This window comes from Microtus pennsylvanicus, chromosome 7 (assembly GCF_037038515.1).
Source record: "Microtus pennsylvanicus isolate mMicPen1 chromosome 7, mMicPen1.hap1, whole genome shotgun sequence".
NCBI lineage: Eukaryota > Metazoa > Chordata > Mammalia > Rodentia > Cricetidae > Microtus > Microtus pennsylvanicus.
The window spans coordinates 113152493-113296671 of NC_134585.1; the positions used below are offsets into that span (position 1 = coordinate 113152493).

The 144179-nt window shown below is 48.8% G+C and overlaps 1 protein-coding gene and 1 pseudogene across 2 annotated transcripts; both read right to left on the minus strand.

Annotated features, from left to right (window-relative positions):
- Window positions 1-12168: 12168 nt before the first annotated feature.
- Igsf3 (immunoglobulin superfamily member 3) lies at window positions 12169-106249 on the minus strand. Of its 2 annotated transcripts, XM_075981781.1 has the most exons (12): window positions 106101-106208; window positions 104826-105501; window positions 50593-50970; window positions 47973-48383; window positions 43461-43850; window positions 42044-42103; window positions 39399-39800; window positions 34353-34757; window positions 22577-22987; window positions 19721-20128; window positions 16861-17334; window positions 12169-15172 (listed from the first exon to the last, which is right to left on the minus strand). In XM_075981781.1, the coding sequence occupies exons 2-12, from the start codon at window positions 104866-104868 to the stop codon at window positions 14922-14924; spliced, it is 3633 nt and encodes a 1210-aa protein (XP_075837896.1). In that variant the 5' UTR covers window positions 104869-105501; window positions 106101-106208; the 3' UTR covers window positions 12169-14921. The 2 variants fall into 2 exon arrangements, with proteins under 2 accessions (XP_075837896.1, XP_075837897.1); XM_075981782.1 differs by lacking the exon at window positions 42044-42103 and having other exon boundaries at window positions 106101-106249.
- A 15308-nt stretch (window positions 106250-121557) lies between these two features.
- LOC142854058 (large ribosomal subunit protein eL38 pseudogene) lies at window positions 121558-122320 on the minus strand (annotated as a pseudogene).
- Window positions 122321-144179: the final 21859 nt, after the last annotated feature.

Genomic DNA, 144179 nt, shown 5'->3' on the forward strand with positions numbered 1-144179 from the left:
GGCCATTCCTATTCAAACCACCACAAAGACTGTGCTCAGAGGAACTGGGAAGTTAACAGTGAGCACTCAGCAAATCAGGGGCACAGCTCATGTCCAGGCTCTGACAATAGCTTTGAAGCTAAGTGTCACCTTGGTGGGGTCATCCCGGTCTTACCTTGTCCTTTTATCCTCAGTCCAAGTTCATTACTTCTCTCTGATGGCCAAAGACACAGAGATATGCCTGCATCTGCCATATTATCACAGCTCCCCCACCTCCACTGCGACTGCAGTCATCTGTACTCTCGGCTGGAGACAAACCCTTGTACCCCAAGATTACGACTTTCTGGAAACTCGCCCTACATATACCCTTGGCAGTCAATTTGTTTCTTGAATGGTTTGTGCAGAATTGAGCTGCCAAATCAACATCCTTTTGTGTTCTCTTTTTCGAAAAGGTTTCCAAAGACTCCTTTTATAATTGTGTATGCGCGCACATGAGCTCACAGGACATGAGTGTATGCGCCTGAAGAGGCAGGAAGGCATCATATCCCTTGGAGCTGGAGTTACAGGTGGTTGTGAGCTACCTGATGTGGCTGTTGGGAACTAAACTCCTGTCTCCTATACAGCTGATAAAAGGCATGCCCCACCATTGCCCTGCTCCTTTTATTTCTTATCCTTGGTATTTAAAGTCCTTCTTCTTCATGATGTTTCCCTTTAAATCTACAGATCCAATGCAGCGGCCACTCGCCACTCACCGCTAGGGCAAACAGGAATGTGGTGTGAGAGTATAGCCCACACCAGGCTCTGAAGGTTTAATAGGAAAGAGCAGAACAGACAATCTCTCGTTAACATTTGCTTCTAACAATGTTGAAAGGAAATGCTGTGGATTGAGGTTAAATAAAATGCATCATTAAAATTAATTTTAGTGGGGGCCCACAGGTGGGGGAGCCTGTTCTACCTTGACTAAAGGTCAGAGAGTCTGAGTTAATTTTACTCTTTCAGAGTTGTGGACAACAGGTTTGGCTCCAAACAAAAGATCCTGACCTAGGGTGTGGTTAATTAGTATTTTGAGTAGAGATGTGGACTAGCTCCACCTTGCTATTCCTGCTCCTTCAAAGGCGATTGGCAGGAGGTTCTAGGGAGTGGCTGCCTGCAGGATACTTGGTCCATTCCTTATATCATGTTAATGAAGTCTGTTACCTCTCCCCACCCCCTTTTGGAGTGAAGTATATAAACATGTGGAAAATAACCCGCGGGTAGTTCAGTATTCACTGAATTTCCCTCTCCGTGACATCCCGTGTTTCTGTTTCTGTCTTTTATTTCTCTCATCTCTCTGTTTCTTTTGCTTAATAATCCTGATCCTCATGCTCCTACCCAGGAACGTGAGAACTCTGTAGAGACTGGACCCTGACAGATGACCCCCAACGTGGAGGCTTATGACAAATTTTACCTGCTCCATATTCTATATTTGATGGCTCTCTTCCAGTCTTGTCCTTTCAAGATACTCAATCCCAGCGTGCTTGAAGGTCGTGTCTACTTCCGACTGTTCCTGTGTTGGGTACCACAGAGCAGACAGCTACAGCATGCCTTGGGGGATCCGATTCTTATAGAGCTATTTAAAACTCCACGAGGCTTTTAAAGCCTGTTCTCCAAAGTCTGATTCACAGCATTTCAATACATTATTGATCATTTTATTAAAATTCCTATAATCCCCGCTACTTTCCAGACACTCGGTCCCTCGCTGGGAAACTCCACGGCAACTCGTTTATGATGCACGGGATCATTACCTTCTTATTCATCTGAATGTTTTATCAGTCTCTGACTTTATTTATGGAACTTCGTGCCTTCTTCTCACGTTTGCATAGGTAAAATGCACACGAAACAATGGGCCGGCAGCGCAGTGGAGACTCCGGCACACACTGGAGACCCCACAGCCACACTAGAGAACACTATGTGTTTCTGTTTGTTTTTTTCCATAGTGCTGGGGATTGAGTCCAGAGCCTTAAGCATGGCAGGCAAGTGCTCTTCACTGAGCACCCCTAGCCCTTTTATGAAAATAAAGCGAAAATCAGGAGGGCCAAGATAAGTTCATTTCCTGTGAAGACGCCTATGTGGACCCCTCTGATGGACATGGATGGAGAATATAATTTAATATACGGTAGTCCCACTTTCGAGGCAGGGAGCAGACACGCAGTCATTTCAGTGGCCCGAGGCAAGAGGTTCTCTTACTCGTCCTGGTCTCCGTTTGATCTGTGGAGCCACGGACTAAGGAATCACCAGCCCAGGCACAAGCAAGAGGTGAGAATGGCAAGAGGCCAAAGCAGCCAGGGGCAGGGAATGAAAGGATGAGGTCAAAGATGACCTGGGTCTATCTACAAGGGGATGCAAAGCATGCTCCTCCCAAGGAGCAGCAGATGTTGGGGGACCTCACATAAGAGCTCTTTCCTGAGGGTTTCCTGGTCACAATGTGGGGGCCAGCCATGATAAGCTATGTATGGACAGGTCACCCAAAGGAAGTTCTTTATTTCCAACCATTATCACCTGCCAGAGTAGAACTTGGCCCTCGATAAATTTAATACTAAATTTAATACGAGTCTCAGCAGTTTACACTGAAGCAATACCTGGTAGTAGGAACTGAGATTATGTGGACCACTGCCCAGGAGGAGACTTTTCTTTTTTTTTTTTTTTAAATTTATTTATTATGTATACAACATTCCTTCCATCTATGCCTGCAGGCCAGAAGGGGCACCAGACCTTATTACAGATGGTTGTGAGCCACCATGTGGTTGCTGGGAATTGAACTCAGGACCTTTGGAAGAGCAGGCAATGCTCTTAACCACTGAGCCATCTCTCCCTGTTCACATGGAACCCTTCTCCACTTCGGCCTGCCCCAGGAGGAGACTTTTCAAAGGAAATGCCTAACATTCCAACCGTGGTAGATAGGATCACCTGCCAGCACTTCACCAGGACACCCCTAGACAAAGGTCAGCCAATCAGGGGTCCTGAGCCTCAGAGACCCCTCACCCCCACTTTTACTACTATAAAACCCCAATTCTAATTGAGCTCAGGGCTCTCCAGTTATTCCAATATGTTGGACATGTGGAGAGACCAAGTTTGTAAACTTGATTAAAAAATAAAGGCTCTTTGCTTTTACATACGGGACTCGGTTTCCTTGTGCAGGGACTTCACGGATTTGGGATAACAACATGTCATATGTGTTATTCTTTTTTTAAAAATGCTGTAAGATCCCCGTGGCAGTAAGCAGCAAAAATGCTGTAGGTCCCAAATGGTGGTAGCGAGTGATATGGTGGCAGGCAGCGGGCTCTGGGAGCAGCCAGTCCCAGGCAGAAATGGCTGCCGGTGGCCTGAGCGGTGGTGGCGAGCCATGTGGTGGCAGACAGTGGGCCCTGGGAGCAGCGAGTCCCAGGCAGAGACGGCTGCTGGTCCCAGAGCAGTGGTGGCGGGCCATGTGGCAGCAGGCAGTGGGCCCCAGGCAGAGACGGCTGCTGGTCCCCGAGCAATGGCTGGTTCCAGGCAGGGAGACACATGGCGGGTGGGCAGAAGACAGAAACATGGATAGACACGACATGCAGGGTGAGGTTGAATGTTTATTCAGGGGGTTATGGAGGAGGAAGGGTGAAGGGGGGACAGAGAAAGAGAGAGAGAAGAGGAGAAAGAGACAGAGAAGGGGGGAAGCAGAGAAGTGGGGAGGGAGGCAGAAGCAAAGCTGCCTCTCTGAGAGGAAGATGGAAAAGAGAACGAGCTCAGGCCGGAAGCTGAAGATCAGCCTGCCTCAGTGAATGGGGAGGGGAATGGGTGTGGCTTGTCTCTTAAAGGGACCAAAACTATAACATTCCCATGTCTTCCTTATAATAAAAAGCACACATGTCAAGGAAGGAGAAAAGGAAGGGCCCAAGATGGCTGTGGGCAGGTCAGAGGTAATGGGAGTGGGCGTGGCTTGTCCCTTAAAGCGACAGGAAAGCACAACATTATGTAAATGGTTGTGTCAGGGTTTCACTCCTAGGCCTGAGACGGAACATTTCTGTCTAGAGAATGTGAAGGGGTCCCTCAAGTACAAGTTTCTGGTTACCCCACAGAAAAGGCTATGGACAGTCTTCTGTAGCCGAGCAGAAACTACCCTAGACGAAGCCAGAGAGAGAGTGTGCAAAATTGTTTATCTAGTTCTAACTCAGTCATGGACTTTTTGTTTTGGTAGTAGATAGGTTCATAAAATATATTTGATATTGAAAGTGAAAGATGGAGCTGGGTGTGGTAGCACGTGCCTTTAATCCCGGCACTCTGGAGGCAGAGACAGGTGGACCTCAGTGAGTTCAAGGCCAGCCTGGTACAGAACGAGCTCCAGGTCTCAAAAACAAACAAACCAGTGGAAGCTGTGGGGCGGAACACCACAGCTTCCGTTCTGAATGCTAACTCTAACTGTGCACACCTTCATTAAGTTGTATAGTCTTTGAGTCTGTTTAATTTTGTCGTGTGATGCTTTTACTTATCCCCAAGGTTTCTTTTCTAATAAGAAAAAAAAAGGAAGAAAATGGGTCTGGGAATTTGTGTGATTGCCTTCCTCGTCCCCAGTGTGTGTGTGTCTAGTAAATCCAGGTAATATTGATTTCTCTGCATCAGAACAGGGAGTCTGCATAAACCAGCCCCACTTGACAGTTTCTGCCTTTGAGGATCACGTGTAACCAAGTGAACCAACCAATTGACAAGGGTTGCTTACATCACCACGGGTGACAGCCCAAGAAAGCTGCATCCCTTGAGGGTTTGCTCAGTTTCAGGGGAAAGAGCCCGGCACCCTGCCCTCCAGCCCCCTCGTAATTGCTCTCTGTTTTTCTAACCCTGGGCGGAGGAGGGGGAACCCTGTAACTTTCCTAACATCCCTTCTTCCTTCCTCTTCTCAGGAAGGAATGTTTCAGCTCAGTGGACGTAGCTACCTAACACCCCATCCCTTCCTCTGGCTCACACATTCTCCCCGCCCTTCTTCCACAGTGTTCCTTAAGGCTTGGAGTGGGTAATATAGACGTCTGATTATCTTCTTCCTTTTAGCTATGAGTCTCTGTGTAGGCACCACCTACTGCACAGAAGTGGTTTCCCTGCCTGAGCAAAGGAAGGCAGCAGCATCAGTGATCTATGGGTATAAACAAACTAGCAGAAGACAAACGGAAGGCACGTCACATCCATTTAACAAAACAGCAGTAATGGCTTCCTTGATGGGGCCCATGACCTCCCTGATGGCCACAGCTTTTGCCTTGTTTTTATCTTACCAGACGTGAATTCCCTCCTGTGAAGTGGGCCTTAAATCCAACCAGAAAGCCATTGTCTGCATTCCTGACAATCATGTCAGACTGCACCATGTGGGCACATCTTTCCTGGAGTGTTGGTTGTACAGCAGCCTGAGTCCATAACCAAGCAGGATGGCTGATGACCATCCTCCCCTCCCCCAGTAGCACGCCAGACACCGTCCCTTCCCACAGATGCCATCATCCATCAGGGAGGGAGCCACCAGCTGAGTCCCGGCTTGACTTACTGCAACCAAAGCACATGACGTCTTCAAGTCATTCTAGCATAAAAGCAATAACTGCAGCAATAACTTTCACGGTTTATGGAACTTCAGGGGGCCTCCATGGCTGAAACCTGCAGGGAGGTTAACTCGCCCTTGACATTGGGATTTCTGCCTAAATGTATGGGTTTTGAGACTGCCTCTTCCCACCCATGTAGGATGCCTTGGTCCAAACTCTTCAGCTTCTGTTTCTGCTGTTCTTTCAGATGCTTTCCAAATCCGCCACTCACTCAAATGTTAGTGCTATATAATGAAACTCTTGAATGGAGCACGGGCACCGGTCTGTCAAGCAGGCTCCTTTTGATCTGGCATGGCTAAAGAAATACTAGAAAGGAAGTGTTAGCAAGGTCCAGGACAGCATGCCAAGGTCCCATCACTCCTGCCAATTGTTTCAGCACAAGAACAAGGGGTAAAAGGCACTACCGCCATCTAGTCATCCGAATCCAGTCTTTCTCCATGATGTATCCTGCTTCCTATGCCCAGGACCACTGCTCTTGCAGGGCTACTCTGCCATTGCTCCTGCAGGGCTACTAGGCTTCTCTTCAGCAATACCGGTCTTGGTAGGACTGGCTTATGTTGCTTAGCCTAGTCCGTTGTGCCTGCTACCGGTGCTCATCCTGGACCTGACAGACTCCAGGCCAATATTGCGGCTCTTGCCTTTCCTCTGGCTACACCTGGCTGGTGAAAGAGCCCTGATCTAGGTGAACGATCTACTCTCACCCCCTGTGAGAAAGCTTTGGGGGAAGACACGTCTACCTCACACTACCAGACTACCAGTAGACTCACACCACCTGTCTACTCCTCAGGCACGCTGCAGAGGACTTCACAAGAGTAGACCCTCTCTCCCAGCAATCCCTTTCTGATTTTATACTCTCGGGGAAGGGCCTTACAAACCTTGTGACTTTCTCCATTTCATAAGCCTTGAAAGTTGTGATAGTCCGTTGAGTCTTATGGCTGTCCCCCATCCAGGAATGCAAAGGAAAAAGCTACACACAAGAAGGTTCAAGCTACTATGCCATTTTGTGCTGTGTGAACTTGGATGAGGCATTGAACCTGCCGGAGCTTGTTCTCTTTACCCGATACCCTGGGGCAATGGCAGGGACTTACGACCTCAGCTACTTGGGAGGCTGAAACAGTGCTTAAGATCAGAAGTTCAAGGCCAGTCTGGACAACTAGGTCTGACTTTGGGGGAAAGCATTGGGGAGGGAAGGAAGGAAAAGATAGGAAAAGGGCTGGAGACATGGCTCAGTGCTTAGGAGCATTGCTGTTCTTCCAGAGGACCCAGGTTCAGATCCCAGCACCCACATGGCAGCTCACCACCCTCTCTAACTCCAGTTACAGGGGATCTGATGTCCTCTTCTGACCTCCACGGACACCAGGCATTGCTTATATTCACTTGAGTAATAGATAATACACATTTAGTAGACATTTCAAAGAAAAGGATTTAGCACATTTTAAAAGTAAAAGGGTAAAACACCTGTACCCACAAAATAAAATAAAGAAAATGACGTCTACACAAAGCGTACAATAATATTATGTTGCTGCAAAGCACTACTTACCCCGCTACAACAGTTTGGTTTGACTTTACTATTTCTCAGGAAAAACACAAGACTCTCCGAGCGTGACTGCAGCAAATCGTGCGGACATATGTCGCGCGAAAACGTGAACTACCACAGATGGAGAGACAACAGCTGACAAGCTGGATTCTCCGAGGCTCCCATTGAACATTGCGGTGGGGATGCAGGAAACTAAAGTGAACCAATGAAGGAAGCGTCTGAAAGAGGAATCGGTGCCTGAGTACAAGGAGCTCACTTTCGAGATGGGGAGACAAGGGCAAACTCAGCAACAGCCACAGCCCTGCAAAGCAGAAGATGCAGATCTGCACAAACTGATGGATAATAAATAATAAAGCTGCTAACACGTTTTGTCAAGGGCAGGTTAACTGTTTTTGTTTCGGAATTTTTTTTTGCTTATATTTATAAGACTTTTCAAAGAATTAGCTTTAGCATATTTTAAAGGTAAAAACATAAAACACCTGGGCAACAGATTTGTATGTTATATAAGGTAACATCTGGACCCATACTGTCTTTTATTTTTTAATTTTTTTTTAAAAAAAGCATGCATTGGTGTCTAGCCTGCATATGAGGGTGTCAGATATTCTGAACCTGGAGGTACAGACAGTTGTGAGTTGCCATGTGGGTGCTGGGAATTGAGCCTGGGTCCTCTGAGCCACCTCTTTGATTTGTAAAAAATTCAAATATTCACATCATCACCCCTTTTATTTTCCTCTCTGGCCCTTCCCATGCCTCTTTCTTCAGGTTCTTTCAAATCTGTGGCCCCTTTTTATTATTTATGTATGTCATACACACACACACACATATATACACATAAATATATAAATCCAACCTCTGACTACCTATTTACTGTTGCTTGTATGTGCCTGATTTCAGGGCTGACCACATGATATTGCATAGTCAACCAGGGGACTTGTCTGTGGGGAAGACTGATTGTCCCCCTCAGCAGTTAGTCGCCAGCAGTTCTTCGTCTGAGGTGGGATCCCTTAAGACTTCTCCGCTCTACATTAGGTTAGCGTGTTTACTGGTGTTGGTATTTCTATTCATTTCCTTCCCTCCCTCCTTCTCCCTCTCTTTTCAAGTGTTATATGTTTGTTCTAACTACAGTTTTAGGACTGCTCCCTATGTTTCTCAGGTTTCTGGGGATGTGCACATTCCAGTCCTTCAGCCAATAGCCTTTAAGATACCAGCCCACTTGGGCGTGGTCTCTTATACTGTAAAAGCGGCTGTAAAGTCTGTGCCGGCTCTCTTGCTTGCTTCTAGCTCCCACTTCCAGCTGCTAGACTCTGTTCTTGTTTGCGCAGAGGACTGTTATCTAGGACAGTGATCTTTAAGTTTTCCCCTTAAATAACCCTTTTATTATTCATAATTCTGAACTGGTGTGGGATTGTTTTGTGACTTACATCATCATCAGGATGCAGGCAAGTCTCCCAGAGGGCTCACCTCTAATGGGGCTACAACACTCAGTTGCAAAAACACATTACAGCTCTGTAAAGCGGATCCTACACACAGGTCTGCTGGCTGAAGTGACCTCTGAAGGGATTCATGGATTCAAAGGGACACCATTTCAGGAGCTTTTAGGGTACAAGCCTGGGTTCTAGAAGTTTCAAAAAAAAAAAAAAGAAAGAAAAGAAAAAAAACAGGAGTTCAGACATTCATCCCAATATGCTTTTGAAGGTGGCAGAAAGGAGGATGGAAAGGAAGAAGGAAGTTTGATGGAAAGCAGAGGGAGGGAGAATGATTCAATGTGGTCATACTCGGAAGCGGAACAAACACAGGGGTCCAGTGAACCCCCCCCCAGCCCCTCTTGGGAAGTCATGACGTAAGGTTTAGTTTTAAACAGCAGACGAAGCATATGCACATAGCCCATCACTTCTCCTGCTGCCCTGTGCAATCGCCTCCCACAGCTATGCCAACCCGATGAAGGCAATGAGGAGCGGAGGGTCAGGCTGGGGCTGCCACTCCCAGAAGGCTGTGCCCTACGGGGACAGGCCAGAATGTTTCATCCCATCAAGAGGTATGTTTCCTCTTCCCCACGACTCAGCCCACACAAGATAATCTCCTTCATACTTTTTCCTCAAACATTAAAAGGGGCCCTTTGAGATAACTGCTAGAAAGTGGGGTTCCCCGGAGTGCCTCACACAAGCATGTCCTTTCCTTAATCCCCCAAGGACTACCAGTAGCCCTAGTTTCTCTCTTCCATTGCCCTGTTGTTGGGTGTGGACTTTTATTATTATTGTTATTTACTTTCATATCTATGTATGTGTGTGTGAGGACATGAGCACCATATGTATGCAGTAGTCCTAGGAGACCAGAAGAGGGCACCAGATCCCCTGGAATGGAATCATAAGCCCTTGTGACCCACCTGGCTGTTGGTGTAAGGAACTGAATCTGTCTCTCTGTAAGAACAGAGAGATTAAGTACTCTTAACCTCAGGGCTATTCTCATAGCTCCTTGTTCTTTACAGACAGGGAGTTTCGTAGCCCAGGCTAGCCTAGAACTTGTGAAAGCTATCCTTAAATTCCTGATCCTGCTGTGTCTGTCTCCCAAGTGTTGGGCTACTGATTTCTCAATGCCCCCAGGGAATCCAGGGCAGGAAGGCACTGCCAACTGAGCTCGGGCCGTCAGATCCATTCTGTCCCTTGGGAGTGATTCTCCTGGCCCCCAAGCACCCCAGCCTGAGCCTATTGATTTAGCTTTCACAGGCTTAGACTCTTCCAACCCACCAGATCCCAGGCCAAATGACTAGTCTCAGTCCTGCCCCTCCAGATCCTTCCTAGCTGTCCCCTTTCATGCAAAGAGAAGCATCAAGCTTGGCCCCGAGCAGCTGAAGGAGTGAAGGCATGCTTGTCTTGGGAACAGGACTCTCGGCTGTTCAACCAAGGCATGTTGCCAGTTGTAAACTTGAAGTGAGCTTCTTGCTAGCCTCTCCTTTGTCCTCAGGTAGTAACCCAGGCACACAGACATATGAACAGGAACTCATAGATGTCTCAAATGGCTGTCACGAAATTCCTGGTACTGAAGTTCCACCCCATGGAAACCTTCATTTTATCACCTGTAGATCCTGGGAACTAGACAGGTGCAAGGCGTGGCCCAGAAAGTGAGAAAATAAATTCTCCCTGCCCTTTGACAGTCAGAATGTCCCCCACCTGGGAAAGGCAGAAGAGGTGTACCACAGCTTTCAGAAGCCTGTTTTGGAGCTGGGAAGGAACAGCAAGCGTCATATGTGAGCAGGGGTAAGGGTATCACCTGGCTGCTTTTCACAGGGTTGCTGCTTCTATCTTTATTGCAAGGAAACTGACTTGGAGAAGGTAAATGGCTTTCCCAAGACACAGCAAGGGGCCAAGTCCAAAGCCTCCCCTTTGCCCTGCCCACACAGGAAGGGACTGAGAGGAATGGGGCTTGGAACTGAACTGCAAGGGCTGTCAGCACGGGCAGAAGCGAGCTGCAGAATGGTCAGCCCTATCGCCTGGCGCTGGGCAAGCGCCTCAGGTCGTGGTCTCCCCGTATTGGGTGAGTTTGACAGACTTGTCCGACAGAGCCCAGTGACCAGTTCCAGGCCTTTCATTAAGAGAAAGGCTGTGTTCCCATAGAGAATCTCTAGATGTGCCGATGGGCCCTGCATAGCAGACTTCAGGAATCAAAAGTGGCTTATGATGCCCCATAATGCATTTGACAGAGAGCCAACAAACTCCCTCCCAGGCTGAACAGTTTCTACTTCTCTTTCTTAAAGGATTGTTTATGTGTCTTCATCCTGTGACTGGCATGGTGTGGTCCAGTGTTTCCTTTGTTACCATGGGGAATTATGGAAAGAAAAGATGGACCAAGGGGCTTGGACCACATTTTGTGGCAGGCTGTTCTGTTGCTCTGGGCTTTGGTTTCACCAAACGCTGGGAATTACAGTGTAGGAATCTGGGACACAGTGACAAGACACAGTCCCCGAGCCCAAACACACAGATGGTCATTTTCATCATACGCCTCATGGGAGGTACACGTTCACTTAACCCCAGGGTTTAATGGGGCGGTCTTACTCCATTATACTCTACCCCCCTTTTAAAATTTAGTTCCTGGTGGAAAGAGGGCATGGGGAGGGGGGAGTCAAGCAAAAATAATGCGTATGACTTAGCTGGGGACCATTTGTGGGTCCCTAAGAAATCAACAGTCACGTTTTCACCTCATAAGCATAACTAATACAGAAGACTTAACATGGAATCACTGTGGGCACCGAGGGATCAGCAGTCGCAGTTTTAACTGGGGCCAAGCTAGCAGCTGCACGAAGGTGATAAGAACACAGCAAACAGGGCTGGGAGCAGAGGAAAGCGCGTGGCCGTGGCCGAGCCTTGGTAAGGCGGACTGAAAATGGGAGATGGAAGGGGGGGGGAAGGAGCACCTCCTCCGCTCTCAGCCTTCTGCGCCCTCCTCCTTTGCATTTTCGGTGAACTGTAAAGACCCAACAAGGTGTGACCCCTGCCAGGCCTACACTATCCCAGGACTTCGAGCTGCCTGTCGGCCACACACAGTAACTGGTGCTCAGTCTCACTGTCTGAGACTGTCCAGCTCCCTGCCTTATGTCTACCCGGGAAAATGCCTACTTCCATTCACGAACACTAACGGGGCTTGAGACGGGACGGTGGGGTCTGCTGCAGAGGCCCTAGTGAGCCGGCAGGTTCTCTGCATCAGTGTCCTCTTACCCTAAATTTCCCACCAAAGGAAAACGAGTCACATAACCCCTCCCAATGTCAGCTTCTGGCTCCTCCGTGTCACAGCTCCTGGGGCAGCGGTCTTAACGGGGTAGGCGTAGAGTTGTAATACACTTCAGCATGTGGCAAAAGGATCTTGAGAAAGATTTTTTTTTTATCATTTGTACAAAAACATAATTTAGGCTGGGCGAGGGCATGCATAGAAAAGCTACAGCTTGTAAAATTCGAATCTGGTACATCAGTGCCAAGGGCGGAACTCCAGGCCACCCACCGAGCACAGTCCCACAGCCGGAGGTTCAGTGAGGGGCAGAAGGGCATCGGACTCCAGAAAATGTAAACAGCGTATTGTCAACATAATTTACTACAGTCTCTGCAGTGTATATAAAATGTCTTAGTGCAGCGGCTTACAAATAGTTTTTCCTTTAAAAAAAAAAAAACTGAAACAAACCAACAGCTCTCTACTTCATGCACGGATAGTCTTTTCAACCCATCCCTCTCCAACAATGAACGCAGAGAAACCATTGTTTGAAACGAATATGAAAACTTGCTACAGAAACACCCTGGTGAGAGAGGGTGTGGTCATAGAGTGTCCTGGGACAGGCCTAGCACAGTGGACAGGACAGGTGTCAGGAGTCCCTATGGAGTCCTTTTCTCTCTGAACTCAGGAGACCAAAGCCCAGCACACAATGTGCAGCGAGGTCATCCAGCCACTGGAGGGCACCATCACCATTCAGCTGACAACACACGTCCATGGAACCAGCCACAGAGAAGCCCTGTGGTTTTTGCTTGTTTGTTTTTCATAGAAAGCTCAGAGTTCAATTTTGATTGCATCCCCAGCTCCCAGAACATACACAAACACACAAAGCAGTTGTTAAAATACTGACATTGGTTTCTTTGTTCCCTCGAACGTCCTGCAACCGTTTTGCATATTTACGTGAAGCATCAGTTTTCCGCGGCGAAAGAGCCCATCAGAAACTTTAATCCAGGCCAGCCCTCTGGCGTCTCCCCATCCAGTGGCGGAGTCAATCTTCCCTCGTTGACTCAGCCTAAAAGCCGGGAGTCAGCAACTACCCACCAAGAGCCCACACCCATGAAATGAAGGAACAGAACAAAAGACATTCTTTCTTCCTGACTGAGCCAGTTTGGTCCCTCTGTTTGTTGATGCAGCATAAATGAGAACCAGCAGGGTAGGCACCCGAGGAATTAAGGTGCCTGGACAGCTCTCAGAGAACTAGAGCAGGAGGGGAGAGGAAGGTTTGTCTTGCTTCCCCTCTTCTCCTCTGCCACCCTGCAAGCAGCCCACACCCAGTAGATCCCTTGAAGGACCTGTAACCACAGGGCCCAGAGGCCTGGAACTCCTGGAGCTTCCATGTTTGCTTATTCTCGTTAGATTTACTTCCACAGTCTTGGGCAGCTTTTTCCACTGGGCTCTCTATCTTGGGACTCAGGATGCAAATTCCCATGGGAAGGTATGGCTGGTGAAGATGGGGGAGAGCGGGGGTGGGGGCTTCACAAGGTCTTCAGAGTGAGCAAAAGGCAGGATTCGAGATTAATGCTGAGGCTGTAGAGCAGCTAAGCATCTGGCCTGGGGGGGGGCAGTGGATTTCGGATTTGTGGGCTGAAAATTAAAAGCCACCAGCATAACCAGAGAACCTGAGCACGCGTGCACGCGCATACACACCTACACACACCCATTCAACCTAAACCACACACACACACACACACACACACCCTAAAACCACACACACATTCCAACAAAGCAAAGGGATAACCCCTGACTCAACACTGTGTTCCCTTGTCTGTTGAGACTAGGAGACAGCAAAGATCACAAGAAATTGATCCTGGTCCTCTCCTAGGACAAATGGACAAAATCCCCACAGCAGTGAGATTTGGGGAGAGCAGTGACGGATAAGGAAGACCTCATCGTCTGGAAGGAAGACAGAGAGAGGTGAGAATTCCTCCAGCCTCTCCAGCAGGCTCTAGGGACACCCCCGTACCCCTCCATTCTCCCAAGCTCAGTGTGATACAGCTCAGCACCCTCCATGGGGCCACACACAACCGCCACTCTGACCACAGCGCTCCACTCAGGCAGTCCCTTTCGGGTTCACTGGACCCGTCCCCTTGAAGATTTGGCAAAGCACCTGCAGATGAAAGCTACCTCCTCAGTCAGGAGACTGAGCTTGCCAACGACAAGCCTTCTTTCCTCCCTCCCTAATCACTGGCTTTGGTCACTACAATAGTAGGTATGTATGCTCAGGGCAACCCTCGGAAACCAGGCGCCACCATCTGGAACGCTGCACCCATCCTTCAGGCTGGTTTGCCTTTTTTTTTTTTTGGCAAGGACCAGATCCCCTTTCGCCCCTGTTGGCAGATTGGCTCGCTGGACACCATCTAATCCTAACGGGGTTCCGCAGGGTTTCTTCTGCACATGCGCAGTTCTTTGAAGCAAAATTCAATGCTTTCATCTTGACTATAAAGTGTTTCCAACAACTCCAGCTGAGGGAAAAGATAAGATACAAATTGGGCCCACGCTACACATATTTTTCAAGTCTTGCTAAGAAAGTAAAAAAAAAAAAATGTTTGGGTGTATTTTGATCCACGGGTGGCATTTTCAAATGTGCAAAAACAAAAATGTCTTGGAAGAGATTTCTTGTTACTATAAAGTCATCTTCCTCTTGCTTTTCGGTTGTGAGAGAAACCCTTCCACAACACTGTGAGATCCACACGGAGAGGACCAAAGGGGCTTAAAAGAGTACATTACACAGAACAGGAAACCCCGTAGCACCGATCTCAAAACACGAGACAGACTGGCGAGTAGATGCGGCACCTGGAGCTACGCACGACGGTACCAAAACCAAAAACTAGAAACCCAGGATGTTGGGTGCAAAGAGCTACCAGAACTGCCACCTGGAGGCAGTCATCTCTGTGACCAGGATCTTCCAACACACTCCAGGTCTGACTGGTTCCTGCAGGGAAACCGCAGAGTTCGGGTGCCGTCGCCTGTCCAATCACAGAGCATGAAGCAATGAGGAAAAGCCCACAGGGCTCCTCTGACCCGACCCTGCCATGGGCAACGTCTGCTGGGGGTCACCTCCCTTAGTCTATGGCTCCAGGATGGATGCTGAGCACAGGGGGCTCCAGGCAAGTCGGGGAGTAGTTGAGGTGCGGCTCCTTGATCCACAGCAGGGGCACCCCGTTCTTGCCCTCTGAGTTCTTGCTGGAGTTCCGGCTTTTGAAGCGCACCAGCAGAATGGTGATGATGAGGATGCCGAAGATGGGGAAGGGGTAGAAGAAGACAAAGTAGAAGAGCGCATCGTTGGAGCAGATGAGCGACTGCAGCGTGGAACCTGGAAGGCAGCAAGAACTGTCAGGGGGAGCTAGGGCTGGATGGAACTGCTTCCCGCTCCTGAGAGGAGAGGTCACCTGCCCTATGGAGCGCTTCCACACGCTCTCCTAGCCCTCCCCCTGCCTCCAGTGGCCGGGAGACTTTTCCTTGTTAAGTCTCTCACAACACCCCAGCCATTTGTTCCCCTTCAGTTCAAATGATACAGTGTTTCCATTTCTACTGGGAAAGTCTTACACTAAAGTTGATCTTATGGACCGACCGGGAACTCGATGTCTGGGGTGTCAGAGAAGCTGACCCCCATTCATCCTCACCCCCCCCTTTGTGGTAAGCAGGTATCTACCAGGTCCTTCTGTGCCCAGTTCTACTGTAGACGCCTCTCTCGGGGAATCTAGCACACTCCCTGCCTGCCTGCCTGCCTGCTTGCTTCAAGGAGCAACCGTACCGGAAAGACACTTACTTGCTTAACACTCTCTACTCGCATGTCAGTGTGGGCCATGGACAGTGTCCAGTGTCTGCCTGCACAAGGTGGGCTTACAGCATACACCGTAGAGAATGAAGCGAAAGCCCTGATACCAGGTCAGGCTGCACGGTAACTATTAGCCCTTGGCAGGCAGCCGGTCTCCCAGTGAGCCCTGTGTTCACGAAGCTTATTACAGGGATCCACAGAGCAGGTCAAGCGTGGCCTCGCCACTCTCATTTCTGACACTGGTGCACATCGCTTCAGGCTCTCTCCATTTCCCTTCTGTCAGACAGTTGCACACCATCAGAACTAAGTCAGCACGCGCTTACACTTAATAGTTTGCAAATTTCTATCAAGTTACTGGTGGCCAACCACTCTCAACCCATAAAAGCTTCAGTTTCACGTAACATGAGGTCAACAGGAAGTGATACGGGCAGAGATTTCCGAGCAGCCTGAACCTCAAATCAAGATGACAGAAGACAGGATGAGCAAACTGATTTGAAAAGAGGTTGAAAACTTGAGATTTCTTCGGTTTCTGAACTCTAAGCCGATTCTACTGGAGCAAACACCATGCTCGGCCTGATCCACTCTACATTTTGACAAACAGGCAATCAAACAAGCATTTCCTCTAGTCTCTGTTTGGAGTGAAAGGCCCTTACAGGAAGGAGACCGTGTTCAGGACCCATTTGAGGTGATAGGCTGCTGTTGTGTCTCTCCAAACTACCCGGCTCTGTCCTTCTAGGCTGGTCTCAGTGACCAGACAAAATCTGTGACACCCACCCCTAAGATTCCAGAATAAAAGTGACCCGGGGACATGAGGGAAGGCATGATTGACAGCTTCCCCTCTTCCCTCCCTCCCTCCTGTAGTCTGGAAACACTCGCTAAGTCACTGCAGGCTGACTTGGCATTCTAATGTGTAACAGAAACACCAAGCAAGACATGCGTGCAGTGAGATTGCACTGACTCAGGTCGAGGTCAGACTGATCACACAAGCCACGTGGTATGTCATCATTTTAATTCCTAGCCCTGTTTTTTTTTTTTTGCATGGGTAACTAAGGGTCAGTCAGCAATGTGGGCTAGTGTGTCAAATTCTTCCACATCTCAAACCCTACTAGTAAGTGCCCATAGCAGTGAGGAAAAGTGCTTATTAACCCACAACCAAGCTTTTTCACTTTCCAAACCTTGCAAGGACAACAGGGACACCCTCTTTTGTAACTGGGGAAACTCACTTGTGTCCAAAACCCGGATGCCAATGGGAGCTGACTCCTCCTCGGTTAACCGGTACCATTCCTTCTGAGGGCTGGGCAGCCACTCTTCCACACGGCAGGAGTAGTTGCCTGTGTCGTGGGGGCTCGCCTCAAGCACCGTGAGCCGGTACAGCAGGGGCGAGAGTCTCTGGAAGCGCAGCCTGCCCTCCCAGGGGCTGCCTTCAGGACCAAAGACAGCATCAGGTCCCACGCTTAGCAGGACCATCCTCTCTGTCGGGTCTTCACCATCCTCTTCTTCTGATACCGCCTCCTCCTCTTGGTCCTCAATACCAAGGCTGCCCCTTCTTCCTCCACCTTTAGTCCTTAGAGAATACCAGGCCACGGCAAAGCGGGAGTCCTGGCTTGATCGAGACAGGATGCTGCAGTCCAGCTGGAAAGCTGCCTTCTCAGACACGGTAGCATTGGGGACCACTGTGTCCACCTGCAGCGCGGCATCTGGGGAGGGACAAGAACAGAGAAGGGAAAAAGGCTGATTTACTTCCCCAGGAAGGTGGCTCAGAGCTGAAAGGGCTTGCTACACAGAACTGAGTTCAAGCTGCCCTAAAACCCAAGTCAATAAGCCAGATGCCAAGGGTTTGCAGGCGAATTGGGTGGGGGGGGGATGGTGGTGTTGATGCTGGGGAGATAGCTCTGTGGTTAAGAACACTTGATGCTCTTGTGGAGGACTGGGGCCCAATTTCTAGCAGCTACATAGTGGCCTACAACCATCTTTAATTCCAGTTCCAGGAGACCCTTCTGCTGCCCTCTGCAGGTACCAGGCACACACACACACACACACACACTACTCATATACATAGAATAAAATTTTTAAATCTAAAAACTTTTCTTTTATGGTATGGTGGCACACATCTTTAATCCCAGCACTTGGGAAGCAACAACAGGCAGATCTCTGTAAGTTCAAGGCCAGCCTGGTCTAAGAATTCTCCAGGGTTACATAGTGAGACCTTGTCTCACCACCCCCATGAGAAAATTAATTAAATAAATGCATAAATGAACAAGGGAAAGGGAGGACAGGAAGGAGGGAAGATGGAGGGGGACTCTAGACTGTGTATAGGGTCTCAGGCTTAGGGACCACACTGGGATCACGACTGCAGCAGGACATAAACCTGCATCCACTCTGTCTGCTCTCAGCTGTGCAGAAAATTCCTTCAGGCTCATTTTCCTTGTTAGAGAATCTACCAGGAAGACTAGACATCATTCTAACTGGCAGGGACCTAGCTGGTTCTCCATAAATGTTTGTCTCCGCCCACTCCATGGGGGGCTCCCCCAGTGATCAGCCAAATGGGTAGGAGCTGGGGAAGTGTGTCCAGCTGCCGTTCCCTGTTCCCTACACTTTACTTCCAGGGAAAGAGAAGCACCAGCCTCCAGGCAAGGTAGCAGCAGCAGCAGCAGCAGCCACAAAACAGCCAAATAAGTACACAGAAAAAGAAAACACGAAGGGGATTTCTCCTCCAGCAGGGACAAGCGCAGATGAAGTCAACCACTGCCCTCCCCTGAGACAGCATGGCACACAGCACAGCTGCTGACTACTCCAACTCCAGCTCAAATCAGATGTGACACAAGGAGAGGAGCCTGCAATGCTACAAGGACCGCGGGAGTGCACATCAAGATGCCAGGAAGATATAAGGCTAGGTGTTTACACCGACAGGTCGCAAGTTCAGTTCCATGCCATGTCCTCAAGGGATGGTTGACTCTTTGCTGATAAGGCTCAGTGGTGTTGCGGTGCTACGGGAGGCATGGGGATGCTGCACATCTCAGTCTTAATTATGTGTTAAATGTAACAATAATTACACCCAGTAATTATATGCGTTTACACACTTTAGAAATGGCAATAGAGACAAGAGGAACAAAAGGCCACATGGAAAAGTCATTAGTGCCAGTGGGATGATTGGAAGTGAGAGTGGCGGCTGGAGGTCCTTGCTGCTTTCTGCTTAAAGAAGCCAGGCTTTCCTACTGAAAACCCACCGGCACAACTTCTGAACGCACGGCCAGTGTTTCAAGGTCTCTGTCATACTAACCACCTGTTCCGATCTGAATGTATGCTTTAAAAGGAACATAGTCTTATGATCTAGAATAATTAACTGCTGGCTTTGACTCTAATTAAGAAATCTAATCACCTGAGGAGAAAGCCTGACGTGCAAGTTCCCGTTCACAGGAAAAACAAGTTAAGAGAATTTAGAATACAAGTGTACAATACAAATGTTCATATGCAAACAATTTCTTCCTTTTTTAATAAAAGGATTTATTTATTTTTATTTTATGTGCATTGCTTGTGTAAGGCTGTTGGGTCCCCTGGAACTGGAGTTATAGACAGCTGTGAGCTGCTGAGAATGGAACCCGGGTCCTCTGGAAGAGCAGCCAGTGCTGCTAACTGCTGAGCCATCTCTCCAGGCCCTGCGGATCATTTCTTAAGGACTGTAACAGCTACCCTTTACTCGACTGTATTTGGAATCACGTAGGAGACACCACCTTTGAGAATGTCTAGGAGGGCATTTCCAGAGAGGGTCATCGAGAAGGGATGACACACCCACTCCGAATGTGGGCAGCACCACCCTACGAGCTGGGGTCCTGGTGAGGAAAAGGAGGGAAGGGAGCAAGCCGGCTAAGCAGCAGCACCCACATCTCTCTGCTTCCTAACTGGATGTCATGTGACCAGCTGCCTCATACTCAATGTCCCCCCATGATGGGCCCGTCTATCAAACCAACCCTTCCTCCCTTAAGTTGCCTCTTGTTGGGCATTTGGTCACAGAGAAGAGATAAGTGCCTATACACGCATCCAAAATATTCTTAACACGGAAACACGGAAGGGTAGGGGCCTTACCAGGTCGCATGACGGTGACGACTGTCTGCCCAGCTGTATCTTCAGCCCGTTTATACCACACACCACTGGGGCTGGGCAGCCACTCCTCCACTCGGCAGCTGTAGGTCCCACTGTCCTGGACCGCCACATTCTGGATGAAGAGCCTATACACGCCGGAAGAAGGGCTCTCCAGGTGCAGCCGCCCCTTCAGGTTATTTTTGGCGGCCTGTTCACCATAGTGGAAGGTAGCATCCCGGCTCAGGTGGGCCACTACTTCTCGCTCTGGGTGGTTGGGCTTCCACACAAACCATTCCACCATGAGCTGGGAGGTCATGCTGGTACGGTTCAGGACCACGCACTCCAGCTGGATCTGCCGGGTTTCCAGGATGGACAGGTTCCCCTGGGCTTGGCTGAGCTTCAGGCGGCTGTCTGAACAGGGAGAAAGAGACACGGTAACGGTGACATGACAGCAGGCAGTGCACAGCACCCTCGAGAGGGCAGCTGAACAGGTGGCCCTGGAGCACAGGAGGGCATCCCATGCATGCTTTTCAAACATGGCACTCTAAGTGTGTTGGATCCTTGGCTGTGTGGGAATCCACTGCTCAGCAACAGCTGTCTCTGGTTCAGAACCCTTCCCTAAGAGGTTTCGATGTTTGGAGGAGGAGAAATAAGCAAGAAAGGACTAACGGCAGAGACTCCAAAGTGCGTGGTTGACAGAAGAGGCAGTTAGCAAGAGAAGGGGCAGGCGTGGGCAGAGTGAGAGCCCCCTCCCAGCAGCGATAAACGCGAAGTTGAACCCAGGGTCCTGCACATGCTATGCATGTACTGTACTACTGAAATATCACTGCGGTGCTATGAATGAGAATGGCCCCATAGTCTTACTTATTTGAATGCTTGGTTCCCAGTTGGTAGAACTATTTGAGAAGGATTAGGAGGTGTGTTCTTACTGGAGCAGGTGTGTTCTTGCTGGAGCAGGTCTGTCACTGGGTGTGGGCTCTGAGGTTTTAAAAGGCTACACCATTCTCATTCTCTCTCTCTGTCTCTCTCTGTCTCTCTCTCTCTCTGTTTATGCCTGGGGTTTGTGGCTCAGATCAGATCAGATCAGCAGTAGTTGGGAGCCACTGCTCCAGCCGCATGCCCGCAGCCATGTTCCTCACCATGATGAACAAAGACTCACCCTCTGAAACTGTAAGCCAGCCCCCCAATCAAATGCTTTCTTTTATATGTTGCCTTGGTCATGGTGTCTCCTCTCAGCAGTAGAACAGCAGTAGACAATCACCAACCCATGGAAAACTGTTTCACTAAGTTGCCCATGCTGGCCTTGAGCTTCTATAGACTAGCAGGCCTAGAACTGGGGATCCTCCTGCCTCAGCTGCCTAAAAACCCAGGATTATAGGCCCTTACCACCAAGCCTGTGTTAGCAAAAAACTTTTAAGTCTGACCACATGATAGATGGACTATGCAGAGAGCCAGAACCATAAAGGAACTGGCAAGGAACACCCAGTTTAATATGCACAGACAATGGGCCTCCAAATGGCTTCTTTTTCAAGGTGGAGAGAGAACAACATGACATCAGCACAGAAAAGATGGTACTGATGAGACTGGGAGCTGTAAACAGCTGCAGAAAAGGCTTCCTTATGTGGAAGAAGTGTACGAACCATGGCTCTTGCTGATAGCATCCTTGAAACTTCACAAAGACCCTTACAAACCCCTCTGTACCAGAAGATGCTAAACAAAAGAGCCTTGGGACCAGCTCCCCAGAGTGATTTATAAAGAGGAGACCTGACTCGCTCATTCTCTATGCTTCAGTGTTGTCTAAATGTTTTGTGCCACATAGAAGATTGCTGTTGCAAATAAAAGGCTAAAAAACAAAATGGTTCTATTTTTAAATAGCTTGGCTAAAATATATGTATGAGATGTTAATGCTGGCACTATATCTGAGTTGCAAGACTATGATGCTTTCCATCGTGAGTCTCTGCAAAGGCTCAGTAATGTATGCTTCCTTATCAGGAGAAAAGAGAAGGGGACAAGAAACAGAGAAAGAAAGAGATGAGGACACAAACCATAAAATCAACTGAAAAAGCAAAAATAGTCATAGTCAGCACCCTGTGAGCTTTCTGTACTGAGTTCACTATAGAGAGACGTCACTGTGCTTGCCAACGGGACCCTTGTGACCCCTGGCATTGTCACTTAGCTCGGCAGCAGCTTTAGGTGGAGAAACTCCTCCAATATGTTTAGGACCCAAGAAGACCTTCTTGGCATCAAATGAAAGAAAGAAAGGAAAAAAGATTGGTGACTAGAAAAGAGACCTTGGGAGGTAGGGGTCACAGGGGCAAAAATAATGTTATCCTAACTGAGACAGCAAGAACTCTGGCGGGCCTGAGAGCCGCTGTCAATCAGCTCTCAGAAGGCTGCCCTAGGGACACACCGCAGCATAGCTGTAACCACGGCTACTTGGGAGGCTGAGGCAGGAGTGCAGCTTGAGTTCATAACGTGGTCCGGCAGGCAGACAGGATGTGGTGACATGACGGCCACAGAAAGCACCTCACAGACGGACTTCCTGCTTTATGCACCAGAGCAACTGTCACTGTGTGGCCAGAGGGATCCCAGAACACAGCATCCTCAGGGAAAGGAAGGGAATGGTGTCCTTGCATCCAGCATGAATCAGGCCACAGCTGGACTTCTGCCCCTGGTCCCACTGCTTTGCTGGGAGTCTGATGAAGAAACAAATCCCTGCACTCATTCAGGAGGCTTCATCTACTGGGAGACACAGCCAACAAGCATGCCTATGCGCATGCATGGTGGGGCACAGAGCTCCCTAGGCCCTAGTCTCTGTAGGAAAGCCACAGGCCTGAGGGCCACACACTCCATTCTTACCTGGCTGCTTCACGGTGACCTCTGTGCGCCCTGAAACCTCCTCGGCCAGCTTGTACCAGGCATAGTTGGGGCTCAGCAGCCATTCCTCCACGTGGCAGTAGTAGCTCCCGCTGTCGCTGACCTCGGCTCTCTGCACAGTGAGGCTGAACAGGCCGCCTGACGCATGCCTCTCGAACTGCAGCCGGCCTCGCAGGCCCTCCTCCTCGGCGTAGGTTCCGTACTCGAAGGCCGAGCTGTGCGTGGTCTTGAGGATAAGCTTGCCGTCTGCGTCCGAGGGCTTGTGGACGTACCACAGCACAGCGAAGTGGGAGTTCTGGCTGGTCTGGGATTTGACTGAGCAGTTCAGCTGAATGGGCCGGTTTTCCACCAGGGTGAGGGTTCTCTTGGACTTGCTCACCTGCAGCTTTGTCACTGTGAAGGGAAGAGGGCAACTTAGAACCGACCCAGCCATGGAAACGAGGCCCGTCCCAAGCTCACTTCCAGGCTGGGAGGCTGGGTCTGCCCAACAGGAAATATTCCATGAAGTAACATCCTTCACCCAGTGTCAGTCCACCCATCTCCTGTCACCTCCTGTGCCCTGTCCATTGTCCTTGCACCACTGCTCGCCCCCAGCCAAGATGCCAATCTGACAATAACTTGACCTTGCTTTAAAAGTTTATTGGCTCCCAACTGCGGGAGAATTCATAGCAGAAAGTCACTTGGCCAGCACGAAGCCCCCTCAGAACTTGGCCCTTGCCTGTCTTGACTCATCTCCTAGGACTCACGCCCCAGCTCCCGCAACCCACCCTTTACCCTGAGCTCTGGCCACTCCCTGTTGTTCTGTCTTTTCTGCCACCTCCCTGCCAGACTCTTCTTTCCATTCAATCTCTTGACTTTTCTGCCTCCCATCCCAACAGGCACGGTGTTTCCTCCTTTGCTGCCTTCTGATACCCAGGCTGTCCCTGCACCCCCCATCTCGCCTCTCCCCGAGTTCCCAGGAACAGAGATCGAGCTTTTCCATCCAGACAGCTGGTATTCTCCACCACCCACTGTCGCACTAGGCTGTAAAAAGCTGAGGACCCCTGAGAATGGGACAGTCTCAGATTCACAGTGCTAACTGCTGGTGGAATTCCTCATTTCTGCACCCCAGAGCCTAGCAGTGTAGGCTTAGGAAAGCAGAGAGCCCTCCCTCAATGTTTGCTGGGATGCTGGAGATGTGGCAACCAACAGTTATGGGAGGCTTGATGAGAAGAGCAATGGACAGAGCAGACTGGGCACCAGCCTCACTACCCTCACCATCACAATCCAGAAGCAATAGGGGTGGCCAACTTCAGATATCCATGCTCAATAATGGAGACAAAGTTCACCTTTAAGGGCCAAGAAGCCCAACTCTAGTCAAATGTATCTTAGGATGATAACTGGAGACTCTTCCCCTGGGCATCATTACACTTGCTTCTGCTTTTCCCTACCAACCTAAAAAACCTTCCTATTAAAACCGAAAAAAATACAACAAAAACAAGAAAGGAGAAAGCAATTCTCTTAGTAGGCTGATCATGGAAGCAGGAGTCACCCCACTCCTGTCTTCACCCCGGTTCTGGACCACTCTGCCAGTTGAGGGAAACAGGGTACGGTACAGGTCCCACAGCGAGGGGACAGCCGGGGCCGCTGCTGACTAGCCAGGCCCATCTCCAGGCCAGGCTGCGCATCCCGTTTCCTTAAGGCCGGAGTCCTGCAGCTGGAAGGCACAGAAACTGTCCAGGTGTGGGCTGGGCCCCTGGTTGTGACCCTGGAACTCCTGAGTCTCATGTGTAAGGAAGGAGAGCTTTGACCGCCATAGACTGCTCCTCTGTGTGTCGGGTAACACACAGATGGGTTCAGGACGAATTTGAGGCTGTGGCGAGAAGGCAGCAGGTCCGCACCCAACACCATTCCTACAGAAGCACCTCTGAAGATCTGTCCTGTGTTGCCGAGGTGGACTTTCTCCTCATGAAGGACCTATGAATTCACACACAGACCTCGAGCCATGGAGCAACACCAAGATGGGCTATGGCCCCACACTCTAGTGCCCTCTATTTCCTCCAGTCTTCCACTTTCTCCTTTCATCAAACACAAAGTCCTTCGGGACACCCTGGGAATCCCGGAGACTGGGCTGGCATTAGCCTGCTGGACAACTTTTCTGAGCGGATGCCGGCGAGGCCTGAAACAACCTGTTCCCTTTCATCCCTTCCGACCCAATTCACCACATGCAAATGGTATCTCAATCAGTGCAGACGACACCACCTGAATTATCTGGTGTACGGCCAGATGAACTGGGTTGTTCTGTGTGGAGTAGAAAGAGCTTTAAAATGTATTATTAATTGGGGCCAGATTATTTTTGCAACTGTTACTAAGGAAACCTCAATTGCTATAGTAACCGCATATGTTAAACTGGAATCCTATGACTCAACTTCAAGTCAGTCACATGGTCAGAAAACCAAGAAGCCAAGGAAGAGAAATATTTCAAAGCATTTCCAATTTTTCTTTTTTTGCCATCCCGTGTCAAAATATTATGAAGTGTTGGGGAGCTTAAAAGAGGGGTACTTTTGAAATCCGGTGCCTGTCTGACAGATGGGCAGGGGGTCAGCTCTTACTCTCAGCTCTGCCTTTCCTCCCATGTCTCAGGGGTAGGGAGGGCACGTCCTGAGGCCCGGAGGAGTTAGGAGTCTCCACAGCTAATTAGGAAGCATTCACAGGCCTGTCTCAGCACTGCCTGGGGCAAGGTGCGGCTGCTAGCCCCCCCCCCCCCCCCCCCCCCGAGTTAGGACAGCCTGGACTTTTAAGAGCGGGTGTTTTCATCTGCCAGCAAGAGCACGGGAAGTGTGCATCTAATTCTCCTAGAACCCGGCAGATTAAATGCAGTAGCTACAGAGTCCAGTACCAGGCTGGGTGTACTCCGAACACTACGTAAGTTTTAGCTCTTCTCACTCCCTTTTGGTTTCTATTCCTTTTGGTTTCTATTCCTTTTGGTTTCTATTTCTGGTCCCAAGATCAAAGCTCATAATTAAATGGGACACTGATATAATTGGCAACCGGACTTTTAAAAGTGCTGTAGATATGGCCGTCAAGTTGGCTCAGAGGATAAGGGCACCTGCTGCCAAGTCTGGCAACCCGAGTTCAAACCCAAGGACGGAGAGAACTGGCTCCCATCAGTTGCCCTCTAACCTCCAAGGGTGTGTGCTATGCCACATACCTACTTCCTTCCCTCACTCCACGCCCCCACCCCCACCCCACAATAAAATAAATCCTAAATCTGGAGAGAAGAGTACTGAGTGCTCTTCCAGGAGGCTGGGGTTCAATTCCCAGATCCACAAGGAGGCTCACAACTCTCTATAACTCCAGGTCCAGGGACTCAAATACCCTCTTCTGGCACCAGGTACACGCACGGCACACAGACATGCATGCAGGCAAAACAACTATATACATAAAATAATAAGCAAAACATTCTAAGTGCTGTGGACCATCAGCATGAGTTCAACTCGGGAGGGGGAGAGGGGGAGTTTCTTAGAAACAGGTCTGGGGCCCACTAAGTCAGAATCTCCATTTGAAGAAGACCCTTAACAGACTTGCCCTCGACCAGGGAAACAAACGCTGGGCTTGGCTGCTCAGCAAACGGACTCGGAGAAGCAATAAATGCCTAGGCAAACGTAAAGACACTCAGAAGTGAGGCTGAGTTAATCCCCCAGACAATCACCAGGAAAAGAGAGAATGCAGCGGGAGGCCAGAGCCCAGTCAGAGAGGCCGGGTAGATGGCGGTGGCTGGCCAGGATGGCGGTGGCCGGCTGTGCAGCACACTCACACAGCGGCACCCACCTTCCCAGCAGCTCCCATCATTCACAGGAATGCCCTTTCGTGCGGCAGCTGGACAGTTTCCATCCCAGGCTTGGGATCAAAGTCTGTCAGTGGAGGAAAGGCCGCGGAGCTAAGAGGAGCGGGGCTACATGGAGGAGGGAGTGTGAAAAGGTGGAGGCAGCGGCAGAGAACGGCAGCTGCTCCCGGCCAACCTACCCATCCTCCGAATGGGTTTCATGCGTGTGTTGCTCAGGCAGACACACTTGTTCCATCAGCAAACGACTCTCCTTAAACACAACCACAGCTGCCTCACACCAAGGGCCATTTTGCAAAGGTCTTCTCTTTTTGAGCGTCTGGGCAAAGAACTATGACCCAATCGTTGCTAATCACATTAATAAATGGGTGATTAAATAAAAACCCAATTAATCTTTTGAAAGAGGAGCCATTAATTCTGACTGTGATAAAAGAGATAACCTTGCAAAACAGCTGTGATCCCTGAGTTGGGCTCCAAGAAACAAATGAGCAGGTGGTCAGCAGGTGAAAATCGAAAGGGACCAGGCCAAGTTCTCTGTGTAGTGATCAGGGAAGAGCCAGTGGCCGGGCATGGTGGACGCAGTTCGCGAGGTCAGTGCCAAGACTGTGGGGTCCCAAGGCTGGTTCTTGATCCTGCCCACCTGTAGCTCTGAGAGGACTCAGAGAATAAGTAGCAAAGCTACCTGGGAACTTGTTAGACCCATACTGGGTCAGAAACAGGGGGAAGAGGGACACCCAGGGACCTGTGGGTTTGTGAGCCCGCAGGCTCTTCTGGTGTCTTCAAGTGTGAGAAGCTGCAGGTATAGAGGTGCGGCAGATTCTGTGTGGGGAGCAAGGAGAGAGCAGAGGAAAGGTGAGGAGAGATGGGTAGAGAACAAAGAGGAGGAGGGGAGACTCTGTTCTCTCCACAACATCTGACAGGAATGCCAGGGACAGAGGAGGCCAGTGGCTGGGGTAGGAGATGCTTCAAGTGCAAGGAAGCAGGTCACCCAGGAGACTAGGGGAGAAGGGAGAGTTCTGGGGGTACCCCTCCCTCAGCACGCACAAACACATGCGAGCATACTCTGGGAAGCAAGCAGCAAAAGCAGCTGCCACTCATGAAGTTACTGCACTTGAAGTTCCCCAGCCCCTGCCGTGCCTCAGTTCCTCTTCCCCCCTGCATGGCCATGACCTCCCAAGCCCTAATAAGCTCTCCCTCAGACCAGGGAGCAAGCCGGGGAGTGGTCACTCCCAAGCCGACAACCTGTCCCTGGGACAGCAGTTCTCCACAGGGCAGACAATTCCCTCCCTCCCCTGCTGCAGACAGCTCATCTCCACAGGGATCTGAAGGCAAAAAGTGTTTTCATTGTTACACTGGTTTAGGGAGTGGGAGAAATTTAATGGCTCAAATTCTCTCCAGTAAAGCTCTGTCCCGTGTCCTCTGTGACTTTCAAACGACATTCACAGGAGTGAGAAAGCCGCCTTTGGGCCGAATCCTACTTGGCTTTTATAGTAAACACAGAGCTCTTTCCCCCACATTTTTAACATGTAGGTCAGCCAGGAGGGGTCTTTATCGTCTTCAGTCGGCCCTTTTGTGGTGGCTGTCACTCTGCAGTTAAGGGCAGCATTCAGAGCCCCTCTGGCCAGGACTGGGTCCCCTTGTCACTGTCTCTGAGTACTTATTTATGGTGAGATGCATTTTGCTACAAAAACTTGAAAATATATATTCTTCCTAGCCAGATGTGGTGGCACATACCTACAATTCTAGCACTTGGGAAGCTGAGGCAGGAGGATCATGAGTTTGAAGCCAACCAACCCAAACAAAGAGTACCACCCTGCTTAAAGGTTGTATGACTAGAAACGTTACACTGAATTTTATATAACTTCATTACAGGCCAGTGAAGACCAACTGTCACCTAGCAGTGCATGAGGGCTGGCGAGGTGGCTCAGAGATTACATGTACTGCTCTTGCAGAGAACCTTAGCTCAGTTCTCAGCACTGGTCAGGTGGCTGGTGACCACCTGTAACTCCAGCTCCAAGGGATCTGACGCCATCTTCTGGGTTACCCGAGTACCCGTATCCCTATGTGCACACAGAGAGACATATACATACACGCACACAATTAAAAAGAAAATCTTAAATGAAAGGGGTATATGGTCTACACATGACCAAATTCCTAATTCCCCAAGTTAGGGCGCTCTTCCTTAACAGGCTCATCTCTTGCTACCTCCTACCCTAAGCTCTTTACCAATATTAACTGTGTTCTTCGCTAGTCCTATCAACTATTAGTCCCGGTTTTACAAAGATGCTTTCTCAGTCACAGAGCCAGTGATCTGGTAGACATGGAATCCCATCCAGGTCGTGTGGCTCACTCTCGCTTTTAAAAAGTATGAACCGCCCCACCCCCGCGTGTCCATTCTCTGTGATGGCTAAGCCCACATCTGGAAGGTCTGAATGCCCTGCCTTCTCTCCCAGACAGTCTGCGCTGGAGTCCTGTGTGACAGCCACCTCTGCGGTCCCAGCAGGTGCTCAAACGCGCCCACGGGGGCATGGAGGGGCGGGGCGAAGGGAAAGCAGCAAGAGTTGGGAGGTGAGGCAGCAAATTAGCAGAGAACCTGGCACACCCACCCTGCCAGACCTGTCTGCAGACAGAGCGGTGACCCTAATTAGCTGACACCAGTAATAAGCTTCAGATGGATACCAGCCACCACAATGGCAACGAAGCTGAAGCATGAACGGAGGTTGAGAACTCCTTCTTGGGGCTCTCACTCACGTGCCCTGCAGAGACAACAGGCAGGCAGAAGCTGCGTGGGTAGGAAGGAGGAGAACCGAGGCTGCCCTGGGAGAATGTCCTGACAAGGACAGCCATGTTCACAGACCCTGGACTTATACAGTCACAGAAAGCGCCCGCAGCTGGCCCAATCTGCCAGGTCAGCAATGAGAACGCAGAGAAAACGGATTTGGCAGCAGGCAGAGGGCATTAAATATTCATCCACCTGCCCATCAGTCCGATCCCAGCAGCATGCACCCACTGACAAGCAGCCTTCTACCACCGGACGCTGTCCGCCTGGAGGCTTGTTTATTGCTTTGTCAATTTTAATGCACAATATTTAATAGCCAGAGCAAGGGATAGTCATAAACATTGGCTAAGTGAATGCTGACATTTCCCTTATTGCTTCTGTATTTAGCCATGTGAAATTGGAGGGTGTTTTTGGAACTGAAGAAAATCAGAAGGAAGTAAGATGATGCCTCACAGTTAAAAGAAAAAAAAAGAACTGAATAAGAATGGAACACACTGGGCTGGCTAAGTCTCGACTACAAGATCATTCAGAGAAGACTAGACTAAATCAAGGCAGAAAGGGAAGTTAAGATTGCCTTGGGGAATCACAGGCTCTGAAGCACGCCTATGGGCTGGAGGTAGCCAATGATAAATCCATGGCAAGTCACTTCTGACAGCAGATTGCTCATGCCAGCTAACCAGAGAGCTTGATGAAGTAAATAGCAATGGTGTGGTCACCATCAGTGGCTCTGGCAGGAGGAGTCTGGATACAGACCACAAAGAACTTGACTGGGATAAAGGACGTCGCGACGGTAGAGTCTGATGATAAATGAACTGAGTCTGTCACCAGTGCCTAGGTTTCTTGCTGGTTTTCCTCAAATAAGAACATTCCCTAAAATATTCTTTAGGGGTGGATGGCGACCCTTTGGAAGATGCTAACCCAGGCTTGGCGGGGAAGGTCCTATGGGGAGGGTGGGAGGAGGGAGGCTGGCACTGGTTTCCCCTGGACCTAGAGCCACCTTGTGGCAGAAGTTAAATAAAGGAACCCGAAATAGGTATATATTTGATTTTGTCTTTAATAACTTGTATCTCAAGGAAGCTCCAAATGCTTTGTAGCCTTAATGCTACAAAACAAAGGTCCAGGGAATCCGGACGGCAAAACCAGACAGGGCATTCACAGCCTGGTGCTAGGGTGCAGCCATGGGAGTAGAAAAGCCCTGCATTACACACACACACACACACACACACACACACACACCACACCACACACACACACACACACACACACACCACACACACCACACCCCCCACACACACCACACACACACACATACCACACACACACACCACACACACCACACACACACACCACACACACCACACACACACACCACACACACACCACACACACCACACACACATACCACACACACACACACCACACACACCACACACACACACCACACACACCACACACACACACCACACACACACACCACACACACCACACACACACACACACCACACACACACCACACTGTACCAAACGATGTCATAGAGAGAAGAAAACACAATAAGTATAATTTTGGCTCATTGTCTACACAGTAGATAATATAATAAAATTAAAAATTTAGCTCTGGGGCCAGGCTGCCTGTGTAGGCTTGAATCCTGGCTCTTCCACCCATCGTGAGTCACTGGGCAACTTATTCACCCTGGGTGGCAGAGTCCTCATCTGTAAGCTGTGTCAGGCACCCCCACACCCACTGACCCTGTGTGGATTAAGGAAGAATGAAGCGAGTCATCAGAAGTAAGGCATCTTCAATGTGACAGCCACACACTGCTGCTGTTATTTATCCTACCACACACCAGGGACCTGCAAGGAAAAATATCCCCCATAAAGAATGTTATGGGGTTGAATGCAGAAGGAATAGATGTGATTACATGGTTTCCAAAAGGGGCAAAGTCTCTCCACTCCCAGCACTTCATTAAGGCATACCTAGCTTTGGATCCCAATCTCCCACTCATTGCTGATGGTGGTGACGCTGGGGGTGGGGCACTGTTTGACTGTTCGCTTATCAAAAAGAGTCAGTAAGAAAGCACACAGCACTAGTGTGTCTCTAGCACTGTCTCCCTGCACCCAAAGGAAAGCACTCGCACTAGCTGGGCGTTCAGGGAGAAGCTCTTTGGAAAGGATTCAGTGCTAAGTGCATAGATGATTACCACAGGAGAAACAGTAACACTTAGGGGATGCGCTCCAGCGCCTTAGTCATGCTGGGAGCCGCACACTGCTGCTCTTCCCACTCTCCAGAGGGCCAGCCATAGGAGCATTGTGACAGCTACTGCCAGGACCTTTGCTCTAGGGAGGACAAAGCAATACCTCACCCTCTTAAGGTCCCAATAGCAAACCAGAATTCAATGCTACCAAAGCTCACCTGGGAGAACCAATGATTTTATTCCGCTTACTTACAGAGCAGTAGGTCAGGAGCTACAGGCAGGTGCGGGGCCGACTTTAAGGCAGCCACACTGGTAGGTATGCGCCCAGCAGGGATGGTGGTTCCCACAGCTGTGTAGATGGAGCCCACTTTCTTAAGTCTTTCGCCCAACTATGCACTTATGCACTCTAGCCTCCCCATGGACCACCCGCAATTAATACAGAACTGCAATACAACTAGTTGGGAGGGGTGCCTAAATACTCAGGTGAGGGTCCCATGACCCTTTCTGACCCCTCCTTCAATGAGGGAGAGTCAAGAGCCAACAAGCCCAGGTGGAATGATCTTTTCGCAAGCAAGCCCAGAAGCCTCCTGAAGACGGTGGCAGTTGGGAATGCTCAAAAGTCTCCAGAGCCAAGCACTACTTGGAGACACTTCCCAGGGAAACCACAGTCTCAGTGGCACGTTGATGCTCAAGCAGATGCTGTTGCTGGATTCAGCCTTCTCAACGGCACTCCAGGTGCGGAGAACAAGGACTGGCCCCTGCTGGACCCTTCCGTCCTGTGTATCTCCTGTATGAGCCATGAATGCAGTTCTAAGCCCACAGTGAGGAGACCGATGAGATGGCAGGATGGGCAGATGTGTGGAGTCAAAGGGATCTGGCCTCTCACCTCAGGCTGAGTTTCAGCTCTACCACTTAACTAGCTTTGGTCACGGCTCATGGTGGTCAATAGAGTCACCATAAATCTGAATCAGAATCCAAGCAATGAGAACCTTAAAGGACTAAGTGCACACAAGGGCTTCAGGGCTCTGGTTGATTCCAAGTAGTAACAAAAAAGCAAACAGTAGAGGCTTATTCAGAGGGGCAAAGACAAGCAAGGTCTGGGGGTCACTGCCTCTGCTACCACCACAAGCTGCAAAACCATGTGACAGTCTTGCCGCTCAGAACACTGACCTTGAGTGGCAGACAAGACAACAAAAACACACAATTACCACCCGTACACACTCTACCCCATAAGGCAGCCAGGGGTTATCTCCCCATCTTCCACAAGTGTTTACATCAAATGGGGTCTCCACTTAGCCCTCCATTAACCTGAACGCCCACTGAAGAAAGCCTCTTCTTCAGCACCCTGTTGGCCCAGTTCAGCTCTAATTATCTAGACATAGCCTCACCATCTATAAAACCCATTTGTTCAAATGTGGTACAGAAGAGGCCTCTCTGTGATGGGGTCAGGCAAGGGGAAGGATAAATTCAGACCTTACCCCTTTTAACTTTACATGCAAAAAACTTCCCTGTTTGTGGCCTCTGATGTGACCAGTCTGGGTACACTAATCATAACGGGAGAACAAGGTCCAAACCATGTTTGCAAAGTGAGTGGGTCAGAAAGACAGGAAAAACAAAAACAAAAACAAAAAAACAACTCAACTATTTGTAAGTTCTATCCACCACCATTGTCTGTGTGGGTGCCTTTTCTATTCTGGGGGTACAGCATCCTAGACTGGGCACTCTGTTCCACCACCTTCCAACCTAGTCAGTCACAAGACAGACAGAAAAACCCAAGTTACTTCTCAAGTCAGGGGAGAGCCTGGTGAAGGCGTCTGAAGGCACCTCCATGCAGAATACCTGCCAAGTTAGTGACTTCTGGATGAATGGACTTCCACAAGAGAAAGTAATTCAGCCCATATGACAGGAAATGAGTTAAGAAAAGACTATAGAAAAAGACCACATGGTTCCTCCAGTGACCAGGCCTATGGCCTTAGGCTAGTCCCTTAATTATTCCAGGAAATGTAAAATTGTAATCAAAGGGCTGTTCTTCCTAATGGGGGCGGGGGCAGAGAAGCTTGATAAATACCACTGTCTTTCCTCTCTCCTCTAAGTTCTCTCTCTAACATGGACAAGGGAAACCCCACACACAAAGTTACCGCCAGGACTTTAAGAGATGGGTTTAAAGATCGGAACGGCCTGCCCATGTTTTAATGTCAGTGTCTACACACACACACACACACACACACACACACACACACACACACGCTGGAGATTGTTCTTGGTTAAGAGAGTGCAAAGAGACAGGACAACTTGAAGTGCTGTGTGCTCCCTAACTGAAGTCTCCTTGGAGGTGTGTGTGGTGGTGGTGGTGGGGTTACACTGAAAAACCCTGCTGAGACAACTGCAGAATTGTGGGTAATGAGACTGATGAATTCCTCAGTATGACAATGGGGCTGTGGTTAGGTAGGACAACGTCCTGTTCTTCGGGGTCACATGCTGGGAGGATCTAGAAGTGTCCTAGTGCCCGCCACCTATAAACACACAAGAAGAAAACGCATGCAAGACATGAACTAGCCACCGAAGAAAGGGGGTGCAAGTGACTGGAATTTCTCAGAGGTGGGAAACAGATGCTGTGCCAGGGCTCAGTATACTCTTTATTTCCTCACATCTCCCAGTCATGCAAGCAGATGCCCTTCAATGTCTTACCATGTCACATAAGCAGGAGCAGACACCCTCATGGCTCGTGTATCATGGACGAGCACACCCTCATATATTATACTATGTCAGGGAAGAACAAGCACTTGGATGTCATATCATATGAGCACCTATCTTCATATCACATATGCACACATCCTCCTTACTGTGTCATTTAAGGGCACATTCTCATGTCTCACCACATAAGCACACACCCATGTCTCTCACCATGTCATGCAGACACACGTGGGCCCTACAGGAGGGAGGCCTCGGCGCCTGAGCACCCACCTGGCTGCAGTACCCGGATCTCCAGCAGGTTGGAGGTCCTCTCCGCCAGCCTTGTCCAGGTGTTGTTGTAGTTCCTCCGCCACAGCTCTGCCACACACTGGTACTTGCCTGCCTCAGTGTCACTGGCCCTGCTGATGCTCAGGCGGACATTGTTGCTGGACTCGGCCTTCTCGATGGCAGTCCGAGTTCGGAAGGTAGATGACCTGTCTCCCCACTGAACCCCTCCATCCCGCGTGAAGGTCACCAGATCGTGGAACTCGACCGTGCCCACTGGCTGGAACCGCCATGTCACCGACACGGGGACTCGGGATGGGTAGTGGGGTTTGATGATGCACTGCAAGTCAAAGGAGTCACTGTAGGTCACCCCTGGCGTCCGGGAGATGGCTGTGACTGCAAAGCCCGTTTCTGCAGGGAGAGCAGAGAGGTGAGGCAGACACATTGGCTTTTCTGGGGTAGTGTGTCTTCGAATGTGGGTCACCTGGCCAAGCTGGCAGTCAGAGTGGTGGCTGCACGTTCCTAAGCTTTCTGGTCGCGAGCGAGCTATTTCTTTAGGTGTTGTGCTGAGGTCCAACTCAACGATTCCTAAGACTTTACACAAAGAGGGCCCAGGCTATTCTGAGCAACCCAGCCCTGTCTCCTCCCAGTGAGACCTGAGAGCCTCATGTGGGTTTACAGCACTTCCTCCTCTAGGCTAAGACACCAAAGCCACGACCACTCCTAGCAATCCCAGAATTCTGTGCAAAGCCAGTTTCCTTCACTGCATGTACCCAACACTTTTAGATACCTGTCCCTGGTTTTCTAGTGCATGACGTCCTGAAGCAGGCACATGCACAAGGCTGTCAGCCTCTCCTCTAAGTCCCCACAAGGCCTAGGTTCAGACAGGTATTAAGGGACATATGGCAGGAGGGCCTGGTCTCCAGTAGATGGACACCTGAGGTGGGTGGGGCATCACTCCGAAATTGAGGTTCCTGCAGTCCCAGTGGGCTGTGGCCTCTCAATATTTCTCACTGACTGGGAGGCATCCCTGGCCTCTAACGTTCATTCTCATTACAAGGGAGTCACAGTTCCTTCAGTGTGGATGGGCACATTGGCGAGGATCAAATGAAAGTAATGCTGGTCGGTGTGTGCCGAATGCTGCGTGCCAAGCCCAGTATGGGAGGCTCTGCTTTCACCCCCTCATTGGATCAGCACAGGGAGCTCAGGTGGGCTTGCTGTGCCTTTTGCAGAGTGCAGAGAAGTCAAGTAAACTGCTTGCTATTGTGAGTAGTAAATGGTAGAGTCAGGGTACAGCCCTGTGTGCACCTCACTCCAGGGCCAGCCTGGGGTTGCTGTTCCCCGGGGGAGTCATCAGACTGATCAAAGGCACCAACTCTGCAGGCAGTCACCTTCTTGGGACACTTGGTAGCTGTGTGACATTGAGTAAGTGATCTAAGTCCCCTCTGCTTCTGTTTTCCTTTCTGTAAAGGGTCCTTGTGAAGTTTACATGAGTATGTAGGACATCACATACACTCTAGAAAATATGCGGTTTGTCTAAGAAACCAAAGGGCTGAAATACTTTAAAGTCTGCGGTGAAACTCAAAGCCCGGAAAGAGTCTTCGGTTTTTCCCTGGGGAGTTGTTAGAGAACAGGTTGGCAAAAATTGCTGAACTCTCTGGATCTTCAATTTAAAAAATGAAGACACAGAGACCGACCCTGTGTGATCGTGATGGCCACCTAGGCAGTGGTGTGTAGTACACATGCCATAAGAGAGGTAAAGATCGCCGGGCGGTGGTGGCGCACGCCTTTAATCCCAGCACTCACTTGGGAGGCAGGCGATCTCTGTGAGTTCGAGGCCAGCCTAGTCTAGAAGAGCTAGTTCGAGGACAGGAACCAAAGAGTTATGGAGAAACCCTGTCTCGAAAAATCCAAGAGAGAGAGAGAGAGAGAGAGAGAGAGAGAGAGAGAGAGAGAGAGAGAGAGAGAGAGAGAGAGAGAGAGATAAAGATCAGGGATACCAGGGAACAGGTCCTGTACTGGGTGTTTCTGGCTTCACATATGAAGCCATGGTGCCCAAGGCCAACACAGGCCTACACGGTGGACACAGACCAGAGTGCACATAGCCACGGTCACATAGTCACAATGGTCTGTGGGCAGCCTGTTAGTTCATCCACACATCTGTCACGGTTAAAGAAGATCCATTATTAATTATAGCAATACAAACATTTTTATGTGTCGCTGTTTACTTTAGATAATGACTATGGCTGGCTGGACAACCACGGTCCTAGTTCTAGTGGGAATCTAGAGAGAGGGTCAAGTGAGCAGAGCTGGCCTCAGGAATCCAAGGGAGTGCTACTCCATCTGTCCTGGCTGTGAGGGCGGCCAGATACATGGTGAGCTTAAGAACACTACCAGAGCAGATTACCTGAAACTGTAAAACTCCTTCCAGGGAAAGCACCCTGACTCACCCTCCCTGGATACCCTAATGTCTTCAGTGGGGAACAATCTACACGTAGGAGATCTCAGAACCATCTCCCAGTGATGGAGGAAGGTCATTGGTTAAATAAAAAGAAACTGCTTGGCCCTCATTGGTTAGAAGATAGGTGGGAGGAGTAAACAGAACAGAACGCTGGGAGGAAGAGGAAGTGAGCTCAGACTCCACAGCTCTCCTCTCGGGAGCAGACGCCTCAGAGAGACTCCATGCTCCCAGCTCCCAGGCAGACACACGCGATGAAGCTCCGACCCAGGATGGACCTAGGCTAGAATCTTCCCGGTAAGCGCACCTTGGGGTGCTACACACAGATGATTAGAAATGGGCTAAATTAATATGTGAGAATTAGCCTAGAAGAGGCTAGATAGAAATGGGCCAAGCAGTGTTTAAAAGAATACAGTTTCCGTGTAATTATTTCGGGTAAAGCTAGCCATGGGGGCGGCCGGGAGCTGGGGACACAGCCCCGTCGCCCTTATTACTACATCCCAGGTTCCCATGTCCAAGTCCACAGTGGTGCCAAGCATAGGCAGCAGGGACTGCGATCATCACTGGAGGAAGTTTCTAGACACAGACATTAGAGCTGCCTGGTGACTGCAGAAGGCAAGCCCATCTTTGGTATGAAGCATTCAGAAAGCTGATACAATCACAGTGAGGTGCAGGGGGACACAGGCTGCATCTGGGTTACATGATGCTGTGTCCGTTCCAGGGCCTAGACAGCAGCCAGTCTAACCAAACAGGCCCCACAGAACGCCATGGGTCTAGAGCAGCTTCCTGTTTCCTGCTGCTTGCATGTCTCTTTTTACTGCATGCCCTGCTTGGGGAGACACCTTGTTACCCTGAAAAGCCCAAGGATTCCTACAACAGTGACAGGTGGCTTCCCCTTTTCAAAGCAGCTGGAGGGAAGCCCTGGCACGGGGGAGTTAAACATCAAATGGAAAACGCTTTATCACTAGAAAATTGAAAACAGACATTTAAGAATAAAGCCAGTGCTGCCCTAATCCCAGAAGGGAGAACAAGGACTTGGTCGTGGGCAGATCTACCTTGCGCTGCTGTCTTTATTGAGTGCTCAAAAGCACCACCAGCCTTACCTGAGGTGGTGACACAGTCCCTGGGAATGGGGACTGACAAAGCTTCCTGACAACAGAAGGCCTGACAAAGTAAGTTATCTTCTCAGCAAAGCAGCAGGTTGGTCTTTTGAAACCGTGATAGATGGACTGCATCTGGCAGATAACACGGGAAGAAGCCTCTTTGGATATCCCATGAGGCGCAAATCTAATTGTACTTGGTTTCTGCAGATCTCAAGGTATCTTTTCACTCCGTGAAATGAGGAAATGTTTTTTTCTTAAGTGGGAGCTTCACAGAGGAAGAGATAAAAACACAGGCCTAAATGGGACAACTGAGCTGAGTACTGAGACTCGGCCAGACGTGGGACAAATGCTGTGTCGTGGGCAATGGGATTTCCATCCTGTTCAGACACTTTGGGGGGCTGGGCTGTGAGCAGCTGAGTAAGACAACCTGTGGGTGGGAGAAACTTATCACTATACCCTGTCATTCCTCCTTTCCAGGCCAGTTTTACCACAGCCATGTCCTGCTAGTTGATGTCACTTATCCACTAGGGTCCTCATACCACCCAGCTCACCCAGCGCCAGGGATGGCAACAGGAGTCCCTAGCCCCAGGTGCCCCACCCACCATCTACCGTTAGTTTCCTCAAGCCCTTCAATAAAACCCTTCAATAAAACACTCTAGAAGATACCATTATCTCTAATCAAAACTTGCTTACCTTTTTGTCGTGCGTGCGCATGTGTGTGTGCATGTGTGTGATGTGATGCATATGAGTATATGCATGTTTGTCTGTGGTTGTGTGTGCATATGCATGCACACACAGGCCAAAGACTGACGTCAGGCATTCTCAATTGTTCTTCCACCTTATTTGATGAGGCAGGGTCTCAATCAAACCCAGAGCTAACTGATATGGCTGGTCTTGATCGCTAGCTTGCTCTAAGGAGCCCATGTCTGTCAGCTTCTGGGGCTAGAATTACAGGCATGTGATATGGGATTCCCCTTTGTATGTTGTAAATACTGTTGGTTAATAAAAAATCTGTCTTAGGCCTGCACAAGACAGAACTTAGGTAGGCAGGAAAAACTAAAATGAATGCTGGGAGACATGCTGGGAGAAAGAAGGTAGAGTCAGAGAGAAGCCACATAGCCCCACCGGAGACTTTTGCTGGAACTTTACCGGTAAGCCACAACCATGTGGCAATACACAGATTACTAGAAATGGGTTAAGTTAATATGTAAGAGTTAGCCAATAAGAAGCTAGAGCTATTGGGCCAAGCTGTGATTTAAATAATACAGTTTCTGTGTGGTTATTTCGGGAGTCTGGGCAGCCGGGAAATGAACAAGTGGCCTCCTACAACAGGCATGATGCTGGGCCCACTCAACATTTTACTAGGGTCCTGTGAACCTGAACTCCAGATCTTCACACTCACAGCATCTCCCCAGGCCCTCCAACCAGAACACTGCTAAAAAGGGAAGGAGCCTGGCAAAAAGCATCTGCCATGGTCCCCTGCTCACTCACCGAGAGCCGTGATGGAGACAAGGGTACTGGCACGGCGCTCTCCCACGATCTGCCACTCTCCATCCACAGTCCGTACCCACTCGGTCACATGGCATTCGTACTGGCCCTCGTCCTCCTTCCTGCTGTTGAAGATGCCCAGGCTGAAGGAGTTGGGCTGCACCTGCTCCATCTGGATGCCCCCGAAGCTGCTGCGCTCCCAGTAGGACGAGCCCGGTTGCACGGTGCCGTCCCGGTCTAGCCACATGACGTTGCTGCGGCGGTTCTGCCTGTCCACAAGCTGCCAGATGACAGAGAAGCGGCCCTGCAGTCTGCCCACTGTGCGGATGCTACAGGAGAAGTGCAGATCCTCCCCCTCGAGGATGACGCTGGCATTGCTGGCCACCTCCACGGAAATGCTGCTTTCTGGGGAGGAGAGAGAGTGCCACACTGGGGCTTTACGGTCTCCAGGGCACCCCCCTCACAGATGACACAGGAAGAAGGGTGCAAACCGAATCCCATGACTCTGACAGTGAAGGTCAAAGGAGCCAAAGCTCTGATTTGCTCTGACAACTTACTGCTGTAAGATCTGGCTGGTGCAGACCAGGCATTGCCTCCTAGATCTGGTAGTCTAGAATGCTCTTTGTTTGTGGAGTGGATTGGGATAATGAGCTCCTAAGACCTAAGAGTAAATCAGAACCTGAGAAATTCAATACAATGACAGGGTGTTGATAGCATAAAATTATTTCTGGGTGACCTGTTCAGATGCAGTTCAAGGCTTTTGGCTCGGAGTTTCGGCATGAGGAAAAACTTCCTAATCCAACCACACCCCAATCTTCCAGCACTTGGAGCTACAGCAGTCAAACAAAAGCTATAAAATCCTTAGTATGCCATTTGAATCCTTCGGGGAAATATTAGGAAGTAGAAAAGATGTCAGGAAGTACTTGGAAGATGGCACGTGCTTGTGTGTGGAAAATGGGGCACAGATGGTCTAGCCTCACCAGGAGTGGGTGGGGAGTGAAGTTTCATGTTTTCATTAACACAGAAGCTCACCATCCACCACTCCCCTGTTCTACCCACTCATTCAGCCCTGGGGCACCTGTGCTCGCCAAGCAAAGATGGGGATAAGAACTTCACTCCCAGCCTAGCTTGGTCTAGCCTTTGCCACTCCTTTCGATAGCTGGTCTCAGTCAAGGGGATGATTCAAACTTGACAAGCCTCAGCTTCTTCTTCTGTAAGATACCATTTTTAACTTACAAAAGATTAAAAAACAAGTAAGACAATCACACAGACTGTGTAACACACAGTGGGCTTTTTAAAGGCGGTGTCCACAATCATGATTGATCTTACTATACTCGGATATTTCTGCCTTCATAAACAGCATGGCTAACGCTTTCCTAATTATGCATATATTATTTTGTATAATTACCTATATTGAGTTCAATAAGCTCATATAAATTAAACAACACAACACATAGTGTCATAATCAATTTGAATTCAATTTTCTAGGCACCATTGACAATCGATTAAGTCAAACCCCAGATCAAGAAGCACACCCGATTACTGCAGCATTTGGATCCACTTTATTCTTCTCCCCTTCATTTCCCCATAGACAGAAATGGCAAAGAAGAGCACCGGGCCTCAGCGCCTAGCGTTTGTCATAGTGAGTAGGCTGTGCTTGCTCCATAGGAAGTGGGTCTGGACAATGTGGGAAGAGCAGGCCTCAGAGGACAGCCTGCCCATGGCAAGGCTCTTGTCGACAGGGCTTCGGAGCTTGGCTGCACTGCCTGCCTCCTGACTGGAATCCTGGTGTTCTCACCAAGCCTCAGTTATCACGTGCACAGTTGGGACTCTACCGAGTGTCTACTTAGGATCACGACACTGAGAAAGGAAATGGGGAAGTGGGCAGAACTGAGGCTGAACCTAAGGCTCATGGATGCTCCACAGGCATTCCACTGCTGAGTTACAGCCCCAGTGTTATTCGTCATCACCAATATCCTTCCCCACTGTTTTCAGCTCGAGGTGAGATGCAGAAGACAGCTTCAGGATCAAGGAAGAAAACCCTCTGGTCTGTCTCATGCAGAAGAACGACCTGTGAGACATCAGTCGTATGCACTACTGCCACCCCAGTGGACTCCTAAGGACATTCGGGATGGCTATTTGGAGGAAGCCTGGAAAACCTAGATAGAAGGAAAGCCTCCGGCAGCCGAGGCCTGAACAAACACGGACCTGCTGCTGCACTGCACGCTGTAACTATTTATCCGGGTTCCCAGGCTTAGAACAAGGTAAAATCCTCTGGACTGAATGAAAACTAGGACAGAATCATTCAAAATCTGAGTGTGTGTTCATAAATGAAATTCCCAATCAGGTGGCTGCCGGCGGAGCACAGGCTAAGCGCAGAGCAGCGGGTTCGGAGTTAGAGCAAATGTTCCTAATGCAATCGCAATCTCAACCACTAACTGAACAACCGGATCAGACACTTCCCTGTGTGTGCTCTGACGTCTCCATTCACAAGACGGATGTAACGCTAGCTTGGACGGAGATTGGAGGATTGAGAGCAGAGAGATCGTTTATGCAGAAGCACTTTGGGTTCTTAGGAGGAAAGGTGCCATTAAAATCCAGGGCATTATCACCATTACCGATTGATTGTTGTTCTTCAGTAGACTTACCCAAGTGGCCTTGGGGCAGGATCTGGTGCTGCTGGGGGACTTTAACTACCCAGTTATCTGCTGGAAAAGCAATATAGCAGGCCACAGATCATCAAACAAGTTCTTGGAAGGGCTGGGGGAAATCTTTTAGTACAAAGATAGAGGAAGCAAACAGGGTGGCCGCCCTTCATGCCACCCTCAAGAAACAAGGAGAGATTAGTTTAAAAGCACGGAATCTGTGGTTAGGGCAGGCACAGGAAAACAGGATAAAGAGTGTGGGCATTCAATCTGATCGTTTCAACTGTACATATATTCAGCAAGCACCTACTCTATGCAAAGCACCATGCAATTGCAAGAAAAGCACCAGAGTTCAAGGTTATGTGTGTGTGTGTATGTGTGTGTGTGTGTGTGTGTGTGTGTGTGGTAAGTACAATAAGCATGACAGAAAACAATCCCATTGATGAAAAGAGAGAGAAGGGTGACAGGCCTCCTCAATCTATTTTGGACTTCACACTCAACAGAGAAACATTTCAAACACATAAACGTGTAAATAAAAATGTAAAGGAAATCATTACAAGGCTAAGAGGAGGAACAGTCCTAGGAGCTAAGAAAAGGTTAAAGGTTAGTTCTTAAACTGGACCATCTTGTTTAAAAATCAGAGCGTTGTGAGTTTTGATTAACGTTTTGCTAAAAACAGAACTGTGAGAGAAAAGAGATTAATAAGAACGTCTCGACACCATGGATATTTTAAATACAGCATGCATGCACTCTGTTCCCAGAAGGGCACCACCCATTCTGACACAGTCAGTGTGCACAGAGGCAGAGCCCCTGGAGCAGCCTTGAGAGGCCCGAGCTCTTGAAGCACACTCCAGCAAGGCAGACACCCCATCCCTGACCATCTATGTGCACATTGGGATGAATCTATCACTTCGTGCACGCTAGCCGAGTGCTCTACCACCCACTGCCTTCTAACAATGCAATTTCAGTACAGAAGAGACAATTAGGGAACTACCCGCCTTGATACCTGGAAAAACCCAGACAGCAAATCCTTCCTAACAATGCAGTTGATGATACCCAAATCCTCCCATAAGAGATGAGCTCTCCTTCAGTGAGATTTCAAGGCAGGCCTCTACCCACTTCTTCTGGGATTTAACTCCTCCAGAAGAGCAAATGACTTTCTGGTCTTCTCCCAAGCTGAGCTGGCAAGGCTGGTGCTTTACACCAAGCTGCGTGAGTTCAAGTTTGCAGGTACCATCTCCAGCCAAGACATGCCCCTGCTGCTTTGTAGACCGGGGGCTGGAGAAGGCAGAGAAGCCCTCTCTCTGGTCATCTTATCCCAGTCTGCCCCTTCTGCCTGGAGCTATTCTCTCTCCACTACTTCTCCAATATGGCACTAGTCACTGCACCAGGAACTAGTAAGCGATGCACTTCTACTTACTGAGGGGAAGGACGACGATGGGGATGTTCTTGGGACGCTTGCTTTCCTTGTCGATGAACTCGCCAGTGACAGTCTTCTCTCGCTCTGTCACCCGGCAGTTGTATTTACCACTGTCTTCCTGGCGGAGGTGGTATATCTTAAGTACAAAGACACCGTCACCCTCTTTGGCCACTTTAAGCTGTCCCTTGGCTTCACGGTGGGCAAATTCACTGTTGAGGACCGGCACAGCGTTAGGCCCCATGGTGGCGATGAGTGAGCTGTTGAAGGCCCAGGAGACGGCAAAGTACCGGTCAGGAATGTTCTGAGCCTCTAGGATACACCTGAACTCCACTGCCTCGCCCACTGTGTGTAGCCGCTTATCGGTCTCCAGGCGCACGGTGAACTCTTTGTCTGCGAACACAAACAGACTGGATGCATTCTGGGCAAATGAGGGCTGCAACCCAAACTGCTTCAGGAAATCCCTATTCCCCAACCTTCTTCATGACACTAACCACAGAGACAACTCAGTGTTCATCTTGAGAGAAAAACCCAACTCCAGCCATGCAAACTCTTAGAGTTCCAACCAAACCCAGGCGCTCTTAGGAGCTTACCACTTGCATCTAGACCAACGGGACTCTGTCAAGGAGCACACTGCTCCAGATTAAACCTCCGGCGCCTGCAGACAAGCTTAGTCTCACTCAGTGGCAGCTGGCAAAGGTCCAGGCCTGAGTTCCGCTAGAGCAGCATGGTTACAAGGGCGTTTGTCTGCTCAGCAGATCCTGTAAGACTCACCTCACAGAGGTCTGGGAGACAAAATCAGGCACTGACCCCAGTTCTAATCAAAACTCAGGTGAATTTACTGAGATTCTTCTCTACCACTATAAGAACACTGAGAATTAGATGTGGGTAAGACAAACTAGCTGCATCCCACAAAATGTCTTTGCACCAGCCTACAACCCGCTGGTCATGACTTTATTCAGACAGAGCAGCACAGAATCTACTTCCACTAACAGTCAAACACCTCTGGAAATAGCCAAGGATCAAGGCAGGAACTCTCCCAAGGGCTGGTATCTATCTAGGCCCAGCGGTGTCACCACTGCAAACAATGCCACGATCTCCAAGAAACAGTAGTAGTTGATGGTTGACTCAAGAGACTTCACCCTGTAGCGGGAGGCACTCACGGTAGAAGTGAGGGGACAGGAAGAGGACTTAGGACTCGGGGGAAGTGGCACCATCTCCCCTTGCTGTGGGAGCCCGCAGCTCCTAACTCCTTCCAGTTCCAGCTATACTCCTTGAAGAGACTACAGAGGGAAATCCCATCATGGTGGAGTGTGAGCATCTAAGCACTCATCAAGCTCAATGCCATAATGGCCTTCCCTCTGCGGCATGTCCGGGCCATCACTACCACCTTCGAGATCCATGCCTCGGCTGTCCCGAGCCCATCCCTCATGCTCTTCAAGCTCATGAGCGTCCTATTTCCCCGTGGAAATGGACCGTGTGAGCCAAGGAAGCGTTGCTCTTCTCCAGTCCACTCAGTATGTTTTCTCTTCGTCTCCTCCTTCCACACAGGTCAGTCTCCTGAGTCAGACACCATTTCTTACCCGTGACTAGCTCCTCCCTGTATTACCCAAAGCCCTCTCAAGAATACCTGTGACATGTCAGCTGTGGCCTCCGCCCCATCTCATATGAAATAGTCCTGGGAGACAATGGCAGAAAGCAAAAGGATTTTATTCTGCTACCGTCTGCTGAGACCATGCCCACGTTATCCATTGTCATTAGCCCTCTGATCAATAAAACACAGTGATTCATAATCCATCATCAACCCTAAAAAGCACTCCTTCCAGGAGACGGCCCATGTGGCATACAGGGGATCCCAGGGTCTCAGACCTTCTCATCTGTCCTAGGCTAAGTGGGCTAACGCCAGGGCTTTCCTCTTTTGGCAGCCCCGGATGCTGCTTATCCCATGAGGATGCCTCAAGTTCCATGGAGCCTTCACATTTCCTGGAGATGCAAACCCCCCTTTCTGCAGAGCAATCTGCTCTTGCTTATACCCAATCAATCAACTATGGAATTTGACGTAAGCTATATCCCCTTTTCCTAGCCCACTGACATCTGGCTTCCTGATCCCTTGTCCACTGACCTAGTGAACAACACCAGTGGCTGACCCGACCCTCATCCTCGTGAGCAAGCTCTAGCTTGTCTTGGTTCCAGGACAGCATCCCTTCTGCCTCTCCCTACCTCGCCTGACCATTCTGCTCCTTTCACAACAGGGCTTGTTCTCGGACCCCTCGGTACTACCATGGGTCTCTTGAACTTGGTCCTATTCTTGCCCTAAGGGCTCTCACAAGTCCTCCTCACTTGTGTTAAGTCTTTAGATGTCCATGTCCAACGACACGATGGGTGTGCCATGCTATGAGTGTCTCTGAGAGTCCGCTTACAATGGACCCCTCAACTAAGTTACAGAGACAACCCGTGCTGCCACCAACAGGTGAACAGACCTCCCAGCAGGGCTCTGCACGGCCCCATGACCCTGCATCACTGCACAGGGAAACGTCACTCATCTTGGCAGCCCTGGGGCCTCGCACCACACCTTCAGTGCTGGAAAGACTAATGTCTATTAAAATAAACATGAAGAAAAAGGCCGGAAGGTGGAGCTGCAACTTCTGAGCCTGAATATGTACACACCGTGAAGATATCAACGTTTATTTTTTCCATTAAAATTTTCCTTTGCTGGCTTAGTCTGGATACATTTGCAGGGCAAGTTCAAAATGTCCTAATTCTAAATTGGTAAGATTAAAATAAAGAAGATTAGCTGATGCAACCTAATTTAAAAGCATTAAGACTCGAAATTAGGCCCAGACTTTTTTGACACTGATCTTAAGACCAAGCAGGAAGGCAAATGATAAACAGGAACTAAAGCCTCTTGGGTAAACTTAATATTAGAAGATCCAGAAGGCACTAAGAGCCCTGGTCCTAAGTGTGGATCGAGAGTGCCCCTCTCACCAAGAATCCCACCTCCATTTGTTTTCACGCCCGCTGGGTGTCCAGAGAACCTCCTAGCCTGCTCCCCCTGGAGCTGCGCTAGACAGAATGCAGACCAGTGAAGAAGGACCTGGGGAGTCCATCAGAGACACAGCTTCCCCAACCCTGCCCCAGGAGTCTCTGAGGAGGGACTTCCAGGATGAGTCAGAAAGTTCAGTATCAGGTGACTCGGAAGCATTGCTCTCAAATGTCCCAGCACCTTTGCGAGGAGGACAAGAGACAGTGCTGACAAGAACACTGCCACCTGTAACACAGAAACATCCTTTCGTCAGCAGGACCAACAGCCCTCAGCAGGGAGAGGAGACAAGGCCCTCCAGTGATAACCATCCTCCAACCAAAGCCAGGCCCACATAAGAACCCGCCCCAGCTCAGCCAACACCGGCCACAACAGCATCAGCTCTCAATGGAGCTCTGCAGGTGCAAGAACCTAGAGGAGAACCCGGAGTCTCTAGAAATATCAAGAGAAGCTGTGGAGAGCTGCAGCTTGCCAGGCCACCATCACTACCTCAGCCTTAAGGACTGCAACTTGCTAGGCCGCGACCACTACCTCAGCCCGAAGCACACCATTCTTCCCCCTCAGGGACCCTGCCAGGCCTTCCCTTGACAAAGCGTCCACAGCAGGAGCTAACACTCTACACGGGCCTCATAACACACATCTGGTTATTGCTGGGACCACACCACAGAGCACTGTATTCGCTACGCTCAACCGCAAGGTGAGGAAGCCATCCTACCTTGCTCCACAGACGTAACAACATGTGTTAAAGCATTTTAGAAGTTGTAAAAAAAAAATGGCAGGAATACTAATATAAAAATAATGGTACTCTAACATCTGCTTTGCTTGATGGTTCACACATCCAACAAAAGGCTCATCATCTCAAATGTCCTCTGCAATCGAAACATCATCAAGCTGGGTGGCATCCACGGCTATCAGGAATGAGAACCCAGAGTTCTCACACAAAGATTTTCTATGGTATCTCTCATTTAAAATTTTTTTTAAAAAAGATTTACTCATTTTATTATATGCCTGCATGTATATGTGCACATCATATGTGTGCTTGGAGATCAAAAGAGGGTAAAGGATCCCCTGGGACTGAAGTTGAAGAGTTGTGAGCCTCTGTGTAGGAGCTAAGAATTGAACCTGGGTCCCCTGCAAGAGCAATACGTGCTCTTGGCCATTGCTCCAGCCTTCTCTCCAGCCACACTTTTCTGCAAAATCTCTCATTTTTAGAAAAACAAATTTCTTATTCAAAATAAAGGATGATAGCATATAGTAAAGAAAACACGATGAAGAGCAGGGGCCGTATGGGCAGCTGTCTGTGACGCACTGCAAGTTGGGTCTGTGTGCCCGTTTTCTCCAGCCGACGTCACAACCATCTCTAACCTCACCCAAAACCCTACTGTGTTGTCATGGTCACCAAACAAGGTGCCCCCACACCCTCCTAGTGTCTGACTCCCCACCAGGTAAAGGACAAGGAGCTGAGAGAGACTGACCAGTGGGCTGGACGTTGACCACAGCACCCTCGGAGCGCTTCCTAGTCATGGCGTACCAAGAGCCATCTGGATCTTGGATCCACTCGGCAGCCTCGCAGTAGAACTCGCCCTGGTCGGAGGGCTGCAGGTGGAAGATGGTGAGGCGGAAGGTGGTTCTCCCCAGCTTGTCCAGCCGCACCTCCCCCAGGCTCTGCCGCTGGGCGTATTCACTGCTGGAGTGCAGGATGAAGTCTCGGCTCAGGGAAATGACCTCCACCGGCTTCTCGCCACCCTTCCGCCGAAGCCAGGATACTGAGAGGTGGCTGTGCTGGTCACTCTCAGTGGACACTTCACAACTGAGCTCTAGTGGGTCCTGTTCCACTTTGTGCAGAGTCTGGGGGACAGCTGTGGTCTGCAGGGAATCTGGGATCACTGTAACATAGAAAGTTCCAACAGAGGAAGGTTACAAGGCTACAGAATCTGAGACTCACTTTCCGAGAGGCGAGGGCCCTACTCTACACAGAAACCACTATTACTGCCTCAACAAAAGCAGCCCTAACAATCGATTCGAGGCCACAGACAACCCCGAAAGGCATATAAACCTAAATACACTTTTCTTTTATGGTAGCCAAGATAATATTTTTGGCACGGACACCTGCTTGGTATTTTAATAACACTCAGAGCAAAGATGGACTTTATTTTAAAAATGTATACAACAAAAAAATTCCCTGAGAAAACTGTGTAAGAATAATCGCTGAGGTCTAATAAGATTTGATGTTGGTTTTGGTATTGCTTTGAGATACCTTCACCTCACTTCTGACTGGGAACGGCTCCTGGACCTTCTGGCTTTCCATTCCTAAACAGCCCTTTCCCTCTTCCCTTCTGGACCCTCCTCTCCATCCCATCTCCCAGTTTACCTCATCCGTGCACTGTCCTGAGATGTGGGACTGGGGAGCGGGACTAGAGAAAACCATCATCATTCCCTATTTTCCCCCTGTCCTGGGGAAAGAGCCTAGGACTTGAATAGGCAAGTACTCTACCACTGGGCTCCAACCCCCACAGTCTATCTCTTTAATTTGGTGACCAAGTCTCACAATGTTGTCCAAGGTAACCTTGAACTTGTGATCTCCCAGCCTCAGCCTTCCAAGTGGCTGGATTACAAATGGGTACCACTAAGCCTGGCTGCACCCCTGTGCCTTCACAGGATTCATCAAAGTGACCACAGCTGTACACAGAGGGCTCAGGCAAATGCAGGCACTGCTGTGTCCAGTCTCTGGGTGTTTTCTGACCTTTATCTTTCTGAAGACTATACGTCACCCTACTGCTACCTCTGCTGCCTGATAAAGGCGTCCCAGTCATGACAGGGGCATGTTTTCCTCCCTGTTCCTGTCCCAAGGTTGATGTTTAAAGTCCTCTTACTTTAGAGGCTCATTACAGAAATGAAGAAGAAGCAAAGGCAGTGTCCTTTTTGACAGAAGCCCACCAACAGGTCCTGCGAGCTCAGGACTTGGGTACAAATCAGAACAGTCCTGCTGCTAACTGCCCTTTCTCACTGGCAGTGGTAACCAGAGGGGCCCACGCTAAATGCTCCCAACTCTTCCAGCTTACATCCTCTCCAGCACAGAGAGCAACGAGAGAGATAGGCAGTCTGTAGCTTCTTAACACGCAGACAGGGAGGTCTCGGTACCCGGAGCCCTACTCTCTCCCAGGACCTCAAAACCTGTCCTTTTTCCTCATCATTTCTGAGAGATGGAGTCCAGGGAATTGCACTCCAAAATAGGGACACTTCCTGTCGATTACTTCACACTAAAGACAGACCCTTTGGACAGTAGTGGATGCTTCAAGCAGCGCTATTCCAGTGCGTGTCTGCCCAAAGAGCAGGCCTGCTAAAGAAGCTCTCACCTTCTGCTTCTTCGCTGGATTTTCTATGAATTGAACTCAGATCAACAGGGAAGGAGACTAAAGAACACAACTGTTCATGGGCAGCTTCAGTCACAAGCTCCCGTCTGTCTCTGAGATCCACTCAGTTCCCAGAAGAACCATTACTGTCTGAGAATCACTAAAATCACTTACTATATCTGAAATGGTCTCATTCCCTTCTCGCTCTCTGTCCCCTCTGAGCATCTGGAATTCACCGGGTTATCTGAGCAGGGACTCTCCTGAGAGTGCCCTCACACACATTACCCCCTCCTGCAGAGATCCTCCTGTTGGTGTGTATCTACTGCCACTGTCCCCGCCTCTGGAGGGTGGGACTTTTGATCTTGCTCTTTTAGGGGCTTTGCTCTCTTCCCGCTGACCTTACCCCTTTATCTTCTGAGCCACCCACAAATGTCGTTGCCTTGCCTCGGCCTCCTGGATGCTGGGATGATAGGCATGAGGCACCACTCCCGGATTTTGCCTTTACATACTCATACTGCCCTTGACCAAGAAAGGCCTGGTTAATCACCGAGGTTCTTAACGTTTGCACAAGACTCCCAAGTGTCAGCCTCAGATAGTGTTCACAAGTGTACATGGAAATCGTGTTCCCTTATGCTCCCCTATGTATCCTAAGATATTTGGGGAATCTGTCTTTCAGCAAAGGTGTATGGCAACAGAAGGGGCTCAGGTTGACACCGGCCACACGAAAGCAATGTCTCCTTACCCACTAGGTTCATCTTGGCGCTGTAGCTCCCAAAGTAGCGCTCATCCGTGTTGGGGGTGTGACATTCATACTCCCCAGCATCCCGGGCTTGCAGCTCTGTGATGTGCAGCAAGGCTGAGTTCCCCTGGATTCTTTCCACGTAGATCTTCCCGCCTCGGACTCGCTGGGTGTAGATGGCGTAAGGGAAGGACGAGTCCACTGTGCTAACGATCTGGACTTCACGTTCCGGAGCGGATGGTAGGTAAATGGACCACTGGAAGTTCTGCTCAGAGGGACCCTGGTAGCCACTCACATTGCACCAGATGGTGATATGGGAGCCCTCTGTGCGGTACAAGGGTCCTTCCTGGACGGTGACCTGTCGCTGTGCAGACACCACACCTAAGGGGAGACAGACACAACAACGTGCTTACTTTTCTGACCAAATGCAAAACAGACAGCACTCCCCAGAGGATCTGTTATTGTGCGACATGATGGCAATATAAATAGGTTACTGGCCCTTTCCAAGGCACTCTGTGATTTATAAATATTAATTAAAACACTGTAGTAAAGCTCTGGATCTAATCTGCATATATGAGCATTTGATCGCACAAGGACGTGGCTCTGTTACTTATTCAATGCTGACCCTTGTGAATTTCATTTGGTCTCTCTGTCATTTATACGGCAGTTTTATATCTATTTATTAATACTGTTTATAAAGTTTTTAATAAAATGAACAGGAAACGTTGAATCCTTGGCACACATCCAGCCAAAAACAAATAAAAGCAACCGCCTTGTAATCTGGTTGAAATTAAATGTTTCTCCCATGATTAGCGGGGCTGGCCCAAGAAAGCCATTGAGTCTTTTTTATTTGGGGGAGGGGTGGGGCAGTGCTGCATTCTTTCTTCCATCTCATCCCAAGGAGCAGCTCCTTTTCCCTGCACAAACAGAGGCCAGCAGATCTGGCAATGGGAGTGAGCAGGGGTGTGAAGCAGGGCAGATTCCCACCACCTGGCACAGAGGGGCGGCGCATAGCAGTACTGAACCAGGGTTAGCTGCTCTTGGGCTCTTGGTTCCGACTGGCCCATCAAGCTCCTGCCTCTTGGTTCAGGCACAGCTCTCCAGGGTCACTTCTGCCTCTGCCTACCCTATGTCCTTCACATTGCATCCTCTTGCAGGGAGGGGCAAAAGTTAAATCTGGAGACTCAAGGTTCTCATCCCATGGCATCTGCTATGCTTTCGACAGGGTCTGAGTGTGTTCCATAAGGGTTCATATGCCGGTGAGGAGAAGCGAGGGGTGGAACCTGTAAGAGACAGGGGCCTAGGACAAGGTCAAGAGGACGTGGGAACACTGGAAGGGATCAATGTCAACAGCTGGGATGAATTAACTTCCACAAGGGTGGGGTGTGTGTGTGTGTGTGTGTGTGTGTGTGTGTGTCTGTGTTTAAAATCCTCCAAGTCTGACCTCTGCCCCACGATATGATGGTTCCTCACTCTTGCATATTACACTTTCCAGCCAGGACACCATCCACCATGATGTGACACACTCACGAGGGCCTTCGCCAGAAACAGAACACACAGGGCCAACCAACCATGGGCTAAAGAAACCAATTTTTAACACAAAACACTCCAGCTGGACGGTGGTGGCGCACGCCTTTAATCCCAACACTTGGGAGGCAGAGACAGGTGGATCTCTGTGAGTTTGAGGCCAGCCTGGTCTACAATTGCTAGTTCCAGGACAGGCTCCAAAGCTACAGAGAAACCCTGTCTCAAAAAATCTAAAGAAAATAAATAAATAAATAAACCAGAACACTCTGCCTTAGGATTTTGGTACAGCAATAGAAAATGCATTGCTAACTGGGTGGTGGTGGCGCATGCCATTAATCCCAGCACTTGGGAGGCAGAAGTTGATCTCTGTGAGTTAAGAGACCAGCCTGAGACCAGAGACAGAGCAAGTTCTAGGACAGCTAGGGCCACACATAGAGAAACCCTGTCTTGAAAAATTAAAAAAGAAGAGGAGGAAGGAGAACAAGGAGGAGGAGCTGGAAATGGATTGTTGTATCTACGCATTCCACTCGAACAAGGAGAGCCACCTTAGAAGTCAGCACAGCTCAGCCCAGATACAGCCGAGTCACCTTGGTACCCATTTTCATCTCCAGACTCTGGTCTCATCTTACAAAAGGACTTCAGAGAGGACAATGTTACGATGCTGGCTCTGTCACTTATCAGCTGCTGGGACCTTGGGTAAGGCACTTAAGGCCTACAAGCCTCAGTTTCCTCATGCACAAGATGAAAAAGATTGGATGTTTACAAAGCACTCAGTAAAAAGATGCTAAGTCTCAAACTAGCATGGACCTGGATCTGGAGACTGACCTTGGTCAATAACTGCTCAGGGACATTTCTGTAGCCTCCTGTGAATGACCACATCCCGGCTGCTCACACCTACTCAACACTGCAGTCCACTCCCACGAAACCTTTCCTTTTACCCAGTAGAAACTCAGCTTAAGCAGACTCAGCTGCTACACAGGTGGGACAACACCAATGCTAGTGGGCCCAGCTCAGTCTAGCCCACAGGGTCTTTGGACCTCAAAGCAAGCTAGCCTAATCTGCAGGACAACAGACTCCCAAAGGCCAGCTATGCTAACAATAACAAGAAAATAATTAGCTTTTGGGGGTTGGAGAAGTGGCTCAGTGGTTGAAGCACTGGCTGTTCTTCCAGAGGTCCTGAGTTCAATTCCCAGCAACCACATGGTGGCTCACAACCATCTGTAATGAGATCTGACACCCTCTTCTGACCTGCAGACATTCAGGCAGACAGAACACTGTATACATAATAAATAAATAAAAGATTTCCTTGCAAGCAGAAAATATTTTAAAAAGAAAATAATAAAACTTTTTGTTGTTGTTTTACAAAGGGCAGGGAAGGGTTGAGGAGAGAGCTTAGTTGGTTAATATGCTTGCCACACAAGAATAAGGAGCACAATTGAGCCCCAGGACCCACTGGCTAGGCACTGTAAACCCACATCTGTAATCCCAGCACCGGGCAGACTGAAAGGAGAACTGGGGCTTGCTGGCCAGCAGAGTCAGCCAACTTCTGGGTAGTGTGGGCTGAGCAAGGGGAGCTCCGGGTTCAAAGAGAGATCCTGTCTCAAAAGGTGACTTTCCTCTTCCATACACATGTACATGTATATCTATGCATGCACACACACACCCCAACCCGAAACTCCTCCCACCCCTCCAACGCCCCTGCACACGCACATACATGGGGAGAGGACACCTAAGCAGGACAAAAGCGACATGAGAACCTGCTTGTTCTGCTTGATGACAGTCATTGCTATATTTAAAGTCACAGAGGAGGCAACTGACGGTAATTTCCAAAGTTAGTATTCGGCACCTAACATGAGTTAGGCGCTTTTATGAAATTGAAATACACTCATACATTGTGACAATTCAAGCAAACACTTGAGTTCTCCTGGAATGCACACACTATGAAGACAAGTTGGCTGCAATCCTAACATTAGGTCTCCTTGACATTAGGGCTTTGTACTTCAGTGATCCGACACTGAGCAGCTCATGCATGCCTCGCCCATTGCGAAGGAGGTAGGGGCAGGTCAGAGAACTCTAGCACCTTCCTTCCTAGACTGCTTCTCCTCTTTTGGACCCACATGGAAAAACGGCGGTGGGGGAAGCCTCACAAAACAACAGTGACCTGATACCCCCTATGATGCCATTACTCTGGGCTGCAGCCTGGGGGAGTTGGTTCTCTCCTTGTACCATATGCTTTCCAGGGACTGAACTCGGGTCACAACGCTTGACGGCAAGTGTCCTTACCATCTCACCAGCCCCATGAAGTGTGCATAGGAATCAAGTTTTAAATGCCCTCATGTAATCCCAAATATGTGTCTCAGACGTAAGAACTGTCTGCCTTGGGGCTGGGGAGATGGCTTTATTGGCCACACAAGCACAAGGACATGAGTTCAGATCCCCATCGCCCGTGTACGAGCTGACACAGAGGCGCAGGCCTGTGATCCCAGTGCCGGGAAGGCGCAGACAGGTGCACAGTCTAACAGACTCGACAGCGCCAGGCTCAGTAAGAGATCCCGTCTCAAAGGAAATAAAGCTGAGAGCAATCAAGGAAGATATCCGAAGTTGAATGCTGGCCTCAAGTGCACACTCACACGTGCGTGCACACACACGTACACAAAGAACTGACAGCCTTAAGATGTCTCTTTTCTGAATAGAGCCAGTCAGGTGCCTCCATGAATGGACGCATCGTAACTGTAGATTCCACAAAGTGCCATTCTCCTCCTGTCTTTTCTTGTCCAAAGAAAACAGCTGAGCTTCATTTTGTCTGGTGCAATAGATGATGATAAGTTTAACTAGAGTGCATTCAGCTCGCAGACCTTGCACAAGCACAGATCCTATACCCCCCACACCCAAGGGTAAACAGTGTCAAGAGCTTGAATGAGCAGGGCAAAAGGGTCAGAACAAGTTGTGCAGACCGGAAGCAGATTACCATCTGTCCTGAAAAACACAGTAGCCGCAGCCAGCCATTCCTGTTTATTAAACATCTCTGCCACCTCACAGCCATCCATTCCTGTTTGTTAACCATCTCTGCCACCCCGCAGCCAGCCATTCCTGTATTAACCATCTCCGCCACCCCGCAGCCAGCCATTCCTGTATTAACCATCTCCGCCACCCCGCAGCCACCTTACAAACAGCTCTCCAGCCCTGGAAATGGGCTGTTCTTACAAAGTGGGATTTTGTTTGCTTGTTTATGTTAGTTTTTCAGACAGGATCTTGTCCACTAGTTAACAAAGCTAGTTTGGAACTTTTGGCAATCCTCCAGCCTCAGCCTCTCAAATGTTGGGCTTACAGGCATGTATCACCATACCCCGCAGGGAATACACCTTACCACAGAAATAAAGTGAACTTTCTTCTCATAGACGAATCCCGCTTCCTCACTCCAAACTCGCAATGCCCTGGAAAGTCTCTGCGACACTAAACACTACTCTCTGCTGCCTTCCAACAGAGCAGTACCTAACTCCGTCCACAGCATCCACCTGGCCATCTCCTTTCTGAGCCTACAACAGCAGGTTCCTCCCCATGAGGACCATTTCTTTAAAAGATAATAATTATAACTTAAGGCATTCTATACACTTCAGATCACTATGTAACAGGCAAATTCCACTTCTGCAATGAGAAAAGAAACATTAAGTGTCATATATAACAACATAAAAAGGACCAGGAAAATACTGGGCCATAGGACAACTAGTGATTTTATTTTCCTTTATATTTATTTTTAAGATTTATTCACTTATTATGTACACAGTGTTCAGCCTCCATGTATGCCTGCAGGCCAGAAGAGGGCACCAAATATCATTACAGATGGTTGTGAGCCACCATGTGGTTGCTGGGAATTGAACTCGGGACCTCTGGAAGAGCAGTCAGTGCTCTTAACCTCTAAGCCATCTCTCCAGCCCCCTATTTCCTTTTTTATATTGCACTCCTCTACAAGGAGTATGAACCAAAGCTTTGCCCCCCCCAAAAAAGTGATACTTAACTGCAGTATAAAATTTCTTCTTTAGGAGCCAGGCGGAGGTGGCGCACGCCTTTAATCCCAGCACTCGGGAGGCAGGCGGATCTCTGTGAGTTCGAGACCAGCCTGGTCTACAAGAGCTAGTTCCAGGACAGGCTCCAAAACCACAGAGAAACCCTGTCTCGAAAAACCAAAAAAAAAAAAAAAAATTCTTCTTAAGTTACTAGTATAGTATAATAAACATTTGCATGCAACATCTATATTGCAGTATATATATGTGAGATATATATGCATATATATGTAATTTACATGCACACACTTCATACCCTTGGTCTAAGCCCTAACTCCCTTGCAATATTAATGAGAGGAGGCTTCTGATACCCAATGAGCCTCCTTCAACCATATCATGCGCTAATGAGATGACTCAAGGTAGGCCCTTAGAGTTTCCAAAGTTGGCCATGAGTAGCAGGTTGGAAATTTCAGCTCCATGTGAGACCTACAAGAACAGGATGGGGCTAGAGACTAAGTTCAATAACCAATAACCACTAATTTAAAGAGGCATGCCCATGTAACCAAACCCTACACAGAAACCCTCAGTGACAGCCAGGCACAGTGGTGCACACCTTTAATCCCAACACTCTTAGGGGACAGAGGCAAAAACAGGCAAATATCCATGGGTTCAAGGCCAGCCTGGCCTACATAGCTAGTTCCAGGCCAATCAGAGCTACACAGTGAGACTCTGTCTGAGAGAGAGAGAGAGAGAGAGAGAGAGAGAGAGAGAGACAGAGACAGAGACAGAGACACAGAGAGAGACAGAGACACAGAGAGAGACAGAGACAGAGAGAGACAGAGAGAGAGACAGAGAGAGACAGAGACAGAGGAAGAAGAAGAAGAGGAGGAGGAGGAGGAGGTGGAGAAGAAGATGAAGAAGAAGAAGACCTCAGTGATAGGTTAAGATGCCTTCTAGGTTCATGAACACACTTCACCAGGAGGATGGTGTCCAAGACAAGCACAAATGCCCTGCCTTGGGGGCTCCATACTTTGCCTGATGAGTAGGGTTGACACATAGGACACAGGACCCGACTTCTGAGGGTGGATCTGTCTCCTCTCAGATCACATATTCTGTGTGAGGACATCAAAGCAGCCAGATGGGGGCCCACCTGAGGTTTGGTGCCACCAGCCAACACTAACTTGCTAGCGGCTGACAGAGCCACCAAGAGCGGGTCTTCCAGCCATAATCAATGCTTCACACGCCAGCCAGCTGGCCCAGAGAAGACGGCTGCTTCCTAGGAGATCCCAAGCCTAGAATAATACTGAATACCTGAGTCAAGAGACACCCTGTGCCCTTTAAATGTAAATGTTTGTTGCTGTTATTAGGGCTAATTTATCCTAAGCCAATACAGAACAAAGACTCCTTCCAAGCCTAAGATTAAACATAAAACTACATCACCTGTATTATTTATATATTCTAGGGAGACCTTCAAAAGAATTATTCAAGGCCCGAAAGAGCCATGGTCTATGGGTAGGGGAGTCGTCTGTCTCCAGCCACAGAAACACACACTGTCACCTCACTAGCTTTCAAGACATTGTTTGTCCGAAGCTGGAGAGATGGTTCAGCCATTAAAAGCTAGGCTCATGACCAAAATGTTGAGACATTGTTTGTTCAAGGGTGCATCCATATTCACTATGCTCAACTTAGTGAGGCCAGCTCTGGATGACAAGACTCAGCAGCTCAGGACCAGGGAGCGGCCAACACACTTCACATCCACTTCTTAAAACATGCCTTGGGATTCAGGCACATACATCTCTCATTACAGGATCCATTATTTTATGTTCAAGATGTATGACTGAGCAGGTGGGCAAACATCCAGACTCTGGGAACACAGCTCTTGAGGACAGCTCCGCCCACAATGCACTGGGCACAAGCTTGAAGGCCTGAGCTCAAGCCCCACCCCTCAGTGCTCACTGAACACTCAGGATTCTGCACGGGACTCAGACACACTGATTAACCAGAATATGGAAATAGGGCTTGACAGTTCAGTCAGCAAAGGTTGACACATAAGCATAGGGATTCAATTGTAATAATGCCCAGAACACACATTAAAAAAAAAAAAGCTGGGTGTGGCAAAGCCCACTTGTAATCCCAGCTTTGGGAGGGGGAGATGGGCAGGTCCCTGGGCCTTACTGGCCAGCCAGTCAAGCCTACTTGAGCTACAGGCCAGTGAGAGATTCTATATCAAGAAGCAAGGTTGATGGAGTTGGAGAGCTAGCTCAGCAGTTTTAATAACATTGGCTGTTCTCCAAGGGTTTGGGTTCAATTCCCAGCACCCACACGATAGTTGGGTTAACTCTAGTTCCAGGGGATTCAACAACCTCTTCTAACCTCTGCGGACACCAGGCATGCACAAAGTGCACAGACATACATGCAGGCACAACGCCCATGCACATAAAATGAAATTTAAGATAAAAAACTAAAAGGTTGGTGGTGCTTGTGGGACAACACCTAAGGTTGACTTCTGACTTCCAGGTGTGCACATGTGTGTATATGCACACGCACACACACACACACACACACACGAATGCATACATACATACACACATACATACATGCTGCATGGAATTAAGCATAGGAATGATGTAACGCACTCTGTACCAGTCTCCTGGGGAACCCTGAAGAGCAAATAATACTTGAAAGCCAACAAATGAGTATTTTAAAATTTCATCTCACTTCTACCAATATGAGATATCGATCTAAAAATGGGTCTCATGAAAGCTCTAAGTATAGAAGTATTAAAAGGAACATTAATGTTTAACTTTGGGTTAAAGATGCAAAGCAGCATATGTGCACAGGGAAATACTCTGGTAACCCTGTCCCTAGAAAGTAACAGCATTTTCAATAATGTATCGAGTTGCTGGATAGTGAGGGCAGGGTTGCCTCTCACTTGTTACAAGAACAGCAACATCTCCTCTTTCCCATTTTCTCACATTTTTTCCAGTTTTTAAATTAGCAAGTATATGGCATCTGAAGATGAAGATGAACGAGGCTAGTGAAGGGCCCTGCCCTCAGTTTTGCGCACGTCACCTCACCTGGACTCATCCTGGACTGAATGAGGTCGATTTCATTATAGCTACACTTACCAGAGGAGGAAATGGTCTTCAAGGTTAAGTAACTTTCTCTGTGACACAGAACATGACTAATGGCTTTCCCCTCCCTGGCGCCGAGGCTGGTGAGTATCAGAGATAAGTGAGAAGGTGCCTATCTGCCTCCTAGCTTAGTTGGCACTGAAAGAAATGATGGGGAACCTAGAAAGCCCCAAATGTCTAGGCGAACCTAAACCAGGTCAGCTGAGCAACTCAAGGCAGTCTCCAGACAGAAAAGACCAAAGTGCATGTCAACCAACACATCAGGGACAGCATCTGGGAAGTCCCCACTTGTGAGCTTCAGTCAGGGGAGGACCGGAAGTGGAATAAGCTAAAGCGATCCTTTGTCAGACCCCCTTCCAGGTCAGGGGACAGGCAGACACAAAGCTTGTCATTGTCAGATGGGCTCCCTGAGCCCCAAGAGTCTGTGGCACTGTTGGACATCCACTGCACAGGTGACCTGATCTAATCCTCACGGCAAGTTAGGAGGTACACCCGCTTAGTGGCCTTGCAGCCCAGATGCCGAGGCCTGAGGCAAAGACTGGGGAGAGAGCACAGTGGGGCTAAATGTACCTGCACTAAATAAAGTACATTAAAGATGGAGGTTATGGCTAGGTCAGTGCCATGCCCGTGCAGAGACAGGCTAGTGACATGTGGGGTACAAAGATTGCTAAGCCTCACTGTGTAAAGAAAGCCACAGGTACACGGAACTGGATCAGAGTCCTCACTTTCATCAAAATGGTCCCTTCAGAAGAGAACAGAGGTGGGGGAGGTGAGACCAAAAGGGGTAACGTGATTGGGGCGACAAACATGACAAACACCATCAAAGTATGCCATAAATCTCTCAGCCGTAGGAACCTCCCCAGCTAAGGCCTCAGCCAAGCCCACTGTGCCTGGCCCAAATTTTCCAATCTACAGATTCTGTGAGCACAACACAGCATCCGTTTTAAGCTGCTTAGCATTGGGATGATTCGTTACACAGCAAAGAGAACCATTGCCCGAGCTACTCTTTCACTGCTGTGTTCTCAGAACCTGCCGGATAGCAGTGTGAGGGAAGGGTAAACCCAACAGCTTCATCTTAGCTGATGCTCCCGATAGAAAGACACCGACTACTCTAACCCAACAGGAAGGATGGCAGCAGCGAGGTGCTGGGTGAGAGCCTCTTGGTCCATCCTATCCACAGGAGCCTCTCGGTCCGATCCACAGGGGCCTCACAGGCATAGCGGCCTCTGAACTGTTTCAGAGGATGTGGAGCAGGGCGTGCCACATGGAAGCCTTGCTGCATCCCTGGCTGAGCATGAAGGTGGCCTGGGTCTGTCCTGTGACTACAGGACCCTTCAATTTCAGTTAGCAGAAGGCACAGAGAGACATTAATAAAGCCAATCTTCCTTCAGGACTGGAGAGCGGAGGAGGGTACAGAAGTAAACAGGGAGACAGATCAGATTCATATTTCTGAATCCTCGCTCTAGGAGCAGCTGGAAGACAGAGCAGAGGGCAGGGCTAGAAGCGGGGATACCAAATTAACAGTCAAGGGAACCAGCAGGAGAGCTGGCCTGCTGAGAGACTCAAGGGCACAGCTTCATCCATTCATCTTTTCAGTATTTGGGGGAAAAGAATGTGAATCTCCTCCACTGGTACCTAAAATAGAAATGGCCTGAAGAAGATTAATAAAGGCTAAATTATTAATGCCACTTCTAAGAAGGTGTAACTACCAATGATTCATTTTGCCTCTGATGACTTTATGTCCCTGAGACCTGCATGGCTCGGTGGCCAGCACATGACCAGTCCCACATACAGACACTCAGCTGGGGTCTTAGGCAGGGTCTCTGCTTCCATGTAGTCCTTCATGAGAGAATGCTGAAGCCACGTGGTTGTCAAACCTCAGCCTGGACACACTGGAGACACTGTGCTCTTTACTTAGGCCAGAAGACTGGCTTCAGGTATTCTGCTTTTTTGTTTTGTTTTTATTTTTTAATCAGACCATCACAGAGTCTTTTGATCATTGTACTGATCTTGTTCCCCTTTATCGTCTCAGACTGTCTCAAAATGTACTTCAGGGACGACTTTCTCAGACCTCTTATACAGGGCTGTGTGTACACAGCCAATGAAAACATGCAGTGTTGCTCAGAATTCTTATCTAACTACCATACTTTAGGGGCTAGAGAGTCGGCTCAGCAGTTCAGAGCACTGGCTGTTCTTGCAGAAGATCCTAGTTCAATTCCCAGCACCCACATGGTGGCTCACAACTGGCCATGACTCCAGTTCCAACGGATTCAGCATCCTCTTCTGCCTCTGAAAGCACCAGGCATGCGTGTGATGCACATACATATGTGCAGGAAAAGAAATCTTTAAAAGATTAAATATACTTTATAATGATGTGCACTCCTTTATAAAGCTACAATATTCTATCACATGGTTATTTCATATTGATGGGTATTTGGATTATAGATAGACAGACAGACAGACAGATAGAGTTAGCTATACATTTTTTCTTATTACAGACAACCCTTTTTCACACGTTTGTCCTTTCCTCATCTGAACTGATACAATTCCCCATCTTTCATCTCAGTGATCACTTAGTGAAGCTCCAGTAAGGACCATCCCCAAAGCCGCACCTGCCTTTCCACTGCCCAGGCTCCCTTCCAGAGGACCTTCTCATTCCTCCAGCGACAGGCTCAGCACCACACAGCCCAAAGACCACATCTCCTGTGCTCTTGATTCTACCCCTCCTGAAAAGGTAAGGGAAGCAGCCCAGAGTTCTACTTCCCTCTCTACACCCATGCTAAAGATAACAGGAAAGAAGCTTCCAGAAGGATGGGCAGCAGGGGACAATCTGCAGCCTGTCACCAACCCAGTGCCCACAGCCACAGGGTAGACACTTCCCTCCACCCCACTTGGAGTCAGCGCAGTACTCAATCACAGTGTTTCTCTCTGAATACTTTCTATTTCCTAGATGGGGAAATTAAAAGATGGCATCAGATTACTTGCCTGTAAATGCGAGCCTTATAATCACCCTGCCCACTCTTCCTCCGGTCTCAGAAATGACGGAAATGGGCTGGGTTTGAGCTGCTTGCTGCAAAGAACGGCCTCAAGGTGCTGTTCTCTGGGAGTCATGGACCACAAACTTCGTGTGACTTCCTGTAAAGGACTGCCACAGAGAACTGTCACAGGGCATCCACAACTCCTGCTGTCACTATTTCGGGCTTTGGATACCAGTCTCCCCAGATTCTCCCACATCCCACCCAAACAAAGAGGTCCAGAAGAACCAACTCTTCGTCAGCCTCCAGAACTTAGTCCCTCCTGTGTGTCCTCCCAAAAGATCCGGGGTGTCATCAGCATTCCCTCCATGCATGACGCCCAACATGGCCACTAGAAGAAGCTGCTGAAAACAGGCGTGTCAAAATGTCACTCACTCAGGCAGCAGAGCGAGACAGCAGGCTGGGAAGAGCTTCACCAGCGACCTCGGGAACAAGGCCTGGCTATGAAGAGGTGGCCACTGCTCCAGGACAACTTAGGGGAAACTCAGCCTACCACATCCATCAACACATTGTCTTCATCCTGCCCCCAGTACCCAGGCAGTGGAGTTAGAACAAACGGGGTAGACAGCCCTCAAGGAATGCATAGGCTCTCAGTAGGGATGGTCAAAGGAACAGAGCATTCCCTAGTTCAGGAAGCCCCTCTAGCTCTCAAAAAGTGCCTTGTGCAAATCTCCAGGGCTCTTCACACTCCAGTGCCTTCCTGACAAGGTCCCTCTGGATGCCTGGCAGAGCTGCAGTGGGCCTCTCAGTAGGCAGGTGGAATGACCAGGGATGAGCCCGCCCTGATAACCACCGAGTATCTGAGGTGAGGGGAGAGGCACAGCAGACATGAAAAAATGCATGGCGGGATTTCAGAACAGCTCCAAGGATCACAAGAGGAAAGCTCTATAGCTTGGATCCCTGCTCATCCAAGCATCTGTCCCCTTGTTCCTGTGCTGTTGGAGGCCCAGCATAGAAAAAGCATTGGAGGAACCAGGCTTGCTAAACATGCGGACCTCCACAGGAAGAAAGTGACTGATGCCTGGCCACTGGGGAGGCTGGAGTGGGTGTTGTCTAATCGGGTGACTACCTTCCTGAATCCCCCCAAATCCTGAGCATTGTTCAGGCCCCCCGATCCTGAGCTTTGTCTCTCAGTGAGTAGAACCCACCCTTAAGAAACGGGTCCCAAGCACTTTGCATCCTCCATAAATAGAATCCATCCTTTTGCTTATTACAAATGCTTCCTCCTTAGGACTTGCCCTCAGCTCTATTTATCAGCCAACAGAAACTAGTCTTATTTTAAGATTGGAGGTGCTTTGTTACTTTGCTAGAAAGATTCTATGGAGCGATGCCTAACGCTTTGTTCTGATAACTGTCACGTGGAAACATCTTTCCAAAATGTTTTACTGTGCTTAAATGTGTAAGAAAAATAAACCGCAAGGTCAGACTCTGGAAGGTTTAACCCTGGTCCTGCTAAAGTACGTTGACCCAAGTTTCATCCTTCACCTCACAAGGACTGTTTCCCGCCCAGCGGTGATGCTTGAAGAGCCTCCCTGACACTCTGCCCTCTAGGGCGCGTCCTTCTGCCAGCCAGTGTGAGCTCCAAGGGCGCTGCTTACACGTGCTCTCTCCTGTGACTCTTGCATCTACGCATCCTCTAGGCCAAGCTCAGGCATCCAGGCAGTTTACAGCATGGCCACTAGCTGTTATCAGTGCGTGTATGAATGTGCGCATGACTGTATGAGCAGGTGTATTCCAGCGCGTGTGTGGAAGGCATGGGACAACTCTGGGGGGTCTGTTCTCTCCTCCACCGTGGCTGCCAGGTCTCTAAGCTGTGCAGCAGGAACTTTAGCCTACTGAGCCACCAATGGCTCGGTTTGGGGGTTCCCTCCCCCAAACCTTTTCTTTTAAAACAATCCATTATGACATGTATTTACTCCACCCACGTCAAGCAGCGTTTGGTCAGGTGGGCCTGGAGTCTTGTCAGCCAGATTTAAGGCTTAGGGTAGGGGTTGAAGCACGGGTGCTTAGGCCCCTGAAACACATTTAGCATTATCCAGAGAGCAATCTCTGCACTCAACTAAAAATATAAATAGTCTTGAGCACTGATACAGATGGGGGGGGGGGGGTTCCCATGTAATCTGCTGGTCTGACCTGTTACCTGTGTACCCTGTCCCTTTAAGAGACAAGCCCCGCCCATTCCCAATCTCTCCTCCTCCTTCTCCCCCCCCCTTCCCGCTGAGATCTCTCCCACCTGGACTCCATCTCTCTCCCCCTCTCTCTCCCCCTCTTCTGAAGAGGCAGCTTCTGCCTCTCTCCCTTCCCTTTCTTCCTTTCTTCTCTTCTGTGCGCCCACTTCTCTCTCCCCTTCTTCCCCCTTCCATAATCCCTTAATACCGTTCCCAATACCCACTAAATAAACTATACCCAAGATCTCTCTGTGTGGGGCAATCTGTCTCCCACCCTGGGTCACCCCCCCACACACACACACACGCCTTCCCTCGTGGGACCGGATTCCCTCCCGACCCTCGTCATGAATGATAACAGTGACATTCATCATTCTGCCCTTTCCGGCATCCCTGGTGTTCACTGTTGGTGTCCAGGGCTTTCTCTGTGGGAAGCCCTAGCTTTGCACAATCCAAGAAGATGCACTGAGCATGACTACACACAGGTGTGAGCTGTGGACCCACCCATCTGGTTTGTTCTTCTGAGGGACACGAAGCAGTCAGCATCATAGACACACAAAGGAACCCAGGGGCAGAGACGAATTCTGCAGCAACTCAGACAGGAGAACGGTGGATACATGGGGCCAGGAAGGTGGCAGGCGTGCTGCACCATGGAAGGAGCTCACAAGAGAAAGCAGAGGCCCACCAAGAAACAACAGCTCAGATAGGCTGGGGGGCGCACACCTGGAAGCCCAGTGCTTGGAAGACCTAGGCAAAGGGCTCAAGAGTTTGAGGCCAGCCTGGGCTGCACAGTGAGACCTTGTCTCAACTCCTTGAAACAAAAAAAAAGCAAACCAAAGAATGTATCAAGTGAATCACAGCATCTGGCACTAGTGATCTGGCCACTAAAAATCACAGAAAGGACACTAGGAGTTTACTTAGCTCTGCAGTAAAGTGTTTGCCCAGCATGCGCTGGGTTAAGTCCCCAGCAATACCCCACCTCTGCCCGCCCCTCCCAAAAAAACTCATAGAGAAAATAAAAACATCTGAAAACGTCTAAGGATGTTACCAAGTAGAAGGGAAAGAAACGAAATTATAAAAAGAATTGAAAGTATTTTTCCAGATAAAACCGCTCCCCCACCTCCAAGTGCATGGGGGAAGGATTGGGCTTTTAGCCCCCGTAGAGAAACGCCTGGTGAGTAACAAAGGATGGGCTGCTTCCCTGCGCTGTTTTCTAATTCACAGCAATGAATCATGGCCAATTTCTCAAATCACTTGCTTTGCAGAACCCACAGGAGTCACGAGACCGTATTTTGATACAGACTACCCTGAGGTTGTGTAAATGTGACAGGATTGTGATCAAAGGCTTGAGGTGGGACAGGAGAGCAGAGCTGGGAAGAAGAGGATGGCTGGAGCCAGCCTGGTCAGGTAAGCTGGGCAGGTGTATGGGTGTCAGTTGCCCTCTGCCCAGATCCTAGCTGCTTAGGGGCCTGTATGAACAGATACGACCTCATTTGCTTATATTTTTTAAGCTTAGTCACTTTCCTGAAAACACCTTATTTTTGAGTTATTAAAACTTTCAATTCCACGCTGATCCTTTCTGAGCCTTCTAACACAAGCCTGCTGCTGGTGTCTCCTAATCCAAGCAGCATTAACAGACACCAGGAGCCCGGATTCAGATCAGCCTTCCAGGACATACAGAGGGCACCTGAATGGCAGATGGCCCAAGGAGTCCTGAGAAAGCAGAAGCCAGAGCACGAAAAGACAGGCTTCCTTTGACTGACTGCGGCAGGCCAAGGATGACACTCAGTGCAGGGCTATTTCTAAAGCCCTGGTGGGGGCCCTGCGGGAGCTGCGAATGCAGGATTTGGGGTGTGAACACCTGCAGCAGGGGCCGACCCAGCAGGGGGACTCCAAAGCCTCCACCCACCTTGATGCAGCCTCAGCTCTGATTCCTTCCTTACGGGGCTCCCTAAGGTGCACCCTACTACTTCAGGTTGATTAAGCCTTCTCTGGAAGACAACAAAAATAGGAGAGGAATTATCTTGAAACAAACCTTCCTCCCAAGACTTTGTTCCTCGTGGGTTTGTTTGTTTTTGTGGGGAAGGGAGGAGGGGAATCGAGACAGGGTGTTACTAGCCCTGGCTGGCCTGGAACTCCATATGTAACCAGGCTGCCCTACTCACAGAAATCAGCCTGCCTCAGCCTCCTGAGCGTTGAAGTTAAGAGTGGCCCATGAGGCTGGATCCTGGAAACCGGACTGGGGAACACAGGGATGAAGAAAGGACAAATAGAAAGCAAATACAGACACAGACAAGCTGGGGTAGGATGGGCCTCGAGCTCTGATGGAGACACCAGCTGCAGCTCAGAAACTCCAAGTTTATGCAGAATTAAGGAGATGGATTTGGATTTACTTTATGCAGGGAGTGAGGAAGCGGGTTTAGCTCATCTCAGTAGGGGTCTCTGTAAAGGAGCGGTCTTGGGCTGTAAACATCTTGCAGGAGGAAGCTGCAGTGGCATTTCTGGCACATATGTGTACAGGGAACAGAGGAAGGCTTTGCCATACCCAGGGGTCTGAGGCTAAAGGGGGCTGTGCCCTTGACACAGTCGCATTCACATCAACAAACACATTCACTCAACACTTTACCCACTCCCCAGAGGCATGCCCGCTTCTCCCAGCTTTTCTCCAAGGTTTTCAACAGGAGGGGAAATGGGGCTGAGTGCCTGTCATTCCAGACCCCATCCAAACCTGTGCTACACTAGCACTTCCGCCAGGGCCTCCGCAGGCTGCTGCATTAGCATCTACAGAAAAGTAGACTGTTCCCATTTTACAGGGACAGAAAAGAGGCTTTGAGACTCCAGGCTCAGTTCACTCCTTCTGCAAACACACATGGTGCTTCTTCTTTGCTGAACAAGATGCTAAGAGGCCAGGCTACAAGGTCATATCCCCAGTATAGGAAGGAGAAAAGGTGTGGAACGGTGCTTTGAAGGATACAGGGAAGACTAAGTAAGAAGTCTTTGCAGAACAAGGGGTAGGGAAGGGGTGGAGTCAGGAAGGGTTTCACAGAAGTGGGGTGGGGGGTGCCTTGCTTAAGTTCAGAAAATTGGTATTTCCACACAGGGACACAGGATCTCACCAGAAGGCACCCTAAAGTCTAAAGGGCCATAGTGGGGAACTGGAGGCCCAGGAGACAGTGTCTTGCATTGTTGGGTGGTAAGTACACATGGACAATAGTGGAAAACCATGAGGCAGCAGCAGAGTAGCCGGACCCAGGTGGAGCCAGAAGGCTGGCTGACAATTTGATGTTCCTTCCGCCTGTGTACGTATAGTGGAGGGCCAATGAGGAGGAAAGGTAAAGGGTGTGCACTTCAAACTATGTCTTAGCAGACGGGTCTAGAAGGAATGATCAAGTCTAGAGCTGCTGAGACCTCAGCCAGAGCAGCCATTGCTGGAATGGGAGAAGGGGGTAGGCAGTCTGGCAGGAGAGACACGGTGGAAATGTGGACAAGAGACAGGTGTACTGAGAGCCGTCCAGAACTCCTTCCGGGTACAGAGGGTGAACTGAGAGCCATCCGGAACTCCTTCCAGGCCTTGAGTAACTGCTGCAGGGAAGAAACCCACCCTGCCCTGTTGCTCTACATCTTTGCCTGCAGCCAGTGCTCAGCAAGACAGAGGGAGCTGACAGGACGGCATTCCGACAGCCGGTGCCTTCACAGGCCACAATAACCTGCCCATCGATTGCAGAAGGATGCCAGAAGACAGTTAATTCAAGGCCGCTTTAAAACACCTGCCATTCGATCCCCTCACAGTCCCGATCACTTGTATACCCTGAAGCTCCCAAATAGGCTGTGCTGGCCACAAAGGGCAAGACATTGCCAAAGTCACCAAGGCAGAGCCCATTCCTGGAAAGCAGTGGACTCCAAATTTACACATTCAATCAAGGAAGGGCTCAGAAAGCTGCCAGAGAGGAGAGGGGAAGGACAAAGGAGACATTCATGCTGGAAAATAACTCTGGCAGGGAGGAGTGGGGGTTGGCCTCAGTGGTAGGCCATGAGCTTAGACTAGGAGAGGGGACCAGCAACATACATACACATCCCCCCCCCCCAAAAAAAAGAGCAGGACCAGAAGAGAAAACAATCCATGAATGACTGTCAGCTGTAGAGGTCGATACCATGATGGGGTTGAACATTTGAAATGCCTTCCTGAGAACCAACACTCAGAACCAGTCAGCACCCCCAGAGGACTCCCATTCTATCTATTCCTGAGGAAAAAGGTTTCAGAGCTCTTCTGTGTGCAGCAAGGTAAGACAGGGATCTGAGGAGGGGCCAGCATCCCTCCACAGCAGCAAGGAGGCTGCTGTCGGGCGGGCGGTGCCATGAGCACTAGGATTTAAGCAGCATCTCAGGCACCAGCTTCAAGGTAAGTGCAACCCAAGGCTTCAGCTTTCCAGATAAACAGCCCTGGGAGGCAGGAGGAGACAGGGCAAACTCACAGGGCAACGAATGGGTATGTGGGTCTGAAGGCTAAGCTTTCAATTTCCCCCTCAATCTTCTTTCCAGATTTGGGAGAGTTGTCAAAGGAAGTTCTGACTCTAGGGGGTAAAAAAATAGAGTGTATGCTCATTCATTGCTGCTGACCTTGTCTGGCAGGATTAGCTGGCCATACCTGTCCAGCCACAGGGCCCAACTCCAGCGGGGCGGGGGGGGGGGGGGGGGGGAAGCAGGCCCAGCTCAGGACAATGAAAGGCCACAGCAGAGGAATAGACAAGGCCACCAACAGAAGCCGCTCTGGAGAAGTTCTAAATCTCCCCCTCGAGGGACAGTGACACAGGCGTGTTTACTGGGCATTTGATTTACTCGCCAAGGCAAAATTCCAGAAAAAAGAGAGCCTGGAACCCGTGTAGAGTTTTTCACCGCTGTGATGCCTGCCAGGCTCATTGTAAAGTAATGAATTTTGTGGACGCTTGCAGAGAAAAATAGCTTCAAATGCTACGGATCGATGATGCGCACTGCAGAGACACAGCTCACGGCTTCCTCAAGCCACATCTGGGCATTACCCAGAGTTCAGTGGCAATCTGTCTGTCCCTTTGGAGGCAGCTAAGAAGTCAGCCCCAGGCCTAGGCAGGGCACACGAGCCCACAATTCAACCACTGAAGATGCCCTAGCTCATGCATTCCTGTCATAGCTGAATCAAATGTTTCTCTCTTCCGGCTCCAGGGTATTGGTTGGGGGAGGGGAGGTCACAGAATGTCACCATCTACCCAATAAAGTTCAGAGGGGTTCCTTCAGGTTGGGGGCATTATGTGTTGCGGATACAGGGATTTGACATTATAATTTCCTTTCTAGGGATGAATTCTCTATATACCAATTTAAAAAAAAAAAAGGAAAACAGATAATCCTTAAAATCTCTTCTCAGCTCCAAAGTTGTGTAATTCCAGGAACTGAACTGTGAGATTCAAAGCACCTGCGGTTCCCTGACTTAAGGCGCGTGCCTCTGTGCCAGGAAAAAGCGCTCCCTTAAGTGATAGGAGGGGGGAAAACTGCAGAATCCTGATCTCAGGATCAAAACAACACCGAGAAACCATAGAAAGCCAGGATGCAGGGATCTGACTGGAATTAGAAGCAGCACTTAAAACTGCAGGTTTAGGAAAGGCTGGACAGACTCCAGGGCCGAGGTTATCCCTGAGCCTGCAGCTCTGCCTCCTCTGGAGGTGGGTAGCCCAGTCTGGAGGCGATGGCCACGGCAAGGCCTCCATGCGACAGAGGCTGAACCTAAGTGCTCGAGATGAATTCAGTTCTGCAAATGTGGGCAGTTCACATCGAAGAGTTGAAAATAAAGGAGGATACACAGAGAAACCGTAAGGTGGAGAGGGTTAGGGAAGGGATGGGGAGCATGAGAAGCTGATTTAATCTGTGCTGACTCCCTATTTTGTACTTTTTTTTTTAGGTAGGGTCTCACTAGGCAGCCCCTGGCTGTCCTGGAACTAAGTAGACCAGGCTGGCTTCAAAGTCATAGAGATCCACCTGCCTCTACCTCCCACATACAGGGATTAAAGGCATGGCCACCCCGCTTTTTTCTGGTACTCCTTTTAGGTAAGCACATATGTATGCATTGCCTACTCAAAAATAAATGAATAAAAATTTAGACTAAAGTAATATAGGGAGATGGTAAAAACAGACAAAGATAATTTTAAACTCTTTCCTAATAAAATATTGCTTAAAAAATCTTTGGGTAATAAAAATAAATGAGGTGAGGGGGTGGCTGGAGCAAGCAGAGAAAACACGAGAAAACAAGAGCACATGGTCCAGCCACGCTCACCTTCTTTCCATCCTCACCTGCCCACAATTGCCTGTGAGCACCCATATCTATCCTGACTTGTGCCCAGAACACCTCCTGGCTTCCCTCCTCCATCCCTGGCAGAGCCCCCAGTCATCTGCCACCTCCTTTCCTGTCTCTTGGCTGTCACCAAACCCTGTGTGATACCCAGTGCTCTCCTCCATCCCTAACCATGCAATGAGACAGCTCACCTGTCATTTCCCCTCCTAGGCCAGAGTGAGCCTACAGAGCCCTCTTCCTCACCCACCCGACAAGCGACATTGATCCCTGCTGGAGGGGTGGGCTCTGTGCTTCCCTCCTCTTTAGGATTGAAGTGGGACTCATGCTAGAGTCATGAGGATAAAAGAAAAAAAAAAAACCCGCTATACAACTTCCACAGGCAACCTGGGATGCGCATCTGGAGCCAGGAGCTGCTGTGTACATTCTAACTGCTTTAAGCCCACCATACACTGAAGAAACAGGAGCCAGCACCCACCTCCAGTTCCCAGTGTCCCTGTCTGCAACCTGAACCAGACCCAGCACTTCTCTCAAGTCTTATTCCGAATTCTTGAAAGCCACTGAGACCTAAGGTAGCACTAGGTAACTGTGGCCTTTGCCTCTAAGCAGTGGACCCAAAAACCTAGCCTCTTCACCATTCCCTTAACGGACTATTTCTTACTGGTTTTAAGGCCTTGAGCCACCAATTCCAGACACTTATTTAGATAAATTCACCACTGCAGTCTGCCCTGCCCGCCCCTCCAGACAGCCCCATTGTTGCGGCTTCCTCCCTCTCTCTCTGGCCTCCAGGAGTCTGTTCTTTTCCTAAGTTGACCCTCATCAACAGTCCTCCTTGGGTCTGCTCTGTCCTAACACCTGTTGGCCCTAGCCCTCTCCTCCCTTCCCCCTCAAAGCTTGGCCACTTCCCAGGCGCCTGCACCTGGGGCTGCATCAGCCGCCTCCCAGAACATCACCCTTTCCAACTCCCCACACACAGAGAAAAAAGGGCTATTTTTTATTTCCCACCCACAATGTTCCAGAAAAGACTTAAGGCTACAGCTCAAGCACCAAGAGTTCTCCTCTTCAAATACTATAATGACCATCTTCTGGTGGCCTGAAATCCAGACCCATCATCCCAAGAGTTAAATGAACACTGGCCCATGGGTCTCTGGCCTGCATCCACAGGAGGACTCAAAGCCCCTGAAGTCCTTCACCAAGGAGAAGGCCTGTGCTCCTCTGGGCCCCAGCTCCTGACTAGTTAACAACATAAAGCCCTTCTGTCTGCCCTCACCGCCTTCATCAGAAGTCCTCCTGTGTTATGAGTTCACACCACATAAACATTCCCCCATACACACCTTACCCTCTGGGCTGAGGACCACCACCATCCAGAGCCAATCTTGCCTCATCCTATGGTCAGTCCCGTGTGCCCCAGGAGATAGGTGCCCAATATAAATACTTCTGAATCGAATCACCAGTCTTTCCTGCCGCCCCCAGTCCAGTGCAGGAGCAGCGCAGACAATAGCACCTGTCACAGGTCCTCCCAGAAGGCATCCCATCAACAAAACCCCTGTCCCCAGAACCACATTCCCTGGGAAGGAGGCCTTCAGCAGCTAGCTCTACCGTCTCTGACTGTCACATATACCCACTCTGCAATCCGTGCCCTCATGAACGCTTCTCACTTTCCCATTTAGGCTTCAAATGCATCAAGAGCAGAGGCTAAGGATTTCTGAGCTCGGGTCCTTACGTCTGAAGAAATGCTGCACTTAAGTAACATTAGTAAAATAACGACGATATGTGTCATCTTAGGTCTTAATTAAGGCTAGGAAGAAATACCGGGGGCTGGAGAGATGGCTCAGTGGTTAAGAGCATTGCCTGCTCTTCCAAAGGTCCTGAGTTCAATTCCCAGCAACCACATGGTGGCTCACAACCATCTGGAATAAGGTCTGGTGCCCTCTTCTGGCCTGCAGGCATACACACAGATAGACTATTGTATACATAACAAATCAATAAATAAATATTAAAAAAAAAAGAAATACCGGTATTAGATCCCCAGTCCCTAGAATGTAATGTCCCACAAGATAAGAGCTCACACAAGTAAACAAACAACAACATCAGCTGAATGAACAAATGAACGAATGAACGAGCGAACAAATCGTCATCCTGTTTTAGAGAGGATGAGGTCTGCCTAGCCCCGTCTGCGCCAGGCACCATGGCAATCACCAGTAAGCCCAGAAGGGGATACCAGGTACCTCTTCCTGGCAACACAGCACCCTCCTCTGTCCAACCCCGGGTTTCTCACCACCCGCCCCTTTCAGTTCCAAGTGCAGGGTTCCATGGGAGGGCCTGGACAGCATCCAGGACTATTTATCTTCCAGGCTTTAACACAAACTGTGACAAATGGCTCTGCAGATCTACTGGGCCATGGAAAGAGCAGATGGGACTTCAGTTCACACCACTAGCTTAAATTCTCTCTAGTGCTGTTTCAAATTAGGGCATTTCACCTCGGACTTCATAAGAAGCATTGTTTGGCAGTACGGTCACACCTGTAAATCTGCCAGCTGCCCTCGCTGATCTTATCTCATTCTCCATGTTCGCTGACCAAAAAGCCCCAAGTGGAGAAGAAGCAGGTTTCCGGGGTGCAGAGTCATAACCACCACCCAAGCCTGACCGCCCTATCTCTATAATGACCTCTATGAAGGTAGGGTCTCTACTGACCAGCCCTGGTGGGAAGCTCTTCTCTGGGGCTGGGGATATTGTTCAGTGGTAGGGAGATTGGCTAGCATATGTAAGATCCTGATTTCAGTGGGGGTTGGAGGGGAGAACGTGGGAAGGAAGAGAAGGAGAAAGGATGGAAGGGGAGGGGAGAGAAAGAATGCAAGGAAGAGAGGGGAAGAGAAAAGGGAAAGATAAGGAAGGGAAGAAAAGAGAAGAAAAGAAAATTAAAGAAAAGAAAAAACAAAGTTCTCTTTTTTAACCGACACCAACAGGGCTCTGAGATCTTGGATATGGGACAAGCTCAATCTCATGTATCTATTCAGTGGGTAGCAGCTGAGTGCATACCATCAACAGGATGCTGGCACTGGCACTGAGACTCCAGGACATTCATGGGCACAGTCTGTTGGCTTATGGACCAGTTCCGCTCCCCACTTCTTGCAAACAGGCTCCAGTCTGTCGACGGCCCTCAGTGTTAGTCGGAGCTGCATGCTGTTTCCCCTTTAGGTCTGACCAGGATGGAGCAAGCAGATCCAGGGATACAAGACAGCTTTGTTTGGGGGCCTCATCGCACGGCCGAGGCCTGCCAAGTAACAGCCCTTATCTGGCCCACCAGTCTCCACCGCACGCGGTGCATCTGGAGTCAGAGTCCAGCAGACCCAAACCATCAGCCTTCCTCCTTACTCGCCAATCTGTGCACCTGCTGCCCTTCTTGCTTCACCATCATACGTGCACGGGCTGGGGAGGTGGCCTGGTGGTAGAGCGCTCAACTAGCACGGTGAGACTCTGGGTTTAATTCCCAATGCTAAGAAGACAGACAGACACACACACACATATACACACACATCCTCAGATTAGTGAAATCCCTACTTTCATTGAGCTCACCAGGAAAATAAACACACCCAGAGAAAATCCTGAAAACACATTCTTTCTCTGGAGTCTCCAAGGTCTTACTGTATTTTGGAGGTGCTATCACTGCTACTCTCTACATTGGCTTCATTAATCTACCCCATCAACCACTGCCAGACAGCTGGCCACATCAAGTACAAAATTCTCTGGACACTCAAGGCCTTGACATTTTTAAAAACAGGATCTCATGAAGCCCAGGCTGGCCAGAGACTCGCTGTACAGGTGTGATGATCTTGGAGCCTGAGTCTCTAGGAAAGCAGGATCAGATCACGAGCACACATGAACACGCCTGCTCATGGCTTGGATGGTCCGACCCTACTGCATCTCTGCAGCCTGACCCACACTGCCTCTCCCAACACTCCTCGGTGACCTGGTGAGGGGTGCCATCACACACCCCCAGCCCACACCTCTAGGTCTTTCCTTATTACTGTTTGTTGGTAAACAAAAACCAAGGAGGAAAACAAAACAGAAATGAAGAGGGGCAGAAGAAGGAACAATGGGGAAGACAGCAAGGAGCTCTGACAGCCCAGGCCCTCTACAGGGGCTGTACCTGTGTGACAACATACAGCTCCATCACAGCCATGGGATGCAGACAGCACTGCAGGAGGGTCCAGCTGGGCCAGCCAATCTGCCCAGGCTCACGCAGCATTTGCAGCCTGGGTCACTCCACCTAAATGGCTTCCTAGGAAAGTCCCAGGATGATATAGGTATGAATAATTTGCATTGGTATGGATTTTAAGGTCAATTTTGTTATATGTATAAATGTTTCTGATGTAACTTTTACTTGATAACTGTTATATGTAATTTTGCTATGTTAAGGTTAAAGCCTTCCTTTTTTTGTTTAAACAGAAAAAGGGGAAGTGATGTGGGAGTGTCATATCAATCTGTTGATTTCATTGTTTAAGCAATAAAGAAACTGCTAGGCCCATTTGATAGGCCCACCCTTAGGTGGGTGGAGTAAACAGAAGGGAAGGCTGGGAGGAAGAGGAAATGAGGTCAGACTCCGCAGCTCTCCTCTCGGGAGCAGACGCCTTCAGAGAGACGCCATGCTACCTGCTCCAGGGAAGACGCACACCATGCCCCAGCTCCGACCCAGGATGGACTTAGGCTAGAATCTTCCCGGTAAGCGCACCTAGGGGCGCTACACAGATGATTAGAAATGGGCCAGAGCAGTGTTTAAAAGAATACAGTGTCCGTGTAATTATTTGGGGCATAAGCTAGCCGGGCAGGAGCCGGGCGGCTGGGGTATTGGGGACGCAGCCCAGCCGCCGCCCATATTACTACAAATGACGCCCAGACGTGTGGCTAACTAAACCCACTTACAAAACCTGAGAAGGCTTAAAAATAAGGGAGAGAGCATTTAACACAGATTTTTGCTGTTTGTTGGTGGCGTGCTGTAGAGAGATTTCCTGATTCAGCAACAGCAGCAGAAAAAAAGCTGCGTTATTTTAAAGTGTGGCTTCCCGGGGCTGTGCCGCCAGTGCAAAATCTGGCTTTATGTTTGTGTTCCCGCTTGGGATCGGAAGGAGAGTGCTCTGAGACCTTGACAATGACTCAGAGCTCCCCGCCTGCTCCTGGGCAGAAGGCAGAATCAGGCTTAGGCAGGCGGAAGAGCATGGCGGATTCCTGCCGCCATACAGAGACGTGTTTTTAGACTGCACAGTGCTCTGCCTGTCAGATTTGGATGTTACTTGGATGAAAAGAATTTCTGTGCTGCGTGCTCAATCTCAGAATTAAAGTGCTGAGTGCCGCTCCTACCTGGCGGCCCCAGAGCTAGCACAAAATGGTACGTCCTCCATTTTGAAATTTTCCTGACTCAGCTTCAGCTGCAAATCCCTGCAGCTCATTAAGAGGTCCTGCCACAAAACAGTGTTGATGAAAAGCTGAACACATGCTTTTCGGTTTTCAGCCGTAGCAGGAAAAAAGCTGCGCCGTTTAAAAATGCTGGCTTTCTGGGCCATCCTGCCAGGACAAACTCTAACTGTTTGTGGCAGGAGGGCCGGTTACCGAGAGAGGACTTGAGTGTTGTCTGTTGTAGCTTGTTGGCTGGCAGGGACCTTGAAATGCTATAAACATGGCTACAGCCAGTACCTCAGCCTTGAGGCTAAAAGCTAAGAAATGGACTGGATCTAGCTGGCAAAGCCACGCCTTTAGTCCTACTGAGATTGCTTGGTAAATTAAAGACTCATGTGGTCAAAAAAAACAAAGAGAGATATACAGTAAAGAGAGATTCAGAGACAAAGAAAATTTCTAAATGGTTTACTGTGTTAAAAATATATGCAAGCTAAAAGTTTAAGTTCTTAAAAAAAAAAAAGGAAGAGAGTTGTTGTGTGTTGTGGTACACACCTTTAATCCCAACACTTGGGAGGCAGAGGGAGATAGACCTCTGTGACTTCAAGGTGTGGTAGCACACGCCTTTAATCCCAGTGCCTAAAAGGCAGAGACAAACAGATCTCTGTGAGTTCAAGGTGTAGTAGGAAACACCTTTAATCCCAATGCCTGGGAGGCAGAGACAGGCGGATCTCTGAGAGTTCAAAAACAGCCTGGTCTACAGGGTTATTCCAGGTCAAAGATATGCGCTCAAAAAGCAAAAAGTTAACTTAGGAATGTCACAGCTTAGATTCTTAAGCGCCTAGTGATTTAAAGGCGCAAATCAAAAGTGCTCCTGGATAGTAAAAAATTGCAGATTCACAATAGGACAGATTCAGACCACTAAATGAGTTACACTGTTGGTTGAATGTACGTAGGCTTGGGAGAGAGAAGAAAAAGAATATAGAGAATAAAGTTAACGGTTAAAAAAAAAAGGTAAAGTCTTTAAAGAGACAGAGTACAGATAGTTATAGATATAAATAAAAATAAGCCACGTAAAGATGGAAAATTCACAGAGAGTCTGGATTATGTACATTGTGTTTTCTTTAAAATTTTTGACTGTGAAGGAGCTAAATACAGAGAGACATTTCATTACATGGACTGCAAAGCTAAACCAGAATGGATATAAGGGTATTACGATTTCAGAATTTGGGTCTAAGGATATGATGCTTTGGAGAGAGTCTTATTTTGTTTTCACAGAGGATGAGACCCTGTTCATTTCTTCTATTCCGATTTGGTATGATGGACCACGTCCTCCTGAAGGGTTGCTGTGAACATCTTCAGAAAATTGCTTTGCTCAACTGCCAACTGAGATGACCCTGGCACACAGGTTATACCATGAAAGACCTAATTAACGACGCCCCCATTCAGCAGGAAGCAGTTTGGAGAGAAAAAACTGCGCCCATGTTCCCAAATATAGTTTATAAATGTTCTTTTACATTTAAAGGGGGAAATGATATAGGTATGAATAATTTGCATTGGTATGGATTTTAAGGTCAATTTTGTTATATGTATAAATGTTTCTGATGTAACTTTTACTTGATAACTGTTATATGTAATTTTGCTATGTTAAGGTTAAAGCCTTCCTTTTTTTGTTTAAACAGAAAAAGGGGAAGTGATGTGGGAGTGTCATATCAATCTGTTGATTTCATTGTTTAAGCAATAAAGAAACTGCTAGGCCCATTTGATAGGCCCACCCTTAGGTGGGTGGAGTAAACAGAAGGGAAGGCTGGGAGGAAGAGGAAATGAGGTCAGACTCCGCAGCTCTCCTCTCGGGAGCAGACGCCTTCAGAGAGACGCCATGCTACCTGCTCCAGGGAAGACGCACACCATGCCCCAGCTCCGACCCAGGATGGACTTAGGCTAGAATCTTCCCGGTAAGCGCACCTAGGGGCGCTACACAGATGATTAGAAATGGGCCAGAGCAGTGTTTAAAAGAATACAGTGTCCGTGTAATTATTTGGGGCATAAGCTAGCCGGGCAGGAGCCGGGCGGCTGGGGTATTGGGGACGCAGCCCAGCCGCCGCCCATATTACTACACCAGGAAAAGGAAGACAAGCATGGGATGAAGGATAAAAGCAGATTTGGTGCCAGTGTTTGAGGTACTGTGGGAGGGCGGGTCACTCAGGTGACTTCGGAGTCAGAGCATGGAGGGAGCAGATGAGTCTGGCAGACAGCCCCGGGGCAGGTAGCGGGGAGCCCCATTCCATTCTGCTAGGGCTTGCAGGGCACTTGTAGTCAGGGGCAAAACTGCAGTCGCTGAGTTGGTGTGTGGGTTCTGCTGGAAGGGGAGAGATACAGGGAGCAGCGGGGGAGAATGGACAGGCAGGCAGAAGTCAATGGATCGTTTGCGACACACTAAAGACAGATCCTGCATCCTGTAACATCTACTCAAACATTCCTTCTTGCCTACTAGCCCCTGCTATTCCTTAGCAAGCCTCAACGAAGGTCTCATCTCCTCCATACCCATCTTCCCTACTTTAATGCAAACCACAGGTGTGGAGACAGGTGCGAACCACCTGCAGGTGACAGAAGGAAGCTGTTTTTTGGATGGATCCGACTCAGAGGCCAGGAGCACTTCTGGTTCCACCTTCTCTCAGAGGAACAGTGGGAGGCATCAGAGCGGCCTCTTTCCCAGGTCACTGGAGATGCCTAGCTCTGCTCTCTCTACCTCTCAACACAGACATCCATGAAATACCTGGAGTCACTGGCCTCTCAGAACTCATTAGATGTAGGTAAAGCCATGAGCAATTATTAGGTGATGAAGAAACACATTTCCTCAGGATCAGGAAAACAAAAAAAGTTAGTCAAGAGACTAACAACAGAAGACACGGTGTCCCCATCCACCTCCGTTTTATCTGCACATGTGCACTACTCACCCAGTGGACATCAAGGCGTTGATTTATACACTATTTTTATTCACTTATTTTATTCATCTATTTGTTTTGTTTTTCAAGACAGGGTTCTCTGTGTAGCCCAGGTTGTTCTGGAACTCACTCCGTAAACCAGGCTGGCTTCGAACTCAAGAAATCCACCTGCCTCTGCCTCCTGAGTGCTGGGATTAAAGGTGTGCACCATGGCTTGCTGGTTTACTTTTTCAATAGGGAAGATTTTAAACATCCAGAAAGTGTAGATAATAAACACCCGTGCACACCCATGGTGTGCCAATCCCTGACATTTTGCCCCTTTGCTCTAAGCTTTTTCCCAAAGAAGAATCCATCATAGATTCTGCTCGGGTCCCTATTTTGCCACCTTCTCAACCCTGTCACTCCAGCTTGCCCCAAAGTAGCCAGGTTTATCACTTTTACACACTTAGACTTTTACTACACAGTCATAAGCAACAACACGGAACCTTGCATGGCTTAAAACAGTCAGAAATGGCATCGCTCTGCAGGTACCATTCTGCATTTCTCTTTTTTGACTTGAGGAAACGTTTTCTAGGGTAGTCCTCATGGACGCAGTTAGAGAGCTTGTTTCAGCGGCTGAGTGTCAGAGCGCACTGGACAGCCAGCAGGAGCCGCCCAGTGAACTCATCTTCCAGCTGATGGACTTTCAACTGCCTGCAGCTTTCCACTGCAACCTAGAGTCTTCTCACTGTCCCCAAGGGTCCCTTCACCCACACCAGGCATTGTTCAAAGCTCTGCAGCAATGCTGCCCTGATTTATAGTCCCAGACAGCATTCCAGTGTCCCCGACTTGTGTCCCCTCAACCCCTAGTATTGTTTGACATTTCCACTGACCCACTGCGGATGAAAGGCTACCTTCTTGTTACTCTGAAAATGAATTTTTAAATAGAAAAATAAATGCCTAAGAAATTCAGTTTCATAGATAAGAGTCTTGAGCAGCACACGGAAAAACACTAGCAGACCTTGTATTTTCTTGGAAGTCATGTTGGGTAGTGATGCACATAAAACAAGATGAGCCACAGGCCGGCAACTGTTAGAAGCAAGAGCAGGGAATTTTGTTATCTCACTCCCTCTCCTTTGGTACCCGGTTGACATTTTCCGCAGTAGTAAGATAAGAGAAAGAAAGGTGTGGGGCTTCTGCCAGGACTCTCCAGAGGGGGAGGGGAGCAGCAATGACAGCAGGAGGGTCCCTGCTGCCAGACTCCGGAGAAGATCTACCATGACTGCAGGAGGCAGCTGATCCTACAAGGAGAAGCAGAGCCTGCTGGTAAGGCTAAAGGAAAAGGAAAGGGGGCCAGGAGCAGTTTGTGAGCTGTCTTATGTCTTCATTCTGAAGTTACCAACACTAGTAAATTTACATTTCTAGTGACCCTGTACCACCTGGCAGCACCTAGCAAAATGTTTTGAGATGTTTAAGAAAAAGAAAAAAAAACAAAAAACAAAAACGAAAGCTAGAGAGACGGTTCAGTGGTTAAGAACACGCACTGTTCATGAGTTTAGTTCCAAGGCCCATATTAGGCAACTTACAGTTCCATATTACCCCAGCTCCAGGGACTCTGGCACCTCTAGCCTCTATGGGCATGAGCATGTGCGTGCACACACACATACTTAAAAAATCAAATGGATTTTGAAAATTACATAAATCTTTTAAAAAAAATCACTGAAGCCAGGCATTGCGACACATATTTTGAGAGGCAGACACAGATCAGTCTCACTAAGTTCAAGACTAGCCTGGTCTACATTGTGAGTCCCTGTTTGGAAGAAAAAATGAGGAAGGGAGGGAGGGAAGGAAAAAAGGAGGGAGGGAGGGAGGAAAAGAGGAATGGAGGGAGGAAGGAAGAAAGAAAGAAAGGAAGGACTCAAGGTTTTATTACTACATTTTTTATTTGAAATACAGAACATTTCATTTATTTTCATATCCTGCATTTAAAAAACAATTGTCTGAATTATTATTTAAAGCACAAAGGCCAGGGGATCAAGATCAAGATGAGGAGATCTAGAGGCCCGAACCAAGCTTGTGGGAACTCAGGAACTCTAGATGGACAGCCATGGAGTCTGCATGGGACTGAACTAGGCCCTCTACATGTGGGAGACAGTTGTGTAGCTTGGTCTGTTTGAGGGGCCCTTGGCAGTGGGGTCAGGATCTATCCATGGGGCATGAACTAGCTTTTTAAAGCATACTCCCTCTGGTGGGATGCCTTGCTTAGCCTTGATACAGTGGGGAGGGGCTTGGTTCTGCCTCAACTGAATGTACCAGGCTTTGTAGACTCCCCATAGGAGGGAGGCCTTACCCTGTTGGATGGGGGTGGGTTGGGGAGGGAGGGAAGAGGGGAAATTGTGGCTGATATGTAAAATGACTAAAAAAATTAAAAAAAAAATCCACAGAGGCTGGAGAAAAGTCTCCACATGTAAAAATGCCTGCCCCACAAGCCTAACAACCTGAGTACAATCCCCAGAACCCACTGATGTGCTGGGCACATCTGCAATCCCAGCACTCAGGCAGTGAGGTCGGGGGCAGAGGCAGGAGTCTCCTGGATGTTCACGGGCAGCTAGACTAGAGCATATGGCACAGCAGCAGACACAGGACAGAGAACCCACTCACAAAAGCCTGCCCTCTGAATCCACATCTGCACACAGCCTGTAAAAGCACGAGGATGTACACACACGCACGACATGTGCACACACACACAAACAACACACACATAGTTACAGATACAGAACTCCTCAGTTGGGGCATCTGAGTGGCTGGGTTCTTGGAGAGGAGGGTAAATCTGGTATCACTTGGCAAGGATAAGAAGTCAAACTGTCTTTTTCCAAATGGAAATACAAGAATAGTTAAGAACACTAGAATTCTGGGTTCTCTTGCAAGCTGGAACAGGTGGTAAGGAGGGAACCTTTGCCTAATGAAAGCGGTCCAGGAGGCTCCCAAAAGGTAGAGGATGAGTTGGAAAAAAAGCAAAACAGTAGGGCATGATGACCCAGCACTGGGAAAACTGGGGCAGGAGGCTTGAAACCATGGGCGGACATCCTGAAGCCAGGACCTGGCATGCCGCAGACAGGGCTGCTCGGCAGAAGCACTTCTGTGGCAGCGCCATCCATCATGTCTCTGTGCTAAGCCCTGGGAGCTCCAGCAGCAGATGTCAGCAGAGGCCATCAGGGCCACCTGCCAACAAGCCATGGGCAAAACTGCTTAGCCCCATCACTCTTGGGTGCCTCTGCCTAGTGCGGCCGAGAACATCTCCCTTCCGGGACCCTATCTGTCCCGAAGCGGCAGTCCTCCATCCTCACCTCGGCCTCTGAAGCAATTATCTACTAACCCCAGGGACTTCTACCCAAGAGGCTGCCATGGGAAGCGGCTCCTCTGTGTAGTTCCACTCCCCAGTGCAATGAGGTCATCGACCCTGCCCTCTCATCTTACAGAAAGGAAACTGTGATCCCAGCCTGTGGAAGGTCCCCTGGTCCTGATTTCCTGAGAGGCCCGGGGAACCTAGATTCCCTATTTCCCAAACCCATGCTCTTGTTCCTGCTCTAGAGATCCAAACAGAAGCCACCCCCCACCCCCCATGGCGCATCACAACCACGTCTCCCTATTCTTCCGGGTCACTGGAGTGACCTTCACCTTTGCATCTCACCACTCCTCAAAGGCTCGGTCCTCCTCTGACATTTATTACTGACACTGTCAGTCAGAGGCCCATCAAGACACTTCCACACCTGCCTGTGCTCAAAGGCAAGAAGGGAGCCTTTCTTTGCCAGAGCCACTCCTGGGCACCCGGTCCTCCTGGGTGGACAGGCAAGGGACCAACTGGATAAAGGGAGAGAGAGACAGCAGGTGGCTTTCTGAATGCCAGCCTTGCCTCCACAGCTAAGCACATACTCAGAGACAGAGCCACCTCTAGATGTCACACTGTCACATGGGTTAAAAGGCTTCTGAGGTGACACATCCTTTATCCCCTGTGAGACCAAATGGAACTCAACAGTGGGGAAGGCAAAGTCCAGAAAGGCCAGGTGATCCTGTAGTCTCTGTTCCTGGCAGGAGCAGGGAGGGGCCAGGAAGAACTCTCACTCCCAAGGCCGGGTCTGGCTGGTAGGCGAGCTCTTCTGCCTTCTCTGCCTTTCCCAATCATGCACTGGGCTGGTGAGGCTGCTTCCAGACACACACCCTGCAGGATGAGCTTCCACGTTCCACACACTGCAAGGGCGGTCCTGCAGAAAACATGACTTGAGCTGTTCTTCACTGGAGCCTCCAATCACAGAATGCCTAGCTATCAGTGGTCCCCACTCTGGAAATTCTGCCTCAAAGGAAAAAAAAAAAGTAAATCCAACCACATGTTCCTGCTTCCCTCTCCATTTCAGACTCCACATGGAGCAGAGCTGTAACCTGATAGCGCCCCTGTCTGGTTTTGGCTCTTTCAAAACACAGGGGACCTAACAGGAAAGCAATGCAGGAAACTGCAGTCTGGCTGCCAGTCAAGAGGAGCCCTTAGCAGGGAGAGCCAGGCCTAAAACGGGCTATAAAACAGGACAGCCCCCTAAGAGCCTGCACACCAACAACAGCCTCTCTCTCTCTCTCTCTCTCTCTCTCTCTCTCTCTCTCTCTCTCTCTCTCTCTCTCTCTCTCTCCTACAGAGATGCTAAGGCAGTGTCCCCAGCGTCCCATACTCAGGTGTCTCTAACCCCAGCTCTGGCCAGGAGCCAGCATCTCAGGTGTGAACAAAAACATGGGACGTGAGTCGCACAGCACGGACTGTTCCAGTGTCCACATGCTGCAACTGGGTCCCCAACAGAGCAGAGGGAACTCCGTCAGTAATTCTTAATGACGTTCAAGGCTATAACAGAGATGAAAGCCAGCAAGAGGAGGAGGCAACCTTGGGGGAAAGGGCTTAGGGTTTCCCCAAGGAAACATCTCCACCATCAACGGGCTCCCCAGGGGTTAGCCTCTCCCTGATACCCCATGTTAAAAGGCAGGCTCAAGACACAGGGACATTGTAATATTACAGGAGACGTTCCGACTTCTAAGTCGTAAGTTCCAGGTCCTTTTCATATAGGACTGGGGGATGGTGCAGCCACTTTGGTAAACAGCCTAGATACTCCTTATGAAGTTAAACATAAAATCACTGGAATGCCCAGCAGTGGCACGCCTAGGTATCCAACCAAGAAAAACAAAAGCCTATGTCCACTCAAACACCTAAGTGTCACCACGGCTTCATTCTTAACAGTCACAAACTAGAAACAACACCAATGCCCAGTGGCTTCTCAATGTGGTACAGGCACACACGGAATTCTACTATGCAATACAAAGGAAGAAACGAGATACACACCAACATGAAGCATTGTGCTAGAAGACAGACCCAAAAGACAACACTGCACGACTCTGTGCGTATCAGACAGGGAAGTCTGCAATCGCAGGGTTCGTATCCCCTGCTCCCAAGTACCTGGAAGTTGGGGAGGAAGCCAACCGCAAGGCACTACCATTGAGTAGGATCTAATATAATAGACCTAATGGCTTCCGTGTGTCCAGGCTGCCCAACCCAGCCGCCCTTCCTGCTGGTATGTGCAACTGTTCACACTTAACGATATTCAGACCACCAACTACATACTTTTAAATCAGTGAATTCTGTTTAATGCAAACCACAGAATAAAATGAATTAAAACACCAATCTCCTTAACCTTTGATTGAGCGCAAAAACATGGTTATGAGTTGACAGTGACCTGAAGAAATGACATGACCTTTTGGGCCTCAAGTATCTGTAAGGCTAAATGGAAGAACACACGTGAACACACAAAGCCTGGACTGGCGTGGGGGGACAGGAGACACCCACTCCCGCCCGCCTTCCTCGTGCAGAATACCGCAGAGAGCTGCAAAGCCTCGAGGCAGCTAAGTCAGAGATGCACAGGACAACAAGCAACAGACACTGAACACAGCCAGACCTAAAGAGTGGTGTGGCTGAACCATCCTCGGGCTCATGGAGGCCAGAGGCTTGAGAAAACTGGATTCAGGGAAGCCACGGATGAGGGGAAACCGAGGGCACAAGGAAGTCAGAAAGTCACGCTGCTTGCTGGAATGTGGGGTGCAGAAATAGCACAAAGCAGGGGTTTAGTGGCAACAGCTTGACCATTCAGCTCAGGGTCAAGCACTGGCCTCAGCATCTCATTTCCTGAGGAGGGGTTGTGCACATGCCCTTTCTCCAACGCCACACAATATTCCCTTTATAACTCACTGTGACTTGCAGCTTGTTGCCACTGTCCCCGTCTGAAAGCCTGCGGCTGAAACATGGACCACAGGCTTCTTTCTGCGGCTCCCCTTCATTTTCCACAGGCCTCACTGCATGCGAACAGAGTACTCCCTGCTCTAGCCTCGAATAACATGCTGTTTTATCCAGGAAGACAGAGACTTTAGGAGATGGGCCAAGAACAGAACAGCTCCCAACACTTCTAGGAACAAGAGTTCACACCCAGATCACTTCTCTTAGGATGACTTATCCATCAAGGCAAGGTCAGTGCTTGGCTTGCCAACAGTGAAACAACTCTCCTCGATTAACTCAAAGAGAGCTGGGACCAGGCAAAAGTGGCACTGAGACATAGTCCAGGTAGCCCGGATGGCCAGGGGCAGAAGCTGTCAGCTGTGACGCTGGAGCAAGATGGAGCTCAGCTGAGACGTAAAAGGCAGCTGAGAGACCGTGCCTGAGGCCACTGTCACCAGCCAGGACAGCCTGATGGCTGACCAGCGCTCCTGCCCATTACCTGCCTATGTTTCGAGCAACTCTAACTCAGGAAACAGACTCTGACCCTCTCTGCCCACCACTCAGTGATCAGTCAGGCACCTTCCCCAGCCACCTCTAAGCAAGCGCTCTGACCCTGACCAGTGCTGATTCCAGCCTCACCTACAGCCTGGGACATGATGACTCAGCCCTGTTCTCTGGGTACAGGGAGAACGGCAAACAAAAGGAATCCTCACCACCAGGCCAGAAGTCTGGGAAGACAAAGAAGGGTTGAAATACAAATGTCTAAATGTTGAGGGGGCACCAACAAGTCACAGTGTAACAAGTGGTCGAAAAGGTGACAGCAAAGGGCAAGGGAGACCTAGGCGGTGACGCCCGGAGGACGAGGCGGAGTAGCCGGCACTCGCCCATCACATTCAGGACGGGTAAGCAAGCACTCAGTGACAACCAAGTACACGTTTAGCCTTCTGGAGGGCAGTCGCAATGGCCTTATCAAAACTGAAACAAGAAAGACATCTCAAGGGAGATGAAAATGTGGTCAAAGGTCACAACTTTATGATCTGAAACTATGTACCATGGCAAAAATCCAAACTCTAAATGGCCACACCATGATGAAAGCAACCTGGGGCTGGTCAGCTGAGGAGGGTGGCAACCCTGGCCTGGCCAACACTAATGGTGCCTACCACTGACTAGGGCAGGAACTGTGTTTGCACCAGGCCCCATGCCAAGTGCTTTCCCTTAGGGCTCCATCTAACTCTCACCATGCTCCCCCTCCTCATTTACGGCCCAGGAAACGAGACCTTAAAAGAGTTCAATAATTTGCCCAAACTAATGCTGCTGTCTCCGAAGCAAATGTCTGTTGAATGCTTGTTGGGGAAAAGAGGGAGGGATGATTAGAAAGACAGACAGACAAATGAAAGGCTGGGCCAAAAGTATCACCCTCTTCCAGGGATTCAATGTGACACGGGCCTGTCAGAAGAAAGAAGAAAGCTCGGGGCGTGAAAAACGAGTGGCCACCAAGGAGCAAAATGGCCTTGACAAACACTCATGACGACACCCTGGGTTATGGGAAAGCCAAGGGAAAAGAACTCGCTCGCTCCATTAGGAAGACAGACGGTACTGTCCCCGTCTTTAAATTTTTCAGCTCAGAGATAAAAGTCCCAAGCGGGCAATGCCATCTGTCTCCCGAGCCTGAGGGGTTTTCTTCCGGGTGCTTCAGGAGTCAACGGCGGGAGCTCCCACAGTTGCACAAGGGAGAAGGAGAGGGTCTCACCTCTGCCTCAGCTTTGTTTAGAGGGAGAGCTGACTCCCCCACCCGCACTCTCACTGCTGCCTGACGAAAACCAGATGCCAAGTGCCCCCGGCACTTGTGGGGCCCTGTGCTCTTAGGAGAGTAATGGGAGCCAGACAGCAGACAGACGACACCCCAACTAAGTGCGCAGTGCAGGCTGGCAGCGCCTAGCTCTGGACTCCGGAACCTTTCAGAAGGGCGCCTTTTGAATGTCTTCAGAGCAGGGAATGATAAGGTGTGAGGGACAATTCGTGCTACTCAGAGACTAGAGCTTTTGCTTGAAGCTCCAGTCACCAAACAGTGCCCTCTGCAAGACACTTGACTTTTTAGGGGCCCATGGATTTAAGGAAGAACAGCCACCATCACTCACGAACAAGAATTCCCTCCCCTGGATAGCTGAAGGGTCCTGAAGCCAGGATGAAAATCTGCTGTCCAAAACAATGAGAATCCCGGGGATCAAAAGAAGCCGACCTGTAAGCTCGAGTTCGCTGCAGAGCGCCGAGCAAACCGGGGAAAGGAAAGCAGCTACAGCCTGAAGACCACATGCCACGCGGAGCCTGCACCCACGACAGCCAGTGGTGCACACCACACTCCAGTGTGTGTCCGCTGACCGTGGTCTGGCAAGTCACAGTCATTCCTGACTTCTCATTCTCAGAGTCGAGCCCATTGTCTCACTGAATTCAAGGCCTCCTGACGTGGCTTTCCCATCATTACCCCAAAGCCCCATGGCAAAATACAAATAACCTCTCCCTAAAATCCAACTCTCCCAAATTCTCACTGCATGTCATTTTCCACATCATTACACACAGGGCCCCCAGAGTCGGCATGCAGGTCTCACTGCCCCTCAACAGCCACGCCGCCTTTCGCTGGCTGTTCTCCTCCTTTACAATCTTCCTGAGATGGCTTCCCCACCACCCCCATTCCCTACACCTCCCAACTCAGAACTCATCCCTACGAATGACTGCTTCGGTAGCTTAACCTGTCCACTTAGCTTTGACCCCCGCCCTCCAGTCAGCCTGGGTCACAGCTCCTTACTCCTACTCGCACCCCAGGGTCCACGCTCATCAGCCCCTCCTCTGCCCAAGGGCCCCCACCCAGTATTCCCAGGTATAAACCAAGGGTCAAAGTCTGCACACACAATCTGAGGTACTGTGGAATCCCAATGAAACTGGGACATAATATCCCCGTTCCAACAATGCCACCTCCACAGGTCTGCTCACGCTGGCCCCCTCCTCAGATGCCCCCTGCTCTTCCACACAGACCCTGCTCCTTCAGAATCCATCCACTCCAGATGCAATCTCCTCGCTCGTGTGTTCCCTCACTGTGTATTTGCCGCTCTTCTTTCCGGCTTACTGCAGGGCCGAGCACTGGCTGCTAACAATATGCTTTTTGAGGACAATCTGAATGGCACTCTTTCACGAAAAGAAATCCCATTTCATGCTCACTCGGGGAGTATCTGATACAGGTTGCCTCCAACTATGAGCAGCCAAAAATATCAACTCGTCCGATAAACGCGGAGAACAGAAAGTATGGAGGCTGGACTGCTCGCTCTCCAGGACCTCAGTCAAGAACCTTAATCCCTCCCAGTTTCTTCTCTCTTGACAAACTTGCCGTCCTCATGGTGACAAAACAGCGGCTTTGCCTCCAAGAATCTAATGGGAGGAACTTTCCCCTTTCCTATGACTAGGAGAAAATGTTTTTCCCAGAATTCCCCCGCAGACTTCTCAAGTTTCATTGACCAATCTCATTGGCCCACATCTCAGTGATGGACTGCTGGGACTAGCTTAGACTGATCAGCACTTACTCCAGAGCTGGAAGGAGGGTCGTTTTCCTGGAGTGGTGTGCAGGGAGCGGTGTGACACCCAAACCAACCCCCCCACCCCACCCAACAGGAAGAGAAAAGAATAGCAGTTACATGAGCAGTCAATTATCCCTGCACCAGCAGAGGCCAGGTCATACATCTGTGTTCCCCTCACACGTCAGCTTCATCCTGTGCTGGCGCAGGAGGATGCTCGGCAAATAACTGGGCTTGAGCAGAACTAGAAATTACCCTGCGTGCGTGCGAAAATGCTGAGCCTTATAGCGTGGGGGTACAATTGGACACTTGTGTACAGAAACTAGAAAGACAGCCATGAAATCCCAACAGATGCAGAGATGTTCTCATAAGAGAAGGTTGGGGTAGCTCAGATCCAACTCTAGCCTGGGCCCAACTCCCAGTGCCACAGATAGGGAGTGGGACCCCAGCCAGAAGCTGGGCTTCCAACAGGCCCAGCTGGGCCTTCTCCTCAGTTCAACTCTTGCCTCTAATGGACTGGCGGGCTCCAGGCCAGCCCACAGCTCACCACACATACGCTCCAGGCTCAAAGGGGGCTCCTGAAGAGGAGGATTTGTGTTCATCAGTAACAGACTGTCCTGTGTGTGCACCTGTCAGTCTTCCTTTCCTGTGACAACATAGTTGGGACAATCAAAACAAGGACAGCTGTTTGGGCTCAGGATTTCAGAGGTCACCCCGCAGTTGTGGGTGCTTTTGCTTTGAAGCTTGTGGCAAGGCATAGCACCATGGCAGGGAACAAGAGTGGACCCAAGGGGCTAACAACCTCATGGAGGCAAGGAAATAAAGACATGAACGGGAAGTGGCCTTTTGAAGAACATAACCCCAAAGACCCAACTTCCTCCCATTAAGCCACACCCCCTAAAAGGTCCCATGGCTTCCCAATAGCATCACAGGCTGGTGACCCAATCTTTAGCACATGGGCCTTTGAGGAACATTCAAGATCCATAGCTCTGTGGCCACACGAATCCGTCAATGAATGCACAGGTTCAGAGGTGCTGGCCTGGAGGGGGAATGCCTTCTCTCCCGCTCTTTCCTGCCCAGGCCAGCCAACCCTACCCCACCTTCCAGTTCAGACTTATGGCATACTTCCCCAGCTTCTCCGGCTATCAACAGCGCTACAGGCCCCAAATACACGTGTCCCCATGTGGGGCTGTAAAGGGGCCTAAAAATATCATGGGAAGTACACAAGAAGAAGGTTCTCCACCCCTCTGCCCTTCCAGTGCCCCCAGGCTGTATCAGACTACATGACTTGAGGTTTAGGAATTCCCTTCTAAATACTGTAGCTGACATTTCCTTGGCTAAAGAGAACCACATGAAATACTCAGATGTAAACCAGCAGGCCTGCCCAACCCACAGCCCGCAGCCTGCATGCAGCTGGGGAGAGCTGAGTATGGCTCAACACAATATCATAAAATTATTTAAAACATTATACAATTTTTAACTTGACTGCACCATTTTTTGGCATCACCTTTGTAAATGACAAGGTCACGTTGCAATATCTAAAGGCTGGACACACCTAGATCATGCCTTCAACCTTCAATACAACTGAACAAATACTAGGTTGAGCCCTATGGCCCTGCTGACACTTGGCTCTTTCTCTGACCTTTGAAACTGTAACATCATAGCGTTCATCTTAGTATCAACCCTGTGCCGGCAAGAGCAAGAGTCTGGAGACACTACAACAGGTAACATCCTCTCTGTAAGGATGGGGGTGCACAGTCCAGGTTAAATCATTCACTACAAAAGTAACCCGCAGTTTAGCCTCAGGGTCGTCAGCAATGACAAGGGTACCAATCCTCTTAGGCATGACTTCACTGTTTGTCTAAAAATGGCATCCTTGCTGATTGCCTGCTAGGGCTGTATAGGCTAGCACAGGCAGCTGAGTCCCCTCCACACACACACTGCCAAGCGCAAAAAGCACATTACACATGCGTTAAACGTGTTGGTTTCTATCATGACAGACAAATACAGGTGTGTGGGAGCATTTGGAGGAGAAAACTGTGCAATCTCTGATACTGCCGATATGGTTGAGCTAGGGTCTTAACAACACAGATCTTAACACAGCGTGTAAACTACCCGCATCCGGGAGTTTCACGGGGACTATTTAAAATACTTAGGAGAACAAACGGTTCTCAGGCACAATCTAGTATTTCGGAAACTCCATTTGCATCAACAATGGGTCTGCTAATTGCGAATCATTCTTCCTTCTCTCCTGTAGCGGGTCCCCCAAGGATCTTTATTAGGCTCTCCATTAGCCTAGTCTGAGTTACAATATTTACTTACAAGTAATAACAGTGAATTTCTTGAAAAATATTTGGTAATTCAGGCATTTCACTAATTTAACTAATCTCCCTCATTAGTCTACAGTGTTAGGGATTTGATCATTCTACCAAGAGAAATGACTGAGGCTGCACTTGGGATCGTGCCTACCAAACTTCCAAAGGGTACCGTTGGTAGTGGGCACGTGAGCTCACATTCAAAGTGGGTAGAAGCAGGAAATCAATACACGACAACTTGAAGAGCCACTGTAATCCAATTTAGTCCAGCACACAGATCCGTGTGAAGTCACAGCCAAACCAGAAGCAAAGCGCATGGAAATGTCAGACCCACACCTCTGATGTTTCAACGAACCCGATCTCATTTGTGGGCAGCGGGTCTCAGATGGGTTTTACAGCATCTCCCTGAGCCAGCTCCAGACACACAGTGCAGAATCATGAGTGAGCCAGGATGAGATCTTTACTCCAGTTTGGCTTCTTATTGTTCTGAGTATCAGCGTGGAGACTTAGTAACACACTGGTCACATTCACGGAGCATCCTGAATTCTCTTGACATGGCAAATGAACATAGGGCCTTGTCCCTCTGCCAGTGACACACAAAAACCTTCTGCCGGCTAGAAAGACGCCAGGCCTTTCCAAAGAATACCAGGGCCCATCCGTCCTCCTCTGCAGAACCCTTACAAATCTCCCAGATGCAGGCAGGACGCTCATGGGCTGGGGAGATTATGTTTTGAATGTCTTAAGAGATTAGTTACTTAAAATCCTCTCCGTGACTTCAGTCATCCCTGCCACAGATCACAGAGTAAAAGGCTCCTTGATTAAAGCTGAATGCTTACACACTGGCAGAGGGGGAAATATGCAGAAGGAAACAGGAGTTGGATTCCTGATGGGCACAGCAGCAGCTCCAGGACGGGAGCTGAATGACAGTGACAAGGAGGATGCACAGGAACCATGTATTCAGCAGCACCGCCAGGCTCCTGGATTCACTCCTTCCCCGCCAAACACAGATAGCAGAGATGGAAGCGAGATCTATCCCCAAATGAGGCCCTGTTCTCCCCAAAAGCCAAATATGGGAAACTGCAGATCCTCCGCAGTGGGGTAAGAGAGGAAAGAGTTTATCTCCTGAGATGTTCTAAGCACAGCAGAGCCGATGTTAGGGGAATTTTCCCTCCGCGGTGGGGTAAGAGAGGAAAGAGTTTATCTCCTGAGATGTTCTAAGCACAACAGAGCCGATGTTAGGGGAATTTTCCAGCCCTTCTACCACACCTTCACTCTCCTCCCACAAGGCCACCACCAGCCTTTTCCTCACCTCTAGAATAATTTACCTCTATAATTAAGAAGACTGCGCGGGAAATCTGCCGGGATTCTTTCAAAATAAATTCAAGTCTAGAGACACATTAGTTCCGGTTCTGCCTTCTCCTTCCCAGAAGCCCACTGTTCTAGTCTCCTAGCCAGAGACCATCACTTTCCCAGGGAGGGACAGGAAAAGAGCCAAGCAGGGTGCTCGAATAGGATCTTGCTTTGTCTTAACAGTGCGATACCACAGGCCCACAGGACTGTTCGCTCTGCAGTGTTTCATTCCCAAACACCAGAAGACAATATAAAACTGCTCAGCAAATCATCTCTAAGCAGAGTCAGAAAGGGCTGTCTAGTTTGGGGCTAAGCCTGGAACAGATGCGGAATACCACCCCCCTCCCCAAATAACAAGTGCATACGTGCATCTGCGCATCAGAATTCTCAGACCAAGGCAGAATCACTGCCAAACAAAACCAACAGCCTCAGGCAAGCACTGCTCACAGCGAGAAAGCGGGGCTAGTGCAGAGCTCTCAGGGGCAGCAGCTGCCTGCGCTGGACCACAGCCATGTCCACCAGGCACAGTTTATAACCAGCTTGAACCTGCAGACTTAAAGATTACTGGAGGAGGGAGAAGTCCCTGGCTACCCTGGAGGCCAACAAGATCTCAGAAGAGTGTAGAGGTATGCCTTCTCAGAGTCACCACCAAGGCTGTAGGATACCTAGTAAGGGTGGGGCCCAGCAGTGGTGTGGCCTGGGCTATGGACTCCTTGACAGAAGTCAACCCGCATGGTGATAGAGGACAAATGGAAGGCAAAGAAGACCAATCAGCTTTATCACCAAAACCCCAATACAAGGAGAAAGCCTGGTGTGGACACCATCTCCTATCCAATGGGAAGTGTGCCCTTTTTCTATTTCTCTTATTCTCGTTTCCTAGAAATTCAGAGTCAAAGGTGAAACTCCCAGTTCCCCAAGAAAGACAGTATCCCCAAGAGTCAATAACAACAGTTAGTCCCCATATCCAGATAGCATCCCCAATAATCAATAGCAACAGTCGGTCCCTGTATCCAGACAGCAATCCCAAAGCCAATAACAGCTGGTCCCTGTATCCAGACAGCATCCCCAACAGTCGATGACAACAGTCAATCCCTATATCCAGACAGCATCCCCAACAGTCAATCCCTATATCCAGACAGCATCCCCAACAGTCGATGACAACAGTCAGTCCTCATAACAGCATCCCAGCAGGCAATGACAACAGTCAATTCCCGTATCCAGACAGCATCCCCAACAGTCGATGACAACTGTCAGTCCTCATATCCAGACAGCATCCCCAACAGTCAATAACCACAGTCAGTCCTCATAACCGAACAGCATCCCAGCAGGCAATGACAACAGTCAATTCCCGTATCCAGATAGCATCCCCAATAATCAATAGCAACAGTCAGTCCCTGTATCCAGACAGCAATCCCAAAAGCCAATAACAGCTGGCCCCTGTATCCAGACAGCAACCCCAACAGTCAAAGACAACAGTCAATCCCCATATCCAGACAGCATCCCCAACAGTCAATAACAACAGTCAATCCCTATATCCAGACAGCATCCCCAACAGTCAATAACAACAGTCAGTCCTCATAACAGCATCCCAGCTGGCAATGACAACAGTCAATTCCTGTATCCAGACAGCATCTCCAACAGTCGATGACGACAGTCATTCCTTGTATCCAGACAGCATCCCAGCAGTCAATGGGAATAGCCCACAAATCCAGTGCTCAGGATACCTGCATATTTTCAACAGAAAGAATTTTCTCTGTACCATCTATTACTTTCATCTCCCAACATGGGCAATACTCTAAATCCTTTCCCTAAAGGTCCTTTGTCATGGGCTGCCCTGGGTATCAGTAATCCACAGCCATCAAAGAACTGAGGATTTAAAAAAAAAAGAAAAAGAAAGAAAGAAAGGATGTCAAAGTGACAGCCAGAAAACAGACTTACCTTAAGGGACAGGAGAGGGAGGGGGAGGGGGAGGGAGAGAGGTGGAGAAAGACCCTTTGTATCAGGGTTTTTAATTAATCCCCCTATTTATTAAAGATTAAAAATACTTATCAGGTGAATGCTTAGACTGTTGGTCATGGCGTTAACTTTTAATTCCGAGGCATTTGAGATAACAGAACAATGAGCACTTGGAGTAGACACTCAAATATTTCCTGGGTGAATGGATAAAAGGTTTCGGGAAGTCTTAAAGTAGATTCTAAGAGAAGAGCTTCTCTGGTGGTCTGGGGAGGGGCCGCAGGAGGTCAGACTGCAGCCTAAGAGTCTCCACTCTGAGATGGGAATTCAACAACCATCTCCACAAATAGCAGCTACTTTGGAAAGGCAGTGGAGAGAAAGGTGGGCCAGGCTCTGGGAAGCCATAGCAAAGAGCCTGAGAAGAAACCCATCCTCTGAGGGGGTAACTGGCACTGCAGGCAGCAGAGGAAGGTTGTCTTCCTGGAGTGGCTCCACCCCCTTGAGCCTGCAGGCTAGTTACCTTCACTGTGAGTTGGGGGAATTGCGTGGAAATGGAAGACTCAGTTCTTTTCCAGTCCACGAACAAACAAGAATGTCGGGTTGAGTCAGACACAAACCCCACCGTTTATGGCTGTCTCCTTAAATTCTCCATGGGTTTCGTTTATAATCTAACAGAATTTCAACATTGTGACAAGCTGGTCAGTAAAACATGAATGAGCTTAATTTGTCAATTTATGTGTTTCTCAGAGAAAATATTCAGAATAAACAAGTCAATTATCCTCATTAAATACACTAACATTCAAGGCCAGGGTTTTATTATGACTCTTGGTTGCCTGATGATGGGGAGACGAAATTATTCTGTTGTATAGCTACTGAATGAGTTCACGATTCCCCGGTGACTTTACAAATTACAGCTTCAGCTAGCTATAAAATAAGCAAATCAGTTCTGATATGACTATAAAATTAAGCCTGAAAAAAAGAAGTGAGGTAAATCACCCCTTAAAAACCATGTCGCGGAACAGAATGTTCTGTGTGCCTCCATTTCCGTCAGAAAGATGTGCATCCGAGTATCCACGCACAAGTGTCTGCGAGACCATATACTAATCATGAGGAAGATATATCAGTAAGGGGTGTGAGGCACAGACAGGAGTCTGCACATTGGAATCTCTATTTTCCCCTTTTCTCTTTTTTTCAGTGTTAGGAATGACATCCAGCCACCCTGCTGGCAAAGCCGGCGCTTTTCCACTGAGCCAGTCCCCAGCCTTACTTCCTATAGATCTTATGACAGTCCTCTTGCTACATCTGCCAAAAAACAAAAGCCTCAAAATTAAAAAATAATAAAGTAAATATACGCTATCATCTAAATTAAAACCAGTATCTCATCATCTTACTGTTATAGAATACTCTAGCCTACAGCACTTTATTAACTGCTTTAAATTATGACTTCATTCAAACCAAATGCTGTCTTAAAAGAAAAATTAAAAAAAAAACTCTCTACATTTCCTGTAGGCAAGGCCTACCTAAGAGACTGTGACATTTCATTCTCTGGAAGTCTTTTTTCCCTTTCTCTCTTGGCTTTCTCTTTGGACTGATACAATACACGTATTTAAGGAGTCTGACTCTGTGTTTTGATTACACAATGTGTACATTCTCTAGAAGTCTTTTAGCAAACAGTGTGAGAGTCCTCGGGGCGGGGCAGGGCGGGGCTGGGCAGGAGCAGCTTGACCTGCAGCACTGAGTGCTAAGCTCAGCTCCATGCTCCTCCCAGCTCTCCACTGAAAGTGCTTCCTGGCTAAATCAGCCAAGGTTAGTAATGTAAACAAGGAACACACACCACTGAGTTACCCGAGGTCCCAGTGGCCTCAAGCCGCCACTTGTGGTCAGGAAGCTGACCACCTTGGAGAAGTCAAAACACTTGAGAATGCTGCCACCCCCAGACCAGGACCAAGGTGCCAACACTCCAGCACACAGGTGTGTGTGGACTTCACCCACTTTTGCAACCCACAGCACAAGCCTGGCAGCAGGAGCATATGAAAGTCAGCTATCGTACTGATTATCACATAGGAAAGGCACACTAATTATGACTTAATGGGCAGTGTCTCTGAGAAAAAGCTTTCAAAATGGGTAGCTCTCGGGGACCAGGGAATGCCAGACCAGGCCCTTGAGAAGTGGAGGTTGGAAGCCTGCCTCTAGACCCAGGCCCTGCGGGGAGCAGAGGTCACCAGCGCAAGGGATGTCAGCAGACAACACTATAGAGTATCAGACAATGGTGTCTGTCATGGGCAAAAACTGATCTGTAAGCAAAAGTAATACCAACTCAAGGCAAGCCTGGGCAAACGGCAGAGAAGCACCACAGAAGGAACGCATGACCAGGATCAGTTGGGTGGCATTTCTCCCTGTTGTAATAACGAGAACAATGAGCACCAGCAAACTGGGGGCTGGGGAGGAGGGGGACACTGACTTCTTTGGATCCCCAGCTGTGTGGGCTGCTGCTTCTCTGATTATCAGGAGATGAATACAGAGAACTGAGAACTTTGAGAGCAGGCATGCAGCTTCCCATCTTTATCTCTGGATCCCTCCACCTCGGGAGCCTGAGAGCTCAGCCACCATTTCTCCCAGGGATCCTCCAGAATTCCCACTGACAACTTTCTCTGCCACCTGTCTCTGACCCCAAAACCCAGTTTTCAGACCAACTGTCTGCTCCAATTCTTACCAACCAGGAGGACCTGGCTCACTGACAATCTTCCCCGCCCTCCTAGAAGTCCCCAAATCCTGCCAGAAATGTCATTTAGAAAAATGTCTAAAATTTAAGCTGCTCCTGAAAGCAGAAGGCACTTGCAGATGGACCAGTGACCAGCTTCTCCAACGTCTTCCTAACCTGCAGTCTCTTTGCTGTTCTTGCTCCATGCCTCCTCAACAACAGACACCCCTCCTCGAAGAGTGTGTAATATCAGTATTGGCCAGTCTGTTTCTCTATCAGTTTACCTTTTGTTTCTCTGGTGGCCTTTGATTATCACACCCGAGAGCAGTGGTTCTCAATCCTCCTAACGCTGTGACCCTTTAATACAGTTCCTCACGCTGAGATGACCCCAACCATAAACTATTCCATTGCTACTTTACTGTTATGAATCGTAATGTAAATATCTGATATGTGGCCCCATGAAAGAGTTGTTCACACCCCCCTCCCCAAGTGTCACAACCCACAGGATGAGAACCGCTGTCCTAGAGAGCTGGGTGTGTGCAGCAAAGCCTCACCCGGATGGCAGAGAAGACACTATCTGGTGAACTTAATTAAAGGGCTGGGCAGAGACTCCGCCTGAACGCTCGTTAGTATAAAGCCGGATTATAAACCTTTTTAAAATGCATCTGACCACCTTCCGCCAGGGAGAGCTAACATAATTCAATCTTCGATCTAGGATCATGCAGGGCCCCAGGCTCATCATTCTCTCCTTGCTACTATAATTATAGATCCCAAAAATTAAAAAATAAAAACAGAGAGACTGGGTGGACAACTGCTTGAAAACTAAACCGGAGAAAACACTCCAGCTTTGTGAGTGCTGCCCTTCTGAAGGCGGAGTTGAACAATGAAAACAAACTCCACTTTGGGGTTAAGGGAGGTCCGCTGCTAAGGTCTTTGTTGAGTACCTGCCTCTGTGGTTCACAATTAGTCACTTAATAAAGGGTTCTTGGTGAGGGAATTTGGCAACATGTGATTTTGACAACTACAAGCTGGATTTTTATGTAACTGCTCATTTCTTTGAAAATCAGGGGGCATTCACACACAGGTGCCCTAAATTTTCTTAAATTGAAAAATCAACGTTTTACAAGCAAGAGCCATGCTTCACTTCACTGGGAAGTGGAAAAGAAGCAGGTGCCTGCTTGTGGAAGTGAGGGACTCCCAAAGGAAGCTGAACATGGGGGGGGGGGGCACACCCGCGGCCAGGAAGCACCACAGGCCACAGTTCTCTCCGGGAACCCTTCCTCCAGTGTCAGGTTCCCCGGTGAATATGAGCAGACTGAGCTCTGGATTCTAAGTCCAAATCCCAAATTTACTACAGTCTACAACAATCCTCTTTCTAGCACCATCCACCCAAACTGGAAAATTCTACTACAACTTCAGGTCACGGAGTCATTTCCTCAGTCCCTAAAATGTCACCCCCATGCCCCATCACTGTAACTGCTGCCTGCTGCCCACCCCTCCACACACTGTCCACTCTAAACACTGGGAAAGACACCACATTGGAGCCTTTAACCTCAAGGACGCGTCCATACGCAAGTGATCTAAACTTACTTAACTGGAAAAGCCAACATTCAGGAATTAGAATATTCGAGTTTCTAGCAGAGCAGAGTGGTAATGGCACACATCTTTAATCCCAGCACTCGGGAGGCAGAGGCAGGAGGATCTCTGTGAGTTCAAGGCCAGCCTGGTCTACAAGACCTAGTTCCAGGAGAGCCAGGACTGTTATACAGGGAGACCCTGTCACGAAAATAAAAAAGGGAATATTTGAGGTTTCTCCCCCAACCGCCACAACTTTTTGGGCTTGCTATTGAACCCTGGTCGTCTGTGGGGGAATCTAGGAGGTATGTAAACCTGAAGAAGGGGGAATCACGCCTTTATTCTCATTAGCCTCTAAGTGAACCTTTGATTCCCCCAGAAATGTTTCTAGTATCAGTGATTCTCCAAGTAGAAATCACCACACTTTATCAGTGAAGTCAACGCAGTCTCAAAATACCCAACGCCCATCTCTATCACAACACTAATGCTTACTGGATTCAACATCAGGAGCTTCCGGGCTAATGTGTTATTAAAGAGGCATGCTACTAGATCACATAGTTCTTTTTAAATATTTTGATAGTTCTATTTCAATAGAATTGATTTCCTTTTATTTATGCATTTTTAAATGCTATGCTTAGGATTACCAGACTGCCAAAAGGACTCACCGAGGGAACAGAGAAGACCCAGAACCCCCGTTTGGTAGACTGAAGGCTTGAAGCCACAAACAGCAACACTTGGGTTCAAAACCAGACCCTGACTACTTCCAGCTCTTCCTAGACCGGTGGTTCTCAACTTTCCGAATGCTGCAACCCTGTAATACAATTCTTCATGTGGCGGTGATGCCCAACCATACAATTATTTCATTATTACGTCATAACTGCCATTTTGTTAGTCTTATGAGTCATAGGGTAAACATCTGATATACGACCCCCAGGCTGAGAACAACTGCCCTTCTAGAGTAAAATGCCTTCCGCACTTTCAACTGTGCCGTGGTAGCCAATAGGAAACCAGTATTTACTTTGTGAGGGCTGGGAACATAGCTCAATGGTAATTAAGGTACCTAGGGTACCATGGGTCCCAGGGTCCACTGCCAGCATTGCAAAGCAAACCCAACTAAAACGTGTATACCCACCTTTGAAGCCACTCACCAAAAATTAACTGAATTGCTTCTTCCTTGGTGGGAAGCCCAGAACAGTCCTGGGGCTCGTGTAGAGACCATCCTTAAGCCTTCATACTGAAGGCCGCACTGCGGGAAGTGTTGGCGCACACCCTATAAACACAGTACTCACTGCGAACGCCACACATGCTCTCTGTAATTATATGCTGGCTTCTGCTGCTTCCTCGGCAACAACTGTTGGTTCGTCTAGCTCATGTCTTCTCAATAAGGCTCCTTATTGGCCAGAGTCTGGGCCTCACTCTCAGAAGGGACTGCTTGTCTGCTAGCAGAACCCTGGATTTGGAACTGACAGTCCTGGTTTCAGCGCCATACTCTGCCACTTAAAAGTTTGTGGCTATGGCAGAGGCCGATATTTGTCCATCAAAGCCTGCCGTCCCCTTAAGGCAATATAAGCCTAGGTTTTAAGCACGACCCCTGCACTTAGAATGCACACACTTCCTAGATATTCTTGCAGTTAAGTATGGCCATTGTGCCCAAGTTCAGGCCAATGAGAAGAAATGTTCATACCTTCCAATAAGTATCATTAACGTCCAAGATTCATCTCGAATCCTTCATTAATCCTTTCCTCCCTCCTGACGGCCGGAGCCAGAATGGCCATACTGGACCCTGAGGTAATACTCAGAGTAAATGCCATGCACAGAAAACAAGCCTGAAGGAGCCTGGGGCCCAAATACTGGGCAACACATTAACCTAGCCAGAAATCCATTTTAGGCAAGTTACTTCACCTTCTTGGACTTCAACATCCCCATCGATGAAAGGATGCCATGTACGGTACCTATTGCCTGAGGTGGCCTTGAGGACTGAGGCTTGGTTCACCTCAGGACTGGAGTTTACAGAGCTGGGATTACTGTTGCTATAGCAATAACTGGAGCCCTGCTGCAATGGACAGTATAGCAAAAGGGGCAGAGCACAGCCCTGGGTACAGACAGGTGACTCAAACCACTTTTACAGTCTGAAGATGCTATTGTTGGGATGGTAAATGACCCCTTTACATCCAAAGGTTTGGGCCACAGGGTGGCGGTATTGAGAGATGGCATCGGTCAGAGGTGGGGCCTGATGGGAAGTCTTTGGGTCACTGATAGTATGCCCTTAAAAAGCACAGTAGGACCCAGTTCCTGCCCCTCCTTTTACATCCCTGGCAATGAGGTGAGTGGTTCTGCCTGGCCCACTGCTTCGCCACCATGATGTGCTCTCTGCCCCAAAGCAATAGAGCCAACCCCTAAAGCTGTAAGGCCCAAAGGAACTTTTTCTAGGTTAGTTATGTCAGGCATTTTGTTTTGATGGAAGGCAGACTACCAAAGAGGCGTCCTGGCCAGGCCAGTACTCCCGACAGGAACCCCTTTCTCCAGCACCTTCTCTGATGGTACCACCCTTCCAACAGTGTAAGAACAGTAGTGCTGGCTCATCCATCAATCACGATGCCCTTCCCTGCTTTAGAACCCTCCCCTGAATGATGTCAACCCCTCCTCTGTCATCTGCTCCCTCCTTCTCCTCTGTCTTTGATCACCACGCTCCTGCCTCTGAGTTCATGCCTATCAGTACATCAAAGTTTCCTGCCATCTCTTTTGGAAGCACCCTCTGGCCTCTCCCTAATAACTGGAAGTGAGTAAGTGGAAGTTCATCCCACCCTGCTCAAACATAAGGCTTTCCAAAGCCTATGAATCGTGTGTGTGTGCACTGGAGAACACAATGCCCGCTAACCCTCTGCTAACCAACCCTCCGGATGCTTTGTGTGCACGCCAGTGGCTCATCTCCCGCGTTTCTCACTAACACTTCCAAAGCTACTTCATCGTACCTGCAATGGTCTGGGAGGTGTAAGTCTTCAAGGTACACAAAACTGAACCAGGCTTTCTGTGTTTACAGCCGACATGCATCTTTCCAGAGTGGCCTCTCCCCCTTTAAGAAGACATAACCCCTACTTTCTTCTCTTATGCCACTGTCAGGTTTCCATGTCAGTCACTCACACAGGCTGTGCCCAGGCACATGCCAGTCACCCCATCTCTCCCACCCCATCCCCTCTTCTTCACACTCAGATGAGCCCCCCGCATCTTCTGGCCCTCTGGCACCATCCATTCCTGTCAGCGGAGATGCTGCTGTTCACCAGACCAGGCCTAAGATGCCTTTGGAAGGGACACGAAACAGTGGTAGCAGCCAATGGCTGCACACTGGAAGAGCCATGGGGGACAGCAAAAGAACAGAACACTGGGCAGTCAGAAGAATAGGGACAGACACTTGCATTATCAGTGTCCTGAGCAGGCAATAAAAGAAAAACCTGCCAGGCGGTGGTGGCACACACCTTTAATCCCAGGACTCAGAAGGCAGAGACAGGCAGATCTCTGTGAGTTCGAGGCCAGCCTTGTCTACAGAGCAACATCCAGGACAGGCTTTAAAGCTACAGAGAAACCCTGTCTCAAAAAACCAAAATAAATAAATAAGAGGACCCTGAACCAAACTCCACACTCTGGCAAAGTACTGGAGCAGAAACGTGCAGGCCGGAGGTCACACACCTCAAGGTTCACCTGCGGTCCCCAGCACAGTTGGTTACGGATTTTCTAGCTCAGATCGCCAGTTCTGGAAGCTGGTCCTCTGTCAGTCTCACAAGCACTAAACCTGGCTCAACTTTTGTTCAGTTTTATTCTAGGTGTGTGTCCAACACAGGCTCCAAACCACTGGATTCTTTGCTGTTTTAAATTCACATTGATCCACATTACACAGCAAGAATGCTGACACACGGAGAGGACCACACCAGGCGGCAGCAGGAAAGAAGACTGACGTGTGCTTCTCCCAGGTTAAGACAGAGCTCCACAGTTCCAAACTCCACTTTCACACACATGCGGCCTCCCACTCCAGGTGCCTTTTACAGCCACCAGGAGACTCAGCTTCCTCCAGGGCTCCTCTTTGTACACTAGGGCTGGGGTGGAGGGAAGATGGCAGCACTCACTGGGTGCCAGGGTCCCAGCTCCCTTCCAAAGAGGGACCCGGAGAGTGAACAGCAGGGGGACCGGCAGGGAGCCTCACATCTCTTTAACAGCTCAAAAGGAGGAAAGGAGTGAGGGAGTGAGGGAGGGAGGGAGGGAGGGAAGGAGGGAGGGAGGGAGGGAGGGAGGGAGGGAAGAAAGGTACTAATGTCATAGTTCCATTTTCCCATTGGTGGCTCCTTCTGTCCTGAGTCCCACCCATCCATCCCCACAACCATATGCCTGGGAAGTGGGGCAGGAGTGGGGGTGGGGCTGTTTGTATCCTCCAGTCTCCATGAATTACTAACTGCTGATTCAAGCTGAGACACAATGACAGATCCCGCACAACACCTATAAACACAGTCAAAGAGACCAGCCAAGGGAAACCGACCTGCTTGCTTTCCTGTACCTGAGCACACAGGAGACCTGGGGATCCTGCATCCCAGCAACAGCACAAAGGGACTAAACTCTCGGCCAGCCAGAGGTGTGCACGCCTGTGCATAAGTGCACTAGGCAGGCAAGGGCTGGCACTTCCGGACTCACACACTCGCTCCTCAGCTCAGCCGAAGACTCCACTCCCACACCGGAGGAGAATCTGCTGTCGCTGCTCCGTGGTGGCTACCCGACTCTCAAGATTTTTTTTAGGAAGATGCCTTAAAGACATCAGCCTGTACCCAAGTTCATTCACCACCGAATGAACACACTGATTATGAGTTTCAAACGCGGTGCAAGGCAGTCAAGATTTTTTTAAGGACATCTTACATCTCTTAATTGCAGACTTAGGATGTTTTATTGAGATTCAGATGTCAATCAAGATGAGGCTGAGATGGGAATTCAAGTCTCTAACTCCAAAGTCCACCCTCATTCCACACACCTGTCAACTTTTGTAAGGGCACAGATATCAGAGACAATCTCCAGGCATAAATCCTGTAAGTTCAAGACACCTAGAACAGAGAAGCAAAGGGCCAACACCGACAACCTCTCCGAATGCAGAGGGTACAGTCACACCGAGGAGGTAGGGGGTGTGTCCATCCTCCAGGTCTGAGATCTGGTAAAGGAATGCGCTGGGTGCCGGCTATCAAGTTTATTATAAACTGACGCATTGGCAGATACACAGTGGGGATGTGCTCAAGGCAGCACAAGGATGGACAAGGGGGTGGGGAAATCTACAGTGGAGATGAGAGCCTTAAGAGAGGCGTCCAGGGCTCACTTCTGAGACCACAGTTTCTTCCTCCTACTCTGAGCCTTCAGACTTTCCTCTGAGGGTATGAAAACCAATCCTCACGTACCCCTTGCGGGCAGTTCCAAGGTCCCCAGCTTCACCTCCTATGAGGACCATGAGCTGAGCTTAGTTGGTACTGAGACACAAAGCTAGTGTCTTCAAACACATTTAGCCTACAGACTTCTTTGGCAAGACAAAGCCTCCCTTCAACCCCCAGCCCACCCACTCCCACTTCCCCCTCCAAAAACAACAAAAAGAAAAGGCACCGTCATTCATCAAACCACCTCTCCCAACAGGGTGAGAATTATGTTGTAACTTCCCTGGAACCAACATAGACCAACACAAAAGTGAAAACCCTGGAAGCCTCAGCCCTCACACCAATCCCTAAGCCACAGGGGCTTCACCCAAAGGCCCAGGGCAGTAAATACTCCTGCTTAAGGACAACCCGTATTCCACCATTCTTCCTGGGTCAGAAATGGACCCTCTTGGTACTTGAATCCACTCTGTCACACTCTGGCTACCCCTTGTTGTCCCCCAGAGCCCGGTGTTGATGGGAGAGAACCACAAGGAATTAGCAATGGGAGCAGGCTAAACTTTCACAGCAGCCATAGAACTGAACAGCAGTCACTTACCCAGCACAGCCAGACAGCCCAGCACTGGGAAAAAGCACTTCATTTCGGCAGCCGCAGCAGGAAGAGGACACGGCACAGGGCACCGTGCTTCTCCCACCGCCTAATCTCTCATTACTGCCAATCCACTTATAGCTCCAGGGAACAGTTTGGAAACAGAACTTCACCAGGGAAAACGAGATCCAGTCAACGACAGCAGGAGAGAGTTGGGGGCAGGGGAGGGGAGTGGCAGAGGCAAGAAGAGTCCTCCAGGCTAAAAAGGCAGGGTCCAGAGTGATTCCAAAGGCGCTCTAGGCTTCTGCCACATTGTATGCCTTGCAGTCTCCACCGGAACTGTGGATTCTAGTGGATTAATCCTCAAGGAAAACGGTTGGAAAGAGAGTCTGCGAAAACCCTTTCATCCGTTGATTATACAGAAATGTCCTTGGCTTTCGCAGTGAAGGTGTCTGAGATCTCTCATTCGGATCCCCCGGAGAGAACTAGGTAGGTTTTGTCAAAACCTTGGCCAGTCAAAGCACCCTGACTGGTAAAGACACTTCGGGTTTCTTCATTGAAAAGTCCATCTCCATCCATGGTGATAGGTCACGGTGCTGTCACCTGCCCCCAAACCTCCCAGAAGCACACGAAGTAAGCTGGCATTCAGTAGACCGGGAGCGGTCCCACAAAAGCCGGCAGATTTCTAAAACAAACACAGCAGACGTTTATCCAAGGCCAACACAACCGCCGCAAAACCAAGAGAGGCCGAAGCGCCGGGTTGGCCGAGCCACCCGGGTCCCCTCCCAGGGCTAGGGGCAGCCCGTGTGTGCATCCTGACCTTGTACAAGTCTTACCTTCCGTGCCCTACGCCTCAGTTTCCCCGCCCAGAGCAGGGCAATTATGATTGTTCTCAAAACACTTTCACCAAATGCCTCTCACTCGCGGGCTTTTCCCGTCGCGGTCCACGGAGCGGGGCGCGGCGGGCAGCCCCACCCTCGGCAGCGCGGGTCGCCACGGGGCTGGCACGGGGCCGCGACTCGGGGCTCCGGCCGTGGGAGCCGGGGCGCGCCGCGTCCCAGGTGGCCCGCTATTGTTTTACCTCCCCGGCGGTTGGTTCTGAGACGCTGGCAAAGAAAAGGCACCGAGAAGAAGGGGGCCCGGGGCTCCCCTCGCCGACCGCCGAGCCCTCTCCGCGCACGCTGGGTTGAACGGAGGAAGGGGCTTGGGCCCGGAGGGGGACGCCGATCCCCACGCCATGCTCCCCGAGCCCCTGAAACCCAATCAGCGCCCGCCCGCGCTCACCTCGCCCGGGGTCCCGCAGCTCCCAGCGGCCGATAGTCCGCCAGTACGTGTCCCGCACGCCTCCCAAGACGCGCAGCTTCCTCCTCGCCTCCCGCAGCGGCTCAAACTGCCCAGCTCCCGCCCCGCCCCAGGCCCCGCCCTCCAGCTCCGGCCTGGCCCGCAGCTCCCGGCGTGGCGAGCAGGGGCGAGGGCGGTGGCCTCATAGGGACACGCCCCCGGTTCGCCCCGCCCACCGCCCCGGAGCTCCGAGGCTGAGCCGGTGCGCAGCTGCGGACCACCTGGTCTGAGCTGATGGAAAGTTAACCCCGGGTTCGCGCACCGTGGCCCCTTACCAAACCCCAGGCTCTAGGGTCGCGTTTTTTGCCCGATAAACAATAACAAAGCGCTTTGCTGGAGACTTAAATTTGGTTTTGTAGTGAACCCCCACATTGTGTTTCACTCTAGTTCAGAATCTGGACCCCGAAAACAACCTCGGCTCTTGCCCAGATGCCTCCACTTCTTAGCTGGGGGCCTTAACCCCGGTTGCTTAACCTCCCTGTGCCTCATCTAATACGAAAAGGAAATAACCCCTGCTTAATAGGATTGTGTGAGATGTCCACGTCGCTCTTGTAAAGCACTTAGCGGAAGGCCTCATATGTCAAAAGCACTCAGTAAAAATGAACAGTCATTATTTTAAAACAGTACTTGCCATGCAAGTGCCTCCATATTTATTCGATATTACCAAACGCAAAGTGCTAAAGCGACTCATTACAGACAGAGAAAGTCAGATCATACGGCCGTTTGAGGAGCTCGTTGTCTATTTGGGGACACTAGCATGAGTCCTGCATAACTGGAAAACGGGGTCAAGGAAGGCCCCCAACCCTGTGTGTTATGAGGCGGGATGCTGGGCAGGATGGGGCCAGCATCTCCTAGAGAAAACTGAGCAGAATTCCGTGGAACAGAATATAGGGGCAGGGGAGATACAGAGGCCATCACAGGCCCTGGGAACACACCTTCGGAGGCCCAGAGGGGGAAAGACAGCTCTGTGGGCCCCTAGGTGGGCTGGAGGGAAGACTGGCAGAAGGGGATCTGTAATAAAGAATCAGAAGTTAGAAGGGTGAAAGAATGGGCCTTGGGCTTGGGTCCAGGGGACTCCCTTGAAGGGTTGGAGTAGGGAACTGTGGCTGACGGTTGTGTATTTTATAAAACCACTCAGCTAAGGCATGAAGGGATTTTCTGGAAGACTGAAGAAGTCATGGCTCAGGATGGCTGAAAAATCCAGGAAATGGAAGTAAGCAAGACCACACACGCAGCTACAGGGATAGAGTGGGTGGAGCAGGCCTTGGGGTCACTCCATGGGATGTCCAAGTGAGTGAGAGAGAGGCTTGGTGACTGAGATCAGTACTCACCGGATCAAGATGAAGGTCTGAGCTTGAGATATGCAAGTAGCATCTTGATTGGATAGCCACGTCCAAAGAAACAACCAGCCGATTCCAGAACTCCGAAGGACTCATTAAATTGTATGGGAGCAAAATACTGTACTAAAAGAAGACATTGCGGAGATGGCTTGTTTGGTAAAGTGCTCCCTGTGTAAATCCCCAGAACCTGCTTGGGGGCAATGGTCTTTTATCCCGTCACTTGTATTATTTTTATTTTTTATTTTTTTTAAAAAACTTTTTATTTAACTTTATTATGTTCGTTGGTGTGAAGGTGTCAGATCTCATGGAACTGCATTTTCAGACAGTTGTGAGCTGCCATGTGGGTGCTGGGAATCGAACCCGGGTCCTCTGGAAGAGCAGTCAGTGCTCTTAACCGCTGAGCCATCTCTCCAGCCCCTGTATTATTTTTAGTAAAATGCTGATTGGCCAGTAGCCAGGCAGGAAGTAGAGGTGTGACCACGAGAATTTTGGAGAATTATGGGAAGAGGAAAGTTTCAGTCTGCAGTCATTACCCAGACACAGATGAAGCCAGACACAGAGCAAGCAAGATGTGACTGCCTTTCTGGAAAAGGTACCAAGTCCCGGGGCTAACACAGACAAGTAATACGGGCTAATATAAGTTATAAGAAGCTCAGGCTTCTTATTAGCCAATCAGTTTGTAATTAATGCAGACCTCTGTGTGATTATTTGGGACTAAACGAATGTGAGACATGGTGGGACAGAAACCTCTGTCAACAAGAACTCACATTAAAAAACAAAAATGTTCAGCTAGTCCGGATTTATCCCATGCTTTTTCAGACCCAGGCCAGCTGGCCTTGGTGAGTTCCCGATAGAACATCCCCATTGTCTCAGTGTGTGGGTGCACCCCTCGCGGTCCTGAGGTCCTTGCTCGTGCTCCGTCTCCTTCTGCTCCTGATTTGGACCTTGAGATTTCTGTCCCGTGCTCCCCTGTCTCTGTCTCCTTTCATCACCTGATGAAGGTTAATATTCATGAGGATGACTATGTGTTTCATAGAGGACAATGAGGAACACTGTGAACTCAGGAACAATTGCAGTGGGTTTTTGATCCTACTGCACGTACTGGCTTTGGGGGAGCCTAGGCAGTTTGGATGCTCACCTTTGGAGACCTGGATAGAGGTGGGCGGTCCTAGGGCTTCCCACAGGTCAGGGAACCCAGATTGCTCTTCGAGCAGATGAGGGAGGGTGACTTGATCGGGGGAGGGGGAGGGAAATGGGAGGCGGATGAGGGGGGGGGGGAGGCAGAAATCCTTAATAAATAAATAAATAAATAAAATAAAAAACAAAAATGTGACCTGGGCAGTGGTAGCACATGCCTTTAATCCCAGCACTTTAATCCCAGGAGGCAGAGGCAGGCGGATCTCTATGAGTTCCAGGACAGCCTGGTCTACAGAGTGAGTTCCAGAATAGGCTCCAAAGCTACACAGAAAAACCCTGTCTCAAAAAACCAGAAAAAAAAAAGCCGGGCGGAGGTGGCACATGCCTTTAATCCCAGCACACGGGAGGCAGAGGCAGGTGAATCTCTGTGAGTTTGAGGCCAGCCTGGTCTACAAGAGCTAGTTCCAGGACAGGCCTCCAAAAGTTACAGAGAAACCCTGTCTTGAAAAACCAAAGAAAAGAAAGAAAGAAAGAAAGAAAGAAAGAAAGAAAGAAAGAAAGACCAGAAGAAGAAAAAAAAAAAACATGTGGATAGCACCCAAGGGATCATGCCTGAGTTGTTGTCCTCTCTCTGGGTTCTACACACAAGGACACATATATGCAACAAAAATGAATGTATTAGAAAATACTCATAACTCACTCACCCCCCACCCCATTCAATACCTCTAGTGTACAATACAATGAAGATCTCGTCATGGGGTACCCAGATAATTGGAAAGTGTGTGTTTGTCCTTTCCCCTCTCCCTTGGATGCAACTCCTTGAAAGCAATCTGCCCTGTAACTATCATTTATTCCCAAATAACTCTTGGTATTTGATCTGTATATGTAATTGAACTACAAATACTTCTATCATATCAAATTGAACATTTCTTGCAGATTTAAAGCATTGTATTAAAAGTCTCCTCTCATAGATTACATATTCCCTCTTTCCCCCAAGACAACAGTGGCCCTGGTATCTCTCAGCTCTTGCTTACTAGATGCCTTTGTTTATTTCCTAAATATCTATGTGCTGAAGAAATGTCTCTGTTCTCTTCGTATATTCTCTTGAGAAACACGGACAATGAAACAAATGAATATATAGCACAATGGCCTGTGTTCTAAAGAAAGTGAGTTGATGGAATAGTGTGTGTGTGTGGTGTGTATGGTGGGTGTGTGGTGTGTATGTGTGTGTGCTGTGTATGGTGGGTGTGTGGTGTGTATGTGTGTGTGCTGTGTGTGTGGTGTGTATGGTGGGTGTGTGGTGTGTATATGTGTGTGCTGTGTGTGTGCTGTGTATGGTGGGTGTGTGGTGTGTATATGTGTGTGCTGTGTGTGTGTGGTGTGTGTATGGTGTGGTATGTATGTGTGTGTGTGGTGTAAGTGTAGTATGTGTGTGTGTGTGGTGTGTATGTGTGGTGGGTGAGGTGAGGAGCAAAACTCTGTTCTAAGTGCGCTGTTCAATGAGGATCTCTCAAAGAGGTATTGAAACAGAAACTTGATTTAGACGCAGGAAGGAGAGAAAACGGTGATGTCTGCAGGAAAAAGCAAGTGCTAGGCCAGCTAAAATGCTCTGAAATTAAAGGTGTTTTTTTTTTAAAAAAGATTTGTTTATGGTTATTCTATGTGCATGTACAACTGTATGCCAGAAGAGAGCATCAGATCCCGTAATAGATAGTTGTGAGCCACCTTGTGGTTGCTGTAATTGAACTTAGGTCCTGAAAAGCAGTCAATACTTTTAACTGTTGAGCCATCTCTCCAGCCCCCTAAAAGAAATTTTGTTTTGTTTGTTTTCTTTTTCAAGACAGGGTTTCTCTGTAGCCCGAGCTGTCCTGGAACTTGATCTGTAGACCAGGCTGAACTTGAACGCAGAACTCAAGAGATTCACCTGCCTCTGCCACAGTTGCTGGGATTAAAGGTGTATGCTACCACCGCCCAGTACTTCTAACATGGAATAAAGGAGAAACGGGAAGAGTGTGATCCGAGAAGCCACAGAGGTCAGACACAGAGGTCAGACCAGAGGACCTCGTCGGCCGGGAAGCACTTTGGATCCTGGGCTGCAACAGGAAAGGAAGCAGAAGGCAGATGATGGACGGGCCCTCTGACATCGCGGGGTGAGAGGGGTTCATAGCTCCGCTGAGGGCAGTAAGCATGAAGGTCGTGGTGAACGGATGGAGTCTTTTAACTGCACTCTCTGAAGAACCGAATATGGAAAAAGTGAGAAAGAGGGGTCAAGGACTCTTCTTGAAGGTTCATCTCGGCCTGTTGAGAACTCTCGGCCATATCAAACTGCCAGCACCCTCCCCAAAACTTAGTTTCCTGGGTCCTCTACCTGGACCTCCAACCTTGAACCTCTGCAGTCAGTAATCCCTTGTTGGTTTCCCAGATTTTTCCTTCTCACCCTGCCTCTCCTCCACCATCCGGATGCCTAGCAACCTCCTCTTTCAACTTTCAGCCTACATCACCATAGCGGATTCCCAGCATTGGGTTCTTCCTACATTCCACACTTAGGAAACATACACAATATGCAAAGAATTATGCCAGCTGCCGGATAGGGAGAGAAGGCCACCGTTAAAATGCCTGTGTCTCTCAGACACAAAAGAAACAACGGGATGAAGTAAACGTAACTGTGAACCGGAATTTGGCCCCTTCAAGAGATGAGAGGCAGGCGCAGAAGTGAGCTGAAAAGGGACTCGAAGGGGACAAAGACATGGGCTGGGAGGACAGTGCAGAAGACCAACCCCTGTCAGCAAATCCACCCTGTGTCCTGCCTGTGCACTGGCTGCTTGCTTCACCTCTACACCCCAAATTCCCAATCCCCTTCTAGACTGGCCTGGAACAAGGAAGGTATTTCTTGAGTCTTAGAAGACTCTCCCTTCTTCATCAGGGAGCTCAACCCAGGCTGCCCATGCAGCCAGATGGAGAAACAACAAGAAGAGGAGCTGGGGCTGGGTGGGCTAAAGACACAGTCCCTAGGAATCCCAGGCAAGTACCACTGTTAGGCACGGAGGACCCTGGTATCTGAGTTTCCTACTTCGAGAGAACCAGGGAATCTAGACTAGATTTTCTAGAATTCTTCCTAATGTCTAATTTGTTAGATGTTCATTATTTTGTGTGTACATGGGTCTGTGCTTGTGGGGAGATCAAAGGACAGCTTGTAGGAGTTAATTCTCTCCTTCTAGCATGTGTGCTCTGAAGATCAAACCCAGGCTTGGCTGCAACCTGCGCTCTATGCTATCGCTTTGGCAATCTTGGGAACTGACCTTGGGGCTGCCTACATGCTCAACAAGTGTTCTACCACTGAAATATGTCCACAGCCCCCTTTTCATTTTGAGACGGGGCCACTATGTTACTCAAGCTGATCTAGAGTTGCCTGAGCCTCCTGCATGACCAGACCCGGCGTTTAAATTCAATGCTGTGGGGAACAAATTTTGTTTTTAAATAAGGTATGGCCAAGAGATTCCATGAGTTTGAGATTTGCAGACCCACAGATGGTTATAATCAAAAGGATCAATTATAAACCCCAAACCAGCAAGACGTTCAAATTTTAAGGCAAAACGAAAAAGGGTGTCTACCAACGTCCTCCTTTGTCATCAGAAAGAAAGCTGGGAGCAAAGCGTTTTGTCTAAAGATAGTAGGCATAGACTCTCACAAGCAGCCCCAACCCCCGACTCTCCCGTGGCGCTGACTGCTCTTCCGTGTACCAGGAAGTGTCCTGTGAAAAGAGCAGAGCCTCCTACCTCACAGCTCAGCCTGAGCGAGGCTCGAAGCGTGCGCTCAACAGTTCTCCTGAAAGCCAGCTTTCCTCAGCGATTACCACCTACACAGACAAGGATCCCCGGAGCTGAGACTAGGAATAGCTTACGCAGGCTGCCATCTGTCTTCAAACACAGAGACTATTATATCTGGAGACCAGGGTAGAGAGTGGGTAGTCCCCGAAGGCTTCACCCACAGGTGGGTGCTCAGAACCTTCGAGGCGCCACCTAGCGTTAGAGGAGTGAGTAGGTTTGCCCCAGTGCCACTGACGCCTGAATTACCTCCAAGGGGAAAGTCTAATTCTTTTTAGAGAATATTCTCCATTCTCCACAAAACTGTGCTTGCTTCTTTCATACCTGAGAGAGAACAGTGGCTCTAAAAGCTAAGGCATGAGTTTGGGGTCCGAGTCTGTGTTTAGTGACACGTAATTCTGCGTCAAGCTTTTTTTGTTTTGGTTTTTGAGATAAGTCCTCACTGTGTATCCCAGACTGGCCTGGAACTCACTATGTGGTCCATGTTAGCCTCGGATTTGAAGCAGTTCTTATGCCCCAAGTGCAAGGATTGCAGGTTTGAGCCTCCGTTCCCAGCTACCTATCCTTTCTGGTCTGAGGTTCCTATTTATAAATGTGGGTTACAGTACCACATACCCTCAAAATGAGGTTGCTTGTGTTAGTGGTTTGAGGAGTGGAAAGAACCTAGCCAAATGCCCGGTTCTCAGTACTCATGAGCTGTTTTCTATACTAATGCATACTTCCCAACGTCCAGCGAGGAATTGGCCAGGGCTAGAAATTCCAGCTTCCCATCCAGACTCTATTGCTATGTTCTAAGAACCTTCTGTAAAATAAGGTTGGTTAAACTAACTAGAAAGCCTTAAACTGGCTATGCACTGGCTATGCAGACACGCTTAAAAGTATAGGTTCCTGAGCCCATCTAGAAGATTCTATTTCTCTACCCCTGCTTTAGACTTGACTTCAAATGGCTTTTAGAGCCAAAATGTCAGGATGTGTCAGCTGTAGTTTTAATGTGGTTCCTTGGCATTTGACTGCCAATGTCACAGTGTTAAGAGGTGGAGGGACCGTGAAGAGGTGTTTAGATCATGAGATCATGGGGTCCACCTCTGTGAGGGCGTCACACCACAGGAAAGAAAGCAGGCTATCTAGAGCTTGCTCCTTTCTCTCTTACTGCCTCTCTCCCAGCCTCTTCAGCCCATACCTGCTTCCCCCTCCTCTTTACCAGCATGTACCAACATGCCAAGGGGCTCTCACCAAAAGACCATGCCAGTGCCAGTCTTGGGTCTCCAAAGCCACGAGCTAAATAAACCCCTTTGGGTTTATTTATTAATGGGGAATGCCTTACTCTATAGACCAGGCTGGCCTTGAACTCACAGAGATCCACCTGACTCTGCCTCCAAAGTGAAGGGATTAAAGGCATGTGCTACTTAGGCTGGTTCATCACGTGGTCTTAGGTATTAAAGTTACAGCAACGGAATGACTAAGCCCAGAGCTGCCCGGATTCACAACCACATCCTCTCTGATCAGTGTTTCTGGTTTGACTAAGGAGGCTCTTGGCTACACTGCATCACCTGGAGTCAAAGAATCAAGAGTTAACCCCAACTGTGGTCCTTGGGACACCCTTGTTCCCAGCCCCAACTAAACATTGAACATCTGATGACTCCCTGGCTCACAATCTCAGCAAATCCTGCTTCATTTGTTTGTGACTTAGCAGCCTTGGATCACCCCCTTCTTGCCCTTCCCTCTGTGAGCGCCCTCCTTTTGCTAAAATACTGAGAAGCCCCAGACGCTGTGGGTAGGCTGGGTGCCATGCTGCTTGTCTTGTTGAAGTGACTTCTCTGGGTTAAATTGGCTGACCCCCAAGCTTTCTCCTGCTCCATGTCATAGGGCTGCTGGGCTGGGTGCCCAGGCTGGCTGCCACTTCCAGTAACACTGTGGTCCAGGTGAAAAACTCTGAAGAATTTGTCTTGGTCCCTCTGGTGAAGAAAAAAATGCCTGTCCTTCCTTGTAAACGGGGAGGTGTTTCGGTATAGGTCTGAGATTTTTAAGAATCCCAACGCTGAGTGCAAAGCCTAACAGAACCTTCTGGAAGAGGTGCTTTTTCTGAGACATCTGTTACCCCATGATCGCCAGGGCTGTCTGGGCTGATTGGACTGGCATGCTGCCTCTCCCCGTAAAAGAGTGCAAAGACATTGGCAAACCTCCCCCCAAATATACATGAGCCTGGCTGACAGTTTCAAAGTTCACTTGCAAGTTAATTATTTGGAACTCTGAGCATATTTTCCCATAACAGTAATATGATAGATGCCGATTATATTTCCAGAATGACATGCAAGTGTGCTTAACCCTTCGCATGCCTGAATGCTACCCACTGAAGCAGGGAAACACAGTGAACCAACACTGTTGCTGAAGTGTCAGGCATTCAGTTATACTGAAAAAGGGCACAGATGCAAGACTTCGGTCTTTTGGAAAAGAGAATAAAAAATATTCGGTTAACTGAAAACAGTGCCTTGAGGTGTTAAAGAAGGTAGTCCTCAGGACTGGAGCGATTGCTCAGTAGTTAAGAACTCTATCTGTTCTTACAGAGGACCCAAGTTCAGTTCTCAGCATCTCCATCAGTCAGTTCACAACTACCTGTGATTCCAGCTCGAAGGGATCCATTGCCTTCTTGGGGCTTCCACCAGTACCCGCGCACATGCGGCATACAAAGACACAGAAACCCGTAGACAGATAAATAGAAGTAAATCATCATGAGCACTGAAAGAAGGCAGTCCTGTTTTCTGTCCCCCTGGGATTCTGGTATATGTGCTTCTCTGTTTCTTGTATGTCTTCCCAGGAGGATGGAAGCTCAGAGTTGCTGGAATTGCTCTGCCTGGCTCTCCGGGGTGTGCTCAACACTTCGAATCAAGGCTAATACACAGCATGTGCTCAGCAAATGTTAGTTGGATGAACAAATAAGAAAAAAAATGTTAGCAAAGAGAAATGCTATCAAAGCCGGATGTGGTGTCGCTTGTGTGGGGCAAGAGGATCTCTGAGTTCCAGATCAGCCTGGTCTATAGCAAGTCCCAGGCCATCCAGGGCTGCATAGTGGCTTAGTTTATGTTTTAACGACCTCACTCTCTTTTATCTGCCCTACAAAGTACGCATCTTATCCCAGTACTCCAGGAAGCTGAGGCAGTAGTATCTTATGTTCCAATTTAGGCTAGCCTGGTCTACGTAGTTAAGATCCTGACTCAAAACAAAACAATATCCTTTAAAAGATGTACGTGAACATGTTTCTAGAGCACAGATGGAACCCTTCTGAGGCTGCTACATGCTTACATAGGACCCAGATGTCCTCAAATGGGTTCTAAGCAACCCCTTAATCATCTCCACCTTCCCTATGTTCTACTAGTAAGCTGTGGTTTCCCTGCCGTGTCTGTGTGTGCCAGGGACTCCTTGAGGTGAGTGCTTCCTTCTACTGCTGCCTCTAGCTTGGCAAACTCCCACCCTTTTCATGAGTAAAAAACATCTCTCCTCCCCCCTCTTCCGGAGTGAGTTCATGTCTCCAAGAACCAGGTAGAGCTAGAGGAGTTGATGGCCAGGGCAATGCTTTCCCACCGACTTGACTCTTCGTTTAAAGCGTGTTTTTCTTAGTAAGTTTCTTGAGGTTAGAGACTGGCTGCTGTTAACTGAGTAACCACGCTGGCACTCGGCAGGCAGTCAATGGAAGCATCGCAGAATGGATTCAGGATAATGAATTGATTCCATGAATGAATGCCTTTGAACTTACTTTCACCACAGAGTGGGCCTCTAGCCCATGGGCTCTATGACACTGCGGTAGCTGGGATGGGGACATCATGTACGTTTTCAAGTAGGGTGACTTGGTCACAGCACCTGACTTCTTAGCTCATATGGGAGGTGATTCAGAGAGACACTGAGAACAGTTTTTTTTTTCTTGACTTGTACAAAGAACTTTAATTACTGATCACTCCCTTTAGTTCATCCACAAGATCTTGGAAGGACCATCTGCCGGGGATCTCCAAATCCCATACCCAGACTCGTCCCAGAGACCCTTGGGGGAGCAATCAGCAGCAGCACCCTCCCCCAGGCCTCAGTGCTGCCTGAGTTTAGGAGCCCCCACATGGACCTTAAGTTCACCGTGCAAATTACCCCATATGGATGCCAGCAAGCTTTCCTCCAAGTCGCCTGTAATTTTTGCCACACTCAATGGCCCCTCATTGTCCCCTTCTCTGCAGTTATAATTTGCTATTTATGGACAAGAGCTGGGAGCCACAGAAAAAGAGGAAAAGAGCTGGGGGAAGAAAGAGTGAACCAAAGGAGAACTGGATGGAGGGAATACAGAGGAGCAGAAGGGACAGAAAAGAAAAAGAGGGGGCGGGGAGGGAGGAGGGAAGGAGAAAGGAAGGGAGAGAGAAAAGCTTAAAGTAACCACAGATATCTGTGAAAGATGTCTGAAGTGTTTCAAACCCAGCAGGGACCTCCCAGCAGATCTTCCACAATTAATTGCCCAGAGACTCCGGCACAGAACAAAGTCTTTTTCCTAGCAATCTCTCATTTCATAACCGAAATACAGGGGATGCTTTTTTCCCCTCCAGATTCTATCCACCACAGCCATCTGTCTTGGTCCCGAGCTATTCAAAACCACGTTTTTTTCCTTCACATGTGAGTGAGTGTGTACGCGGGTGTGTCTGTGTGTGTCAGCTATCAACACTAGGGCTGAAGTAGCCTTTACTACAAATGGCTGTCTTGTGGAATTCCGCGGTTACTCCCCCAGCCACTCCTGGCCCCCAGATGTCAGGCAGTCTAGTCTGCCCGCCTTTCATCCTCACCCACAGCAGGGCCACTTCAGCCTTGTGGTGGAGGGAGTCACAGACATTTGTGGGCTCCCCCCGGGATCTGAATGAGGGCTGATCTTGCCCGAGGCCAGCTGTGGGGGTGGAAAGAGAGAGCCAAGTCACCTGGAAGTAGAACTGGGTTTGGGGAGATTTGTGCCAAACGTTCAGCAGCGGCTGTGTAAGGAGGAGCTTGCTCTGTCTGGGAGTCTGGCCTTGGCCACCAGGAGAGAATAAGAAAGGACACAATACCAGGACGTGTGTGGACCGCTGTAAGCGAAGGACGAGGAGGGGAGCAGGGACTTCCCTGGGGGTGTTCGCTGCGTGGCTTTTTCCTCAGCTGGACATGGGGATCTGTATCATCCTAGGCATCATCCCTTCACCGGGGCCTCCATCTTTTCCCTCTTCCAATTTCTTCTTTTTTTAATGCATGTTTTACCCCTCCCCTCTTTCCCTTTTTCTTCCTCCTTTTCTCTCATAACTACAGATTTACAACAACAGGATCCGATCAAGGTGGTCAGATAGATGTCCCACCACACAAAGACACTTCTGTCAAAGGCCTTGGAGCTAGTGGTCCTTCAGGGATGCGAGGAGACAGATAAAGGCAGGCGACATTAAACTCATCAGTTAACTCAAATTACACACTTTTCCTCTGTCATCAATAGCATTGATCGTCATCTTGACAGGTTCTTGAACTGAAGGCAAGCCTCTAGCTATACCTGTGAGGGACCTTCCTTTTTTCCTTCCTTCTTCCCTTCCCACACACTGAAAATGTGGAACAAGATGGCCTTGAACGCACAAAGACCGGCTGCTTCTGCCTCCCTGAGTGCTGGAATTAAAGACATTCACCACCTCCACCATACCTGACTGGGATTCTCCTGATTATGATAATTGGTGTGCAAAACCCGTCATAACTGTGAAGGGGATCCTACTGTAGAAAATGGGGAAAGCGGGCTGAGCACAATCCTGCCTTAGTGGTCATCTGTCACTTGACTGCTTCAAGCTCCTGGAGCCTCAACTTCCTCACCGCCTTGACCTGTGACCCAGAACAAGCCTCTTCTTCCATAAGCAGCTTTGGTTGGGACATTGTATTACAGAAACAGGAAGAAAAAAACCAAAACAACTAAGATGTTCTCTTTCGCTGGCGGAGGGGTAAAAAAGATTTCTCCTGCCTCTCAAAGGTTCTATTGACGTGAATCGACACTAGACCGATTATTAGAAAGAAAAGGGGTATAAATTCATGAACAGGACAGGGAAAGGAACCACAGAGTGTGTCGGCTCCGAGTCTTCCCAAGGGCTAGATGGTGAAGGCTTAAGCAACTTCTGGGAGCTGGAAAGCCGGATTCCAGAAAGGTCATCTCATTTTGCAGATGAAGTCTCTGGGGTAACCTCTGGGTCTTCTTGGGGGAGAGCTGACAGATTTGGGTCTAGGTAAGAGTTCCAGAGCTTAGACACTTCTTCCTCCTTCTAGTTATTCAGGGAGATTCCTCAGGAGCAGTCTGAAGACAATTATCTCCCCGCACCCCCATAAAAAGCTTTCCTCAGTCATACAAAGGCATTCCTAAGAAAGTCCCTCCCTGCATGGAGTCAAACTGAGGAGGGACGGGTCACAGAAGTTTGGACTCTGAGGCAAATTCTAACCCTTCCGGCCCATCAGAGTGTCACTCTGAAACATCATTTGGTTTTTTGAGACAGGATTTCTCTGTGTGTAGCCCCTGCTATCCTGGAACTCACTCTATAGACCAGGCTGGCCTCAAACCCACAGAGATTGCCTGCTTCTGCCTCCTGAGTGCTGGGATTAAATGTGTGCACCACCACCAACAGGCCTCGAACTATTTTTTTTTTTAAAGATGTAGTAACTAAGTGGGGCAGTAGCGAGGCACGCCTTTAATTCCAGCACTCGGGAGTTGGGGCCAACCTGGTCTGCAGAGCCAGAGCCAGCACAGCCAGGACTGTTACACAGAGAAATCCCATCTCAAAAAATTAAAAACAAACAAACAAAACAAAAACCAAAAAACGTATGAACCATGATGTGGGTGCTGGGAACCAAATCTGGGTCCTATAAAAGAAAAATGCATGTTCTTAATTAAAGAGACATTTCTTCAGCCTCCCCCCACTTAAAAAAAGGTTTATTTTAGTTTTATGCATGCGAACATATCTGTGTGCGTGACTGAAGCAGCGAGAAGAGGTTATGAGTCATTCAGTGTGAAAACTGGGGACGGAGCGTCTGTCATCTCCAGGGTCAGCAAAGGCTTAGCCACAGCACATCTCTCCAGGCCTGGGAAATTATCTTAGTCAGCTAGCCTGTTGCTTCATCTGCAGAGTGGTCACCGGAGCAGCTGCTTTACAGGGAACTTTCCTCAGGGGGTTAGTGGTGTGATTTGTCTTCACTGTCGACTTGACTTGGAACCATCTAGGCGACGTCCAGAGGTGTCTCTGAGGGGCTTTCTCTGAGAAGTGAGGTAAGGAGACAAGTGAGCCCTGAACACGAGCGACACCCATCCCTAGGCTCGGGTCCTGTACTGAAGTGATCTGAGCACCAGGTTAATCTCGTCCCGCTTCCGGAGCGCAAGCATACCGTAACCAGCTGTACCTCACACCTGCCGCTGCAACTTCCTGCTACAACAGATCATAACCCCACAATCCTCCTTTGTTTTTCTAGGTAGGGTTTCTCAGTAGCTTTGGAGCCTGTCCTGGAACTTGCTCTGTAGACCAGGATGACCTTGAATTAAAGGTGTGCATCAACACCACCCGTCCCCTGTAAGTGTCTTAAATTGCCTTTGTTAGATTTTTTTTAAAGATTTATTTATTTATTATGTATACAGTATTCTCAGTACTCTGCCTGCAGGCGAGAAGAGGGCACAGATCTCATTCCAGATGGTTGTGAGCCACCATGTGGTTGCTGGGAATTGAACTCAGGACCTCTGGAAGAGCAAGCAATGCTCTTAAGTGCTGAGCCATCTCTCCAGCCCCTGTTAGATGTTTTGTATTGAACAGAGTCCTGGATATAGTTAGCAAGGGAAATAGCAGCACACAGTAAGTGTGAAGGAAATTCAGCCATTTAACAAATACTATTGATCATATTAAATTATCCTTTAATAATATAACATTGACATTAACAAATAAGAATAGCAGGTTAGCTACCTACTAAATGCAGTAGTGTACTCCAGGCGCTGGGAGAGGGAGAGAAACGGAACTGCACTCGTGGAATTAGCCCTCCACAAGAAGAACCGACAAGCCAACAAATACGTGAAACATATGACATCTTAAAGGGAGGCAACAGTAAGCGCATCAGATGATGGGAAACGCTTTGAAAAAGCTGAGAGGGGTGAAAAAGGAGCAGCCTAGTACTGGCTGGAGGGCTGTACAGCCGCAATTCCAGCCTTCAGAAGGCTGAGACGGGGGATTAGCATAAATCTGAAGCCAGCATGGACTATCGAAAAAGACCCTGTTTGAAAACAAATACCAAATGAACAACAACAAAAACCCAAACAAAAACTACCACTGTGGAGGTTTGAATAGGAATGGCCCCCATAGACTTATGTGTTTGAATGCATGGCCCATAGAGAGCGGCACTTTTAGGAGGTGTGGCCTTGTGGGAGGAAGTGTGTCGCTGTGGAGGCAGGCTTTGAGGTCCCATATATTCTCAAGCCACGCCCAGTGTGACACTTCACTTCTTATTGCCTGCTGATCAATGCGTAGAACTCTCAGCTTCCTCTCCAACACTATGTCTGCCTGCGTTCCGCCATGCTTCTGGCCATGACAATAATGCTTTTCCTTTATAAAAGTTGCTGTGGTCATGATGTCTGTTTACAGCAATAGAAACCCTAACTAAGCAACCACCCAAAAACCCCAAACCAAAAGTACTCCTTCCTAAATAAAAAACATAAGTTCTAAAAAGAATTGCAGAGAGAAGAGAGGCAGCTGCGCTATAGGGACAGTCAGAGATTCTGTAGATGTGATCTCTGCAACAGACAGAAGAGATGAGGAAGCCAAGAATGCCCACATCTGAGGCAGGAGCATCTTGAGTACAGAGGACTGTGCAGGACCTGACAGGGTCGTTCAGGAGCTCAACTAGGGTGGGGCAGGAGGCCTGTGAGAGAGCAAGCATGTATGCGTGTGTGTGTGTGTGTGTGTGTGTGTGTGTGTGTGTGTGTAGGGGAAGGGAGCTGAGTGGTAATGTGAAGGACCTTGCCCGCCATCAGAAACCTTTGGTGGGAGCAGGAAGCGTGCCAGAATCTGGTTAATGTTTTAACAGGGCTGGCTGCTCAGGCTGCTGTGTAGACTAGGGAGTATGCAGGTGAAGGAGAAGGGAAAACAGTTTAAGATCAACCAATAATCCAGGTAAAAGACAGTGCAGCGTGGACCAGGTAGTAGTGACAAGCAATTGCATTCATATTTTTATCTTTTTTTTCCCTTAAAAAAAATATTTGTGGGGCTGGAAAGATGGCTCAGTGGGCAAGAGCACAGGCTACACTTCTAGAAGTTCAATTCCTAGCACCCACATGGCAGCTCACAACTGTCTGTAACTCCAGTTCCAGGAGACCTAACATCCGCACACAGGCATACACACGGTCAAAACACCAACACACATGAAATAAAAATAAATTCATAAAAATAAAAAGAAAGAGAGAGAAAATATTCATTTGTAACCCGGGCACACTGACACATGCCTTTCTTCCTTCCTTCCCTTCTCCTTCCTTCCTTCCTTCCTTCCTTCCTTCCTTCCTTCCTTCCTTCCTTCCTTCCTTTGACTTTTCGGGGTTTTTAACAGTCAAACACAGAGGTCTGGTTCATCTCGGCGCCTTCACTGCCAAGCGGGGGGTGGGCGCCAAGCGGGGGGTGGGAGTGGGGGGGGGTGGGGGTGGGGGAGGGGCTGTTTCGACTTCGTGGCCTTCTCCTTGTCTGTGATGACCAGTGTAAAGATGGCTGCTGCAGTGAACCTTGAACTTCACATTATCCTTGTTCTTCTTGATCTTGACAGATTTAGCATCCTTCCGCCATGATGTGAACAGAAAGTCCCTGATTTCCTCAATTTTCCCAGGCATGGTGACTGTGGTCAGCACTGGAGACTACACCCAAAAACTCAGTGATGAGAACTGAAGAGAAGGAAAAAAACAGCACAAGCCTTTAATCCCAGCACTCGGGAGACAGAGGGAGGCAGATCTCTGTGAGTTTGAGGCCAACCTGGTCTACGTAGTATATTCCAGGACAGCCAGGGCTACATAGAAAAATCCTGTCTGAAAAAATTAATTAATTAAATATAAAAATAAAAATCTGATGATCTGGCAAAAAATCACGAGCAGTCCTGACAGAAGCTGGTGCGAGTGGGAACGTGTGCTGTGGGGAGATAAACCTCAAGTAGCCAATTTTAAAGCTACCAATGAAAAGGCAGAAGGGGAGCAGATAGGACTAAGTGACCCTGAAGAAGTAGTCTTCTCAGGCTCGGTAACATACCCTTAGTCCCAGTGCTCAGGAAGCAGAGGCAGGTGTATATCTCTTATTTCAAAGTCAGTCTGGTCTATAGAGAGTTGTAGGCCAACGAGGGCTATCTAGTGAGACTTGGTCTTCAAAAACAAACGGCAGGCATGGTGGTAGTTGTGGTGGAGACGGTGGAGGTGGCGGCGGCGGTGGCAGCACATGCCTTTAATCCCAGCACTTGGCAGAGGCAGAAAGATCTACAAATTCCAGGTCAGCCTGGACTACAGAGCAAGTTCCAGGACAGCCAGAGCTCCTTAGAGAAACCCTGCTCTAAAAACCAAATGGTGCGGTTGAGGGGAGGGGGAAGAAAGGATAGGAAACAAAACAAATCAAAACAAATGTCTACACAAAGAAAAGAAAAACCTAGCTGCCTGAGGCCCTATGGGCTGACCTGTCCCTATCTATTCCTGTCTGTAGAATGTTTTTACTCTAATGCGTTTTGCTTCCTCAGATTCTGTGGGTCCTGGCGAAACCTTTCACTCTCAGAGAGAACAAAAGAACCGAGGTGCCCCCAGGCCAGGTGAAGCAGATTTGGGCATGGCGGTAGAATAGAACATGGCAGATGTCATACATTCTCTCTTGGGCTTTGTGAGAGATTGATACTTTAACAGGCCTGCCTACCCCACTCCAATCACTCACTGGGTTTGCCATACATAGAACGCTGCCTTCGTCATGTGAGAACCTCTAGCCATTCTCAAACACTGTATGAGGGGAAGCCCTGCCCAGTAGGCCCAGCCAGTGGACCTCATGAACCACCCAGGCCCAGTACTTCTTCAGAGGACTTCAGCTGTGTGGACTGGAGCCAGGGGAGATTCAGAACCATGTAGCCAAGCCCAATTTGCCACTAAGACTCACATTGTTTTGTAGTCGCTGGCGCAATGATGTGACATCTGAGGTGTTAGGTGAACGTTTAAATTAAGGTGCCATGTAGGCAGTTGGGTGACTGAGTTTAGAATCCGGGGAAGATATCCAGGCTGTGAAGACATATTGAGAGTCATGAGCATATGGCCAATAGTTTAATCACAAGGGGGATGAAAACACCAAGGAAAGAAGAGAGGACATTTCACAAAACCCAAGGGCAGAGACCTGGGACATGGTAGAACCTGAAAAGGAAGGAACCTGCACGTGTGATAAAAAGGCCAGCCAATAGGTAAAACGCCTGGCCTGCGTGAGCGCTCAGGACAGAATGTGTTTCTGCAAGAAAGGGGAGCTCATTGTGTTGGAAACCTGCAAGGGTTTACATAAGATAGCGCGATGACTAAGCTTCACCCTTAGGTTTAGAGCCCCTGTACTCGCATCTGAGGTGTAGTTCCAGAGGGCGTTTCCAGAAAGGCTTTAGCGAGGAGGAAAGAGTCACCCTGACTGTGGGTGGCTTCACCCCACATAGACTGCTGCCCCGACTGAATACAAAGGAGGTAGCCAGTAAGACCTTTCAGTGTGCTTGAGTGCAGACACAGTGTGAACTGAGATTCCATCATCTTCCCCACCGATGTGGACTGTACACCTTCAAACCCTGAGCCCAGACACACACGCAGGCAGCTTTGACAGATATTTTGTAAGAGTACTTGAAATAGGTATAGGTGGGAACCGAGCACTGATCACTGGACGTGGCCCACGAATGCTTGGGTGCTTTGAAAGTTTCAGTGAAGCTGTAAATGAGGAAGCCGCAAATGAAGAAGCCGCTGTGGAGAAGTTACAGGAAGAACGGAGGGAAGGAGTTGGGAATTAGGATGACTGATAACCCCTTTGAAGAATTCTAGAAATATCTGTCTTACAAAAGGAAAAGAGAAACAGTTCATAGCAATAGAAGGACGTGGATTTAAGAGAGCAGTTTTTTGTTTCGTTTTGTTTTGGAGACAAGGTTTCTCTGTGTAGCCTTGGTTATCCTGGAACTCATTCTGTAGACCAGGCTAGCCTTGAACTCACAGAGCTTCACCTGCCTCGCCTCCCTAGTGCTGGGATTAAAGGCGTGCACCACCACCACCCACCACCCAACTTGGTTAGGGGAGTGTTTAAGGGTGAGAGCGTGCTGTGTGTGGACAGAGTCTAGCAGGCATTTGGAAGCTGCTTTTGCTAAACTAAACCAAACAAACAAACAAAACATTGAGTCCCTCACTTGGGACTAAGTACAGACAAAGGCCTGGCACCTGTCCCATGTCTGGCTCCCTTGCTTTGGCTCGCCCACTTCCACTGGTCAGTGTATCAGTCACTCAAGGAATGTGTATCTAAGCCTGTCCCACCCCTTTCAAGGCTGCACAGACTTGAAGAAATTCACCTTCTTAAACCTGAAATTATCTTCAGTTCCAGGAGGAACAGAACTTGGCAGGAGGGACCATTCCCAGTTGAGGTCAGTTATCCACGGAGGGGATAACCAATCAGAACTTCCTTGGGTCACTTTGCCAAACCAGAACTGAAACATCGATGGACAGGACCACACCTTTGCCAGGACTGCTTCATTACGGGACTTCTTGCCCCTTCCCCAACTCTTCCTCTGTTGCAGCCGAAATCTCACGGCAACACACCCCAAAGACAGATTTGGGGGAGACAGGATTGCTTTATTTGATCTTTTCCCCAACGTAGCCACATTGATTAAATCTCTCTGCTTTTCAGTGTTATTCATCTAATTGGCTTGACGGGACAGGCAGCCAAGCTTAACTCATCAGAGCTGCAGGAGCCCTGGCCTTTACCCTAAAAACTATGCTAACAGAAGGACCTAACAGGGAGGAGAATATCAGTAACTCAGGTGACAGGAAGGAGATCAAATCGATGAGGTCCTTGAGCAGATGATTGGCCTGGGGGGCCCCTGGTGTGTGAGAGCAAACACTGGCATGAGCTGGAAGCAAGAGTATTGCATAGATTTCTGGAGGAAAGGCAGCATAGTCAATAATATATTTAATTCCTATGTAGCTGGAGGTACAAGAATGTGGATATCTTGGTAGAGCTGAGGCTGGAGGATGATATTTTAGAGGGTTGAGGGGAATGGAGAGAGGAACTTCTTATGTAGAAATGTGTAATTTTCTTTCTTTCTTTCTTTCTTTCTTTCTTTCTTTCTTTCTTTCTTTCTTTCTTTCTTTCTTTCTTTCTTTCTGAGACATTGTTTCTCTATGTGTCCCTGACTGTCTTGGAACTGGCTTTGTAGACCAGGCTAGCCTCAAATTCACAGAGATCCATCTGCCTCTGCTTCTCAAGTGCAGGGGTTAAAGGCATGGACCACCACCTTTATTTATTTATTCGTTGCTATTACATACCTCCCCGTAGAGGGCAAAGGTTGCCAGTGAAGGCAAGTAACTTCCCCCATGCACCAGTTTTTACTCTCCCCAGAAGCGCTACAAAATGACATTAAACTCAATAAGCACAAAAGACATAACCCACAGTAAAGAGAACAGGGCAAACACGATAGCAACACAATTTGGGGAACTAGAGAAAGCAGAAGGCTGGTAACTGACTTAAGTTGAATCAATACTGTCTTTGTTACTTTTCAGTTGTTGGGAGAAAAACACCAAGGCCAAGGAAACTTATAAAAGTAAGCATTTAATTTGGGGCTCCCAGTCCCAGAGGGTGAGAGTCCATGACCACCGTGGCAGGGAGCATGGCAGCAGGCCTGGTACCGGAGCAGTAGCAGAGTAGTTACCTCTGATTCACAAGCATGAGGCAGATGGAGCTAACTGGGATCAGCATGGGCTTTCTGAAACCTCAAAGCTACCCCCAGGGACACACCCACTTCAACAAAGCCACGCCTCCTAATCCTTCTCAAACAGTTCCACCAAATGGGGACCAAGCGTTCAAAGACATGGACCTACAGGAACATTCCCATTCAAACCACCACAGGTCTAAACATGCTTAGATATGTAATAGTCATGTGTTTAGGCTGTTTTTTTTCCCTAACCAAAGCTGTTAATTTGAGTAATGTGAGTCAAGCAAAAGAATTCCAGTTCCTACGCCAGCAACTGTTTTAGGTATGAATGCATTGCAATTCTGACCAACAATATACAAGTCTTCTGATTGTCTCTTGGTAAAGATAAAAAAGATAGTCCTAGAAATACTGTTTTTTTGCTTTGTTTTTTTTTTTGTTTGTTTCTTGCTGTTATGTACAAACAGAAACAGGACTTGAAGCAACTACGGTGACCAAGGCTGATCAATAGCCTGGCAGTCTGTTGGTTTGTTTGCTTGTTTTCGAGACAGGGTTTCTCTGTGTAGCTTTGGAGCCTTTTCTGGAACTTGCTCTGTACACCAGGCTGGCCTCAAACTCACAGAGATCCACCTGTCTCCACCTCCTGAGTGCTGGGATTAAAGGTGTGCACCACCACGGCTTGACTTCAGCCTGGCAGTCTTTAGTGATGCCCCTGAACATCAGGTGCAACCTTGGAGCCTCCCTCCCTCCAGATCTCTTAGTATGTGAGAAAAAGCTACATCTTTTTCTCACCAACTGTGACTGTTGTAATATGGGCGGCGGCGGGGCTATGTCCCCAAAACCCCAGCCGCCTGCCCGGCTAGCTTATGCCCCGAAATAATTACACGGAAACTGTATTCTTTTAAACACTGCTTTGGCCCATTCCTATCTAGCCTCTTCTAGGCTAATTCTCACATATTAATTTAGCCCATTTCTAATCATCTGTGTAGCGCCCCTAGGTGCGCTTACCGGGAAGATTCTAGCCTAAGTCCATCCTGGGTCGGAGCTTCATAGCGTGCGTCTTCCCTGGAGCAGGTAGCATGGCGTCTCTCTTGCGTCTGCTCTGGAGAGGAGAGCTGTGGAGTCTGACCTCACTTCCTCTTCCTCCCAGCGTTTTGTTCTGTTTACTCCTCCCACCTATCTCCTAACCAATGAGATGGGCCAAAGCAGTTTCTTTTAATTTAACCAATGACCTTCCTCCATCATGTGACCTTTTGTATTGACTCATGTGTGATTCTCAATTGAAAGAATAGTGATACAGAACATCGGCCAAACAAATACAGAATCCGGCTTGCATCATTGAGGACACAAATTGAGTTTTGTGTAGACAAAATAAGAGCAACATGCCCCACGCAGTCTAGACACAGATGAGCAAACCTCCCCTACCCTGGTTGTTTCATAACAAAGTCTTTAGCAATGAGTTGGGGTGACAAAGTGCAGACATGGCCATTCTAGAAAGCAGAGAATGTTAGGTACCTTGAAAGAGATATGAGATGGTGAAGCTGTGGGTTAGTGTTCATCAAAGGAGCAGGGAACCCCGAGAAACCAGGATGGGGCAATAACAAATATAAGGCAAATTTCTGGGTGCTCTTTAAAATCAAGTGGTCAGCCCTGTTTGGCAACCTAGCTACAAAGGAGCCGTGGAGATGATGGCACAGAGTTGTTGTGGCTCAGGATTGGAGAAGCCTTAAATTACACCGAGAAATCAAAGCTTGGTTTAGGTTAGAAACAGCGGCTGTGAGAGATTTTTGTTGTTTTGTTTTTGTTTTTGAGGTAAGATCTCACTATGTAGCTTTGGCTGGACTGGAAATCACTATGAAGACCAGGCTGGTCTTGAACTCACAAAGATCCTCCTGCCTTTAACCTACTGAGTTGATGTTTTTTGATTTTGTTTTTTATTTTGGTTTTGGTTTTTGGTGACAGGATTTCTCTGTGTAACAGTCCCGGCTGTTCTGGATCTCACTCTGTAGACCAGGCTGGCCTTAAACTCACAGAGATCTGCCTGACTTTGCCTCCCGAGTGCTGGGGTTAAAGGTGTATGCCACCACGCTTGACTTTTTCTCTTTCTTTCCTTCCTTCTTTCTTTCTTTCTTCCTTTCTCTCTTTTTAATAGAGAAGATATATAACCTGAGCTGGGCATGGGAGACTCACACCAAGCAGGAGAAGAGAAGGCACTTCTTTCTTATCTGATAATAACTGTTTCAGACATTAACCACACCCTCAGAGTACACAGATGTGGGAGATAGACATGCCTAAAACCTCAATGAGCAGAAACACGACAGAATCACATTTTAGACCCAAGCAATGGGAGGAAGCAACATGGGTGGAGAACTCACCCTCCACTCAGACAAACCCCTCTCGTCCTTTTCTTTGTATCTTACTGGCTCCAACTAGCCCTGTGGTTACCCATTCCAAGCAAAACCTGCCTCCCCACCCAACTTGCTCAAGTTCTGCCACAAGCCTGGCTGATCAGTCACACCGTCCGTGCAGAGCCCTGTGAAATACTGATAGATTCAAGTCAAGCTGCAGCCTATGAATTAGCAGAACATTATATAGTGAGCGCCTTTATGCTTAAATTGATTAAAAATGTTAAATTTAATTAAATTTACAGACACTAGCAGACAATATAAAACTATAACCATAAGCCCAAACACCTGTCCATCTAAAAAAAGAAAAAAACCCAATCTGTCAAACTGAGCACCATGGGCTGTGTCTGGTTCCATTAATATTCATTTGCTGCTTGCTAATTCTCCTTGTCATCTGCCCAGTGGACAAGCAATAACAGGTGCCAACGATTTAATAAAATTATAGTGAGAATAAAGCACTAAAAGCTGAAGAAATTCTACCCATTACCTTAATTTTTCTGGGAATTAATATGTTTCTTTATTCAGTTGGAGATCGATTGAGCAGTGACCGTGTGTCAGGCACTGTGCCAAACAGAGAAGGCAGGAGGAAGTGAGACATGGTTCCAGCTTCCAGAAGATCATGGATCCCCAGTGAAGGAGAAATGGAAGGTCAAGGACTGCCTGGGCTAAACTGAGTTCAAAGCCAGCCTGGGTAACTTAGAGAGACTTTGTCTCATAATGAAGAATTTCTGAAAAGAATTTCTGATACATACGTAAAATTATCTTTGTATTCCTGTCTATGATAATTTATATGTTGATACAAATTCTAATTATATTTGTTATGTTAAGTATGCTCCTATTTCTGTTTACAATATTTGTGCACATATACATAGTTATTTTGTCCCATTGTATGCATGCATGTTTCTACTCAGCTTAAGATATTTTGTATATTGATGCAATTTTAGGATATATTTATCATATTGCATTTATATTTTATATTTTTACCTATAATCAAGATATATATATATATATATGTATATATATTGTTTACATTTCAAACTCATTGTCCTCATTTGCTGCACATCTGTTTAAACAATGTTTATTTTTATAATGTGAAGCCTTAGTCTTTAAGCTATCTAGGGACTAAGAATTACAATAGCCACCCATTTTTGTCATGCTTATAGTTAGGCTAGTCAGGTTCTCCAGATGCACAGAGCTTGTACTCTGCCTAGATAGGTAATCTTCAAACATTTCAATGAACTATAGAACATAACATTTAAATAACTCAGGTTCTGTTGATGTGAGACATGATTGCTCTATTCCTGAGAGAATGTTAGGTATCAAAGACACTCCTCTTGGAGCTTGTTTTCTTCTTGGCAAAACTGGCCTTTTGGCAAAGAACTGTCCTTGCCTCAACTACTAACAGTATGCACATTGTCCAAACTGGACAAACAGGGTACAAGCAAAATGACTGAGAATGTTGCCAAGACAGGGTAGGACAGTCTTTCGAATTTTCCTACCTCAGACAATGGTCTGCTAGATACTTTAGGCCTTAGTCAAGATTGGTTGTCCCAACTTTGCAAATGAGACTTTTAGTGATTGCTTAGGTAGCCAACTGTCTCTGTCATTTCTTGCACCTTTTAGGAGTCACTTTCTTGCACTTACTGCTAACTCAGCTAATATTATTTCCCTTCTCAGGTCTTTGATGGGGTTGAAGACTAAATTATCATAGGTACTTTCCTCTCATAACTTAGCTAAGACATTTTAGTATAAGACTTAGACTCCTCAGTACAGGACAACTATTGAAATATTCTCTGTTATTTGATAATTACCTTAGACTGGACATTTAGCACGTGTTTCTTGTTTGATGTTGTTCTTGTTGGTTGTAGTTCTACTTTTGTGTATGTTTTTGCCTTTACTTCTTCCTGGACAACACTTGATATTTGTTCTTATTGTATATAGTTTTGTATTAGGCTTAGAACTCTCTTATTTAGACAAAAGGGGGAGGCGTGAGAACACCAGTCCATTAGATCGTGGTCTGAGGGACTGCATGTTGACTGATAAGCACAGGCGAAAAGTGTTGCCGCTCTCTTGGGTTGTGGTCGGAGTTCTGCCAGTGCCCACAGAGAACTGTGACTCTCTACTTGTATTGTGAGGGTTCCCCCAAATAAGCATTTGCTGTCCTTATTCTGGGCTCTCACAGACTTTCTTAATTATGCCTACAGGAGCTGACGATGTGGCTTAGTAGTCCAACACTTGCTCATGTGGTTCAGGCCCTGGGTTTCATCCCCAGCAATAACTACAGAAGCCCCAGGAAGGAGTGGTATACTCTGGAAGAAGAAATACTGGAGCCTGACGAATCAAGGGGCTAGGACTAGAGTGTGGTGAGGCTCGTGAGGCTTAGGAAAGCGTGAGTCAGAAGACCTAAGTCTCTGTCAGGCAGTGTTTCTCAGAACAGGATGGCACACCCCAGGCTGTTATCCACGGAGCTGGGGGGGGGAGGGGGGATGGCCAGGGCCACCTCAGGGTTATCAATTTTGCTATTTAATGGGACGTTAACTCAAATGACCATCTGCTAGGGTCATGATTTTCGAGAAGAAAGGGCATTTTAACATTGTCAGAAGATATAACTGGAACGAGTCTACAGCCTTCACTTTGTGAGTTTAGACGCAGGCGTTTTTGCTGCCCAGAGTAAGTGTTCCAGGGGACTGAGCATATGAGCTTGTTTTCCTAGACAGAAAAGGCAGTAGAAAGCACAAACAAAGAACAAAAAGCAGATTGCCTGTTCCAAAGCCTCAGCCTTGTGAGGCAAAGGAGAGAGACAGAACAATAAAAAAACAATGAACTGTAACTTCAGGTACTTTTGTGGGGGAATCGTCCAGAAGGGATTAGGGCACAGTAGCTTTCATTATCCTGACGACTGAACCTGGCTGGGTTGGGAGTTTGGCTATCATCTCTGTCTCCCGATTCCTGACAAGGTCAGATAAACAGCTTAGTCTCACGTTGGTGACATGGAACTTCATTTTAAATGACTCGTTTTTATTTTTAGCCTGGTCTGTCGGGACCTGCTGCAGGAGGTTACACCAAAACAGCCTCCTCCTATCGCTTATGTCTCAGCAATGCCAAAAAGAGAAACAAAATATTAAAGGACATAACTTCAGGAAAAAGAGCTGCCCTTTAATTGTCCTTTAAATACAGCTCCGTAAAGAACTCACCACGCTACACCACAGCAACCCAGAGCGCAGTGGCGAGGGAGAGGCCTCGTCTCAAGCACAAGAAAGTTAGGGCAGAGAGCCCCTGGCTCCTATACCCTCCATATTTTTGTGATTTTATTGTGTGTGTTTTTGTTTTGTGGGTTTTGTTGTTGTTGTTTTGTTGTTTGTTTGTTTTGAGACAAGGTCTTACTTTGTAGCTCTGGCTGTCCTGGAACGCAGATCAGGCTGGCCTCGAACTCACTGAGTTCTGGACACCTTTGCCTCCAGAGAGCTGGGATGAAAGGTGTTTGCTATCATGTTCAGATCCACAGTTGTTGTTGTTGCTGCTGCCAAGTTTGGGAGGGAAAATCAAGGAAACAGAACTAAAAGTCTATTCCCATGTTATCTAGTTTGTTTTGGTGTGTGTGTGTGTGTGCTAGAAAGTGAGCATGGCTTTGTGGGTAAAATTAATGAAAATGTTAAGACTGCCTTGGTGTTAAGGAAGATGATAACCTTCAGCCACTGAGTTCTTGGTGTGTGAGTCTGTGCCCCTGCCTACTGCATAGGTCTACATTTTAGGCAATGGCCAGTGGTGTGGCCAGGACTCCAAAAGGCTTTGCATAGTAGAATTTCCCACAAGGCCTTGTACAGCCCATAAAGAAGGCCAGACTTGGGGGAACAGGGAACACTAGAGAAAAGCAGAGGATCAAATCCACTAGATGCCCCTACAGTATCCACAGACACACACAACTGAGACACAAGCTCGGCCAGGACTGGTTCTCCACAGGGCACAGGGCATAGGTTCTCCATAGGGCACATTGGTGGGATAGGCTGTCCACTTCTGGCCCTGGAGACTGAAAGCAGCAAGGACCTGCTGTCTAGAAACTGCCAGATGGCCCAGCATTCTGGACTAGGCCTGATCTACATTTTATCAGCCAGACCAAGCATTTCATAACCCAGAGCGGCTCCTCCCTCTGTGGCCTGGGACTGGAGAAACTAAGGAGTTAGTGTTGTTCCTATTTTCGCTGGCTTTCTTGTCTGCGGGGTTAAAGGGTAAAGACGTTAAGCGGGGAAAGGAGACACAGACATGCGGCGGTCCCACGTGGGTGCACTTTAATGGGCGAGGGGTAACGGCAGGTAGGTACAGGTGTGCAGAGACAACAGGAGAGGCGGGGGGGGGGGGGTCATGGCGACCCTCGCCTTTTAACGAGGAATGCAAAGGCTTCTGGGAATGTGTCCTGCGCTTGCGCTCGCTGGTATCCATAGTCCAGGGGAACTCTGGGAGCTGTAGTTCCGCAAAGAAACAACAGTTAGGTTAGTTTTTCTGACCTTTGCTTTCATGTTCCAGGGGTCTGTGTGCAGTGGGTGAATAGTTTGCCTATGAGACCAGCTTCTCCCAGCTTCTGCTCAAAGCATCCGTTTCTAGGACGTGCGAATCTGAAGGGCAGAAACCAAGGTCATCAAAGTGTTGGAGACCAGTGGTGGAAAGACAGGACAGGAAAGAAGAATGGAAGATAAGGAGGGGGGAGAGAATGAGGAAGCAGGAGAAGGCAGAGGAAGGAAACACCCAGGAATATGGGATAGGAGCCTGTTTAATCTTTTCCAAAGAACACAGCCTCAAAAACTCATGTGATGATAAGCCCTAGGTTTCCCACCTGACCTGACACCAAAGCCTAAAGATTGTCATATGGTAGTAAAAGTGAGAATTAATATACATATAGGAAAATATCTTTATGAAGCCCATCACTGTGTATGGCAATAAAAAAAGTTTGATAGAATCAGACAGGATCTGTGGTTTGGCCACAGACTTACAAGCAAATGAGAGTGGGCAAAAATGTATCTGATTAGAACAGTGGCTCAAGCCGGGTGGTGGTGGCGCACACCTTTAATCCCAGCACTTGGAAGGCAGAGGCAAGCAGATCTCTTGTGAGTTGAAGGCTAGCCTAGTCTACAAAGTGATTTCCAAGACAGCCAGGGCTATTACACTGAGAAACCCTGTCTCAAAAAAAAAAATAAAATAAAATAAAAATACATCTAAGTCAGGTGGCTCATCCCTGTAAGCCAAGCACTCAGAGGCAGAGATAGGTTGATCTCTGAGTTCAAGGCCAGCCAGGTCTACAGAGCTAGTTCTAGGACAACTACACAGAGAAACCCTGTCTCAAAAAATAAACAACAACAACAACAACAACAAATAAACAACAAAAACTTCTAAAAAAATAAATTTAACAATAATGTAGTAGTATTCTTTGATGTAGAGTCCAACTATCTAAAAATGTATTTTATAGCATTTTTATCACTCATGACAATTTGGCTGTTATAGTTCAGAGTTGTTGGGTTTTTCCCCCCAATCTAAGAGAGCCACTGTCTCTCTTTTGCTCCCTGCGTTAACAACAGTCATTATTTAAAGAGTCCAGCAGATGTCTTGAAAAAGTCCTACAGTTTGGTTTTATTCACTGTTTTCTTAGGATTACACCTAAATTGAATGTTTGAGGCCAGAGTATGACACAGGTGGGGTGTACTCAGTGATAGTAGGCGTGTGCTCGCTCAGCGTGGGCAGTGCGCATGCTCGCTCAGCGTGGGTAGTGCCTGGGCTCCGTCCCCTGCACCACAAAACCCAGAACAAAAGCTGCAACAAGGCAGAAAAAACAACAGCCAAAACAAACACACACAACAGCAAACCAACGAAAACACCTGAAAACAAACCCAAATACCCACCCTGGTTATCCAGAGGCCAAGCCTCTCCTATGGCCTCTGTCTGGAGACCTAATGGGGCCATTTCTCCTCACGCTTGTGACGGCCATGCCTGCGTGTGTGGTGTTTTTCTCTCTGCTGTTTGTTTGAGAAGAACCTTGCTGTGTGGCCCAGGCTGGCCTTAAATTCGCAATCCTCCTGCCTCAGCCTCCTAGGGTAGCATGCCCACCACACCTGGGAAGTTTAATTACTTGGCTGAGGCAGGGATCTCAGCTTTCTTCTCTGCTGTTATACCTTTATGCCTGTAATGAATAGCTCCCACTGTGGGCGTTAAAGTCTGCCCCCCTCCAGGGAAAACATCAGCCACCTTTCCAGGGAAAACCCCTTCCCTTACCCCTTCAGCACTCCCAAGGGAAGGACGTGTGGAGAGCTCGCCAGCATCCAGGGGGCTGCACCTCCCAGCACGAAGAACCGTGAAGGTAATAATTAAGAATCATAACATTTCCCAATGTTTTCATACCATTTTACAGTTTATAGAGCTTTTTCGCACATACTGCAGCTTTTGACTTCCCTCTAATTTTCTCTTCTTTGTCTTTAGAGTGGTTCATTTGCTAACTTGCCCGTCCCACCCTGACCACCTATGGGTTGGTGAGCTGGCAGCAGGGCCCTGAGGATCAGATACAGGTGAAGACAGTAGCCCAAGCCTCTTCCCAGACTTCAGCAGGTACCTGAGTGAAAAAGGTCCTGGTGTGGATATCTGGGGGGAGAGAACTAATCAAGAGGGGACTCAAAAGCCAGACGTGGTGGCACATGCCTTTAATCCCAGCACTGGGGAAGCAGAAGCAGCAAATCTCCGTGAGTTTGAGGTCAGCCTGGTCCACAAAACAAGTTCTGTGACAGCCAGGGCTCTGTAGAGAGACAGTCTCAAAACAACAACAACAACAACAACAACAACAACAAAAAACAAACAAACAAAAAAACCCAGAAGTAAATAAAGAAGAGAATCACACACCTCACACACGTCACACACACAGATACGCACACACACACACACATACACACACACACACACACACACAGAGAGAGAGAGAGAGAGAGAGAGAGAGAGAGAGAGAGAGAGAGAGAGAGAGTCACTGAGGAGTGGAAAAGCCCACTTCCCCCTTTCTAAAGCCTTGCATGCTGGGGTCTGGTACCTGCAGCTGAGCCTCCTACCCAGAGGTCATTCTCACATGGAAGCCAGGGCATTAATGCCCCGAAGTGAAGTGATCTTTTGCTATTTGACACTTAGCTCGCATGTGTCAGGCCGAAGTGGGTTCCAAATGGCTCTTTGTTGTTTACACATTGCGCTGTCTCATCGGGAGCCCCTGTGGGAGCCGAGGTCCTTTCCTGGCTGTCCTCTTACACACACAGAGCAGAAATGGCAGGACAAAAGATAACAAAAGAAGATCCCCGATGACACCACTCCAGCAGCCTGAGTGCCGAGAGATGGAAAGTCATTTCATTAAGTACAGTACGGTTCACCTGGACAAGGAGTAGGTGTCCCCAGTTAATGAGTCCTAACAGGTGAGCGTCCTGTCTGAGGCCACAGGGTGCGCCGTGAAGAATTCCCCATAAGCACAAATTCAATGTCCAGGTTTCAGAGGGGCCGACTGAACGTGTGAAAGAGGACTCAGGGCACCGGAGCTAATGGCTGGGAGGAATCTATTGGGGTTGAGGCCAAAGAGTAGGCTCGGTGTAGCCAAGAGCAAGCCTTGGAGCCTGCTGTGAATTTGAAATACAGGGGCAATTAGGTATGAGCTATTTGCAGACAGAGGGAAAAGGTGAGCCAAGCAGCTCAGCGCCTTGTGCAGCTGGTTACCGAGCCCTGTCACCCTCAATAGAGGCCCTGAAGTGATGCCAAGGGGGGCACTCTGGCTCCTAAGTCAGAAACACTTAAAGTATACCTTCTGGGTTTTAAAAAAAAGACCTTCTCTATAATGGGCAACACAGAGGTCAAGATTTCTAAAACCGTGTCTGCTAATTGTTCCACTTCACCTTAAGTAATTTAGCCACAGAATGCTAACATCCTGTATTCGTGTGCGTGTATGTGTGCATGTGTGTGTGTGCGTGCATGTGTGTGTGTGTAGGAGAGGGGAAAATTGTGGCCTTTGTTGTTGTTATTGCTAGCATTTGCTTTTTTTTTTTTGGAGGTCCTCCTCCCACGTGCTGTGTCTCCACCCCTACAATAAGCTGAGGCAGTGTAAGTTACAATTTATTAGCTGGTTGCCATGGGTTACGCCAGTGCTCCACAGATATTCCCTTCAGAAATAGTAACATTTAATGTAATGTAAAACAGAACTACAGCATCACCACTCCTGGCTTCTGCTGGCTTGCAGTATTATATCCTTTCCTGCTGAGATAGAAGCCTCAGGAAATTAGCTGGTCCCATTATTTTATTATGATGAGGGGTGTCTTGCATGCCCCCCTGTTCACAGAAAAGGGAGCTTGCAAGCCAAGGGCATGCAGAAGATCTGGGGCACCCACTTGCGGGGCCACATGGTGCCCCAGACCAACACTGCACTGGTTTCGCTTGCTGCTTTGTAATTTAAGGCGTTTTTCTCAAAGAGAGTCCCCGAGGGCACCAGGCCCGTTATTTCAAGGAGGCTAGTTGAAACTACTGATGGCTTTATTTATTTTGCCATCTGGATAATATTTGTGGCAGGTAGGTTAACAAAAATTTGTGGGCTGGTAAATTGTTAGGATAATTTTTAGCTTCAAGGGTGATTTAAACGAGAAAGCTTGGGAGCTGGAGACTCCCAAGCCTGGCCATTCCGTTTCAGACAGACATAGTGGAAGAGACTGATGTTTCAGGGTCACCTGTGTTCTCTCTGCTCTGCCCCTGTCCTGCCACCCACTCGCCTGGTCATTGTCCCTCTCAGAACACTTTCGCCTCCTGCCTGCTGTTCCCAAAGAAGTGTGTCCTCTCTTAACTGTCAGCCCCTGGATCTAGCCACATGTGTTTCCCACAGGTTTGCACACGAGTGCAGGGGTGGTGGGGAAAAGGGGGGTCTCCTCAGTCAGACTGTGGGGATTCAAAGCCCAGCTCTGTCACTTTCAGTCTGTGTGATGCTGCAAGTCCCTTGGTGCTTACAGCGAGCGCCTTGGCTTTCCTATTGTAAGCGGGCGAGCTTATCCGTTGTCTGTGCACAGAGTAAGAGTTATCAGGGGAAATGTATGTGAAGTCACTTAGCACAGATCCTAGCTCATCTTAGCCCCTTCAAAAGTGGTCCTGCTTCTTTGGGACACAGCATCTCGTCTTCTCTAACCGAGAGATTCATGTCTAGCTCATCCACCTGCGTAATTCCTGCTTTCCATTCAAGCCTCAACTCAGATACTCACCCCTGACCCCCACCTCCTCTGTGTCTGCTCCTTCTATGCCCAGTGCATGGCTTTTTGTGTTCCCCTCTACTGAAGCAGGCCACCTTGCTCCTCCAGGCCCTTCTCTGTGCCTTCCTATCCCAGGACTCCAGGGTTATAATGAGTTAATATTCGATATCAAGTTGACTGTAATTGGAATTACCTAGGAGACACACCTCTGGGTATGTCTGTGAGAACCTAGAGAGGTTTAACAAAGAGGGAGAAACACCAACCCTGAATGTGGGTGGCACCATCCCATGGCCTGGAGTTCCAGATTTAGTTTAAAAAAAGGAAGGAAGGAAGGAAGGAAGGAAGGAAGGAAGGAAGGAAGGAAGGAAGGAAGGAAGGAAAGAAGGAAGGAAGGAAGGAAGGAAGGAGCTTGGTTTGGAGGTTAGATATAAATACCAACAACCAGAAAATTCCTGCTACCCAACTGTAGAAGCACTGTGACCAGCTCTTTCAAGGCTCCTGCTGCCATGCCTTCCCTGCCGGGGTGGAGTGTGTGTGTGAACCCCTAAAATGTGAACCCCAACAAATCCTTCTTTAAGTTGCTTTTGAAAGTGTTTTGTATCAGAGATGAGAACTAAGGCAGAAGTCCTTCAGGTCTGAGAGCTCCTTCTTTGGTCTCTCTTCCCAGTGAATGCTGGAATGTGGAGAACCCCCAGGATGTCTGCTGGATATGTGAATGAGGCCCCCAGGATGTCTGCTGGATTTGTGAATGAGGCCCCCAGGACGTCTGCTGGATTTGTGAATGAGGCCCCCAGGATGTCTGCTGGATTTGTGAATGAGGCCAAGGAACCAGTGCATAAAATCATCTACACTTGTCATGGCACCTGGCAGACACAGCCAGTGTGATCCAGTCTCCAGGCAGTACAGCCACCAAGGGGCATCACATACCTTTGGTTGTAACAAAAGAATCCTCTCTGTTGACTTAAAAATGATGACGTTTCTTATGGTCCATACATAACAAGCAGAGTCCAAGTATGGAAGCGCCAGGCCTGGTTAAAGTGGCTCCTTGTGACACTCAGGACATTCAGCCAACCCATGTGTGGCTATCTCCATCAGACTGGAATTTTTTTCCTCTTAACTGCTCGGGGTGTAGGGAGCTGTGCATCCAGCCTCTCTGGGACCCCACCCTTTCCCAGTGGGTGCTTCTGGCCCCTTCTGCTGTGAGCTCACTCCCTCCCTCCTCCGCTCACCCTATGTTATATAAGTGACTGCCACGTGTCAGCCCTGCACTGGAGGAACCAACCTCCCAGAAGGAACAAAGCCGGGAACTTGTAAACAAACAAACAGGCTAATTACGGGTTGTGCTATTGCTTAGATCTGAAGTGATTCCAAAAGGCTTGGAACTCCTAGGAGATGGATGAACCCAGGAGGAAGCCCCAGTGAGAGGCTTCGGGCCTCTGTGGGCAGAGCCTGGAGGGAGATAAGGGGACTCCAGTGTCCTCCCACCCCACCCCCACCCCAGCTCTCTTTCACATCTTGGTTATGGAGAAGAGTGTGACTACATTCGTCACCATGATGTTTTTTTCTACAGGCCAACTGGTCGTGTTCAGAAACTTCTGAGACAAGTAGAATGAACCTTTTTCCTTTGGAGTTGCTCAACTCGAGCGTTTTATTACAGTTACGGAAGGTGCCCAATAGTGTCCTGTGAGTGCAAAAACAATAATCCGTAGTCTAGAGAGGGAACGGGGGCTGTTCTACAGGGGTTATTCTGGAGGCGGTAACAGAAGGCTGCCTTCTGAGCAGGCCGCACTGGATGGAGAGTCAAAGGAAGTTCAGGGAAGAAGATTGCAGGCAGACAGACAAGCAAGTGTAAAGGCCCCGAGGCAAGCAAGGAAGGTTGGTGTGGCTGGAGCCGGCTCTGCCTAATGAGTGATCAAAAGTTACTTGTGGCACCCCGCCCAGCTCCTGCCCCAGGCTCCAAACATCACAGCCCTTCTCTCCAGAACTTTCCCTGCCCAGACTTGCAGCCCACTTGGGGCCTAGGCACAGCTGTGAGCCCACAGAACAATGGGCTTGGCCCTGGGAAGCTGGGAGAAGCTACCATGTTCTAACAAACGAGCCCATGATTGGGTCAGAAGCTTTTTGGGTACCACCTATTTTATGGAGCAATTTCTGGGGCCACAGCTACCAGGAAAGACACAAGGACCCACAAGTAATGATGAAACTCCTTTCTCTGTGGGGACTCATCTCTCTCTCTCGTGATCTTATCCACCCTCCCTCCTTCACTATGGTAGAGCAGGTCCAGTAGCTCCTGCTCCATCTGGTAGCAGGGGAATACTGCTGTGGAATGTAGCAATTCTGCCAGGGACCGAGAAGCAAGGCCAGACGCCTCACCATGAGGTATCACCCTCCCATCTTTCTTTAGCTTGCTCCCAGGGTGGGTATTATGTTAATTGGACACGCTCTGCTCCTGGGACTTGGAGGTCCCCTCATATACCATGCAAACCTCTTGTAGAGGCACAGTCTTCTCCTGCTGAGAAGCACATAGGGAGAGGCAGGGGCAGGCCTCAATACCTGCTTCAAGGGCACATCCCCAGTGCCCTGCCTTCCTCCCCCTAGGCTCCACCTCCTAAAGGTTCTGCCAAGTCTCATGGGCAGGTGGCAAACCTTTAATACGTGGGCCTTTGGGGGACATCTACAAACCCAAACAATAATAATGGGGTGTTTGTTTATTTTTGAGACAAGGACTTACTATGCTGCTCAGGTTGATCTCCAGTACCTGGGTTCAAGCAATCCTCTGCCTCAGCCTCCTGACTAACTGGGGTGACAGACATGGGTTATCACATTCGGTATTAGATTCAAATTCTTCCCCTCTCCTCCCACTCCCTCTTCCCTTCCTCTCTCCTCCCCTCCCTTTGCTTTCTAAAACCTAGGGCCCCACGCATGCTAGGTAGTGATTCTGCCACAGAGCTATGCATGCAACCCCGCCAAATTAATTTCAGATCTTTTCCCTTTGAAGCACCGGTGATGCTAGCAGAGCATCTAAATGAGGCGATGTCAGTCTAATGCCCTCTCCCTGGTCCACACTCCTGGTCACATCCTGTAGCTGTGTCTCAGGACGGCAACCCCTTTTCTGTGACCCCTAGAGATGCCTTTCTCATAACAGCACCTAGCTGGTCTTTCTGGCCTTCGATGCTTGGCTGTGTGAAAGTCTACAGAACCGAAGGGCACCTACCCTCAGCTCGACATCAGGTCCCCAGGGCAGGGTTTTTGTCATTCAGGGGTGAGGCATTTGGACCAGTTACTTCCAGGATGACCGGTGGTGGTAGGGATCATAAGGCCAGGCTTTCTCTGAAACCAACCTCCCTACTCCCTCTTCTCTGTGGACTGGTACCAAGGACCCCAATTATGAACACAGAGAGAGGTGGGAGAGCCTGGGAAGGTACTATCCCCCATTCAGACAAACTCTAGTCCTGGCTCTGGCCAATCTACTTAGGATATTAGCATAAAAGGGACTTGTCAGTCACTAGGGCGATGGCCTCATTTTGCAGATGAGAAAACAGAGGCCAGAGAGGTGAAGTAGTTGGATGAGGTCCTGGACCTCAGAACTCATAGTGGGGTAGATGAACCCGTCCTGGGCTTAGGGTGGCACTGGGCCTTTGCCTCCTTCTCTTCTGAGTTTTCAAATTGTCTTCTCGACCAGGGTACCTCTTCCTTTCTGCTCCCCACTTCTGATAAGGGGCCTCGGCTGTGACTGACATTCTTAATTTGCCTCAAAGCAAATGTTGCTTCCTCTTTCAGTACAGACAGAGGACCAACAAATGAAGATTGAATCAATGAGTGTCGTTTCCCACTCTGTCCTCATCCCGTAGCATATGAGTATGACTTCTGTAAAAATAAAAGTGCATATTTTTGATGCACATAATTAGGTAAAAGCAGCTTCAAGGGGCATTTCACTGTAGGACTTAGATCTTAACCACCAACCGAAGGATGGTCTGATTGTGGTCACCTAATCAAAGCCAGCAGAAGGTGCTCTCAGTGTCTCATGCAGGCAAGGGTTCCGGCTGGGTGTGTGGAAACCCACAGGGCTGCCTCCCAAGAAGGGCCCCTGGTGTGCTGTGCACACTGAGCTTTGATTCCTTTTAGGGACAGTCTGATACAGAGCTCAGTCACGTCCCTACTCAGTCACGCAAGGGGCATTTAGAGTGGCCAAGACACTTAGGCTCCCAACTCTTGCAGCAGAGGGCAAGGAATGAGGCAGGCTTTTGGCCCAGGGGACCAGACATGAAACAAAAGCTGTCTTCCAGCAGGCGTTCTGACTTTTCCTTTAAGTGGTATTTTGACTGTAGGATGGGTTTAAACACTGAATTTCAGTTTTGTACACACAACCAACCCTACGGGGCCCGGGGCCATGGGGTTGTTTGAAAGGAGCCCCAGTCCCAGGATTCTACCTGCCAAGTGTTCGATTAAGCTGCATAGGTCTGTCTCCACCATCCTGTCTTTCAAATATTTATGTGGCAGATTATAGGCAAGCTTCAAAGGCAAGGAAATGCAAATCTGTTCTATAAATCATAGAATAACACAGCTGCTGTCTTCCTCAGAGTGACAGCTACGAACGCCGACATTTCTGCCTGCAGAAGGAGTGGTGGGAGGTGGCCTCTTGTGTGTAGCTAGGCGCAGAGTGTGCGTGTATGTGTGTGTTGTCTCTGTGTGTGTACATGTGTATTATGTGTTTGTATATATGTGTCCCTCTGCACATGCACATGCATGTGTATGCGTGTGCACTGGAGGTAGAAAGGGAAAAGGAGGTTCTAGTGATATTTTTATTTTTGCAGAACAGCAGATAAATAATACAAAAAGAAGTTCCCAACAGTTAAAGAGTTAATTTTTTCTGTGAATCTTCAAAAACTGTACAGAGACAACGCATTACCTAATATCTGCAAGTCTTTAGGATTTGAGATGGTGTGGGACTGAAGATGGAAGTGGCTTTGAATTTGGGAATATGGACCCAGAGCGTCACCCTAATGGGAGAAGTCGACAAGCAACCATGAGAACTCCAAAATGAATTTAATTTAGCCTGAGTGAATAAAAAAGAAACCGTGCATTGCGAATAGTTATGCAAATTAACTTCTGCCCCCAGGGTCTCCGCAATCTGCCAGTGGAGGCCCCAGCGTGCCAAAGACGAGGCTTCTGCGGGCTCTCTTCTGCTGTTGCCATGACACAGCCATTTGGTACATTGGTGCTCAGCGACACATTAACATCCACCAGGACTAACACTGGAGTTGATGGTCCTTGCCACCAGCTGGTTTGGGTCTGGTGGTGTCCTGTGGGAATACCTGGGGAGAGTGCAATAGAGACCGCGGGGGGGGGGGGGGGGTTAGAGGTCAGGTGGCACGGGGCAAGGACTGCCGGGACAGGCTGCCAGGCCTTACTCAGGGTTCCGTGTAAGTGACTCAAGCTCACTTAGGCCACAGTGGGTTTTCTCTGGGTCATGCAAAGGACTGCAGGATAGCTAACTCATGGGAAAGGAAGGGATGCAGCTGGGCTCAGGAGGAGCCAGGCGAGGGCTGGACTTCTGCCAGGGCTTCTTACCTCACCCACCTTTAGTTTTCCTTGGGACTGGTCTCTAACGCAACTGCCAACGAGTAGCAGATTTTGTACCCGATAACTTTTGACAGATTCCTAGTTGACTAAGCCCAGGGAAGAACTATATCGGGCTGAACTGGGATCAGGTGCCTCCACCTGGACCAATTAACAACAGGGAGAGGACCCCGGCGTATAAATACTCGCCTCTTAAGGTGGCCATGGGTGATGGAATGGGAGGGTTTTCTAGCAAAGGGGCGGACGACATTCTGAACAGAAGACCCAGCAATAATGTCTTCTGGTCTAAAAAGAAATGGATAAAAGGGCAGACAAAGCAAGGGAGGGGGCCTGGGACCATTTAGATCCACAGGTTACAAAGAATCCAACTAGCTGCCTGTCCTCGAAGCTTGGTAATCCTCAGAATTTCATGACAGCAAGTTCCCTCCCCTCCCCAGCTCCTTTTTTGTGTCCTTCATTGTTCTGGATCATCAGCTTTTCTGCACCAAGAATCCCCTTCAAATTACAAGCTCACAAGACTGGCTCAGTGGTTAAGAGCATTTGCTGCTCTTGCAGGGGACCAGGTTCAGTTCCCAGCATC

Coding starts and splice junctions, on each gene's coding strand:
- Igsf3 (XM_075981781.1), bottom strand. CDS start 104,868: ATGAAGTGCTTTTTCCCAGTGCTGGGCTGTCTGGCTGTGCTGG. Junction 39,801..42,043: donor CCTGCCCCAAGGCCACTTGG/GTAAGTCTACTG, acceptor TCTCCTCCCCAG/AAAGCAGCATTTCCGTGGAG. Junction 22,988..34,352: donor GATCCGGGTACTGCAGCCAG/GTGGGTGCTCAG, acceptor TTCCCTTCACAG/TGACAAAGCTGCAGGTGAGC.